At 32.5% G+C, this 142908-nt stretch overlaps 14 protein-coding genes across 28 annotated transcripts; 9 read left to right on the plus strand and 5 right to left on the minus strand.

Annotated features, from left to right (window-relative positions):
- Positions 1–3041: 3041 nt before the first annotated feature.
- Positions 3042–14137, plus strand: LOC123218758 (aldehyde dehydrogenase family 7 member B4-like). Of its 2 annotated transcripts, XM_044640366.1 has the most exons (16): positions 3043–3198; positions 3749–3885; positions 4426–4512; positions 4674–4805; positions 5175–5247; positions 5484–5506; positions 5596–5659; positions 6102–6147; positions 6886–7066; positions 7295–7471; positions 7574–7738; positions 7928–8068; positions 8202–8299; positions 13463–13612; positions 13725–13799; positions 13882–14137. In XM_044640366.1, the coding sequence occupies exons 2-15, from the start codon at positions 3751–3753 to the stop codon at positions 13777–13779; spliced, it is 1527 nt and encodes a 508-aa protein (XP_044496301.1). In that variant the 5' UTR covers positions 3043–3198; positions 3749–3750; the 3' UTR covers positions 13780–13799; positions 13882–14137. The 2 variants fall into 2 exon arrangements, with proteins under 2 accessions (XP_044496300.1, XP_044496301.1); XM_044640365.1 differs by lacking the exons at positions 13463–13612; positions 13725–13799; positions 13882–14137 and adding an exon at positions 10123–12500 and having other exon boundaries at positions 3042–3198.
- A 3416-nt stretch (positions 14138–17553) lies between these two features.
- Positions 17554–18859, minus strand: LOC123218379. Of its 2 annotated transcripts, none has more exons than XM_044639828.1 (2): positions 18707–18859; positions 17554–18209 (listed from the first exon to the last, which is right to left on the minus strand). In XM_044639828.1, exon 2 carries the CDS (start codon positions 18196–18198, stop codon positions 17725–17727), a length of 474 nt encoding a protein of 157 aa, XP_044495763.1. In that variant the 5' UTR covers positions 18199–18209; positions 18707–18859; the 3' UTR covers positions 17554–17724. The 2 variants fall into 2 exon arrangements, with proteins under 2 accessions (XP_044495763.1, XP_044495761.1); XM_044639826.1 differs by having other exon boundaries at positions 18390–18844.
- Positions 18860–23187: 4328 nt separating this feature from the next.
- Positions 23188–29613, minus strand: LOC123218778. Of its 5 annotated transcripts, none has more exons than XM_044640402.1 (8): positions 29396–29613; positions 27640–27964; positions 27334–27531; positions 26970–27242; positions 26120–26222; positions 25784–25902; positions 25027–25203; positions 23188–24381 (listed from the first exon to the last, which is right to left on the minus strand). In XM_044640402.1, the coding sequence occupies exons 2-8, from the start codon at positions 27952–27954 to the stop codon at positions 23569–23571; spliced, it is 1998 nt and encodes a 665-aa protein (XP_044496337.1). In that variant the 5' UTR covers positions 27955–27964; positions 29396–29613; the 3' UTR covers positions 23188–23568. The 5 variants fall into 5 exon arrangements, with proteins under 5 accessions (XP_044496337.1, XP_044496335.1, XP_044496336.1 ...); XM_044640400.1 differs by lacking the exon at positions 29396–29613 and adding an exon at positions 28465–28614; XM_044640401.1 differs by lacking the exon at positions 29396–29613 and adding an exon at positions 28421–28571.
- A 150-nt stretch (positions 29614–29763) lies between these two features.
- LOC123218780 (proteasome subunit alpha type-6) lies at positions 29764–33019 on the minus strand. The gene is made up of 9 exons (XM_044640404.1): positions 32806–33019; positions 32046–32140; positions 31879–31960; positions 31513–31609; positions 31307–31365; positions 31069–31151; positions 30512–30607; positions 30255–30314; positions 29764–30032 (listed from the first exon to the last, which is right to left on the minus strand). Exons 1-9 carry the CDS (start codon positions 32879–32881, stop codon positions 29940–29942), a joined length of 741 nt encoding a protein of 246 aa, XP_044496339.1. The 5' UTR covers positions 32882–33019; the 3' UTR covers positions 29764–29939.
- Positions 33020–33919: 900 nt separating this feature from the next.
- LOC123218093 (60S ribosomal protein L9) lies at positions 33920–35395 on the plus strand. Its single transcript, XM_044639312.1, has 3 exons — positions 33920–34409; positions 34893–35015; positions 35123–35395. Exons 1-3 carry the CDS (start codon positions 34035–34037, stop codon positions 35207–35209), a joined length of 585 nt encoding a protein of 194 aa, XP_044495247.1. The 5' UTR covers positions 33920–34034; the 3' UTR covers positions 35210–35395.
- A 14521-nt stretch (positions 35396–49916) lies between these two features.
- LOC123219522 (inter alpha-trypsin inhibitor, heavy chain 4-like) lies at positions 49917–54782 on the plus strand. 2 transcript variants are annotated; one of them, XM_044641516.1, is made up of 12 exons: positions 49917–50441; positions 50764–50919; positions 51004–51216; positions 51295–51384; positions 51469–51855; positions 52354–52510; positions 52669–52746; positions 52934–53034; positions 53182–53352; positions 53596–53670; positions 53907–54005; positions 54254–54782. In XM_044641516.1, the coding sequence occupies exons 1-12, from the start codon at positions 50049–50051 to the stop codon at positions 54590–54592; spliced, it is 2259 nt and encodes a 752-aa protein (XP_044497451.1). In that variant the 5' UTR covers positions 49917–50048; the 3' UTR covers positions 54593–54782. The 2 variants fall into 2 exon arrangements, with proteins under 2 accessions (XP_044497451.1, XP_044497452.1); XM_044641517.1 differs by having other exon boundaries at positions 49934–50441; positions 50777–50919.
- Positions 54783–55503: 721 nt separating this feature from the next.
- LOC123218002 (probable nucleoside diphosphate kinase 5) lies at positions 55504–61493 on the plus strand. Of its 3 annotated transcripts, XM_044639148.1 has the most exons (6): positions 55504–55732; positions 55850–55909; positions 56449–56673; positions 57201–57308; positions 57491–57600; positions 60984–61493. In XM_044639148.1, the coding sequence occupies exons 2-6, from the start codon at positions 55854–55856 to the stop codon at positions 61013–61015; spliced, it is 531 nt and encodes a 176-aa protein (XP_044495083.1). In that variant the 5' UTR covers positions 55504–55732; positions 55850–55853; the 3' UTR covers positions 61016–61493. The 3 variants fall into 3 exon arrangements, with proteins under 3 accessions (XP_044495083.1, XP_044495082.1, XP_044495084.1); XM_044639147.1 differs by having other exon boundaries at positions 55504–55909; XM_044639149.1 differs by lacking the exon at positions 55850–55909.
- An 11788-nt stretch (positions 61494–73281) lies between these two features.
- LOC123219642 (protein DEEPER ROOTING 1-like) lies at positions 73282–76536 on the plus strand. The gene is made up of 6 exons (XM_044641644.1): positions 73282–73368; positions 74563–74676; positions 74780–74855; positions 75397–75962; positions 76239–76419; positions 76517–76536. The coding sequence occupies exons 1-6, from the start codon at positions 73282–73284 to the stop codon at positions 76534–76536; spliced, it is 1044 nt and encodes a 347-aa protein (XP_044497579.1).
- A 624-nt stretch (positions 76537–77160) lies between these two features.
- Positions 77161–79539, plus strand: LOC123218249 (sm-like protein LSM1B). Of its 6 annotated transcripts, none has more exons than XM_044639547.1 (6): positions 77561–77702; positions 77955–78049; positions 78254–78322; positions 78418–78533; positions 78628–78690; positions 79135–79539. In XM_044639547.1, exons 2-6 carry the CDS (start codon positions 78025–78027, stop codon positions 79210–79212), a joined length of 351 nt encoding a protein of 116 aa, XP_044495482.1. In that variant the 5' UTR covers positions 77561–77702; positions 77955–78024; the 3' UTR covers positions 79213–79539. The 6 variants fall into 6 exon arrangements, with proteins under 6 accessions (XP_044495483.1, XP_044495480.1, XP_044495478.1 ...); XM_044639544.1 differs by having other exon boundaries at positions 78418–78525; XM_044639548.1 differs by lacking the exon at positions 77955–78049 and having other exon boundaries at positions 77161–77702; positions 78418–78525; positions 79094–79177.
- An 8918-nt stretch (positions 79540–88457) lies between these two features.
- Positions 88458–91850, plus strand: LOC123218761 (transmembrane protein 87A-like). Its single transcript, XM_044640371.1, has 5 exons — positions 88458–88800; positions 89588–90506; positions 90884–90979; positions 91084–91220; positions 91360–91850. Exons 1-5 carry the CDS (start codon positions 88592–88594, stop codon positions 91532–91534), a joined length of 1536 nt encoding a protein of 511 aa, XP_044496306.1. The 5' UTR covers positions 88458–88591; the 3' UTR covers positions 91535–91850.
- A 1332-nt stretch (positions 91851–93182) lies between these two features.
- LOC123218760 (exocyst complex component EXO70A1-like) lies at positions 93183–95775 on the minus strand. The gene has a single exon (XM_044640370.1). The coding sequence runs from the start codon at positions 95387–95389 to the stop codon at positions 93545–93547; it is 1845 nt and encodes a 614-aa protein (XP_044496305.1). The 5' UTR covers positions 95390–95775; the 3' UTR covers positions 93183–93544.
- A 13346-nt stretch (positions 95776–109121) lies between these two features.
- LOC123219643 (pollen receptor-like kinase 3) lies at positions 109122–111411 on the minus strand. Its single transcript, XM_044641645.1, has 2 exons — positions 110016–111411; positions 109122–109944 (listed from the first exon to the last, which is right to left on the minus strand). Exons 1-2 carry the CDS (start codon positions 111409–111411, stop codon positions 109328–109330), a joined length of 2013 nt encoding a protein of 670 aa, XP_044497580.1. The 3' UTR covers positions 109122–109327.
- An 11150-nt stretch (positions 111412–122561) lies between these two features.
- LOC123218177 (protein TIFY 10a-like) lies at positions 122562–123732 on the plus strand. Its single transcript, XM_044639452.1, has 3 exons — positions 122562–122867; positions 122964–123405; positions 123482–123732. The coding sequence occupies exons 1-3, from the start codon at positions 122729–122731 to the stop codon at positions 123612–123614; spliced, it is 714 nt and encodes a 237-aa protein (XP_044495387.1). The 5' UTR covers positions 122562–122728; the 3' UTR covers positions 123615–123732.
- A 13456-nt stretch (positions 123733–137188) lies between these two features.
- LOC123219361 (oligouridylate-binding protein 1B-like) lies at positions 137189–142180 on the plus strand. The gene is made up of 12 exons (XM_044641275.1): positions 137189–137425; positions 138601–138662; positions 138946–139048; positions 139203–139279; positions 139378–139439; positions 139540–139627; positions 139836–139911; positions 140007–140037; positions 140523–140642; positions 140881–140966; positions 141202–141378; positions 141507–142180. Exons 1-12 carry the CDS (start codon positions 137318–137320, stop codon positions 141792–141794), a joined length of 1278 nt encoding a protein of 425 aa, XP_044497210.1. The 5' UTR covers positions 137189–137317; the 3' UTR covers positions 141795–142180.
- The last annotated feature ends 728 nt before the right edge of the window (positions 142181–142908 follow it).

Genomic DNA, 142908 nt, shown 5'->3' on the forward strand with positions numbered 1-142908 from the left:
CAACAATGTTTTTGAAATTTTTAAAATTTAATATGCCCTTTGATAGTTTAAAAAATGATAATTACACCACTAAAAAATTGAACATAACATAAAAATTAGATGTGTAAATATTATATTACAATCAATTAGGGTTATAGCTGAATTTTCAAATATGGGATGAATAAGATAATTTTAGGGGGTTTTATAAATTTGAAAAATGTTTAAGGATATTTTTGTAATCATGAAAATTTTAGTATACTTTTCGATAGTCTAAAAAATGACAAATACACCCTAAAAGAATTGAACAAAACAAAACAAATTAAACGTATAAACTATTATAGTCATAATATATTTTTGAAATATGTGGGGTGAATAAAATAGTTTCCACATGAGTGACACGACAATTAGGTTTCCAAATGATTTCAAATTGATTTATGAGTTATCAAACTTTTTTATATTGTAATGTTTAAAACATTTAGGCATGATCATAGAAGAGTCTTTTTTTTTTTTCCAAAATTATAAATTATTATTTTATCTTTACACTAATAGTTTTTTAAATAAAATTTGATTTTAGATAAGAAAAGTGTTAATAATATCAACAAGAGGTGGAAAAGTGTCTCAAAGCAAAATCTTGAGTGGAAAAATATGTAATTTACTCCTAAAAGATAGATTGACTTCGTAATGGTTTATATCCCATATTTACAAGGCCAAAAGACTTATTCCCACCCAAAATTAGGTGAAGTCTCAAATACTCACCTGTTAACTTTAAAAAATCTAAATGCCCACTATTCTATTAAAATCCACTGTTAGGATTAAGAGTAAAATTGTTATTTAACTAAAAATATTAAAAAACTAAAATTTTATTACATTCTCCCCTCCCTTAATTTAAAAATCTAACGATTTCTTATATTAAAGTTTGAAAAGTGTTCATTTTTCCCCTAAGATTTCCATTTTCTCCCTTACTGTTTCTTCAGTAACTAGAGCTAGCCAATCTTCTCCCTCCCATCTCTTGGACGAAAATGAATCATCAACCAACTAGGGGTCAATCGACGAATGGTTGGTCAACCAACAATTAGTTGGTCAACTTCTGGTTGGTCGACGATTTATTCTCATTCGAGAGATGTGAGGAGTGCCTACATCCTCAAAAGTGTTGATGATCCAAATCTCAAACAGGCATATTTGAATCAACTTTCCGAGCCCTTCGGTAAAAGAGAGGCATTTGTGGTCATACCTTGGAATTATAGGTTACCCCTGTTTCAAAACACTTTCAGACATACCTTGGGATTGGGTTAATGAGTAGACTTGCTTGTGCTCCACTGTTGACTTGGGAAAAAATGTAAACTCTAGAGGTGAAATAGTCATTTTTCAAACTTTGAGTAGGAAAAATTGTCAGATTTTTAAACCTAAAGGGAAAAAATCAAATAAATTTTTAGTTTTTTAAATAATTTTAGTTAAATAGCATTTTTGTCCTTAATATTAATAGTAAATTTTAACGGAAAACTAGTTATTTGAGTTTTTAAAAGTAAATGAATGGAAATTTACCATTTTAATAAACCTTGGGTGGGATCCAATTTAAATTTCTCTTTCGTCTAATTTCAGGTTGCATTTGTATGATTGTATTTGTATCTATTTACTGAGCAACTGACGCATCATCCTTTCTTAAATGGTCCGGTAGCATGCAGGAAGCCATGATAATCAAATTCCCAAGAAGCAAAACAATATTTTAGTTGGAACAGAAAGGTGGACATTATAAAATTCTAACCCCTAGCACTTGGCTACTTGGTGTCTCCGTTGGCTGTCACATACCCCAACAGAGTAGTTTGGCAAATGTTTCAAGTGGAGACACACGGCAGATTGTAGTCGACAATCCTCCAATGAGCTTTTGTTCTTTTCCCACTTCCGGTATCAAATTGTGAATTCCTCACCAGCTGAGAAGCTTGCACAATGGATAATTTGAGGTAGACTGTTATTTGAATTACGAGGCTACCATCCTTTGCCTCAATCACATACCATCTGTTCAGTTTCTTCAAGATAAAGGATACTAAATCCAAGTGACAGGTAAACCATCACATGGGCCATCTCACAATCCTGTATCAATAAAGGGAAAAGGACTATTTCCCACCCATGTCTATCTCAAACTTATATCCATAGGAGATGAAAAACTCTTTTCCCACCCATGACCAAACTACTGTCCAATTTTTCAGTTAGGGACAAGGGTAAAATCGGTATTTTACTGTTTAAAACCTTAAAACTTTAAAATTTCACCATTTCCCCCTCCAGGTTTTAAAAACTAACAATTCAACCCATCCTCAAAGTTTAAAAAGTTTAGATTTCACCTCTAGGGTTTGCTTCTTTCTCTGGCCATCACAGACGACCAACGCATTCCATCGATCTCTCATCTCCGACTATAAAGGACGACCCTTCTTCGCCTAGATCTGGACGACGAAGCGTCGTCCAGATCTGAAAGAAGCGTCGTCCCGTCGCACGGTGGTGCGATAGTCTCTTCGTCGCATCATGAGACGAAGAGATCTCCGTCTCTTTGTCGCACCGTGCGACGAGGAGATGAAGATCTCTTTATCATACCATCGTCGTCGCATTAGAAGAAGGAGGAGGTCGGTGACGACGTCGAAAGATGAAGTTAAAAAATGGGAGTGAAACTGCTATTTTTGAAAGTTATGGAGGGCGGCTATATTTTGAAAAATATGGAAACCCTAGGTTTGGGGGTGAAAATGTTAGTTTTTCAAGTTTAAAAACTTTAGATAAAGGTGAAATATTAGTTTCTAAAATTTAAGAGGGGTGAAAGTAATAAACTTTATAACTTTTTAATATAAATAATAAAATATCAATTTTACCCTTATCCCTAACTAAAAAATTGGATGGCAGTTTGGTTATGGGTGAAAAAAGAGGATTTTCATCTCTTATGGGTATAAATTTGAGATAGGCGTAAAAAATCGGTGGGAAATAGTCCTTTTCCCTAGTAATAAACCCAAGTAGGTAAACCATCACATGGACTATGACGCAATCCAATATCGGAAAGTGGATAAATCATTATCATCACCTTAACTAAGAGCCAATACCGCTCAGTTTACATTCACTGCACGATTATCCCTCCCCTTCAACCAAACTCGTCATTCATTTGTCACTTTTCATTTCATTTTATGCTATTTAAACCTTGTTTGTAGACACACTTATCTTCCGAATCCAGTGTTCCAAGTTCAAGTATGTGGCTTTTTTGTGTTTTTGATCTTGAAGACTGAGTTTTTGTATTGATTTGACGCGGATACAAGATTCATGATTGATTTGCATTTTGTTCTCCTGGGTTGCGTTTGTTTTCTGGGAAAATTCTTCAAGAAAATTACTTTGTTTTTTCTGGAAATATAAAACCGTTTTGAATATTAATGGATAAATTTTTATAGTTTGTGTGTCATTTTGTTCTCCTGGGTTGCGTTTGTTTGCTGGAAAATTCTTGACGACGGTTACTTCTTCTTCTGGGAATATAAAACCGTTTTGAATATTAATGGTTAAATTTGTATAGTTTATGTGTGTTATTATGAGATGTCTTTTCTTTTTTTTCTTTTGAAGGCTGTGTTTTTGTGTTTATTCAGTTTTGCATTTTGGTTATCTCGGTTCTGTTTGTTAGCTGAGAAAATTCGTGAAAGGAAGTGAATTGAGTGAATGAATTGAATCGTTTGAGTTTTTTGGGCAGGTATAGAGTTGATAAATGATAAAGATTTTTTTGGTTTAATGTAAGATCTTTTTTTATTTGCAGAGATGGGTTTTGCTAAGAAGGAGTTTGAGTTTCTGAGTGAGATCGGATTAAGTTATGAGAATCTGGGCTGTTTTGTGGGTGGCACGTGGAAGGCACATGGCCCTGTGGTCTCCTCAGTGAATCCTACTAACAATCAGGTTATCAAAATTCATTAAACTCTCCTATATATATTTGTATTTGTACACTGTTTCATTGTTTTATTTTAGTGATCGTGGAGGAATCTTGACAGAATAGTTGCTTATGTGTTCACTTTATGGATTTGACTGATGATACCTTACAGTCTTCCTTTCGAAATGGAAATTAATTTCAAAATGGGATCTTTTAATTTGTTATGGAAAGTTGGAATTTTTTATATTAAGGGGAATTCTTAGTGATATGTCATACAAAAGCCCAAGTGAACAAAAAAACTCGGTCAATTCACTTACTTTAAATTAACAAACCCAATCACTATTTCTCTGTACTAAGTTCCCTGAGATACTGTCAGTTTTCTATTATCTAATTTTCTTTTGGCCCTGAGATGTGTACACATCCAAATTTTGGTTTGCAAAGATATTTGAAGTATCTATACAAAATCATGAAAGGAAAAAGTCAAGAACTTTTTGATAGATGTTTCTAGGAATTGTCAACTCGCTCAAATTCATTTTTGAGTTTATAATGTTGCTATGTTGATGATTCAGACAATTGCTAATGTTACGGAGGCTTCAATTGATGATTATGAGGAAGGAATGAAAGCCTGCAGTGAAGCGGCTAAGATATGGATGACTGTAAGATCATTATTTGTCATGATAGAAAGTTCAAATATATTTTAAGTTGTTTGATTTTTTCAGTCTTAGAATTTACCTTCCTGTAAACTTGCATTAAATCTGTAAAACTGCCAAAAAAAAAGACTGTTTTTGCCCTCTGGTTGGTTTATTTGCAATTGCAGGTTACTGCCCCAAAGAGAGGGGAAATTGTTAGACAGATAGGTGATGCATTGAGAGAGAAACTCCATCAACTCGGCCATCTTGTCTCACTTGAGATGGGAAAAATTCTTGCAGAAGGAGTTGGAGAAGTTCAAGTATGTTGACTCATTTGAAATTGTGGTAGAATAGATTAAATTTCCTGTTATTTACAGGATGCTGTGCTAGAATTTAGTTGCCCTGATGAATCTTTGAGCTGTTGACTAACATACTAATCGATGATGTGTGCTAGGACTAATCAGATTTTTCATTCTTGTATCGAGACATGCTCTGTTAGTGCTAATGTAATGTGTAAAAAACAAGCATCATTTTTTTTTCATCTTTTGTCTGAAGTAGTTGTGGTTCTGCTTTTTCTTTTAATGTAGAAAATAGACTGATTCTTGTAAGGAAACCATAATGACTGGATGTGATTCTGCTATTTCTTTGTTCTAGATTTTAGACTCATTCTTGTGAGCTAATTTATGCAGGAAATCATTGACATGTGTGATTTTGCTGTGGGTTTAAGTCGGCAACTTAATGGATTGGTTATTCCTTCAGAACGTAAGCTCAATCATTTTCCCTTTTGTTTTTCTGTATGTAGTAGTAATCTTTATCCAGGTGGCTTTATAAAGAGCCCCAGACCTCTATTTTTATATGCAATAATCCTACTAAGTTCAAAATTTTTGGGTAGCTTTGGAAATTGGTTGCACTTTGCAATTGGATTGGGTTTCTTTCTTTTTCTTTCCCGTGATAAAAGTTAGTCCTAAACTAATAATTACTGCTTTCTCTGTTGACAGGTCCTAATCATATGATGTTAGAGGTGTGCTGCATTTTGTGCTTTTGAACTTCTTTTAAAGCATTCTATCGATTTTCATTAGTTAACATTTGATAAATGTATGCCGTATACAGATGTGGAATCCTCTGGGAATAGTTGGTGTAATTACAGCATTTAACTTCCCATGTGCTGTTCTTGGTGAGTATACCTTGTTCTTATATCTCCATTAGCTTCTAATTGCTTCAATATTTTGCAACACTTTTGACAATGCTTAGCATAATGGTGGCTCTTCACCTCAACAACTACCTTTATTGCCCTAGAATTTTGTCGGAGAATGTACATTTAGTGCATTTCTATTGGGTGATTTTAAATAACTTTGGTTGAAATTATATTTTGACATGTTAATAGTCTGACTATCAGGCACAATTTCAATTGCTTGCCTCTATCTCTTCAAGTTATAGCAAATTCTTCTGTCACTATTACATTTCTTGTCAAAATTTATTAATGTTGTACTGATAGCATATGGTGTCCGTCCGATCTCAAATGATTCGTCTAGCTAAATTTTGTCACCGTGGAGTTATCTACATGACTTTCTTTTGCCACTTAATGCCTCTAATTTAATCACAATTTGGTTCTGTAGGATGGAATGCTTGCAATGCGCTTGTATGTGGCAATTGTGTTGTTTGGTAAGTACTAAAATGGTTATGATGCCATATGGTTTTATTTCTCTTGACACTGTGGGTCCATACTTCCAAGTTATTCAACATAATTTCTGTCTTTGTTCTGAAAGTTATTCATGTTTCTTGCTGTAAGTTAACTAGTGTTTGTTTTTCAATTGCTTGCTTCATCTTCAAAAATACTTTTGGTTGTTTTTCCTCAGTTGTTAACCCTTGAAAGAGCATGTTGATCATCATCTCATTGGTATGGAAATTCATCTTTGTAAACTAATGTCTAAAATTCAAATTAATCAGATATGAAGTTTTATGATTTAGTGCTAACCCTTCATTGGTACCATTGTCTGTTGTTATAATTTGTTGGCAATATAGCTTGATATAAGAAATCAGCTAAAGTAAACTTTTGATCCCAAACTGCCGAGTCGAAGCAAGCACCATCGTTTCCAGGACTGTTTTGCTTCCTTCATTGATTGAAGGCTGTAGATATTGGTATATTAAGCTTAAAAGTAATTAACTAGAAAGCTTGTGCTTCATCTTTTGTAAATATATGAATTCCATTTTATGCCTAAGGGCATCTGCTGACTACGTTCAAATCTAATCCAAACATTTACATGATTTTACTTTGTTTTTGCATTGACTTTCCATGACCTGATTCTTTGATGCAACGATTCATTTTGGACAATATTTAGTTACTTTTGCATGCCAGGAGTTGCAATTTGAATACTTGAAAATCAATGCCATGATAAACAGGAAGGGTGCTCCAACAACTCCTTTGATCACTATAGCAATAACTAAGCTTGTGGCTGAGGTTTTAGAGAAGAACAAGTTACCAGGGGCAATTTTTACTGCCTTTTGTGGTGGTGCTGAAATTGGCCAAGCCATTGCGAAAGATACACGAATTCCTCTTGTTTCATTTACTGGGAGTACAAAGGTACTCCCATCTCACTCCAATCTATAAAAACTGTTGCCTTCTTGTCTCATATTTTACAATAAAACTCCTTTGCAGTTTTTTAAATTAGTACTCTCAAACTCAAATCTCTTTGAGTGTATGTTTATGCTTGAGTTTTCAGTTGATTTCTTAAACTTCTGTTTAGTTTAGTTGTTCATACTTAACCCCTTAAGGATTTTTTTAGTCTATTGAACTCATACTGGATTACAGGTGGGTTTAATGGTGCAAAGAACAGTAAATGAGAGATTTGGTAAATGTTTGCTTGAATTAAGTGGAAACAATGCTATAATTGTCATGGATGACGCTGACATCAAGCTTGCTGTTCGTTCCATTCTGTTTGCTGCTGTCGGCACAGCTGGTCAGCGCTGCACAACTTGCCGTAGGCTGGTATGTCTAAATATGGGATTTTCCTGTTGAAACTTTGGTACAATGAGGATGGTTAATGTTTTTCTAATCTTATTACTGAACTTTCATTTGCTGGTGTCGAAGATTCTTCATGAAAGTATATATCAAACAGTATTGGATCAGCTAGTCAAGCTCTACCAACAAGTTAAGGTAGGAGATCCGTTAGAAAAAGGTACCTTGCTCGGGCCATTGCATACGCCTACATCAAGGCAGAACTTTGAGAAAGGAATAGAGAAAATAAAAGCTCAGGCATGTTGTGTCTTTCACTCTTGTACTCAACCAATTTATTTGTAGCTTTAGGTTTGTTTCACCTTTTACAAGTTGAAGTTTCTTAGATTACATTCTGAAAATGTTCTAACACGTAATTCATTGACCTAAGCCATAAATCCTAAGTTTATAAGGGAAATGTTTTATCTAATTAAAAGTGATGTCTCGCAGGGAGGGAAGATTCTTACTGGAGGTACAGTTATAGAGTCCGAGGGAAACTTTGTTCAGCCCACAATAGTTGAGATTTCTCCAAAATCAGATGTTGTTAAAGAAGAGCTGTTTGCTCCTGTTCTATATGTCATGAAATTTAAGGTATATTCTTTACTCAAGTTTCCATGGTGGGTTCCAAAGCATATAGCCTTTCCAATCCTTAAGAAACTATTGATTCTATTTGTCATGTTTTGATGTCATACCTTTTCCAAAAATGTGATCTCCTTTTTTACAGAGTTTTGAAGAAGCTGTTGAAATAAATAATTCAGTACCCCAAGGTTTAAGTAGTTCTATCTTCACCCGGAAGCCTGACCTTATTTTTAAGTGGTTAGGGTAAGTACTTTTACAACCTTTTATCACTTAGTAGTTTCTTCATGCTACTGGTTTTGCATATGTTTAATCTAAATCTTAAATTTTCTGGCTCTAAAATATATCTGAAAACATTATTTTGACTTTCAAAAGTTGAGTATCTGACTTTCTTGCATGTCACTTGGTTGTTTACATTGAGCTTAAAATTTCTTGGTTCTTGTATAGTTTTCTGGTTGAAAGATGAGATTTCTTTGTCATAAAATGTTGTAATATGTTAGGAACTCAACTCTTATTCAACTAAAACACAAAATTAAAACACAAAAAACATAATAAACTAAAACTATTTCATTAATCAAAACATTACAATGATAAACCGAACAATTCGAGGAGTTCGAGGCCTTCCATTTTCCGGCCGTTCAAGACGCTGGAGACCTCCCACAATCAGCCAAGGATGGCTACCCTTAAACAAAACCCTAATATATTTTCTTTCTCTTCTTTTTTGAAACTCAAAACATATATTTATAATAGAAATTGATCGTTAGATTGAGGACAAGTGTCTCAATCCTAACATTCCCTTCCCCTTCAAAACCATCTTGTCCTCAAGATGGTAATTTATAAAATGATTTTTTTATTTTTTTAATTTATTTATTATTATTATTACTATTATTTTTTAATCTACCTACCCACTCTCTCTCTGCTACTTTTTTTTAATTTTATTTTCTAAACGGCACCGTATCTTTTCTTTTTCTATTCCCAAGAAAGCTTCTGCCTTCTCTTTTTACTGCGTTTTCTCTTCCCAAGAAAGCTTATGCCTTCTCTTTTAGCTTTCCCAGCAAGCCACAACAACAGTTTTTTTTCTCCTTTTCCAACAAACCAACCGCCACTGCCCTCCACCTTTTTTTTTTTAATTTTTTAATTTTTTTCTCTCTCCTTTCTCTTTCATTCTCCTCGTCTTTTTCTCTTCTTCTTTCTTCTCTGCGTTTTCTCCTTTCTGCCTTTTGTAATTTTTTTTTTTAGACTTTTGCTGACATTCCGTTTTCATCTCCTTCTTCTGTTTTCGTTTTCTTCTTCTATTATTTTTCTTTTTGGCACTTTTCTAGCATGTAGCCACCGACTCATTTTTCCCTGTGATGATTCTTCTTCAAGTCAGCCTCCTCTGTGAATATTTTCCGATGACTTTTTACTTTTTTGACCGTCATCTGTCTTCCCTACTGGATCGAATGCTCTAATACCATTTTGTTAGAAACCTAATTCTTATTCAACCAAAACACAAAATTAAAACACAAAAAAATAATAAACTAAAACTATTTAATTAACCAAAACATTACAATGATAAACCAAACAATTCGAGGAGTTCGGGGCCTCCTATTTTTTGGTCGTTCGAGGCGTCGAAGACCTCCCACAATCAGCTAAGGATGGCTGCCCTCAAACAAAACCCTAATATATTTTCTTCCTCCCCTCTTTTGAAACCCAAAACATATATTTATAATAGAAATTGACCGTTAGATTGAGGACAAGTGTCTCAATCCTACCACTTGTCACAGGCTTATGTTTACGTGAAAGTCCTGTGCGACACTTAGCGGCAATGTGCGGTAAGTCAGCCTAATGTCTCAAACATTGCGGAAATACTATAAAGTGTGCAGAAGCACAAAATCAGTTCAAACGTACAAAGAAAAGAACTCAGAAAGGTAGAGGAAGAGAGAACACAATCTGCTGGAAAAATGTTTTGTATTGCTTGAATGCTTTGTGTTGTACAAGTGTAGTCTTTTATAGGCAAAGGGTTACACAAAATGCCAAAGTACATTGGTATATACAAAATGTGACAATACATGCTTCTTCTTCCTAAGATGTCAGGTTCCTGCATACTGCATGCATGGTGCTCTGTCCACTGCATGCATGGCTCTCTACATCCTCCCTGCATGTCTGCCCAACTGCAAAGCCTGCTACATCCTCCTTACATGTCTGCTCAGCTGCAAAGCCTGTTGCATGGTGCCTGCATGCCTGCCGAGCCTTCTGCAAATTGGCTGTATGCTGGGTTGGCTGGAAAGTCTGCTACACATAGGGCTACATCACTACCCTGCTAGCGTGTGGCAGGCTCATGTCGCTATCTGCTGTAAGATGGCTTGACCAAGTGGGTTGTGCTAGAACATAAGTTTGGTTGGGCTTTTGGCTGCTTGAATGAAGCTGACCCAAGTGTGGGAATTGGACTGAATGAACCTCCATTGGGCTGGTGTGAAAAAATGGGTTGTGACACCCTCCCCCACTCAATCCCGCAATGCTCTCATTGCGTTGGTTTAGCCCTCAATGGAATTCTTCAATCTTGTCTTGAAATTGCCATAGGTTAAGTTCCGATTCCCAACTTGCTTCAGCATCCAAAAGTCTCTTCCATTTGATTAAGTACTCACAGGCTTAGGACACTTATCCTCAATCCAACGGTCAATTCTATTATAAATATATGTTTTGGGTTTCCAAAGAGGAGAGGAAGAAAATATATTAGGGTTTTGTTCGAGGGCAGCCATCCTTGGTTGATTGTAAGAGGTCTCCGGCGCCTTGAACGACCGAAAGATGGGAGGCCCCAAACTCCTCGAATTGTTCGGTCTATCATTGTAATGTTTTGGTTAATGAAATAGTTTTAGTTTATTATGTTTTTGGTGTTTTGGTTTAATAAGAGTTTGGTTCCTAACAAAATGGTATCAAAACATTTGATCTAGTGGGGAAGGTAGATGATGGTTGAAAAACATAATAAAAATTGCCATAGGTCAAGTTCCGATTCCCAACTTGCTTCAGCATCCGAAAGTCTCTTCCATTTGATTAAGTACTCACAGGCTTAGGACCCTTATCCTCAATCCAATGGTCAATTTCTATTATAAATATATGTTTTGGGTTTCCAAAGAGGAGAGAAAGAAAATATATTAGGGTTTTGTTTGAGGGCAGCCATCCTTAGTTGATTGTAAGAGGTTTACGACGCCTCGAACGACCGAAAGATGGGAGGCCCCAAACTCCTCGAATTGTTCGGTCTATCATTGTAATGTTTTGGTTAATGAAATAGTTTTAGTTTATTATGTTTTTGGTTTAATAAGAGTTGGGTTCCTAACAAAATGGTATCAAAGCATTTGATCTAGCAAGGAAGGTAGATGATGGTTGAAAAAGTAAAGAGTCACCGGAAAATGTTCACAAAGGAGGCTAACTTGAAAAAGAATCATCACAGGGAGAAATGAGTCGGTGGCTACATGTTGAAAAAGTGCCAAGAAGAAAAGAATAGAAGAAGAAAACGAAAATAGAAAAAGGAGATGAAAACGGAATGTCGGCAAAAGTCTGAAAAAAAAATTACAGAAGGCAGAAAGGAGAAAACACAGAGAAGAAAGAAAAAGAGAAAAAGACAAGGAGAAGGAAAGAGAAATGAGAGAGAAAAAAAATTTAAAAAAAAAAGGTAGAGGGTAATAGCGGTTGGTTTGTTGGAAAAAGAGAAAGAGAACTGTGGTTGTGACTTGTTGGGAAAGCAAAAAGAGAAGACAGAAGTTTTCTTAGGAAGAGAAAACGTAACAAAAAGAGAAGACAAAAACTTTCTTAGGAAGAGAAAAAGAAAAGATATGGCGCCATTTGGAAAAAAAAAGTAGCTGAGAGAGAAGGGGTAGGTAGATAAAAAAATAATGGTAATAATAATAATAAATTAATTAAAAAAATCAGAAAAGGAAAATTAAAAAAAATCATTTTATAAATTACCATCTTGAGAACAAGATGGTTTTGAAAGGGAGGGGAATGTTAGGATTGAGACATTTGTCCTCAATCCAATAGTCAATTTTTTTAATTATAAATATATGTTTTGGATTTTAAAAGAGGGGAGAAAGAAAATATATTAGAGTTTTGTTTGAGGGCAGCCATCCTTGGCTAATTGTGGGAGGTCTCCGACGCCTCGAATGATCAGAAAATGGGAGGCCACGAACTCCTCGAATTGTTTGGTTTATCATTGTAATGTTTTGGTTAATAAAATAGTTTTAGTTTATTATGTTTTTTGTATTTTAATTTTGTGTTTTGATTGAATAAGAGTTGGGTTCCTAATAAAATGGTATCAAAGCATTCGATCTAGCGGGGAAGACAGATGATGGTCGAAAAAGTAAAGAGTCATCGGAAAATGTTCACGGAGGAGGCTGACTTGAAGAAGAATCATCACAAGAAGAAATGAGTCAATGGCTACATGCTAGAAAAGTGCCAAGAAGAAAAAGAATAGAAGAAGAAAACGAAAACAGAAGAAGGAGATGAAAACGGAATATCAGAAAAAGTCTGAAAAAAAAAAATTACAGAAGGCAGAAAGGAGAAAACGTAGAGAAGAAAAAAGAAGAGAAAAAGACGAGGAGAAGGAAAGAGAAAGGAGAGTGAAAAAAAATAAAAAATAAAAAAAGGTAAAGGGCAGTGGCGGTTGGTTTGTTGGAAAAGGAGAAAGAGAACTATGGTTGTGGTTTGCTGGGAAAGCAAAAAGAGAAGGCAGAAGCTTTCTTGGGAAGAGAAAACGCAGCAAAAAGAGAAGGCATAAGCTTTCTTGGGAAGAGAAAAAGAAAAGATATGACGCCGTTTGGAAAAAAAATAAAAAAAAGTAAAAAATAATAGTAATAATAATAATAAATTAATTTAAAAAATAAGAAAAGGAAAATTTTAAAAAAAAATCATTTTGTAAATTACCATCTTGAGGACAAGATGGTTTTGAAAGGGAGGAAAATGTTAGGATTGGGACATTTGTCCTCAATTGAACAGTCAATTTCTATTATAAATATATGTTTTGGGTTTCAAAAGAGGAGAGGAAGAAAATATATTAGGGTTTTATTTGAGGGCAGCGATCCTTGACTAATTGTGGGAGGTCTTCGACGCCTCCCAGAAAATGGGAGGCCCCGAACTCCTCGAATTGTTCAATTTATCATTGTAATGTTTTGGTTAATAAAATAGTTTTAGTTTATTATATTTTTTATGTTTTAATTTTGTGTTTTGGTTGAATAAGAGTTGGGTTCTAACATAATACTTAGCTTCACAAACTTCTCCTGGTTTCTGTTAAATAATATGTGATCCTTATTTGTATTGGATTCCATATTTATTTGTGTAAACCCTAATTGGGGTTATAGTATATATTGTATCATTATTGATTAATGTAAATATACTATTATACACTTCTACAGATTACAGTTTTGTGTAATGCAGGCCACATGGAAGTGACTGTGGTATTGTCAATGTAAATATTCCCACAAACGGGGCTGAGATTGGTGGTGCTTTTGGCGGTGAAAAGGCGACTGGTGGTGGCCGCGAAGCAGGAAGTGATTCTTGGAAGCAATACATGCGACGATCAACTTGGTAAATTTTTTTCTGCACTTCTATCTACTACTTACCTACACTGGTCATCTTCATGGACTTGGCTTCATCTTGGACATGTTTAACTGATCTTGTCTACTTAACGTCTCTGCAGCACTATTAATTATGGAAATGAATTACCACTGGCCCAGGGAATCAATTTTGGCTAGTCAAGACGCTGTGTTGTCAAGTATGTTAATTTTTCTGTCATTTTATTTTATAATCCCTAATAACCATGACTTTTCTGGCTTGAATCATTCTTCTGAATATAGGGGGTCCAAGGCCAATCAACATCATCTACTAAACAGCTTCAGAGTTTTCCTAAAGGGGCTTTCTAGCAGGAGACCTCCTATGCTTTAAACCGGTTCGGTTCCAATAACAGCAACTGCAACAGTGGAAGATGAAGTAAATTCATTCTTTTCACTCCTGCTTAAAGTTGTTCCATGAATGTTCTCATTCAGTGTGTGAAAAGGAAATTTTTCCTTCTTCAAACACTAACATAATAAATGCTTGAATCCTACTTTATAACTGTGTTCTCTTTGTTGGGATATATATATATATATATATATATATGTATAAAACAAAAGTCTTTATCATTATCTTGAATATATCAACTAAAAATCCCCGGTAACTGGAGACGTTTCAGAAATTTTCGGCATCAAATCTGTGATGTAATCTTATTGCTTGCGTTACTCAAAGAATATAAAGAGCTTTGAAAAGTATTGACAATATGATTAATACAAGAAAAGCACAATATAATCTGTTTGACCTTAATCTCTGTTCACACTAGTGACTAATTACAAAAGATGCAAAAGATAACAGGACATCCTGGAATTATATTTCCCACAGATTAAGCTAATTATCTTCTTAATTAAAGGGTCAATCATATATAATAATCAAATAATGTAATATATGTGTAAATCGTGTTCAAAATTTATAAATCTTTCTTTGACTTCAATCTCAAAGCGCATATTAAGAAGTTTCATGAGATAATAGCACAGCCCAGTTGTTTTAATCATTGGAATTGTTAGGATAGAGAAATAATAAAATAAAAGACAAATTACGAGACAAAAGAGTGAATCATGTGAAGTCTGAAAAACCCATATAAACAATCAGATCAACTCTGGCAAAAGACAAATGTGAAATATTAAAGAAAAATAATAAGATTAGGTAAACTACTTTCTTATGAGAGCAAGAAAAAAACAAAGTGACATTAGGTAAACAAAGTGACATTATGGGAGGGTGGCTGAAGGGATTGATAGTCATTCAGGTTGATGGAAATTTGCTACTACTGTTTAAGGATAAAGGCAGTTTATTTTATCCAAAATTATTTTTTCTGTCATAGAAGCTGGCTAGAATATCCATTTCTATTTTTCTACAACAAAAAATATTTTAAACAATGGCAAAAGAGAAGCATTAGAGTATGGGATTAAATCTGTATATTAAGATCAAATTTTTTACTTATTTTTAAAGGTTTGTTTTAAATGTATAAACAATCTTTCTGCATTGTTGAAAAACAAAATACTAATGCTTAGAACTAAGTTTTTTGCAATTTTCTAGTACAAGAATTGGGCATTATTGGGTATTGTTTAATGTGAAAAAGATTCCATTCGTTGAAGTTTTCACATGTAAAAATGCATCACATCCTAAATGAAGTGTGGCACAGTGGGTTCTTATACAACAATTTTTGCTGTGTTACTTTGCATAAAACTAGATGAAATCAACTTTATTCTGATATTGTAATGTTACAACCAGAGTCGACCTTAATATATGAACACCTCTTTTGCTTTGTTAAACGACAGAAAATAGCAATGTTAGAAGGAAATTTGTTTTTTGCGAAAAGATTATGCAAGCCACATATAATTGAGAGGCTAAGTGGGTAAAGGGCTCCAAATCTTAAATAAGATGACCTGTCCTTTACATTGACAGAAGCACAATTCTGAGTCCAGCTGGTACATACAAACAAATCACACCAACCATAAACTCATTTCCAGAACCTTCTCTAATCTCTAATTTCACTGATATACTCATCACCAGCAGTGCTCTGATTGTGTCTGCTGTGTACTGATTCTAGCAGTGTTGCTTTCTTAGTTGTCACGGAGTTTTCTTTACTATTAAGATATAATGAAAAAGGCTTTTATCATACTGGTTCACTCTAGGACAAATTTTCAATCTTAATCTTCAATAATTGTTGGCAGACACTAATCTCTATTCACCTTTTCTTTTTACCAATTCTAATAGCTAAGTGTACTTCAGAGGAAGAGTGAAAGCATAAAACACTGTAAACAGAAGAATTTACTGTAGCTTTTTCAGTTAACTGTTGTTTAAAAGGTTGGTTTCTGTCTAACTAGTAAGAATTACAGTATCAATTTTAGTATCTTCTGGATGAAAGTCACCTTCATGAAACCTCAGGGATGAATGTTTTATTTTCTTTATTTTCCCCCACATCTTGTGTAATTTGGGGCATAATGACACATTTAAACTCAAACTTTTTTCAACCATCTTTGGTACTCACAACTTTATACTTTTTTCAACAATTAATTAACTTTCAACTAACATTGAATTTATGGAGTTCTTTTACATCATCTCAAGTCTGGATATGGATGAGCTTTGGATAATTACCTGGCCATTGTGAGGGTTGAAACTTCTCCAGCATTTTGTGGCCTTCAACAATTCCTATAAAGAAAAGAAAGTTCATCGCTTGACAAAAACAAATTCACCCACATCTTATTGAATTTCATTTATTGGGAAAATAAAAAAGTCAAACACCTCATCCTACATCACAATCTGTAAATAAGTTTTTCAAAATCGTAATACAATCAGAAAATTTGAGTTGTACAGAGCTTCAAAAGATTATTGCAAGCAGGGTTAGATTCGAGTCAAACTGAGCTCGAGCTCACTTAAGCTCGAGCTCGGCTTGATTTACATATAATTGAGTTCGAGCTCGAGTTCGGACTCATCAAGCTCACTTCAAATTAGCTCGAGCTTGAGTTTTTAACTAACTCGTTAGTAAAACGATATCATTTTAATATAGATATGTTAAAATAACGTTGTTTTCATTTACTGGGAAAATAAAAAAGTCAAACACCTCATCCTACATCACAATCTGTAAATGAGTTTTTCAAAACCGTAATACAATCAAAAAATCTAAGTTGTACAGAGCTTCAAAAGATTATTGCAAGCAGGGTTAGATTCGAGTTAAGCTGAGCTCAAGCTCACTTAAGCTCGAGCTCGGCTTGATTTACATATAATTGAGTTCGAACTCGAGTTTGGGCTCATCAAGCTCACTTCAAATTAGCTTGAGCTCGAGTTTTTAACTAACTCGTTAGTAAAACGATATCGTTTTAATATATATAAGTTAAAATAACGTTGTTTTGTATCAAAATTTTTAGTGCGCAAGCTTAACAAGCTAAACACTCCAAAACTCGAGCTTGAGCTCGAGCTCGAATATGCTAAAATTGCAGGCTCAAGCTCATTTCGGGCTCGTTCAAGCCGAACTCGAGAATCCAACCCTAATTGCAAGGATCTGAGAAACTTAGTGAAGAATAAACAAATTCAAGTTATTGAAGTCTGCAATATATTCTAGAAACAAGAAGCTAAAGTAATTGTCATAGTTGGCAATAGAATAATTCTTTATCTCATTTTTTGCCTGCGACACGCACCTTCTTTTATTTGGAGAATATCACAAAGAAAACGCCAGCAGTGGCAACTCATCAGCCCACAAGAATCTCATACAGAATATTAGAATGTAGTTCAAAACCGAAAAATCTATGTTAATCTGGTCATCTTTCTGATTAATTTTGTTAGATAGCCATTCTCTAATGCGGACACACTACTTTTAATCGACCTTTTTATGACTGATTTGAAGTCCTGAGAACTATAATTCAAAACCAAGCATCCACACAAAGTATAAAAGGTTAAGAGCAAACTGAGGCAAGAAAATATTGATGTTGCCAACAACTAAAAAATAAAGTTTTGTATTTAAGATTGATGACTACATTGCACATATATATCTAAGCTTAACCCTTTTGTTTTTCTTTTATTTTTGCATCTATTGAATTTTGATCTTCCCCATGTTTACCTCCAATTTACATTTCACTTCCATAATCTCAACCTCATCCAGACAAGGCAGGGAAACAACTTTCAGACCTTGCGAGTCCTGGTCCGCGAATTTCAGTGACTTTGTCAATAGGACTAGAGGGAGTTGATCTTAATGCTCTAGGAGAATCCAAGCTTCTTCTAAGAATCTGTCTCATTGCAGATATCAAAAGAATTGCAGGATCCGGGGGTGGCCTAGAGGATCTAAATGTTTTGCAATAATCCATATGCTTAGTCATAGCTTCCTCAGCGCTAATAAGTCTTTCTGTTCTTATAATTTCATCTTTTATAACCTCTGCACACAGCCCACAAATCCATTTCCCCTGATACCTTTGGCGAATCGTTTCAATGTATTCTGGTGTGCATTCTTCAGTTAGGCCACAACAATCACATTTTGCAAACTCAACTTCAATTTGATTTATGAGTTTTGTGGTTGCCTGTGCTGTTTCTGGGGTAGATACCACCATTGGATCACTTACTGTTGCAGACATTGCCAATCAACCTACAAAATCAGTAACACCATAAACTATATATCAATCATGAATCAACAAACTATAGTCCCAATTCTTCAGCTATAATCAAATATGCAGGAACATGAAAGAAACTTTACAATTTGAAACTTAACTCATCAAAAGATTAAAATCTCAAAAAAAAAAAAAAAGAGAAAAACAAGATGAATTACCAGCAAAAGCAGATCAAAATAAACTTGAACAAATCCTTTTATCTTTCTTCTATGTGCTTTAATTTCTCTCTACTTCTGCTAGAATTTATGGCTTTTGACTTATCTCTCTTTATCCCACTCTCCTTCTTCAACTTTATCTTCTTCTCCACCGAAAATAAAATCAGACATGAAAACCATTATATGAAAAACTCAAAACCCTCTTTCTTCCTCACAATCTCCACACAAAAACAAACTCAAAACCTTAGATTTCAACAACGCACAAAACAAACAAAAACAAACCCTTTTCTTACAAACTCAAATCTCGTATGAACAATTACCAAGATTATACTGTTCTTGTTGCTTCTCCTCCACAGAAACACAAATACAAAGCTTTAATCAAGTTAAGGTAGAAGCTTTTAAGAGAGAAATAAGCACTTCATATAGGAGAGAGGGGCCAATGATTGAAGTGGAATGAATAAAGTAAATTCCATGTAAGCAAAAGCTGTGTCATCAGCCAATCCTGACCGTTCCTTCCAGCTAAGCTTCTTCATCATCGTCATCTCAAACTAAACTTACTGCTGGTTTCTATGGTTTTTTCTGTCTTATTTTAGCTTCTCTGACCCAATGGGTTTCTGCCACGTGTTTTGCAAAAACGTGTAAGGTACAATTTAGTGGGGATTCGGACTTCCTCTTACCAGACTTCACTAATTTTGATTTTGTCTCCTTACCACTGTCAATGTCTTAATTAGGATGCTTAGCTATAATTACGGTTAATTATGTTAATTAGGGTAATTTGCTGGTTAAGCAATTTTAGAACTAGATTTCAGTCACACTTTGCTAAATTTTTAAAGAGGTAAGAAAAATATATAAATATTTAATTTTTAGCTTTACTTGAAAACTTAAAGAAAGTCGACTAGAATGAACGGAGATAAACAAAATAATTTATTATAAACCTCAACTCTTAATAGATAATTTGAATGACAAAAAATAAAATTTTATGTATAAAAGAATATGAATTTAAATCTCTTTTAATAACATATTAAAATCAAACTTTTAACTTACTTATAAAATCGATTATTAAACCTAGGATTTATCCTGCTCTATGTGATTAATTTCGACCTAAATAATAATACAACTCAGATAAAATTTCCCATTACCAATATATACATAGAAAATTGCTTACAAAATAATCAAAGGTTATTAGTCAAACTAAACTAAAATGCTTTTACCCCAGCTTAATTAACTTATAATAATAATTTAAAAAAAAAACAAAAAAAAGGGTAAAATCCCATATGAATTTTTATTTTATTTTTGTTTTGTGTTAGGTTGGGACCAAATCCTAAATTTGCTTGAAGTAAAGCTCATGGTTGCCTAATTAATTCACCCATCAAATTGCTTTCATATTCATTCAAGGAAATATGTATCACAATACATCACATTAGTTCACATAATAATTTTTTAATAAAATTATGTATAAATGATATATTATTTATATAATTAAATGATCTTAAATTAAAGATAAAATAATATTTAAGTACATAATTACACATTATTTGTATACCTAAATTATATATTAAAACTGTATATATATAACATTACTCGTAAATATATAGTATGATTTTTTACATCAAAAGGATAAATATGTGCTTAAGTGAATGACTAATTAGATACAAGCAAAAATCATTGGTTTTCATCAAATGTATATTTATGTTGGTCAATTACAAAATCTTGGTATACAATTGGAAAGGAGTTGATGATTAGTTATTTTGCAATTCAAGCAAACCCCTCTCCTCTTGTCCCCACTTCATAATTTATTTATTTATTTATTTATAATAAGGACAAAAGGGTTATGCCTTGTTGGGGGATTCCTAATGATGCTCTAACTTAATCATGCACCAACTAGTCATAGTCAAAATAATTTTGATCAATGACTACAAATGGACCAACCTTTGCATCTTTAAAGCAAGAGGGTACTATAATTTCCAATTATTATTATTATTGGCATCAACTTTGAAAATGACTTGCATTATCTCATATTAATATTTTGTTTTTTTTCTTCTTCAATAATAATAAACCCTCATGTGTTTAATCTTTTTTCCATTAATTGTATATTTTTTTAATGAAAAACTTTTATTTGAGTCGAATCATCTTTTTTAAACAATATTTATATATATATATACTTTTTTTGTAAATATTCTTTCCGTAATTAAGAGTTTATAAGATAAAAGCACGATCCACCCATATCTTTCTTTTTCTTTTCTTTGCCCCTTTCTTTCTAATCGAACTTTTTCCTCAAGTGAACCAAAATAAAGCAAAACTTTTTTCTCTTTTAAATTTCAATTAATGTAACCAAAGACAACATGTGTAAATTTATTTATTTCAATTATGAATAACATTAATAATAATAATAGTCACATGGTCAGAAGTTTTCCAGGTTTCATGTTCATATCAAACATGTCAACGTGAAACATGAAATATCTCTGGGTCATTTTATATTTATTTTCAATGTTGCACCATAAATTGATAGAGAGAATATGCATTATTTATATATCTCTTCTTCTTTACGTATATATCAATAAAGTTATATGTGCATTTTTTTTATATACAATTTAGATATACAGATAATATGTCATCATATGATTAGATGATTTTGAATTGAAGATAAAATAATAGTCAATCATATAATGATACATCATTTATATATCTAAACACACGAGGGTCAATTTCCTCTCCACTTTATCACCTAATAGTAAGATTGGTATGAAAACTTTTCAATTCTGGTGTTTAAGTGGTTAAACATATTCACCAATAGCTGAAAAGGATCCAAACCATTACCGGTATGGAGCTAATGTCAAGTGTAACCTTGGCATGAAGTTTACTTTCTCAAGGTAAGTTGCAATGCCCTCATCACGGTGCGGTCTTTTTGGTCTCAATTCCGGTTTACCCATTTTGCCTCATTATTATATATTAAAAATGTGTATACATAATATTATTCTATACAAATATGCAACATTTTTTTTTATTGGTATGCTAAAAAAATACATTTATATTATACAATTGTCTAGTTGAGCTCAAAGCAAAATTATCATCAAATCTTAAAGTCTTAAAAGAAAAAAACATAACAATTCAATTGATTCAACAAAATCTTAAGCAATATTTATAAGATGTACAAGTGGAAAATTTTATCAATTTAATAAAATTTTAATTTTTTTATCAAAGGAGAAACTTGTTTAGGTGATATGAAATAAAAATAAAAAGAAATCATAGGAGGAACATTTAGAAACTTTGAATCAATTCCTTAATTGTTGGGTATGCATATTAAATTAACAAATATCAATATAAATTTTTAGAGCAATATTATACATATCTGTTTTATATATATATAAATGAATATATATTTATATATGTTACTATATGATTAAATATTTTTTTATTTTTAATTTAAAATCATTTAATCGTATAATAATATAAATTAAATATAGATAATTTTTATATTAAAAATAAATACACACAATTTTATTATTGAAATATTTAAACATGTCCCAAAATCAATTTGGAGGCACGCTTATGTGGGCAATAATGTAAAGTAATTACTTTTGACATGACACCTACGTGGCACACACTAAGCAAAATTAATGCTTAATTATCAAGTGCTCTTAAATTATATTATATTATATTTCTTGGGTGATTTGGGATATGCCCTTTTTTGATACTTGTATGATTCCTGTCATCATGGGGATGAATTGAAAGAGCATAAAACCTCAAATATAATTTTAAAAAAAAAATATTGTTTGTGTTATGCTATTTTTTATAAAATGGTATAGTTGATGATAGAATAAAATTGATTGATCTTAGGAGAAAATGGTAATTATAATAATAATAATAATAATAATTTAACATATTATCAATATAATTTTTATATTATAAAAAAATAATATTATATATATCTATTTTAAATATATAAATATGTATATATAATTTTTTTATTATTATTATAAAAATATTATTTTATTATCACCACTGAAATTCAAAAACATTTCTCTCAAATTTATGAGTTAAAATTTATCATAATTATATTTAAAAATTTGGCACTTTGACCAACATAAAATTAAAAATATTATTTGTTGACCCATCGGTTTGTTCTTATCTAATCTTATCTAAGCTGTAATTAATTATATAAAAAAAAAAAAAAAAAATTATTATCGAGTTGCTGGGGGTTACTGTCAGGCGGCCCAAATAAAAAATAATATGCAGATATTCTTCTGCACACATTGAATTATATAAATAATAGGAAAAATTATTCTATTTTATCTCGCGATGTGAAATAAATTATACATAATAATCCACACAGTGATGGATCTATCAAGAATTATCATGTATTAATAATTAAATCTAAAAATTATCCATTATTTTTTAATTCTGAAAATATATTTGTTTAATTGGGAGAACCCAAACACTTGTCCGTTATTATTTTTTGGGTGGGTTTGTTTTATTATAATTATGTTGAGATTACTTTTTTTTAATAACTGAAAGTGTTATCCGAATTTGGTAAATAGATAAATTTAAAATATAATAATTAAACTCATAAATATTTGCACCAAATTCAAATTTTATAAACATAATAAAAACTTAAATTTAGAGCTTCACTTTGAAAATTATAATTCTTCACTAATTTTGTTAACCATTAAGATCAATTACATAGAGATTTTACTCATACAACAAAACACAGGGATCTTGATGATATTTGGAAATTTTTAAACTACATCATGTGGCCCATATAGTTGTTAAAATCTCAGAAACATCCCTGCTGCTAATGATCTGAACGCTTCCCCGTACAATGCAGAGGAAAAGTAATGGCTTGTTATTGTGATGAGGTATAAATCAATATAACAAATGCTAGTAAAAGTGCAAATTAGTAACATACAACTGTTTGATGAATCGTTTAAGAAGAAAAGAGACCAAAAAGTTCTATTTTACAAAATCCAAAACTCTATATTGGTTGAGTGAGGCCTACCAACATCTATTAAAAAGGAATCCCAGTGCAGCTAAAGATGAGTTTCAGGTTTGTTAAAGTCCTTCATATGCCCAGAAGATTGGTAAATTCTGGTGCCTCCAGGATTTGAGCCGGACTACAAGAAGATTTATAATGCTGTTCTGTATAGAGCTATATCACAAGCAATTAGTTGAATCATCACTTTCACTACAAAACCACCTCTTCAATGTGATTGTGATGAGGGTCCTTGAAGCCTTGTTCCTTGTCAAGTTCTTTTATTAGCTTTTCAATCTGTCTTCTGTATATTGGCATGAAATGATCACTTATCATGGTCTGTGACAGCCTCAGTTTACTATACAGCCTCCGGGAGGTAAGAAAAACTCTAACCTTAGGCTCTGTCGATGGCTCATCACTGCCGGAATTGCTAGAAGACAGTGTATCACTTTCAGAGTCGTGATCCACAAGAGTCACTATATGCATGATCTTTCCTGGAGGAAAAAACCTGTGTGCTTCCTTCATTTCTGGTGCAGAGCTCTCCGCCTGATCTTCACCTACCTCTGCAATGGCTGCTGCTTCTTCTTCCCTTATTTCTTTTACCACGTCACCATCCTCATCATCCCTTCTGTCATAAAGCTCATGTTCAAGTTGTTGCCACAACTCCACTTCAGTCCTTCGGTCTTCATGTGAATTGTGGCTCATAAGGTCTTCACTGTCTTCCTCAGTGTGGGAACACAATTCAGACACAATTTCTGAAGTCCATTCCAATTCTACAGAAGAAGAGACAGGAAGTTGAATATTTTCCATTGAAGTTTTGGTTGAAATTTTCTTGGGAGATATAAGAAGAGGTCCAGAAGTTCCAGTTTTGGAGGTAGAACATTCTAGGGAGTCTTCCTCTTCTTTTGAGTTTGAACGAACAGCCAAGGCTCGACGACGGGGTCCAATGCATGACCATGAGGACAAGTTCAGTGAAGGGCGTGTCAAAGCTGCCTGAGCCATGCTCTGGGCTCTTCTCATAACCACCTGTACACAATAAAAGTAGCTAAATAAACTAAAGTATACTCAAAGATAATCATCAGCACATGCACAATCAAGACAAGGACCGACTCGAGTACAAACAATAGCATACAAGCTGAAAAACAATAAACTTAAGCTAATCCTATGCTTAGATGCATGAACATTGAGCACTAATTTTTCAATACATAAGGTGTTTGGAAACAGCGAGGGAGTGCCTGATATCTCAATTGATCTATAGTACAAGTGAAGACCAGACTATAAACACAGTTAAAAATTTGTTAGATTTGAAAAAGACAAGATATTTTGATTGATCACTACAATATCCAGGTAATAAAGATAATTTGCAGGACAAGGACCGACTCGAGTACAAACAATAGCATACAAGCTGAAAAACAATAAACTTAAGCTAATCCTATGCTTAGATGCATGAACATTGAGCACAAATTTTTCAATACATAAGGTGTTTGGAAACAGCGAGGGAGTGCCTGATATCTCAATTGATCTATAGTACAAGTGAAGACCAGACTATAAACACAGTTAAAAATTTGTTAGATTTGAACAAGACAAGATATTTTGATTGATCACTACAATATCCAGGTAATAAAGATAATTTGCAGGACAATGAACTTAATCTAGTCAAAATGAGAATACCTGTGTACCATTAGAAACTGGGCGCAGAATTGCGCCAGCCCCAGCAACTTTTGCTTTAGCACTTGCAATGGAAGGAAGGCGGGATCCCAGTGCTGATGCAGATCGATAGACAGTACTAAGAATTCTTGTATGCTCAATCTGATTCCTTAGATCATTCAGCCAAGCCGACGCGGTCACCTGAAAAGTGTTACATTTTGTAAGAGGCAAGATAAATTTTTTTTTGAGGCTAAAGGGATAGGCATGAGCAATATGTTTCAGCAAATGCAATTAATGTTAAACTATATTTTATCAAGTACTGGTTAGCAAGAATGCCAAGTCCTAATGTATTTCATGTGGAGGGAGAAGTAAGTTGTATAAATTGGTGATAAAACTGGTAAGACTGATTTAGAATCTTGTTAAGAATAAAGCATACCAACTCTCATAAGGACACATATCATGATCGCTTCAAAAGAAATTAAGATATTGCCAGAGAAAATTTATAACAGCCTTCATATGACATGCTAGCACATCATGATCACTTGAAGAGAACAGGTGACAGAACACACAAATACAAAAACTATCAATTGATAGACAAACAACAAGTGCCCATTTTATAATTCAGCCATACTGTAATGCAAAGTAAAATACAATGTGTTAAGATGGAAACATATAATGACGACATAGCTATAATACAGATTGGCAATTCATCAAGGGAACTTCAAAATTCAAATCTGGAGTCTTTTATCAAGGCAGAAATTGAACTAGGTAAGAAAATAACCTCAGCTCGCAAGTCATCCACTGAAGCAGCAGAGAAAGTTGGCACTAAGTCCGCTCCATTTATAACAGAAGTAATGAAATCATTCCCCGACTCGGCCAGTTCCCATGTCATACAAGCAGCTGCACATGACATCCAGTTAGCTCTAAGAATGTATTCAACTGATAAAAGATTCATCTAGCAGACTGAACAAGACATATATTAAAATGGAAAAACATGTCACTGTGAAAAAACATTAATATAAAGGCATCAGCCCTTGGTGGGTTCACATGTACACATTCCTAGGTTATACTGTAAAAGAAACTCAATTTCAGTTTTTTTAGAACTAAACGAACAAACCTGGAGCAAATGCAACACAGGTTGTTGTTGACAATTCCTTCCGCTCACGCAATACATAAGTTAAAAGAGCTGCAGTGCCTCCACCCAGTGAGTGCCCAACAATCTGTTAAAAATCAACAAAAGTAAACTCCAAAATCTATTCACTGGCCATCAAATCACATCAATCAAAATTGAAGAACCTTTAAAGTATGAGCATATTTTTGAAGAAATTACATCAACAATAATGGATGTATATAGAGGTATTGGGAACTTGCAGAGAGAGAGAGCAAGAGAGCAAGAGAGAGAGAGAGAGGCTACGAAATCAACAACCACTTTTCAAGCCAATCAATGAAGAATTGCAGCAAACACACAACACACGAAAAGACAGTACACACTTGACCATTTTTGGAGCAAAAATATCTCTTGTAGAGAACAGAGATTTATAAATGCACCATGAGCTGAATTCCACATTCCACATTTATCATTTCTAATTTTCTTTTCATTCTCTTTCCTTCTTCATTAGTTTAACTTAGTTACACTAAGCAGGCTTCTTCATAAAAAAATTATAATCGAATCTACAATATAAAGTGATTTGTTTAATGCTTCTGAGAATTTTTTGTGTTGGACATGTGAGGACATGGCTCTAGTGCCCATCAGTATTCCACAATAATAAAGACAGCTATAAGGGAATGTACTTATGTTTGCCTAAAATATGTAAAACACTTTAAGGGTGCTATCTCTATATAACTTATTTATATATGATTTCAAAAGACTTGTTAAAATTTTAAATTTCAACTTACATTTCCGACTAAAAAAATTAAACTAAACCAGCAAGGAGATGCACAGAAAACTAACCAGGTTACAAACTTACCCTAAGTTTATAATCAGGATACTCATCAAGTGCTTTAAGAAGACAAGGACTGGAAAGTTTAGCAATCCACCGTGCAGCTGCAACCATACCACAATGTGCATAACCTAAAACTAAATTGCTCACTCCTCCTTCATGCACCACAGTGTGATGGAATGGCACCACAGCTCCAGTGGCAGCAGTCAGAGTATCCTTCATACTATGTGTTCCACGAATCAACAAGAGAAAGCACTTTGTTTTGTGATCAACCAAAATCGTAAAAGCTGGTTTCAGTATCTGCATAGATCAACAACAATCCACCCATATCAAGTTAGAGAAACTAATAAATCAATCACCACAAACATGAATCAGTTAAAAGATAACATACTCCTGCTTTCGGTTCCTGAAGAAGAACATTGTCTTCAGCATACCCAGTTTCCTCCAGAAATAGAGGAAATGGCTTCTTTGAAAAATGCCAACACAGGGTTAACAAATTCAGCAGATACTTTAATTCTGCAGTAATCTCGAGTCCTTCAAGTTGTATACTATCTTTACCACCAAATATGCTGCCAACATGCAAGTTTCCCTGAAAGTCGTGCTTATATTTCAGAATCATTGCCAGATAACCTCATTCACAATAAATCACTTCAAATCATTGCATAACTCATATTCTAGAAATATCAAGGATGCTTACCTGCCTCTTCAATAGAAAATTGATCCCGAATGCCAAATCCCCAATAGGCCATTTCCCCAGAGTCTCCGAATAGGTAAACCTAAGCGTCTCTGACAAAGTCGAAATTGTCTCTAACCATGTAGCCGGGGCCTGAATTAGTCTATGTGAAACACGTTCAATACCCAAAGGAGCATGACTGGTTGCAGCAACATCACTATCATTGTCGTCGTCATCATCATCATCATCATGTGATGTATCTGACTGCAATTTACGGTTCAACGTGTAGTACAAAAGAGCAGCTGCACCAGCTGCAGTAGCCATTGTTGCCGTAGCCATGAATAAAATCCTAAACAATAAAACAATAATAAGAATAAAATTAATCATCCAATTCAAAATTTCGAAACATTATTCAAAATCCTTACACTTAAATTCAAACAGTAACATTACACCCAAAAGCCCATAAATGCAAAACATTTCAAAATGATTGCAAATGCAATTTACTACCCTAATTAAAGTTAAATCAAGCTAATAGCACTCTAATGATCGAAAAAACCTAGAAACTAAAAAAGATGAAAATAAAAAAACAAAACTTTAGTCCAAATCTTAATGAAAAAGTTCCATTGATTTTCCTTCACTTTCTCGGCAGCCAAACAAGGAAATCAATCAAAAGCCCCAAAATTTAACATTAAAAACGACATAAAACAATCAAAATTCATATAAAACTACAAATAAATAAATAAATAAGAATTAAAAATTGTAACCTAAAAGACATCCAGAAACGAAACAAAAAGCGGAAGCAAACCCTAAGAAACCGGTGGGTAATTGAATAACTGTTGTTGTCCAAACCTTTAACAGGCTTCGATAATTAACTCTAAATAAATTATCGCTGAATTTAAGGAATTAAATTCAAAACTTCTTCTTCTTCTTCTGTTTCTATCTACTCAAAAGCAATTTCGTTTTTCCCCATTTTCATGTATGCTTTTCAAAACAAAGTTCGTGACACGTGGCGATGTTTGATTGGGTATTAGATGCACGAACCGGAGAAAAGTGTTTTCTGAAACCACTTGGAGCTGAAGTCATAGTGTGAAATCTTGGCACGTGGAAATCTGTTGCTTCTCCGTGCAGTTCGTGAGGTTAGGCGAATTTTTGGTGGATTAATTATTGTTTTAGGATAATTTTGATAAATTGTTTTTTAATTATTTAATCGAGAAACAAAACTTACGTAGAAAGGTTTAGAAAAAAAAAAATTAGTGATGGTCAAGCCAAGTCAAACAAATTTGACCAAGGTATGTGATAAGGTTAAAATAATAATTTTACGTCATTTATTGATTTAATTAAACATAATATGTATGTATATAAATTTAATAATATTGTGTCTAAATTAAAATATAAGAGAAAAGAGAGGGTGAATTATCCCCCTTTCGAGCATATGGACGCCTGGTCCAAGTTGAGTCGAAGGGAACGAGAATGATTATGTATCGGCTAAGAAATTGAACCCTAAGTTCTGTGGGAATAAGGAAAGAATATGTAGGCCAAGAAAAAAAATATTGAAGTGATGGCCTAGGCAAAAATGTGAGAAAGCGTGGTTCTATCCATGAGTAGTTGTCTTACGTTGGCTCAAGTCTAAACATGATTGCCATGAAAACATACCCAACATTTTTTTATTATTTTTTTCTGGGTGATATGAGTAGCTATGAGCATGCGCATGTTTTCTGAGCTGGTATAGGAGTGTTGAGTTTTGTTAGCATTTTTAATACAGAATCAAAAGTGGATATACCCGGTTGATAATTTGATGATGATGATGCCAACTGATGATCAGTGCCTGCCTTCAAATAATCGTTCCACAACACTCGTTTGCTGCTGCTAGATGCTATTTTCTGTGTTTTCTTCTGCAACAACAGATTATGGGGGCAATTATCATAAAAAGATAACCGCCTCCAACTCTTAGTAACTATCAAGGGCAGTTAAGTGATTTCTTACAATTACCATGGATACTGTCGTAAATATGCACAAATATTGAGCATAAGTCATGTCAACCTATCATAGGCGGACCATGCGGGACTTGTCCCGAGGTCATGTGCATGTGGGATTCTATCCCTATAAGAAGAAAATTCTTATGTAATTTCATAAGTTGAAATAGAGCTATTTTTCCCAACTCTGTCACTCTCAGCTTATAGTAAAACGTAGAGAAATCATACAATGTATGAATATGTTTTCAAGTTCTTTCAAATGCAAAATGCTCAAATCCACATAGAACTGGAAATAAAGGATTAACTTTCGGGGTTTTAGTTTCAGCAGCATGATGGTTTCACATAACCAACTCAGTCTCGTTCACTGATAGCAGTCAAGTGCTCATCAATCTCCTCAATAGACAACACTTTGAAGACTGGATTCTCCTTCCTCACCACACCAACCTATTGAAGACAAAAGTTCCACAAACGAATTAGCATCATTATAAACTTGATAAAACCTTATTCTTAGCACCAAGTGTTCATTTGTTTAATGTTGTAAGCAAGCAATCAGTCCAAAACAGTCAAAAACAGGTAACTTCTTCACTTTGCAAAGCATATACTTACCTCTCCCATCAGGTAAGAATAAAGTGAATAATTGAACTAAATACAGGGAACTTTTGGTACCTCAATCTCGCTAGCTTTAAAATCTTCTTGCAGAACTGATTGTAAGGCAGAAATCGCAGTCTATAAATGGAAGCAAACAGAGAATGTTAGACTCCAGATATAGAATAAACATAGAACAGACAAATAAAACAATAGGGAATTATGGCTTAGAGCCCATGAAGATATCCATCATAGGATGGTAAGATTCATGTAAGAACATATTGCATATGCATGTTGGACCTTATGCATGTTTCTTACAAAGATAAAGTAATATCTACCTGCACAGTTTCCTCATAGGTAAATGCAGGATCATTCTTCATTTTTTTCTCCAAGAAATTAATTGCCTCTTGCTCCTTCAATCCAGCACTCGTTGCCTAAAGAATATGACAGTGAGTTCCCCAGGTTGAAAAAATTACCTAATTAAACAGCTTGGTAAACAGAACTGAAGGCAGTTTATTTCAATGTTCTTCCCAAACAATAAGTTTCTTTTTCAATCACAACCATATGTTTAACCCAACCAATAAAAGAATTTGCTATTTGCAACTTTTGACCTGATATTATGATCAAAGTAAACAAAGGACACAGATGGCACAATAAAATAACATGAGATCCTTTCCCCTCAATTATAGCCTATAGCTCACATAAGTAGCTTTGTAAGTGCACATACATGCACACTCACGTGCATCTTCATTCACGTGACCCACAATAAAATGTTAGCAATATATGTAGTACCTGATTTGGGTTATATTAAACAGTGTTTTTCCACTTCGTTCACATTCATCTATAAATATACCAAAAACACATGTTAGAATGTAAAAGAAATTCTTTTGCATACCTTGTGGCCAAAGAAATGGCCAGCTGGGTCACATTTATAAAGTCTAGGTCCAAATTCTTCATCAATACCCAAAACCATAGCAACTTCAAAAGAAAATCCGAGAAACATGACAGAGAGCAGCATCAGTTAGAAGGTCAATAACAAGAGTTTGCAAAGGAAAAAGAACAAGAATTCACACTAAGCAGGGCCCCATATCTATATGGTAATCTTTCAAAGTTCTGAAGGACAAGAAACAAACCTACTCCAAGTGGTCTCATATAAGCATGTTGAGTATAGACCTGCGACTTGTCAGCAATCCTGTAAAAAAAAGAATTTAACACTTTCTTTCCTAAGATGATCACTCAACGACATATCTCACTAAAATAGTATAAAGTTAAGCAACGAACAAAATTGAAAGGAATATGTCGTAGCAGAATTTAAGGATGCAAATCAAAACACTTTTACCATTTAGCTAATACGTCCACAGGCATTTCATATCCATATCTGAAGCGAAACTCAGCTGCTTCATTTCTTGCCTGCTGAACTAAAGTCCTTGCATCGGCTGGAAAATGAAACCAGTAACATCTAAGCTCTCTACTTTTGAAGAGCACTTGATACAGAAACATGTTTTACAGGATTTATCTCATCATTCCTTTCATTCATTGATCATGACACATATATCAATTGAACAATAGTAACAACTGGATTTGCAATTCAGATAAAGTCATACATGTAAGAATTAAGATCCTTGATATGTCTAAGGTTTATATTGATGCCCTGATATATATAGTTTCTATCAAAATTTAAGCTGAAACGAGAATAAAATGAAACCTGTCATGCCAGTTGCGAGCAACCCAAGGTACTTTGTAATCGGGAATAGATGTGTCACACTAGTATGATCCAAAAGCTTGTCCTGCATAATATAAGAATAGAAAAACCATAAAAATTAAAGCTCAGGTAAACCAATGATTTAATTTCGATTAACCAACAACACTTACTGGGACCTTCTTCTGTGTTACAACACAGACAGAATCCTTTCCTCGAACACCAATGGAGGTAACCCCAGCAGCCTTTACAGCCTTGAAAGCATACTCTATACAATCATTAAAAAAACCAATCAATTATGATCAGCTCAAAAACTCCATTGACCAAAAACAAGATATACGACCAGCTAATCTTATTAGCCACATCTATCACTGAGTCATCATATGGTCATTCTCAGATTTGAGTGACACACATGGCACAAGATAAGGTTCACTCCATCTTATGTGGCACAATAAATCATAAAAATATCAATCAAATAGAAAATTTGGAGTGTCGTGAAATAAAAATTAATACCGACACATGAATTTTAGGCAGCATTATTTAGTAGCACCTTTAACAAGTGTTTAGTAAATATAATCAATTGGGTGTTCCAACAGGCTTCTTAATTGTTACAAAGCCATTACAGTAGTGCTCCAACCAATCAAAACCATAGCTTTCTCTCCTTTAAAATTATCTCAGTATCCAAACAGCAAGTCAACTTGAATCTCAAGATGATTCCAAAGCTGAATGCTAACTGAGCCTAGTTTTACTTAAGTCATCAAAATGGATCCCAAGCTTTCGATTTGATTCCTCTAACATTTAAGAAATTAAAAAATATCACTTACCCAAAAGTTTAATTCATAAATATAACACAACAAATGCAACCTTTCCAGATCATATCACCAGATTCTGACGATATCAAACAAAAGTAGAAGACAAGGCTTTGGTGCATACCCACTTGAAAGAGACGACCTTCAGGTGAAAAAATGGTTATATGACGATCATACCCTCCTCCGCTTCCTCTGCTCATGGTTGCGTTCTCCTCTCTTCAAGAAATTTCTATGGGTTTTAAGAATTTAGGGAGATTTTTGCTGGTTTCTCTTTGTGCAAAGTCACTGAGAGATCTTGTTTCTTAAGAAAAGAAGAGAAACAATAACGGACTAATATCAGAAAGTGCCCTGAGTTCTCAGTAATTATTTGCATTTAACTTTTTGTTATTCACAATTAACCCAAAAACTGATAATTATTCGGAAACCACCCCTTAAGCTACATCGTTTTATTTTCCCTCACAGGCTTTGACCTTGTTTTCACAAATGTAACGAATCATATCAACCAGGATATTTAAATACTAAAGTTATTAAATTTGTTTGATTTTTCACATTAATTATATTGATGTATGAAGCAACTATTATTAAAAAAAAACCTTCACAAATTTAGGTCTCTCAAATTTGTCAAAATTGGATACAATTGTTCACAAATTCTAAAGCGAAGGCAAAAAACTCTAAATCTAATAGAGAAAAATGAGATGATATCATAATTATCAGTATTTTATGATACACAATATAACAGATATATTATATTATATGATATGATATGATATATATTATTGATACAGATTAATACATTTTTTTAAATAAAATAATTATATAATAAAAATTTTAAAATTTCATGAGTATTTATGATATTTTCTAAAATGATGATATACTAATTAAAATTTTTTATTATTTTATTTTTTAAAAATTATATCGTACAATATAATACGATATTTGATATATAATATGACAAATTAAGTTTTCGATATATTATATGATACATGATTTGACTATCATGAATGGCATCAATATCGGAAATAAATGTTTATAATGTGTAATTTCCTAAGCATAAATGAAATTAATGTTTTAACTTTTAATAACATTCAACAATTCTTGTTGTATTTAGTAAATACATCTAAATTTAGTGTACAAAATAATTTTATAAAATCCGAGGGTAGTTTCAACATTTGCCAAACTAAGAACCTAAGCTCATTGATTCAGTTTTCCGTTTTGGGGCAGGACCCGGGAACAAAGTGAAACCCGCCCACGTAAGGATATAAACAAACTCGATTTAGGGTTTTCAGATGGTTTTGCTCTGCATTGCAGCCGTAGCAAGGAGAAGACTCAACTGAGGACCATCCATACTAAAAAATGAAGACGATTCTCTCCTCAGAGACGATGGACATCCCTGACGGCGTTAAGATCAAGGTTAACGCCAAGATTATTGAAGTGGAGGGGCCCAGAGGGAAGCTTAGCCGCAACTTCAAGCACCTTAACCTCGACTTCCATCTCATGACCGACGAGGAGACCGGCAAGCGCAAGCTCAAGATTGATGCCTGGTTCGGCTCCCGCAAGACCAGCGCCGCCATTCGAACCGCCCTCAGCCACGTGGAGAATCTTATCGCAGGTGTCACTAAAGGTTACCGTTATAAGATGAGATTTGTCTACGCTCACTTTCCCATTAATGCTTCCATTACCAATGGAAACAAGTCCATTGAGATCCGTAACTTTCTTGGAGAGAAGAAGGTACCTTTTTAAAAAAAAAAAAAAAATTATTTTCGGCAACATTAACGGGTAGAATAGCAGTAATAGTTTTGCTTGGAATCCTTACTGGTCTGGTAGTATTACTGAACAATTTAGAACTTTTAAAATGGTGCCGTCTGTTGATAGTTGCTTTTTTTTTTTAATATGAACAATTTAATTTCTATGTTTTTTTGTGAGATATGATGATTTCATTAATGGGATTTTCAAAAAAAATTAGTTTTTGTTGCGGCATGATCAAATTAGGAGCCAACAAATTTGATTATGGATTTCTAAGTGATTATCTTATAATTAATGTCTTTCACTGAAAAGAGTGGTGTTTAGACTCCATTTACCAGCATACGCGTTCCTGTGAAATTGCACTGTGGCACTTTATCAGGTTTAGGTGCTATACGAGCAGCTGCTGGGTTTAATGGAATCAGATTCTCTTTTTACTGATGTGGAGAATTTTGTTTTTGGTAACAACAGGTTCGAAAGGTGGATATGCTTGAAGGTGTGAACATTGTTCGATCTGAAAAGGTAAAGGATGAGCTCATATTGGATGGAAATGACATTGAGCTAGTGTCTCGGTCTTGTGCTTTGATTAATCAGGTGATTCTTCTTTCTCTGTATACATGTTTACACATTTATGCCAATCTATGTTCTTTGTGTAGATGCATATTCGCATATTCTGACTGTATAGTCTTTATTTTGAACAGAAATGTCATGTGAAAAACAAGGACATCAGGAAATTCCTTGATGGTATTTATGTCAGTGAAAAGGGGACGATATTGGAAGAAGAATGATTAATTTTCAATTTTATGTCATATGGAAGTATTATGTTCTTTCTTCCACCTCTTTGTTTTGTTTTTGTGGGGTTTTTTGTATTAGAGAATTTTGGATTTCTGTCTTACAAGTCTTTAATGGTTTTCTTACAATATGTTATGGATATTATAACTTTACCATATCTCTATTGAAATCTACCTTCAAGAGGTTATGAGTATTATATTAACACATCAACTATAGAAGATATTTGTAATCATGGAATGCAAGCTGATGGTTTGATCAGAAACCTCTTTCAAGGTTTTTAGGGTCTTGGCCGGGTTATAGAGCTCTTGTTGTCTTGATGAAATACATTTTTTCCCTTCCCAAAACCAGACCTCTTCACCAATAATTTTTTTGATTTATTTATTGATGTTGAGTTGTATGTAGCATTCAAAATGATCCTCAAGTGGGCTTATCTATTCAGGAGAAATAAACATGGCAACTCTGTAATTGAGGGTATGTTATATGTAACACAAATGTTGAGAAAGTGTAAATGTTTTGTTGCAGAACTGTCTCTGAGCCACTGGGTATTAAAATCACTACTCTTTGTCGTATCATTTACCAAATAGTCCTCTCATTATTACCTGTTGTATGCAGCAAATGCAAAACCATCCACCAGGGCCACCTTAAAACATGACCAGTGGTTGAAGGGTATTCGCAAAATACCCAAGTCAATCTTATGGAAACAGATCCATGTTTTGGTGACGTCCATCATGTCCATTATTATTTTACCTCTGAATCCCAAACATATAAGTTAGGGGTTTGTGAACAAAGATTTAAGATTTCCGAGTATGAGGCCTAGCTTCCTTGGTGTTACCAACCAAAACAAACCAGTCACATATTGATACACATAAAGTGTATAGCTATTTGTGCATTTAAAGTGCATAGACATAGTTTTATTGTTGATAAATACTTTGGTTACATAGAAAGGTAAGGGTAAGAAGTACTAATTTTTTCGTGCTTTTGATGTACATAAGTGATCCTCTTCAACTAATTCATCCAACCCAAGGATAAATCCACCTATAAATATTCAAAGGGAAATGAGCTCTTGATGTGAAATCAATATCAAATGCTGAAGAAATGAAGAAGATCAAACAACCCTTTAGTAACTTGGGCTTCTTTATGTTTATAAATGTATCTGCAAACATGCAAAACCTATAGTAATACTACAAATGAACCAAAATACTAGTTTTAATTTTTTTTTTTTTTTGTCTCTTAATAAAAAGTACATGTTATAGGATAATTTTCTTAATAAGACCACAAGCATTAGAAGAGAAATGGCATCTTTCAAGTACAAAATAATAGACGATAAAAATATAAATAAAAACTCTTCTCATGATAATGCATATATTATGAAGTTAAGCCACATTGCCCATGTTTAATTGGTGTCTATTTAGGTGAAGAGTGATCTGCCACCTAAATAAGGTGACTGTGTCGATCTGGCGCGATGGATTTAAAGAATAATTAAATTATCCCCTGAGGTTTGATTAACTAGCAATAATCCCCTTGAGATCTTTAATGAAGGTTGAGTTTGTTTATTATTTCAAAAACTCCGGGGAAATTGTGGTCGGTAGATCAAACTTTGGGGGGTCAAGTGAAAATCTTTTGTTAAGAGAAAAAAGAAAAGTTTGGCTAGTAAAGATTCTTTTAAAGTAATATTTATAATCATGTTGGGTTAGGTACGAGAGAATCCAAAGCATACTTTAATACTCTGCTTTGTAGAATATGCCATGTGAAATGATACTTGAGCAATGTCTTTTCTGAAGTGCTTCTGGGTATTATCTTCTTTATCTGCGTTCTTGACTTTTGTGTTATACTGATTTTTAAATGGGAAAAACACATAAAATAATATTATTTAAATTGTATTTTTTTTTTTAATCCTCTGTTTTAAATGTTTTTGTAAACTAAATTTCATACAGGAGATATCTTAAAAACGTGTTTTATTTTATGGTAAATTATTAATTTTACCGCCTTATCAATTAAAGATTGTTAAGTTAAAATCTAATATATTTTAAAAAGGGAAATTATAATAAATATCTAAAATTAGAGGGTGTTAAAAAATTGCCCAAAACTCTAAGGTTTAAGCAAAAATGCCCTCAATTTGAGAAATGACCAAACTGCCCTTATATATAATACCCACATTTTCACTGTTTTACTGTTTAAAATCAGAGAAAATTTTGAATCTCCCACAGGTCAACGGGTTTTCGTCTTTTTCGTCGACTTTTTATATTTTTCGATAACTGAAAATGACAAATAAAGATAATATATCATCTCACTTCTTGTTTGAATCAATTTATTGTTAGGATTATTGAGATTTGAGGGAGATTTTGAGGTTTGAATGTTTAGGGTATCGATTTTGAACAATGCATAAAATATTTTGATTTTTGATAGTTTTGCTTGAATTTCTTAAGGAGTTTTGTGTTATTGGATGTATAGATTTGATTTATATTGAAATTAGAGGCTGAAATGCCGATTTTTAGCCGAAAAATGGGTTAGATCTACCAGTGTTGCGGTAACTCCCACAGGTGCCCGTGGGATAGGGGGAAATGTAACGTTTTCAAAATTTTAGGGGAAGGGGGAACAGGGGGAGATCCACGGGGGTCCGTGGGAAATTTTACACTGAACAATGGGGCAGTCCGTGAAAACCGTGGGTTGGGTGGAAAGTAACTTTTTAAAAATTACAAGGTCTATATGAGACAGACTTTGAACAACCATAACTTTTGATCCAAGAGGAGTTACGAGACCTATAATATATCAACGCGAAGCTCGTTTCGAGCTCTATAACAACAACTAGCTTTGCCTGTTGCATCAAATTTGGAGGCCAAAATAAAACTGTTTCAATGTGTATTATGCAGTTTTTTTATTTTATCAAATTTATGATTTTTGGTTTTTATAATTTTGAGTTTGTTTGTGACCGGGCTAGACTTTTTTTATATATAATTTTCAAATATGATATTTGTAATTATGATTTGCTTTTTTAGACACGTTTTGCGATATACTTACGAAATTTTTGATCGATTTTTTGGTTTTCTCGTTCATAAGCTATTTGAACATGTAGTTTTCAAAATTCAGATCTGTTTTTTTAAATTTTCAAGTAATTTTCTATTACTGGCATTCTAAGGTATTTCAATATATATATTTATTCATAGCATGTTATTTTCAATGTAGTTTTCACGAATTAATTTTTTCGATTCGAATTCAAAAATATGAATTTCTTTTTTTCGAATGAACCCGTAGTAATTGATATTAAGTAAAAATGAGTATTTAAGTGATATAAGAAATGTATGTAATGAGAGTGAGAGTGAGAGTGAGAGTGGGGAAGTTTATATAAATGTGATGAAAGGTAATTTTGGTATTTTAAAAAAAAATTAGGGCGTTTTTGCTTAGAAATAGGGAATTTGTGTATTTTTGCTTAGAAATAGTGAAATTGGGCATTTTTGCTTAATGGAGGGGTAATTTGGCTATTTATTATAATTTCCCTTTTAAAAACTATAAAATATATTTGAAAATATAATAATATTATTCTTATAAAAAAGACTATTTTTTTTATCAAACTCACAGGGATAACAATGAAAGGACAATTGATCAACATACAACAATTAGCTAAAGAATTTCATGCAACGACTACACATATCATCTACCCGCTACTCCATAACAAAACGTGAATAAAAGATCTTCTGTTCAAAAATAAAGAAGAGTAACTCTCAATAGTTACTACTATTTTCCACAATCTTTTCAACATACAACTATAATATCTGATTATTATAAAATTGTTTTCTATAACGTTTCCAACCATGATTGGAAAGCAATCAACTCACAGTAAATTGAGAGACGCATGATCCTCCATTTTCTATAGTAATATGTATTTAACGTCCAACTATGTAATTATTTATGTATGTGACTCTAACCTCTTGTTTGATAAATATAGGATTGCACGAGGCTAAGGGACAACACTTTTGACATTCATGTTGTTACACTATCAAATTATATTATGAAATACTCAATAAAATAAACGTGGATGTAGGCTTGCAAGTAGCAAGTCGAACCACATAAAAAAAAAACATTATATTCATTACAATCTCACATGTTTCAAATCACCTTGCATCAAATTCACATTCATGATTTGATGTACTCGTATCTAGTATTTTTATAGACTTAATAATTTAACACTAGAAAGAGAGTCTTTTAAAGATATTTTATGTCCTGATAATCACATCACTTTTCCAAGCTTTTTCCTAATGGCTCGTGGAATAAGAAAAAAGAATACTTTGATTGACGAAGTCATTGGAAAGCTCAATCTCAATCATAGTGTCACTCATTCTTTAGGACCATAAGAATTTGTTAACAAAATCCAATTTGTTTTAACAGTTGGAGATTAACCAACAACATCGAATGAACAAGTGCAATTGAAGGGTACCACTGAAACCCTCACTAATGTCATCACCTCTCTGATCCAATATATGTATTATGTTGTCACAATAGTGACCATAGGGACACCAATTTCCTAATGATCAATAATCATCACAAGGATTCAAGCCTCTTGCACAAACATTCAAAGTCTTCACCAACAAAGATGATTGTAGGGTGTCTTTAACATACAAAAGAAAACTTATGTGATGGAACTGCCACCCTCCATCATGATGAAAGTAATGTAAAACATGTAGATCTTAACTTATGTAACGATGGTGTCAACAGATGACATGCAAGTAGGCTTGACAAACAATCACACCAGGTTAGGTCAAAACAAGTATAGGGGAAATGTATTGCTTATACGGGCAAAAATTTTTAAAACTTATAATTAACCCCACAAGTGGACCCATGATTTACCTGTGAATGTTAGTTTTTTTAATTAATTTTACAAATTACATTAAGGGAGAAGGGAGATCGGGGTATAAAATTTTTGTATTTTGAAACCATTGACTCTCCTATCTGTTGTTCTTAAAAACAATGAAAATGTCTATAAAAGAACATGATTTAGGCATAATTAGTCAAAACTGAAAAATTTAATTTCAAGAATCTACAGAAAGAAGTCAAAACTGAACAAGAAGAGAAGGAATGACATTACCCAAAGAAGAGATCGCGAAGGAGGATTGGACGTAAACGGTGAACTATACTTTTGAGAGTGAGTCGTGGAGGACCACATTGAAAAATTGATCTTGATTTTGGAGTCAACAAGAAGGATTCAGAAGAAGAAGAATTTGGTTAGAGAGCTTGACAATCGTTTCTACTGAAAAGGTTGAAGGTGAAGAGTTTGATGAGGTTGGAAACTATCGTAGCAGTGGAAGAGGAGCACAGAAGGAGATGTGTTGGAGTGAAAGGAGCACAGAGACATGGGATTGGGATTTGGTGTTTTGTGAGTTTGGTTGTCACTGAGAAAGAAAAGAAGCAGGGTAAAAACTGTAAAACATGGAATATGAAGATTTTATCGGCACTCGGTTTGAATAATATTTTATTATTAAAATAAAAATATTATTTTGAGTATAAATTATTATTATATTTAATAAAATTCGATAAAAATGACTAAATATAATTAATTATTGTATTTGGTTAGAGGTAATAAAATAATATAAGTATATTAATTTATTTATTTTAGGTATAATTATTCTAAAATATGTTTTATGTTTTTGTTATATTAATTAAAAATGATATTATTTTTATCTTAAAAATTAATAAATAAAGAGATAATTATAATAAAATTAAGATCACCTTGATAATATTTTAATACTTAAGATAGAAGTGGTAATCAGATTGTTTCTTATATTATCTGTCATATCACCATTGATAATGAACGATTACCGAAATCTTTTTATTGCTTATAAATCAAATAAAGTAATATAAATAATAAAATATATATTACTACAGTAATCTTTATTACTTCCCAACTAAACATCCTCTAAATGTCCATTAAAGCGAGAAAGAAAACAGTGGAATAATTAGAAAAAAAAAAATACAAGTAAATATAGCTCACCCATAAAAATCTTGTTAGTTGCAAATACAAGTCCAAACATGTATGGATTCAAAAATATGAACCTTATATCCACTTTTCAACAGGTACCTACAGGTTAGTCACTTGATTTCCAAGTCTATTTGCAAGGTCTAAACTCACATCATGATAGGGCTACCCAACAATATGCAATGTATACTTAACGTCTTGGTAGTGCCAACCCCTAACGCGAACAATATAATTCAAGCCATAAAAACATATATCAACGACATTCATACTATAACTTACATCATGACATCATTACTCAAAGGTGTGTAGACTATAACTCATGTCATCACAATGTCAACCCGTGACTTGTGGTCATTAACTCAAATATAAAAACATTGACCCTAAATGTGTAAGAGCTAACTCTTGTTATAGTGAGATAATCTACTCATTACCCTCATAAGATGGTTCAAGGATTATCTTTTCCGTGGTTAGATTACCTCGATTACTAAATCTAATGATATGATTCATGTGACCACATGAATGCTCAATAAGTCTCTTTAGAGAAGGTGTCCTAAGATAACCTAACATATATCTTGCCATTGTAACTCAAGCAAACCTTCAATAAACTAGTCTCATTCTCTCTCATATTCGTCATGCACCATTACGAAACAACTTCAAGGTACCATCTATCACCACATTCAACAAAACTGATGACCCATGGGATCACTTAGACACATTCAACTACTCATAAAACTCTATTAGGTTTTTGAGCTAGCCAGATATGACACTCATTGGAGGAGCCAAGAGTTAGTTTAGAAAGTTGCCTGCTAGTTCTATAACCTTATGGAAATAGCTATCTACAAATTTCTTGTAACAATTCCAAGCGACCGGATGATTCTCCATGTTAATAAGTCACCTAGGGAATGTGACAAGATAAGGACGAGACATTAAAGTCCTACATAGAGCAATTTAATGCTAAACTTTCCAAACTGACATATGCTTCAAAAAATTAAGTCTTTACACTGATCGTTGGTAGAGTTCATGCCATACAAGGAGTTTTGGAAGGAATTATGTTGCTTTCAGGGTTGACACCATTAGTCCTTAAAGATGTAATGGACCAAAAATGTATTGAATCTTCTAATTCACATAAGCAAACTTTCCTTTTAAGTGAAATTATAAATAGAGTAGAAACGAAACGCCAAGCAAGAAAAAGAAGTGCATAAAAGCAATTGACATATATTTTCAAAACTTAGTACATATTAGCAAATAAATTTCAATAGTTCTATTAGTTTGTAATGTAACCTTTACATTCCTAATTTGTTGTGTTATGTTCAATTGTTTATGGGTGTAATTGTCATTTTCAAACTATCAAGAGACATTTAAATTTAAAAATTTCAAAAACATGCCCAATTTTTTTTGAATTTCCAAAGACCCCTAAAAATTTATTACCACTCCTTCGTTTTAAAAAATTATGTTCACCCCCAAAATATAATTATACATCATTGACACCTCTATTATACTTATACAACTAATTTTTTAATATTTTCATTGCATTTAATGTAAATTTGAGACAGAAAAATAATTTAATAAAATATTGGAGAGAAAGTGTTATTTAGTTTGAGGGCTTTTTGTATTTTCAACAATTTTATAAAAAATTCAACATGTGGGAAAACGACTTTTTCAAACTTAAATGGTGAAAATATCTCACTTCATCAAATCTTGGGTGGGAAATAGTCATTTGGCCCGTATGTATTTTTAAAAAAAATGGTTTACGGTTTGGTTTGATTTGAAAATTTCTACACTATAACCTAACTTGTAAATTGTTTTTTTCATGATTCATCAATCAAAATTGAACTATTTTATAAACCAAATCATATTTTTCAAACAGTTTGATCCGATTTTATGATTTGAACCAAATTACACACAACTCTAAGCCTAATTGTAAAAAAATAAGAGCATACTCAAAAGCTAGAGAATAAGGTAAAATAATAGTTAATCAAATACTAGAAAGAATAACTTGGGAAAATTTAAGAACAATTATAAAGCAAATTACCTCAATGCCATTATCAATTAGCACTTTTAGCTTTGCAAGTTAGGCCATGCCTTAGAACCACACACAAGTTTTCATCAAGACACATTCTCTCACCATTGATGCCATCAAGCGAGGTTTAGACATGCCTCAACACTCTGATAAGTGTCTTAAAACCTATACAAAGAAGGAGGAAAGACTTGTACTTTCTTTAAAACATTTGTAGTTTGTATAAGACTACCCTTAACGACTATAGAAGGACAATCATCAAAATACAATCCTTTTTCTTGAGATTACATGGATCTATTCCTTTTGTCCATACTAGAGGCAAGGGATCGTTTGTCTCTTACTTGTTGACAATCCAACATGTAGTGGGAAGGAGTGGTATTCATAGAAGCAGTTTCTTCAAAAGGAGGCTTAGAGTATGAACTCCTTCTATTAGCCTTTTAGCTTAACTAAACAAGGCATAGAGCTAGTGACCTCATATCTATAAGGAAGGCACAAAGATTAGAAAATTAGTATAAAGATCACACCAAAAGAATAATAATTTAGAAAAAGAATCGTCAATTGATTCTTTTGACATCAAACTTGACTAAAAAAAAAAAAAAAAACCCTAGTAGCTCCTTTTTACCTTAAAAGTTTCTCTCAAAACCCTAAAATCCTACCCAAGAAGCACTTAACAATGACGAACATTCATGCAAACATAAAGAACAACACACAATCACAAAAAACTAAAAACTCAAAAACTAAGATATAAATAGCATCATAAGAACTTACCTTAATAATGTATAGTGGAAAGCACCATGAAATGATGGTGCATATTCGAGAGAAGAACAAAGAAGTCATTGGAAAAATAAAAGGCTTGAGAATTTTGTTTTTAAAAGTAAAAATGTTTGTGAACAATTTAGCAATGTTTTAAAAACCAGACTGGACCAATCGATTCAAATGATTGAACCGGGAATCGGCTTCAAGTTTGATCCGATTAATATTAAAAAGTGGTTTACTTATTAACTCAATCAAATCTGATCAAAATCGCTGAATTAATCAAAACTAATAGAATTAGGTTTAACCAAAATTTACAGTATTTTTAGAAAATTTAATTATTTTTGAGTAATTTGATTATTTTAGATTAAACTGGATGAATTTCTAAATGCCTATAAGGAAAATATAAGTTCAAAAATAAAATGAAAAAGAAGAAAAAAGATATATCTCATATCTATTGAAATGTCTTCTATAAGTAATGACTTGCAAAATTATGTTTTTTTTTTATATATCATGAAATGCGAACATTTTTTTCATTAAAATCAGGTGAATAATTGTCACTCCTTAGAACATTAAGTTTGAGTATTTTGACTGATTTTGTTTTTTGTAAATTTTTAAGTGAAATCTATTGGTTAATATGATATTATTTAAAAAAATTCATTATAATTTGATAATAAGTTGAACCGATCGGTTTCCGATTAAACCATGAATCAGTGAGACAATTAGTTTGATTATCGGTCTGATTTTAAAAACACTACAATTTAGGGTTTTATAGACAATTTGGGAATGAACAAAAAATAATCCCCACCGTTCAAGTCAAGTCATTGACACACATTGGGGGTCTAGCAAGGAAGATTGATTGTGCTTGTCATAACATCATCACAAGTTGAACCATTATCAAGTATATGATGTGAGCATGCATCACATTTAGTGCAAAATAGATGCATCATTTTTAGGACCTACTTCAAAACAAGTATCTCCTTCTCTGACATGTTCATATATGTGAAAAGGTGAAAAAATTTTGAAACTCTACTCATACTCCACAAACTACGGACAATTGTTAAACTCATGAAAGCAACAATGAAGAACTAATTGGTCAATATATAGTGATTAATTATGCAAATTGCATGCAATGACTAGCCACGCCATCTACCCGCCAATCCATGACACAAAGTAGGCATAAGACTTTTTATCCAGAGAGCGAGAAGAGTAATTATCGATAGTTATGATAATTTCTTATGATCTTTTTAACAAGCAATTATAATATCTTACCATCATAGGGTCACTTTCTATAATGTCTCCATACACAATTAGAAAGTAATCAACTCATGCCAAATTAGGGAGCACATGGTCGCCCACTTTTCATGATAGTAAAAATCTAACATCCAACTATATAATTATTCATGTAAACCTGATATAAATTCATGATTGTACAAAGGTCAAGAGATGACAATCTTGAGATTCATATTGTTATGTTGTCAAAATGTATTCGAAAATACTTAATAACAAACCGTGAACATAAACTTTCTTAATCACGTCAAAAATGACTTCTTGTTCATTACAATCTCACAATTTACTATTATTTCAATCTATCTTGCACCAAATTCATACTCATGGTCTGATATACTTTATGTAAAAGGAATTTAATAGTTTTTATTTTTTTAAAGCATTACAATTTCTTGAAGGCAACAATGTTTGTAATCATGATTATTAGTATCCTACAATATACAATATATATCTTACAATTCTACAAGAGATAAATGAAAAATGATATGTATCCTAAAGTATATCGAATTAGATAATATAATAGATATATCATACCATATTATATTTTTTACTTTTTTAATATTTTTTTACGATGATGATGTAATAATTAAAATATTGTATTATTTTACTTTTTTAAAAAAGATATATTTTATAGTATAATACAATATATAATATAAAAAATTAGATTTCTAACATACGCTAGGATATGCAATTAGGCTGGCCGGTAATTGCTTTGTTCTTTCATTGAATTGTGAGGTTTTTACATGCCTAAAGATAAAAGATGTGTGGGCCGCCCTAAGGACTATTTCCCACACAAAGTATCACCTAATTTTAAGTTCCCACATTTTAATTTTGAAAATCTCATTTATCCACTCATAGATGGTTAAAATTAATGAAACTCTAACCTCTTAAAATTTTATTTTTTTTTTCCTTTCTAAACTTTAAAAACTAAAAATTTTCCGTTAACCTAAGTTTTAAAAAATGACAATTCCCTCCTAGGGTTTAGTTTCTAGATCTCCGATATCATCTTTAGTGCCATTGTTGGCAACCTTTCTTTTTTGAAGCTTCCTCTCTTTCCGGAGGTCTCTTTCCACTTAGTTGGACGTCCGATGATCATCTTTCCAGATGCAGACAAGATCTTCATCTTTATTTGGGAAGACGAAGAGCTTTGTCTTCCCAATGAAGCTCTTCGTCTCCTATGCTTCATTGGACACTGATCAAGCGTCCAACTGAGTGGAGAGAGATCACCAGAGGGAGAGAAAACTTTGGGAGAGAGAGACCATCAACAATAGCTCTAGAGATAGTGTTAGAGATATGAAAACTAAACCCTAAAGAGAAATTGTCATTTTTTAAAACTTGGATTAAGGGAAAACTTTTAGTTTTTAAAGTTTGGAGGTAAAAATAGATTATATTTTAGTTTATTTTTAATATTATAAATAAAATGATAATTTTATTTTTAAGATTATAAATTTTAATTAATTATTAATAAATATCCAAGTTTTTTAAAATTAAAGAGGGGTAACAGAAAACAACATACTATGGGGGAATAAGTCCTTTGGCCTTTGTGGGCCTAACAAAAAAGAGTCACGTTAAACATATTTTGTAAAGGGAAACAATAGTCAAATTTTGTGGAACTCACTTTCTTAGTCCCCACAACCTAAGGTCACAAAATTGAATTAGCCTGGCCAGCTAGCAAACTCCATGATTGTGATGAGACAAATATTCTTTATCAGTAGATTTTTGATAATTTTGTAAAAACCTTATATATATATTTAGAATTTTTTTATAATTTTAAAAATATAAAATATTTTTAATCACAGATTAAATGATTTTAGGATTATGCCATGTCGTCTACTTCACGCCCAATATGAAACAAAAAAGTCTAAAACTATGATATGACAAGTTGAAAATTTCCTTTCAAGTTCCTCCACAATCCCGTGGTCCCAAAAGTTGCCATCAAAGAATCCCAAGTTTAGATGAACGGTAGATCTTGTAGTGGGTCCGAAAGGAAGACTGTGTTGCTAAGATTAAGCGTTAGGTGGAAATTGGACGGAAATGGGACTGCTTTGTCTACGGTGGTCCTTACTGTAGGGGATTTTAATGAGCAATTATTTCTACTATTAATTAGTGGCATCTATTCTTTCATTCCAGTTGTGCCAATTAAATTCGTACGGTCCTATTTTACTATCACCGATTATTTAAGGGCAGAGGACTATTTTCCACCAAATTCTAGTCAAATTTTAATAGTATATCCTTGGGAGGTTAAAAATAATGATTATTTATAAATTAATTTTTATTATAATTTTTTATTTAAAATAAAAAAAATTATTTTATTATTAAATTTTAAAACGGTAAAAATTTATATATATATATTTTTAATTTAAAAAACTAACCATCCTTCCTTTATAATAAAATTTTGAAAAACTGTAATTTTTTCAATAAGATTTTAATTTTTCAAATGAGTTATCGATCCATTAGAAACCAATAGCTCAATAGCTGCAGAGAAGCACCCAAAAACATTGATGCTTTTAGTCAATGCATCGTCATCCAGATTGACACTTCTAGATGACATATTATTGTCCAAATTAACGCTTCTGAACGACACATCCGGATTGATGCTGCTAGACAATGATGCATCATTCGGATTGATGCTTTTAGATGATGCTTCATCTCTAGAAACGTCGATGTAGACATTGATGCATTTTTGGATGCCTCTCTACCGTCATTGAGCCACTGGATTTTGGTGGATCGGTGCTCACCTAAAAAATTGAAATCTTGCAGGGTAATTGTAGTTTTTTTTAAGTTTTATCATAAATAAAATTGTTAGTTTAACTAAGAGTAAAAAATAATATAAATTTTTAAAGTTTAAAATTTAATAATAAAATAATAATTTTATTCTTATTTTTAATAAAAATATTAATAAAAATTAATTTATAAATAAATATTTAGACCTCTAAACTGTTATATTAACCACTAAAACTTGGGTGGGAAATAGTCGTTTGCCCATTATTAAATTTTATGTCCACTTATTTTACAATTAAATAAACTCATGATGCCTGATGTTGAAAGAAACTTAACATTATTTTATTTATCCGTAAAATTATAAAAAATATTGGATAAGATTTAAAGGTAAATTTGATAATATTATTATAAAGAGTTAGTAAATTAATTTAAAAAAAGAAGAATTTCAAAGTAGTCGACGTGGCGAAATCATATTGGACATATGGAAAGAAAGCATAGCAAATAAGAACAGAAGAGCACAGGAAAAGTGCATTAGAGTCAAATCACTTTGATGTAGCTTTGCTTCATAAGTTCCACGTGAGGGCCTACCTATTGGCTCCGTGTAGATTTAGGCGATAATTCTAGTGGAGTCTTCTAAATTCAGTCCATGTATTCACACTTACAGCTCAACCATGCATAAATACATGATAAATACATGGGATAAATCTCCTGAATCTTTATAAATTTACGCGAGATATTTTATTATTAAAATAATTTTAAAAAAATAAATTAATTTAAAAACTATTAAATATAAATTATTATTTTATTTAATAAAAATAAATAATTATTATATTTAATTAAAAATAATAAAATTATATTAATATATTATTTTATTTAAATACTGTTAAATATAATTATTTTAAAATAATTTTTATATTATTTATTATATTAATTAAAAATATAATTATTTTTACTTTAAAAAATTAATAAATAAAAATAATTATAAGATTAATTATTATATCTAAAATCTATCATAAGAGTAGTTTAGTTTTAATGTGACGGTGCATCTCAAATAAGCATTCTTGATTAAACAAAAATCCTACAAATTAAAAAAAATTTACTTCTGGGAAAATCAACAAAGCACATGGTCAAAATCAAATTTTACAAGATTTTATTGTCTCTTGAAGTTGTTGTTGTGAGATGTCTTGAATTTGCTGACAAGTGGTGGTAATGGTTTTAGATTTTAGATATGGGCGGTGATGATGGTGTTACTGTTAATGATGTCGAGGTTGATGGCTGTCGAGGAATTCAAAATTCGAGGCTATGAAAGAAACTTCTTTCCGAGCCAATTGGGACCATGCTTGTTGAGGGTTGGAATGAAGACAGCGAGTAGAAGTGACACAACATTTCCTCCCATTAGGCAAGACAGAAAATAACACTTTTACCCCTTTTATCCGACAATAATTTTAGGCATAAAAATGTTATTTACACTATAAAAGATTTAAAAAAAAAGATTTTTAGACCAAATTTGGGTACCAAAATGTTACTCACTCTGTTTTAAAAATATCACGATTAGAGATATGCGTAATTCATTTTAAATTATAAAATTAAATATAATTATTTAAAAATTAAATTTTATTTCATTTAAGTCGATAAATTTTTAAAAAATCATTTTTAGTTTCAATGATTTTTAAATAAAATCCAACCATAAATCCTATTTTTGAAAGGAGATAATGGTAAATTTTTATTTGTTAAGATTAATTTATTTTGAAGTTCTACTACCATATTTTGAAAGGAGTAAAACTTTCTCATAAAATTATTTGAGAAGAGAGAGTTGAATGATAGATACATGTATACATACAAAGCATACATTGAAGCACTTATCGTCGATCCATCCTTTTCTTTTCCACTTTAATATGTAAGGCTAAGACCTTTACAAGTTAACCCCACAAACACTTCATATTATATTTATATAAATTTGTATGTAGCGGTTGTAGTTTTGTCTTCTGGGCACGTTCATCTTCCCTTCCCACTCTAATCATTTTGCAGTTTTTTCTAAAAATCTCCTCGGAGATTCTGCACCTTTGGTGGCGCCGCTCTTCTCCTTCACATGGCATCTGAGTTTGCCAACTCAGTAGACTATGGGTTCACTCTTTCCAAGCGAATATACTACGGCAAAGGCTCTGCAACCAGCCCGCCGGTGGTGGCGCCGCCAGTGATGAATAGGGCGCAGGAGGGTTATTTGCCGGAGGCCTTGATGGTTTACGCTGTGGTGCCGGAGCCTGAGGTGGTGGATAACCCTGATGTGCCCAGCTACCAACCGTACGTGCATGGTAAATGTGTACCGCCGGCTTTGATACCGTTGCATATGCATGGAGTGAGTGTGGAAGCCGATTGTTGCTTGGATTCGGCTTATGTTACCGTCAGAGGAACTTGGCGCGTGCACTGTGTTATGACCAGCAGGAAATGCGATTGCAGGATCGCTATTCCACTTCCAGAGCAGGTACCAGTAATGGTTTTACTCTTCTTGTTCTTAATTTGGGGTTTTGTTGCAGTACCGGGTAGGGGACCAGTTACCCAAAGTCCATTAGTGATTAAGAGTTTGGTTATGTGATGTGGTCGATCAATAACCTGATGATTGATAGTGCTTACTGGTATTGTAATGTTATTGGGTGCGTTTCTACTATTTGATCAATGGAAGAAATTGCTCAGTAACGTTACCGGGACAGTAAGAAAGTATGACCCTATTGTTTGAGCCTTTATCTTTGGTGTTTGATGAAACTTAATTATATGTTCTCAAAAGAAAAACATGATGTGGCTAACAGGGTTCACTTCTAGGTGTTGAGGTTGACATTGCTGGAAGATTATTCCATAACAAGTTAATCACTCAAGAAGATGCACAATTTCAGGACATCGTAGCAAAAAGCAAACCCGGTGGGCTCTTTCTGAAAGGCCGAATCTACACTTTCAAAATTCCACAGGTAATTTGATTGATTCCTCATGAGTTAGTTCATTTTGTTTTGCAATTTGCTTGAATGTGTTTTTGTGTGTTTTCACATATTTAGGTTAATGGAGGTTCCACTCTTTCAATTAAAGTTAACTGGTCTCAGAAATTGACATATGAAGAGGGCCAGTTGTGTTTAAGCGTACCATTTACTTTTCCGGGATATGTATTCCCTGTGGGGAAGAAAATTTCCAAGAGAGAAAAGATTCAGTTGAATGTTAATTCTGGCTTAAATGCAGTAATTCAATGCAAATGTACTAGCCATCCTCTGAAGGTATGTCATATTCAGGATAAAATGTTTTTGATTAGGATCAAAACGCAGCAAGTGTGACATGATTATAATGACATGCAGGAGGTAAGTCATGAAGCAGGAAAATCGAGTTTCTTATATGAAGCACAAGTCCCAGCATGGTCCAGCTCTGACCTCAAATTTTCGTACACAGTAAGAGATTTTTGGTTTTCCCTGTTAATGCTTGAGTATTGATGAGAAGAATGAACAAATTCTGATTGATTTTTGCGTTTTTAGGTTTCTTCGGATGATTTATTTGGTGGTGTTCTGTTGCAATCTCCATCTTTACATGATTTTGATCAAAGACAAATGTTCTGCCTCTCTCTTTTCCCTGGAAAGAGCCAGACTAGAAAGGTTTTCACTAAGGAAGTTGTGTTTTTAGTTGATATAAGTGGAAGTATGCAAGGAGACCTTCTTAAGAATGTGAAAAGCGCACTATTGGTGTTTCTTGCTAATCTCAGCTCAGAGGATTCCTTCAACATTATTGCTTTCAATGGGCAGATTCGCATATTCTCATCGTCAATGGAGCTTGCTTCCAAGGGAGCTATCCAAAATGCTACCCAGTGGCTTAATGATAATTTAATTGCAGATGGTGGTACAGACATTTTGCTTCCCCTTAAACAGGTTTGTTAAATTTGTCAACATGTTTAAGTGGGTACCATTCTACTTATTTCTCACATTCTAGAGAGAACATTTTTGCCATTTATATTAAGCTCCCAACTGTCATAGAAACCTATGTGACATAAAACAAGGAGATGTGGTCAACTTTGAGCGATGGATGGTTGGTATCATTTTGGGGTTATCATGCCATCACCTGTATGCATTAATAAGATTTATGATTCTGAGGCTATCTCAGCTAACAACATGTATCCTCATGGCCATTTAAGAGGTATTTATTCCTTATCAAAACACCCACATGGAATTGCCTGGATGTTTGATGTCTTTGTTGATGGGAATTGATGTGACATGACCTAATCTACATAGAATTTTGTTCAACACTTGTCTTCTGTCAATCACTTTCTTGCTGTTGAATGATTGACATTTCATTTTTACCCTAAATTTCTGTTAATATAATCTTTCTGGGAAATTACTGATTAAGTTGTGATCTTCTGATTTGTTCAGGCATTGAAGTTGTTGTCTGACACAAGTGAATCAATTCCTCTCATTTTTCTTATAACCGATGGGACTGTGGACAACGAGAGAGCAATTTGCAATGAAGTGAAAAGTTATCTAGCAAGTACAAGAGCAATTTCACCTCGCATATGCACTTTTGGCATAGGTAAGGCTCCGTTGTTCAGGTTTTACCTCCGTGTTTGCAGTGTAATTCTTGATTTACTCTTCAGTTTCAACTGGACTGGAGTCACTTTGACCATACAAACTAAAACTATGAGCTTAAATTTATAGTTATATTGATTTACTGCATAAAACTCGCTTCAGGTTTATATTGCAATCACTACTTCCTGCAAATGCTTGCACAAATTGGGAGAGGTCACTATGATTGTGCTTATCACCCAGGTAAGTTCTTTTTCAATTATTTTTTTCATTCCCTTTCTGGAGGTTAAATTTCCATCACAATGTAGCAACTATTGCTTTATTATGGTGGGAATTTGAAAGTGCAATAAATCCTATATCTTGTCTCTGGAAACAAGTGAGCACACAGTAAAGATCATTTTGTTCTGATATGTACTTTATATGTGGCCAGATTTTGTTGAGTATCGAATTCAAAGATTATTTACAGCTGCTTCATCAGTCATTTTAGCTGATGTAACATTGGATACTAGCAAGCATGCTGATTCACTAGAGGTATACTGAATCTTAAACTAAATATGCTGTTCCCTTGATCATTACAGAGTAGTTCTCGATTTGCAAAGAGTCTTTTTATCATTTGTGTGGTAATGTTTTATCTCTCTGATTGCGTGACTGATGTATTGCATTCTCTGTTCCTTGCAGTTGCTACCATTTCATGTCCCAGATCTCTCTTCTGGGAATCTGTTGATTTTATCAGGCAGATACACTGGAAAGTTTCCTGACTCTGTTAAAGTTAGTGGCAAAACAGCTGATATGAGCAATTTTTCATTAGATTTGAAAGTACAGAATGCGAAGGATATACAGCTTGATAGAGTAATTTTTCAAACTTAATGTGTCTTACTCTGCACAAATTAGATATTGGTATTCACTGGCAAAATTAGTTTTATATAATTGCTTAATCATATGATTAACATAGCTCTGAATGTCTTATACCTAGAGAAGATATTTTTATTGGGGCTTCTGGAATGATGATGATACATTGCAATGATTTATATCTTCATAACTATTCATTTCAGTATGATTTCTAACTTATCTGATTATTGTTTTGCTCATCAGCTACTTGCGAGGAGACAAATAGATATGCTCACAGCTCATGCATGGTTGTTGGAAAGTAAAGAGCTTGAGGATAAGGTAAACCATTTTTCTGGTTTTAAGGATGACATTGTGATTGACAAGTCAGATTTTCAAATTTTGGAACAGTTAATTGCAACTGAACGCTATCTAATTTGATTAGTTGGTAAAAATATTGTATAATGTAGAAGGCTAGAAAATATTGAGCAATGAAATTGATCGAAGGTAATTCCATCATTTCCTGTGAACATGAATGGTTTCTTTATTAATCCTGAGATGATAATGTTATTGTGTAGGTTGCAAAAATAAGCATTCAAACTGGGTTTCCTTCCGAGTTTACGAGCATGCTTTTACTTAAAAGTGGCAAGGAACCTGAACCAGTCCTTGTGCAGGAGGTATGCAAACGTGGTTTACCTTATAATCTGCAGAAATATTGGAAGCTGTATGTGTAAACTATGTTCACAATTCTAGTGGCCCAAGTTAGACAGTTTTGAGTGACCTCCATAGAGTGCTCAAATGACATTTCAGTTATTTTCTCATGAAACACAAGCTTATAGAATTTTGTGCACAATATTTGCTTGTAGTGTATGAGCGTCTTCTGATGTACCTATGTATATGTTTTCTTCTGAATCCATTAAACCAGATACTAAACAAAATTGACCTGCTAAAGAAGGTGGACTCCAGTAGCCAAAGCACTATTTTCCTTGGCAGTCTAGGCGTTGGATTTGGCAACTTGAAAGCAACAGCAGAGAATACCCCCCCTGGCTTCGAGGAATCAAAGTCATCTGAAGCAGCAGATCTGTTGATTAATGTTGCTTCCTCCTGTTGCAACAGGCTGATTGATCACTGCTGTTGCATGTGCTTCATCCAGACTTGTTCTTCCATGAATAAGCAATGCTCAATTGTCTTCTCACAAATTTGTGCCGCTCTTGCTTGCTTTGAGTGCATCAGTTGCTGTTTTGAGGTTTGCGAATGCTTCTAATGGAAGCAGAAAGCTAACTGTAAACAGAATACAAATATACTATTGTCATGTGTATATGTATATTTATGTGCATGTTATGTTCAAATACAGGCTGTTGCCGTAAAATGTCACCGCAGAAGGTCTATTTACTCTCACTTTTCTCAAGTAACATCTCAAAATTTACAATATAACAGTTATTTGCAGCTTTGAAGTTTCAAGCGTTCTTCATTATGTTTCAAAGAGTCTTGTGTTTAATAATTCTTGGAATTTTAACATCAGGGACACATCGTGATTCACACATAACTGCTACAAGTAATGTTTTAAGATTAAAAACTCATACCACTTCAGATCAAGATTTTGGTATGGAACCGTTACGGGTCTCAAATGAATTGGTATTGTTGAAGATTTATCTTGTGTCTGGTATTAGATGCTTCTGATCCAATTCCAAACGTCTGGAGTTAAGGTGGCGATGGGTTGGATCAGATCGGATCTAAGATCTGTATAGTAACAAATCTTATAGGTTGGTTGGCCTATAGAAAGTATAAGGTCAAGGGCTCAACTCTATATATATATAAGGCCGGGTAGAGTCCTATAGTACTAAAGTAAGTCAGAATTAAAAAAAAAAAAAAGAATTTTTTAGTTATTTTTTTTTAAATTATGTTTTAAAACCAATTTCTAACTATTAAAATCAATGATATTAAGGCTTTTGCCACACAGCATAAGTAGACTCTCAAATTTAATTTTTTTAATATATAGATACAGTAATAAATAGGGCGTCCAGGCCTGTCTGCTACAGTAATATCCCGGGTTTTATTGTGCCAGGTTTTTTTACTGGGCTTTGGACCGACTCGACCCATTTGAAACCGCTAATCTTGAGAATATAAAATTATGAAGGAAAATGAATCTTTTCAGAACAATAAGGGGTGTGTTGTTCTTAAATCAAAGATTGGGGGAACGTTGGGAGAGGAAAGAAGGTGGTCTTAATTGATAGTAGAGTTTTCGTATTTGTTAATTACATATAAACGCCATGTCGTTTCGAATAGCTTGTACTTTCCATTGTGGAAAACATTTGACCAAATGATACACTTGTGTCTTCTGCCGTTCTTCTGCAAAGGGAAAGCTGATATCATTCCGATCTTTTCTCCTATAATATTTGTGCAGGTATATCAAGTCTTTGTCTTTGTCTGGTTCCTGAGAACATTTCGCCTCTTTCATTTCATTGGATTCAAAAACCTTAAAATTTCATCGTTTTTTCATGTTCTTGTTCTGTGTAACAAGTAATATGGCTCTTCGTGCTGTCGGGTTCTTCATTTTGGTCTGCATCTTTTTCTTCTGCAGGTAATTCGCTAAAATTTTGTTTGGCCATTGAGGAAGTGTGGGAAAATATGAGAAAAAATATTTACGTTTTGAAAGTTAGAAGATTTTGTCATATGGATATGTTAGTATATGGTGAAGTGTGAGATTAGAAACATAGTTTGCAGTTGATCTGTTATCAAGTTTGAAATTTTTTTCATATGGATTTTGTTTCATTTTGGTGTATTTCTGATACTTTAAATGTGGTTGATAAATTGTTAATTGTTGTTTTAGCATTAGTTTGTGTTAGTCGAAACGTCAGAAATTGTGATGCCTTTAATTCTCATTTTTCATGGAGTATATGCTTCAAATTTATGACGTTTCATGATCTCTGAAATGTTATAAGTATGGTAACTGTGTTCAAAACCGAAGATTCTTGTAGAATTGATTATCACAACCTTAATGTTGAATTATTTGTGGATTCAAGGAAGCTATATAACTTTTTTATCCCTTTTTCCGGAGACCATTATTTCAGTTTTGCTAATCTTACTCGTCATGGGTCCTTCATGTTTTGAGCAATGCAGATCTTTGACTGATGCAAGTTTGGAAAGGGAGAAAACACTGGCTATGATAAAGCCAGATGGATTGCTCAGTAATTACACTGATGAGATCAAAAGGGTAATTCTGGAATCTGGTTTCAATATCTTCAAGGAAAAGATTATTCAACTTAATGAGGAGCAGACGGCAACTTTTTATGCAGAGCACTCTTCAAAGAGCTTCTTCACTAGTCTCATCAAATACATGACAAGGTATCATTTACTCTGATGTAGGCTTATGTCTAATTTTTCTTGTTGGACTAAGATATTTGGCCTGCAGTGCTGAAAATGCTTGATTTGTTGAATAAATGCAATGATGGCATTGATCTTCCTGGCATATTGGTCCAATGTGGCAACCTGAATTCAACCTGGCATATGCAATTTGATTTTTGTGCAAAAATTAACTCAAGCATTTTGTTTTATTTTTTAGACTGAGAATTTTGCAATTGATTTATGTTGTTGCATAACTATTTTTCTGCAATAATTAACTAAAGTATTTTGTCCTATTTTTTAGACTTTATGAGAATTTTTCAATTGATCTATGTTGTTGCATAAAAGGTAGTTTATAATGTGGTTGATTGTCTTGTCATTTATATTTCTGATAATTACAAGTTCTCATTGAGCTTGTTTCAGCATATTTAGGTAGGATTTTTTATTACAATTCTTTGGTATATATGGGGGGGGGGGGGGGGGGTGGGGCGCGGGGCGGCTTTTCTCTTTCTTGACTTGACCTCTATCAGTGGTCCAGTGTTAGTGATGGTCTTGGAAAAGGAAAATGCTGTTGCTGATTGGCGTGCCTTAATTGGACCAACTGATGCACATAAGGCTAAACATACTCATCCCCACAGGTTAGTTATTGTCCATCATTATTTTCTTTGTGTTTTGTTCTAATGTCCACTGCTTCACAGGCTGGATGACTTAGCCACTTCAGTTTTGTACTTCTTGTTTCAGATCTTCATCGTTGGTGATTTCCATTGAATCAATGACGTGATTTCCTCTTTATTGTCCTTATTTTTTTTAATATTTTCAGCATCAGAGCTATGTGTGGGCTAGATAAGGAAAAGAACTGTGTTCATGGTTCAGAATCTCTTCAATCAGCCCAAAGAGAGATATCATTTTTCTTTACTGAGATGTCTCCAGGTTATTTCCCGTTCTCTTTTCTTTTTGATTAGGTGAAATGATGTATAATCTTGTGTGTTAGGTTCCGGGGAGCAATTCAAACACATAATCAATTTGCAACTGTACAAATTAGCAATGCAATGAGAAATTAATAAGAAAAAGCGATATTTATATTGATATTTGCTCTATTTCTGCAATGAACCACAATCCCGATTATATTTGCAATACTTAAAAGCAAAAAAAAAAAAATCAGAGAGCAATTTCACTCTCTTAGACTTAGTATTCGAGAGACTGGGTTCTCTCCCCAGAGGTTAGTCCAAAATTTTTCTGCTTGCCCTCCTCACCCAATTATCACTTTTATCCTTGTTCCTCTCATAACTACCCACACAATTTGTTGCCAAATGTGCTTGTTGTCCCAAGTGGTCCTCCTCTTCTTGGTGTGCCACTTGTGCTCCCAATTCTGTCTCTTGCGGGTATGATTATGTGAGTCCTACATTACACTGCCGAACGAGAGTCATCTTATCCTCAAGGTAGAAATGAGAAAATTAGGGGTGAGCAAATTACCCATTTAGAATTGAAACTATAAGGTACCCCATTGTCAATTCTAGTACCTAACTGGAATTGAGAAAAATATGATCAGTTTTGGGTAGATATATAAGGAACCTGTAGGTTCTGGTTCCATGCAGCTGGGAACCGAAATTGACTTGGACTGGAGACTGGATCGGGTACCTGACCTAGTACTTATTTTTTTTAAACCCTTTATAATGCAAACGACATTGTTTTGTAGAACATAAAATAATATCGATTTAGTCTATTCTATGTCCCTTAATTTATTTTTTCACTCATTTCACTATGGCAATTCTTTTCATTTCTCTCCTGTCTCCTTTGTGAAATCTTTAAACTCATTTCTTGATTCTTCTCTCTTCTTCCTTCTTGCATTCAATCGGGTTGTTTTCTTCATTCATTAAAATTACGTGCACAAACAATGACATGTTATCATGTGATTGAGTGTTGTTTTATTTCTAATTTAAAACTATCCAATCACATAGTGATATATCATTATTTGTGCACAAAGTTGTGCATATAATACTACTCTTGATTAAATATAAATTCTTGATTCTTCTTGTTTGCCTTTTTCAAGTTAGAGAGGATGATTGTGAAAAACTTCAACTGTCTGAAAAAAAGAGAAGAAGGGATAAAGAGAAAGTATAGTCACATGAAAGAAGAGGGTGATACATAATTTTTTTTTTTTTTGATATTTTAAAAATGTGGATTATAAATAGGATGTTTAAGTGAAAACATCTTTCGTGAAAGTGCTTAGTAAATTTTTTTTTTTTGGCTTAAAAGTAATTTTAAGTGTTTTCGGTATGTAATCCCTTCTAAAAATCAAGCCAGAATGCCAAATAAATAAAAATATTTTGATCATAAACATTATTCAGCCTAAACACAATGCATGATTTGTATTTATCTATGAAACAAGGTATAATATTTTAAGGATTTGGGGCTACAAATTTGAAAAAAAGATTTTAGTTCCTATATTTAGGAACTGGCTGGTTCTGGTTCCGGTTCCTTAAATTTTTAGGTTATTGGGACCCACTCACCCCTAGAGAAAACAATGCATTAAGTGCTTCAAAGTTCTCCCAATCAATTGTGTTCCTTGACACTATATCCAGTCTCTTCATCGTAGTAAAAAACTCTTGAGCATGCTCAATATGATAACAGTTTGTATAAGCATCAACTAGAGAATTTAATACCACTTCATTTGCTTCATATGCTAGTCTAAGTATTACACAATGGATTGACTTACACCCAGTTGGGTGCATAAAATATTTGCACCCCTGAAGGATATTCACAACAGTGATCTCATCTACTTTATTCTCTTCCTTCCTCCTTGAATAAATCAGAGAGAACTTCTAAATAATTTGCATTTAGCACATATCCAGATAAGATAGATTTCCATAAGGCATTGTATCTTCCACTCTCGTCCTGTATGATATTATACCTCCACATCCTTAGAATCACAATACTCTGTTACCAATTTGTTAGGTTCTAGCTAACAATTCAACCAAATATCAATTCACAACAATGCAAATTAGCAACACAATGAGAAATGAATAAGAAAAATGATATTTGTATCAATATTTTCTCTTTCTCTACAATGAACCACAATTCCATTTACATTTGCAATACTAAGGCAAAAGGAAAAAGGGAAATTAATCAGAGAGCAATTTAACTCTCTCCAGGCCTGGTATTTGAGACCAGGTTCTCTCCCCCAAAGGATTTTCCACAATGTTTCTTCCTGCCTCCTCCCCCAACAATACTTTTATCCTTGTTCCTCTCAAAACTGCCCACACAATTTGCTGCCAAGTGTGTTGTTGTCTCAAGTGGCCTCTCCTCTTGGTGTGCGGCTTGTGCTCCCAATTTTGTCTCCTGGGGGTACAATTATGTGAGTTCTAACAATGTGTAAATCCTAGTTGGGCTGCTGATTTACAAAAACCTGATGACTACAATGCCAATATTCAGTGAACTTTGACCAGCGTGCACAAATAAAGCTGGCATCATTGCTTGAGGTCTAGATCTATGTTCATGGTTTTCATCCCACGTGCATCAACAATACAATTTCCTGTAACAGTTTTTGTTTTAAGTTCCTTATTTCTCTCATATGCTTTTGTTTGGACTTCTTTTGCCTTGTGTACTAGTTATGAATTTTATGCATACAGACCTATTCTGTCAATATCTAAATTTTCTATGCTCTGTTACATATTTCTGTAATGTATGTTATCTATTCTACAATCATGATTATAGAACATATCTTTAGGCAAAAAAAAAAAAAAAAAGAATATATCTTTAGGTGAATCTAAAAGAAGTCTTCTTAAATAATGTATCATGGAAGATTAATCAAGATTTGAGATCATCTTCATAATACTAATACCTCCAAGGGAGAAAAAAAATCAGTTTTCACTTGTATATTCTGTTTGATATACAGAACACATTGTTTCTTTTTTTTCAAAATGAATGGAATCATGCAATGGATCTTGATGATAATTTTAATGCATTTTTCTTTCTTTTGTACCTCTAAAACTACTCTTCTATTCAGTTTGGATTACTAAATTTACATGCTCATATTAATTAGGATAAGACTCAATTTCTTCTTTCAATTGGTGATCTCCTGGGATAGAGTATTAGACCTGTGATTCCAGATGAAAATTTAATGTGTGACCTCTCATCCTATATTCAAGATGAACTTGCTGTGAAGTGGTTTATGAAAACGAGAAATACTGGCTGTTTCTTCCAATCTGCTCTTATATCAATCAGTGTCTTTTTTAACCTTTCCCCATGTCAATGTGTGTTAGAAGTCTGAAAATTTTGTATGAAACATCTTTTCTTGAATTTGATTTTGACAGATGAGGTCGTTACAACCAATGACGAACTGTAACTTGCGAGCAGTCAAAGAAGACTTACATGATCACTACAAGTTTCTTTCCAGCCACCTTTAAACTGCAAATTTTTTTCGAATGTGGTGTCTGGAAATACCCCAATTAGTATATGGTACTTAAAGTAGGCGATAATAGTCTCAACGCTTCATCAGCAGAAACAAAGCTGTATCTCAGGTTGTTATGCGCATTGGAATGATCATTGAACAATATTGGGGCTACTGTATGCTTTTATGTGCATATTTTTGTTGTTTGTCAACTGAATAGAATTGTACATTCACTTTCACACATATAGATGCTTAATATGTTCCTTATGGGGATATTATTTGAGACCTGGACATAGGTACCGGCAAGGTTCTGCTGGCACACCTTTGGGTTGTCATGGGGGTCAAGGGTGACCAATGCTCACATGCCATTTTATGGAGAATTTTATCATTTTGGTGATTGAAAATTGGTACCGGGAGACCTAATTCCAGATCATACCAAAGCAACTGAATTCTGCATCTTTCTGTCATTTTCAAGGACATTGATTCTGAGTAGAGACATCAGGGGGCCATGTTGGGTTCAAGATTAGTACAGTTGTGGGTTTTTAGGTCCGACCAATCCGAAAAATCAAAAGATTTATGACATGACCATATGAATATAGAGTTGGGTACATTAATAAAAAAATTTAAAAAAAAATTACTTAAATTTACTAATATAAATTTCTTTCCAAATTAATATAATTGAGGATCGTAAATTGCAAATTGATTCATTAAATCGTATTTTGTTTATATTTTCAAATGTTGTAAAACCATCTTCTAACTAATTGTCATATCTAATTAAAAGAAACATTTTCTTTTATTAGTAGCGTCGCAATGAACTTGTTTTCTTTACCTATGTCTTCCTAACTTATTTGGCACTTGAGTTGAGACAACCATTTTTAATATATTCAACCACTAAGAAGAATTGAATAACTCGTGTGAGTAGTTGTTTGATAATGTTTTTCATATTTTTTGTATACTTGCTATTGTCATTATTTTATTAATATTTATTAACAATTTAGTTTTTATTTTATTATTAAAATTTTTTAATTATCATTTTTCGTTAAAATATTTTAATAATGAAAATAATTAATAAGTTTTAAACGAAAAAAGTGTTAAAACGATAGAGAAGACTTCATTTTTATAGAATCAATTAATCAATAATGGGTACAATATAAATAGTGTAACAGAAACTGTGTAATATGCACCTTACTCAGTCTTTGTCATAACGTTTACACTACACATTCCTAATCAATTGAATATACAAAAGTTAAGTTGTCTTAATTGCTTGCAAACCCTTTTCGTTGAGAGCAAATTAAGTTTTTTTCATTATGAAAATATTTTAAAGAAAAATAATAAAGAAAATAATAAAAACAAAAAAGAAATTATATTGTTAATAAACATTAAAGGAGTTGTGATAGCAACAAGTATAACAAAAATTATGAGTGACATTGTTTGAAGGCTAGACATGCGAGTTACTTGGTTTTTCTTGCTGGTGGACTATATAAAATATCGTTATCCCAACTTAAGTGTAGGGTAAATCACAAAAATGTAGTTAAAGAAAATAAATCCATTGCGACGATATCAATAAAATAAAAAGTTTCATTTAATTAGATACGACAATTAGTAATATAACATAATTTTACACTATTTGAAAATATAAACAAAATGTGATTTGAAGGATCAACTTGTAATTTACGATCATCAGTTGTATTAATTTGAAAGGAAATTGATATTAGTAAATTTAAATAATTATTTTTAAATTTTTTATTAAAAACCAAAAACAAAAAAATTAATATAAAAATTGAATGAATGCAATGTAGAGAGAAATGAATGATTGAATTTGAAAGATTAAAATTGAATGAACAAAATATTGAATGTAAAAGGGATTAAAAGAAGAGAATGTAGAGAAAGAATGAGACATTGAAGAATTAGGTTAGATATGTGTGTGGTTTAGAAAGTAGGGAAGGGTGAGTTGATATAGTAAAAAAAAGAAAAATGAATTAAAAAATTTTCAAACCTCCAACGTCTATTGGCCTGGAGGCTACTGCAAGGTTAAAGTTAATTTTTTTAAATTTATTTGATGAACAGTGGTGGGTCAGGCTGGCTCAGCCCATGACACGCTTTGAAAGTCCTACAAGTCTAGCACGACTTGTTATAGTGATGGGCCATGCCATTTTTCCTTCCTTCGGGTTGGGCCAACTTATGCCATTACCCTGCCTGACCCAGTTGACATCTAATTTTGATTACATATGTCACTAGGCATGGATTGGAAAAGCACACAATAATGTATTCTTAGTCAAAGACAAAAAATAATTTTGCCCCTAGATTATGTGCATAGAGAGGGAAAGTTAAACACAAAAAATAATGAGTCATTAGATGATAAAGAATTTAAGAAAGACATAAATTAAGTGTCTGACTATGTGGACGATGTTACAAGCTTAGATCGGGTAGAATCCAGATCGAAAATTAGCAACTTTAAGATTAGTATCATACTTTTAGGTAGTTACCAACTATGTGCGTAAGTGACAATAATCATAAAATTAATAGAGTTAGATATTTATGAAATGCATCATGCACTCGGTGCCAAGGCGTATAGCCACCTAGTTTAGTTTAGGTGTGCGTGATATGGATGTGACTTTTATATATTCCTCACGTGATCAGCGGGATGCACCAAATATGTACTTGAAATAGAGTCATCTCTGGATAGTTAGTCAATAGTTCTGATCAGCTTATATGGTAAGGGAATGAGCTACTATCAAAGATTTTTCTAAAACCTTTCAGACTGTTATCCATAAGTGAATAAATACTATTCAACCAAATATTGAAAAACGATTTAAAAGGAGATTGTGGAACCATTGGGAGATTTATCTAATGGGAGCACTTTGAGGAAATTCCTGTGATTCTTCCACTTTCGATGGAAAGTCAATGTTCCAACTATCCTTCTGAACACAATAAAATACTATCACAAGGGAAGAAAGTACGTCAAGTGGAATGCAGTCGATGTTATAAGAGGGGCTATAATAGATTGGTTTGTACTAAACTATTACTTGAGGCTACTGCATCATCAATAGGTGTCAATTGTACAATAGGGTGTGATTAGTATTTTTATCCGTTTATGTATATTCTATGTATTTTTAACAAACTGGAACATTATAATGACAAAATGTTATCCTTTATATATGTGTATTTTATTTTATGTAATTAACTACATTATTTTGGTGTGGTGTGATAAGTACTTAGAAAATTTTGGCAGAGTTTCTGTTGTAATGTATGCATTTTCCTCATTGTTTCAAACAAATAACAAATTAAAATACACTTCAATATGTGGATTCAATCCACCATACTTCATTCAAAGCACCATCCAATTCAATCACCTAGAATTAATATAATATAAATAACATAACAAATATTAATGCAAATCTAAATACAAATATCAATCATCCATTGCTACTATGCTTTTAAATCTTGGATGTTATTATGCTACGCATTTTGGTGGCATCTTTGGCAGTAAAGTCAATCGACATCCTGTCGCAAGGTACTCTAAAATCTAAAGTGTGAATAGCTCACAATTGTCAGATGTTGGGCTTTATTGGGGTACATAGATAAATTGCCTAAGTGTTAATGGTTCTATCTTTGACTCCTTGCCCGTAACATTCCAGTAACTAGTTACATTGATAATGGATGTGTAATATCCCTCCCTAGAAGTACTACCCACCAAAGGAGAAATATTACGAATTAATATCCGGAACGTCTATTTTTTTTCTTTTAAAATACGTTAATATGAACGCATCACTTAAAGTGTTTAGAAATTATTCTAAGAAAACTGAAAATCTAGAAGCGAATAAAAGATGTATATACTCATATGAAAACTTATCTGAAAGCATTTGAAAACGTGGAGTAATCATATACAACTGTACCATCATCTCAAAAAGGTCAAAAATCAACAAGAACATGTGACTATATGCATGTAATATAAACTAGAGATAACTTGCTCCAGTCGGATCTACCTTCGCTGACCTGACCCTACCTCGCAGCTATCTTGATCACCTGTACCTACAATCATGAAAGAAAAGGAAGTGAGAGATAAAAACACTCAGTAAGAGGAAATAATTAAGTAAACTATCTTATTTTCTGTTCTAACTTACTCTCGGGACTCAATTTCATTCATAACCTCCATAAGAAATCGAGAGGATAATCTAGTTCATTATTTACTATTTGGGTCATACTTTGTCCCATATGGTGTCTATTTGATACTTTTTGGAAGCTGATTATAGAGATTTGACACTTTTCTAAGCTCAAGCTCTCTTCTTTTCTCTCACTACACCATTTTTGAATCTGAATTGAATTCTACTACGAGCATGCTCTATTGCGAGTGGACCCTACTAGAGGTCTATGTTCTACTACGGACGTGCCTTATTACGGGCGGTGTAGTGTAAAGTGCCTCCTCATAGTTCATAGCATACATACGTGCCTTATATCTTACTAATCTTGCTTCTATCTAAATCTATTCATAACTCACCAGACTATACTCTTGGGATGACCCCTGAATCTTGAGCCCCAAATTCCTTTTCTTCTTTTTTTTCTTTTTCTCTCCTTTCTTTCCTTTCCTTTCTTTCTTTCTTCCTTTCCAAAAACTGCGAAATACTGTTCATAGAATAGTCATTTGGCAGGGAAGTCTTCTTTTTCATACAATTTAATAGCTCAAACGGTTTCTAATTCATACAAGCTATATATCGTTGAAAAGAGGATTCAAAGAGCGTTCCAAAAAGATATAATAGCACTCATAATTCATTAGATAAGATAGTCAAAACGTGGGATGAAATCAGTGGTAAAAATGTTTTCACTGTTTATTTGGTAAAACAGTCGTTTTGGTTCATACAATATTTAACAGTCCAAATGATCTCTAATTCATACAAACTATATATAATTGGAAAGAGGATTCAAAGAGCTTTCCAAAAAGTTATAATAGCACTCATGATTCATCAGATAATGTAGCCAAAAAGTGGGATGAAATCAGTGGCAAAAAACTGTCTTCACTGTTTATTTGGTAAAACAGTTTTTTTGTTCAAGCAATTTAACAATCCAAACAGTCTTTAATTCATACAAGCTATATATAATTGAAAAGAGGATTCAAAAAGCTTTCCAACAAGCTATAATAGCACCCATGATTCATAAGAAAAGACAGCCAAAACATGGGACGAAATCAGTGGCAAAACTATAAATATTATCCAACTCTCTGCCATCAACAAAATTACACACATAGACACCCTAAATGAAAAAACAACATTTCTCAACTTCAAAATCATCATTTATAACATAGATCCAAGAAACCAAAAGCATAAAACATGCAATATATCAAGGATGATACCCCTTACCTTGTTTCAAGTCAATTTTTGCAAGTTGGCTCCCTCCTCCTTGTTTTGCTTTCTTTATCACCAAAATCACCTTAAATCAACACCAAAACATACTAACATATTCATATAACATGCATCTAATACATATATAAACATAGGTAAAAGGAAAAGGAAGAAATCTTTTGGTTACCAAGGTTCCCAAAGTGTTTCCTCTTCTTTTCCTTATTTATTTATCCTCACTTCCAAATCACTCACTTTTCTTCAAAAACACAGCAAAGAAAGGAAGAAACTGCCTTCTTCTGGAAGAGACGGGAAAATGATGGAAAAAGTGTAAAAGTTGCCTTTTTTGGCTTTTCTCTCCATATATATATAAATTTACATTCTTTTGAATATATATCTATATATCTATATATATATATATATATATATCTTTGTTTTTCTTTGTAATTGGTTTGTATATAACACACACACACACATACATTTCAACATATAAATTTAAAACAGGAAATGTCTCAAAGTATGATCAAAAGACACAAATGCCCTTGAAACGTGCCTGAGGGTATTACAAGATACAAGGTGATGATATCATGTTGTCGTCTTGGTGAACCTTTCTATAAATTGAAAGAAATTCGCTAATAAGTCATAGACAATCAGGGTCCATGCTTTGAGGTCTACTTCATTGCATGTCCAAACAATCATGTCATCATTAGTGTGACCAGTATGTGTAATGTTAACAATTTAATATATAATTATATTGAACAACATATGTCAAACCTTGTCTAAATGAGCCTATATGATGAAGCCCTGATCTAAAGCTAGATCATTTTTTTCCTTTGATCGGGTCTAGCAATAATTAGGGTCATTCAAAGTTATCTGGTCCAACCTATCCTTGAACCTATATTACTCACGACAACCACCTATCGAAGGACGTCTCAACATACATCTAGTTAGTCTATGGGAACGCATGTTGCAACATAACCAGGTAGTTATCGATGTGTTGAAACAATAATATTATAGATATAATCATGTAATTAATAATATAATAATATATTCTAAATATAATCAACTGTGGGGTTAGAATTCACATACTTGGTCTGTTGGCCATTTGTTATCTTCACAAAGTTTGTTCCACCATTCATTTTTGTTGTAAGATCCATTAAAAAAAATGGATGTTGTGGCATCTTCATTTGTTACCCCATACCACTTTGAATATTCAATCATATTAATAGATTCCATGTGCTATTGCGACGGTCAGATAACTTCTTATACATGTCATTATCTCAACAAGTCTGTATATGAGCTAAAAAGCGAACAAGCCATCTTTACAATCCTTCCTTGTAATATTCTTCAGGTACTAAAACGAGGTTGAATCAGAGTATTGTAAATAAGGGTAAACTCATATGAGATAGTAACCTACATCCTCATGGTCAGACAACTCAGTTATGACCTTAGATGACTCGCCCTGTATTATAGGGAAAAATATAATCGTTTAATTCCATGGTTAGTCTATAATGTTATGAATTTTAAATAATAAATAATCATTGGAAAAAAATTACCTTGTTTGTAGGGGTGGCATAGTACATATATTGGAGCTTCACCAATTTAGCTTCGAGCGACACCTGACACTCATCCAACTGTCCAAAACATTAATCAACTTTGTCCATGAACCCATGAAGAAGCTTTTGAAGTCGATCAACTTTAGCTTTAAGCACCGATGTGGATGCAGTAAGAGTAACATGAGGGTGTTGTTTCAATTAACCGAGGAGACATTAACATAATTGTATTACGTACAATTGGACCATCTAACATGACATGACTATATACAAGTGTACTCTGGTGTTTGTACATAGGTGTATTGTAATGTTGTAAGTGAAAAGATTGGATTTTCCCAGAAGATGTTATAGGGCTACGATCATTATCAGGTTTTTCTCTGTCACTCACGCAATCCATGACATCTTTGTACCCTGATGATTCCCTCTCAACCATCAACAAAATCAAAATAGGAGTCATAATATCCAATCAGATATGACAATTTCTAAGTTATAAAAAAAATAGTTGTTTTCATGTATAATAACAATAAATCGTCATAACATACATAAGAAGCCATGAAGATGCTTTCAACATGCTGCCACCCTAAGCCCTCAACAGTCTTTTATTTTAACATATAGGGGACATTGTCTTTGGACTTACAAAACCATGAACCTCCCCCTTCCCAAAGATTGTTGAGAGTTTCGTATATTCGTAACTACATCACAGAAAATACATTGTTAGTTGTTGTATATAATCATTCATAAAATGTAATGATAATATAACCATTATCTTATATTTAAGTTACCTAAAATGCCACTACATATCTAATCATCCCATAAGATTACATTGAGATATCGTCTTTATACAGTGAATATTGATTCAAAATTTCCTGATAGCTCTTCTACATCGCTTGATTCATAGACTTTGCGATCATTATCCAAACCATTGTCCCCCATAAATACCTATTAAACACATCTTAATCATCAACTAGCCTTGAAAATGTGTTTCGATATGACTTTTCTATTATTTGATCCCATCAATCTATAATGGAGAAAATGCAAGCCAACTAATTTTACCTCATCGTCATCATTGTTACCCCATGCCTTTTCTTTAAAAGCTTTGGCCAAATCACCATATGAAACATGTTTGAGGTTTAAGAAGTTCTTCTTTCCCAACTGTGTTTTCCCTTTCATTATGTAATCACTCATATCTGTCTCTCTACTAAACTTCAACCTAGTCATCATAACAAACTCAAGATGGCCAAATTTACTATCAACACCATTGAGTGTAAACCAAAAGACCTTTCTTGTTACCTCTTGTTGACTTACCGGAAGAGTACACAATACATCAGAGTCGAGTTATGTCTATGTACTTCAAGATCAAAAAACTATCCAAAATAGCTTTGCTTGAACATCTCTTTCTAACTTCGACTAAGCTTTGTCCTTATTTGCTTAATTATTTCTATGTGGCTTTGAACATTTATCATGCCCTTGAAGCTATGATATCATGATGTTGTCTTTCCTCGACTTGTTCATTAACTAGAATTCTATTGAAAAACAAACATTGGAACAAATCATTAATAAAAAATGAATATTCCATGTAAAAACAAAAAACATATTTTGTAAACATTACAAATGCGAGTGCGAACAAAAATTTGACTTCTCTTTTAACGACACAATTAGGCAAAATCCAACTAAATATATGACTATTTACAAAATAAATCATCACAAATCGGTCGAAACCCTAAACCCTAAACCAAACTAACACTAAATCAGCTGAAATCCTATACCCTAAAAACCCTAACTACTACTAAAACCACCATACTTCGCCCTATTTTTATCAATGTAATCATAGTTCAAATATTATACAAACTCAAGACAAACAATGAAAGTCAATTAAACCTATTTCAAACTTAACAAAGCAATGAAACGATCAAACTTATCTTAGACGATATTTTCAAAGGCTATTGTGTTTGTCAGACGTTCAAACTGCAAGAATGGAGTCACCAGTATTGTATTTCTGATTCTGATTTACTATTTTCAACTTAGAAAAGAAAGTGTTTAAATTTCCAATAGATTTTAACATTAAGAGTAGAATAGATAAGTCATATGTGATTTACTTATAAATATAATTACATCACCTTAAAAGGTTTTAAGTGAGAATTTTTGTTTACTTATATATGTACACGCTAGTTCATCTTAATCATGTGCATTATTTTGTTTTTCTCCAAAAGTTTGACACGTGAAAGTGTTCCATAAAAGTGCACAAAATGAAGCACAGCAAAATGCCTCCAATTCCCTCCCATGTGTTGCCATTGGTCAGTTTTGTTAGCACTTTATTGACTGTGACACCTATTTTTATAGTAAATAAAACTATTTGTCGCCTGTTTGTCAAACTAAGAATGATTTTTGTTTAAAATTTTATTTTTAATGGTTGGTTTTATAATTATTGTATTAAATAATATAAAAATTTAACCTTTAAATATTATTAAAATGAATTCAAATTTTTATTTTTATATTTGAAATTTCACTTTTTATATTAAAATAATTTATTCTCGATTGTACAGTAATCTTCATTCCAAAAATATATATATCTTCTAATGTTTTAAAATTTTCATTTATTTCATTAAATGTTTCAAAATTATATGAACATGAAGAACTAATTATCTATAAAAAAAATAAATAAATCTTTTTGATATATTAAATTTAATAGTCATATAATTGAATGTGTTAAATATAGTTATCTTGTCAAATTTGAGACTAAGTGAGAGACCAAGCATGGTCTATATGTTGATTTATTCTGGCAACATCACGAAACATTTGCTTAATCTGAATGCAAAACAAATGATATCTTAAGAATAAATTAATGAAAAAGATCCAATAAAAGGAGAGCTAACAAGCCAAAGCATGATGGCCACCACCTCCTTCCCCTTCATAAAAATCTTTTAATTTATATTGGCAAGAGCGTGTGACCTTCCATAATTAGAAAAGCCATGCAGAATTAGGGTTCTTTCCCAAACCCTAGACATCAAGTAGATGCGATAACCCACATGGCTTGGCTTTTCTTTCTTGGTTATTGTGATCTTAATTCATCTTCTTTTCTTTTTTAATTTCGATCTCTCCCTCTCGCATCCCATCTCGAGGACGAATTCTTCGTTTTATTGTATATAAAATTTATTATTAAACCTTATTTTAGCCACTTTCATGACGAATTCGATGACGATTGTAATCAGATATTTCTAATTATTTTATACTTTATTTAACCATAAAAGAATCCCATTTCATCTCTGTCGTAATTTTGAATCTACGGTACTATTGATTTTTTTGAAGTTGTGATTCATGTCAAGTGATAAAATTACAACATAAAAGTAATCGTCCAAATCACTCTACTTAATGAAATCTTTGATAACATTTTATTTTTTTATAAAATAATTATTAGCTAATTAATTACAATGTTATACAAATTTAACCAATACTTTATATGGTATCACTATATTGTTAGAATGTTAAATATAAGTATATAAGTATAAAACTTGAATTTCACATTAAAAAAAGTATAAGTTTTTAGTATAAAATTTATATGAGTTTGAACTCTCCAATATCAAAAACTAATTTTCAAGATATAGTTACAATTGTGTGTGGAATTGGTGATACTGATATTGTAGTAGTTGTCTTGAGCTAGCAAACCCTAATATTTCAAAACATTTGTGATCTTAGTTTCACTTTCAACAATCTTATTTTTAAAATGTAATTAAAAAAATACAAAATAAAGTAAGAAATTTCAGTGAATCCATATACGAAAAATGAACCTTTGTTGTTTGTTTCTATTTTAAAGATTGATACACATCATATTTTAAGGGAAAAAAATGTTGGAATTAATAAAAACCAAGCGAAACTTAATGGTGATTATCGTATGATATCACACTTGATCCCACCCTATTCTGAATACTACATCAATATTAAATTCTTTATTATTTTTTTCTTTTATTTACCTTTTTCCTTTTTCTTGTTCGGATGCTTATTTCTAAACAAAATTGAAATACATCAAATTCTAACACAAATGAAAATGGCTTTTAGAACATAAGAAATTTCTAAAAATAAAAGCAATGTAAACTTTATAATAACTTTTAGAACCATTTTGTTTAAAAAATCCTTAACAAGAAGTAAGTTTTTGCTAGATATTCATTGCCTTTGTTGGGTTTTTAGTTTGAATATGGCTTAATTTCTATCAAAATCTCTTTAACATATTGTGATAAATTAGTTCAACCCTATTCTAATGGTTATATTTGTATAATCCCTATCTAAAATCTTTGATATTGCCCAAACAAAATTAATATAACTAATTACCCGCAAACCTCATCTCTATCCAAAAATAAATAAATAAATAAATACAAATAAAATGTACAAAAACAATAGGAGAATAGTAAAAAATTTATACTAGTTCAATCTACAGTAATGTTAAATCATGTGTGATAGCTTAACTTCTCAGCTAGGGTTTATGATAAAAATTTTAGTATGAGGTTGACTCATATTATTATTTAGTAATTATATATACACACACAGAGATACATGTAATCTTAACCAAAGAACAATCTATACAAACGTAGTTAATTAATTAATATCTTCTTAATCAAGTGATAATTAATTAAGCTTCAATCAGCGAGGAAGGAACGATAGAAACCACAAAATAAACCTACTAAATGCTGGTAATCTATCTACCTTGCATGAAGGCGTGAGAAGCTAAAATGGTCAGCCGATCAAATGACCAGGATTAATCCTCTTCTTAATTCATCCCAAAAAGAAATATTATAAAAATTGTAATCAGCTGTTGTGTCACAAGAACAATCAGCCAAGTAAACCGTGCTTGTGTATTCGTATTTTAATATTATGGTTTTGCTTAAGAAGCTGCTGATTATATTATTATAACCTAATAATCATCTTGAAAGTAGCTTTACTATTGTTAATTATGCTTAAGTTTGATTAGTTATTGAAGATCTGGCAAGTCAACCCGACCCCTTTGTTACACGTGTTCGACCAACATGAGATGATGAGATCTACTTTGTCTTGACACTGAATTTGCTGTCATACCTGCCATCAACTCGGGGCCAATACCTTTCTACCAATGTTGGAATTTAATTAATTAACTATTATTATCACAACCTAATTTTGACATTCTTATCATCAATCGATCTAACTTGCAGATTGCATTTTCTTGACATCAATATTTTCATCACCATGCTCAATATTTTCATGTAAGGATGGATAAACAGATTGCCCTTTAATTATTTCTGCTTGCACACAGTGAAATAAATGGATAAAATGAACACGAATAATCGATAAAATAATTTATTGATTGATCATGAAGAGGGTGCCCTACAGAACTGGGGCAGGTGATATTGAAGGAGTTGATTTGGTCGGTGTGTGGACAATCCCACGGGAACTTGAGGTTCCTTTTTTTCTCCAATTCAACCACTCCCAAGCATGCCCAATTGTCATTTGTTTGCTTCTTCTTGTGAGTTTTGTAATAATTTGTACTAATTCTCTCTTGCTTTTAGACATAATTCTTTTATTATATCTTCTACATATAATATAAAAAATATAATGTCTTGTTAGCTCTAAACGCATCTTACTGAGTGACAAAATGTGAAGAGAAAATTAATTACATTGATCAGTTTTCACTGCTATATATCAAGCTCACATATAGAGTCAAGATGTACACAGAAGCTATTTCAGCTTTGGTTCGAAGGGATTTGAACTTGTCAATAGTAAGAACTTAAGCCTGATAAACTATATATAACATGCAAAATACGTAACTATTCGACTTTCAATTAATTCTTACTTTGTATTATGCGCATAAAAGATGTATAACATGTGCTTTGAACTTCAAACCATTCAATTAATAATTTTAAGCTAAAAGGCAAGAACCCAATACGATGGCATTTAATAAATAACAAGCCAAAGCGTAAATGAAGCATCCTAGTACACGAAAGTTAAGTAGAAGAAGGTTGGAGAAATTGCATGAAAACTAGGTAATTATTTAAAAACAAGATTATAAGCACAAGGAGATATTAAATCCCAAGGGAAGACGAAGCTGTCTTTGAACAAAATGCATGGGTGATGTGTGTCAAGCCAATAACCATTCGATAAACAAATATGTATGGAGATTGATATTCAAGCTTTTGTACTTAAAAGCTTGTCTTGAATTCAGCAATTTTAGATCTAACGAGCGTCACGAAATGCTGTGGATGTTCCAGAAATCGCCCCCCGGAGAACCCTCCCACCCATGTGTTATATTTTATCAACATATATAATATATTATATGTAAGAGAATGTCTCTATATAATTGAGTGCATCGTGATGGGGGAATGGGTTATATTTGTTGTATTTAAAGAGAGAAGAGAGGTGAAGAGATTAGTGAACAAAAGATTGAATACAAAGATAGAAATTTAAGAGTGGTTGTTTGGGAACTTGAACCAAGAAAAACTAAACATCTGAAGAAGAATACTTGGGCATGAAATTCATCAAGATGATCCTTTTTTCTTTTTTTAAATTTTTTAATGCTTTCACAATATAAGAGTTAACTTTTCATTCGTTATTAAGCTTAATTAGCTTTTTAAACTCCTTGTCTTTTTCTATCTAGTGCATTTCTCAACACCTTCCTTTAGCTTATTGCCTTTTGATATATATCAGAAAGAAGCTACCATTTCTGACCAAAGAAAAGCTACAATTTCTCAGTCTCTCTCTCAAAATGAAGGTAAGTGCGTATGCTAGAGAGATCATTCAAGATAGCTACTTAATTACTTCTATGCATTGGGGTTCTAATGGAGAGTGTTTATTGATTATTTGTTTGGTGGCAGCTCTTCAGTTGGATGCAAAATAAGCTTAATGGCAAGCAAGATAACAAAAAAACAGATTCAGTTCCACCTCCTACTTGTAAGCATTCTTCTTCTTCATTATCTCCATTCTTCTATTTTCGCACTCTTTATAATTAAGACTTTGATGCATGCAAATGCTTGTGCCCTTTTTAAAAGGACTGAAGTGTCCTAATTAGTTCTGTAGGGTTGAAAGAATTGGTTTAAGATGTATTAAAGAAATAATTATATATTACTTGGAGAGAGATAGAGGAAGATTTGTTCTTTTAGTATTAATTAATATTTTGATTTTGGTTATTAAGATCTAAAAAGAAAGTGATACAATAATATTATGAAATAATTTGCAATCAACTTCTAATCGCAAATCAAGTCATTGAATTGAAATGGATTCAATTTAATAAATCAAGTGGTTTATTTTTTAATTCTCGGATTAAGATTCTATTAATTAAAATGATACAAGTCAACAAACAATCAACCCATCGAATCACAACTAGTTAAATAATGCAACTGTTACTACTTTTTTGTTGGTTGCTTATCCCGAATTTCTCATTTCATCCAGAATATTGATTAATTTACATATATTTTCTTTTTCTATATTGTAGATCCCATAAAACAGGAGTGTCGAGAAGAATTCAGCGATTGGCCTCATGGATTGCTAGCAATTGGAACATTTGGTAACAATGAGCTACAAGAAAATAATTACAACAACAATCAAGAGATTCAAAGCATTGAAGAAGATGAGCCATCTTCATCAATGGATTTACAAGATTTCACACCAGAAGAAATTGGGATATTTGAGAAAGAGTTGACAAAACTCTTGAGGAGAAAACCAACTTCTGAAAACAAGGAAAAAGGAAAAGAAGTTAATATTGCCAACCTTCCATTGGATAGATTTCTCAATTGCCCTTCAAGCTTGGAGGTCGATAGAAGAATCAGCAATGCACTTCAATGTGAATCCAATGTCCATGAAGATATCAAAGACGAAGATATTGATCGAACGATCAGTGTCATTCTCGGTAGATGTAAAGACATTCGAGCTGATAATAGCAAGAAAGCTCTTGGGAAAAAATCTCTCTCTTTTCTTCTTAAGAAAATGTTTGTTTGCAGAAGCGGATTCGCTCCTCAACCCAGTTTGAGAGATACCCTTCAAGAATCAAGAATGGAGAGGGTAGGTGTACATCAACATAACATATATGCATATACACACAAACAACAATACTATGTGTACTATATTGAATATATAAATAGATACATATTTAATATGTGTCATCATGTGATTGGATAATTTTAAATTAAAGATAAAGTAAAATCAATTACATAATGACACATATAAATATATATTAATTTGTGTTTATAAAATAAGTATACATAATATTACTCACTTATACATAACATGTTCACGATAGATTCTTTTTAGATGATGTTATCATGTATTTTTTGATAGTTTTTGAGAATAATGCTACATAAGAAGATCAACTCTCAAAAAGCTCAAGCGCCATCGACCATGAAGTACTTGGAGGATAGGCAAGTAGTAGGTAAAAAGTCTAGAAATGAAGATGATGAGGCAAAGGAGAGAAATAATAACAGAGACAATGGATGTAAATGGGTGAAGACAGATGCAGAATGTAAGTTTAATCTCTTCAACTTTAATCAGTTTCTAATTATTGGCTAACAAATTAAACAAATCACTAATCCCATCTCTAATTGTATCATTTTTTGCAGACATTGTTCTGGAGATATAAATAAATAAATAAGTTAATGATGGGCTGCTGGGACTGCAATATTGAAAAGCTGAAATATAAAGCTGCATAAATTAAACTTATGTATATCAATTATCAAAGGAATTGGGATCTATTTTGTTGATGGTGCTTCCCCTTTTTTCATGTCTTGCAATTGTGAATTATACACAGTGCAACACATGTTCTGAAATGCCATCAAATTTAAGCATTGATATTGATTTTCTGTAGCCTGTTTTGGCAGGCATAACAGCTAGACATTCTCTATATACACTATTTTTTTTCTTTTATAAATTTTATGCTATAGTTTATTGTTACACCTTTTTGCCAAGCTTCAGCTCTTGTAAGACTAAGATCAGTTGAATATAAATTTGAAGATGTTGCTTCTATCATTGAAATTATTCGAAATATTAGGGTTTTTACTTAATGAATATATTAATATAATTGAATAATTTTAAATTAAAAATAAAATAAAATATAAATTATTCACTCATATTAATATACATTAATTTATTTAAAAAATCAGTAATTATAATATTATTTCCAGTGCTGTATAAATTTTATTAATTGGAAATTGAGAATAATTAATGTTAAAGTAATAAATATTAGTTACAAAATCCTACTAAATTTTATTCTATCAACTGATGTTGCCCACAAAACCCAACAAGTTTCCCATTTTACCCATCAAATTTCTCCCAGATTTTCCTCACTTTCTCTCTCTTCCGGGCTGATTTGATGATACATCCTCACTCTTCAATCCTGAAGAGACGCCGTAAAATTTAAAACAAAAAAAAATCCTGCAACAAAAATTCAATTCTAGGGTTTTTGGTTCTTCAAATAGATTAAAGTTGAAGCTTTCTTGGTAAATTAAGCTTATTTTATTATTTGGCGACTAGGGTTCGTTTCGCTTTCGAATTTAAAGGTCTGGGTTCGATCGAATTTTGGCGAAAACGAATTATTTCAGATAAAGTTGAAACTTTTAGGGTTTTGGGTTTGTGTTCACCCAGAGCGCGTTTTAGCAGCCAATGCGATTTTTGGATTGTCCTTTCGGCAAAATTTCGGTTTTTTTTTGAGATACCGGGAATAAAATTAAAGCTCCCTAAAGAAATCAATGTCTTGGGCAGGCCCAGATGACGTTTATCTCTCTACTTCTCTTGCTAGTTACTTAGACAGTAAGTTCTCTCATAAAGTCTCCGCCTTTGAGGTTTTTAAACGCTTAAATTATTTATGCTATTTGATTAATTTGTATGCTTACTGTCATCTGGGTTTGTGTTTGCTTCTGTTTTATTGTTTCTGATGCCAAATTGGGCTATTATTTAGACATATTTATGTTCATGTTTCTGTTCATATTTATATTCATTCATGTTTATGGGCAGTAATTGAAATTTGAGGGAATTCTTACCCGAATTTATTGGTTCTTGTAGACCACGGCGTCTTTGGGGTGTTGCATGTTTTGTGATAAGCAATATGGCTCCTAATTGATTGGGGTGTTGCATGTTTTGTGAGCACTCTCTTGTAGGTAATGTGTAAACAAGGGTAACTTGATAACTTATGGATTGGTTAAGGTCTTTTGGTTTGGGATTACCGAGGTGTGGCTATGTTAATTTGGTTGGTGATAGCTATTAGCTTATGTGTATGGCTGTTTACAGTAACTGTCGGATGGAGTGCTTTTTGTTTTATTGGTTTGTTGTTTAAAACCCTTACACTAATTTTTGTGCTGCAGAGAAACTTCTTGTATTGCTTCGTGATGGTCGAAAACTTATGGGTACACTTTGTTCATTTGATCAATTTGGTATGGTTTTCTCTTTCCAAATTTGTGTTATATTTTTAGATTGTAGCATGCTAATACATATTAACGTCTGGTAATCATATATTTATTTTGTGCAGCCAATGCTGTTCTTGAGAGTGCATGTGAGAGAGTTATTGTTGGTGACCTTTACTGCGATATCCCATTAGGTCTATATGTAATCCGTGGGGAGAATGTTGTTTTAATTGGTGAGCTGGTATGACTTCTTGTTGGTTTGTTTGATATCTATGAATATTCTCTATAGGATGTACTTTCTTGTATCCTCACAAGTTTTGCATTTGATACTTTAGGACCTGGAGAGGGAGGAGCTTCCTCCACATATGACTCATGTTTCAGTTGCAGAAATTCGAAATGTAAGCATTCTAATCATTTCATGAACTTATACCTTCAAATAAATTTTGGTGTCTGTGACCACATCTCACTCAGTGCCCATCACAATTCTCCTTTCTTAACATAGTTGCCTTGCTTAGAATATTCTTAGCTGCTGCCCGATTAGACCACATCCAATGAATTGCAGATGCAACTGTTAGTTTGAGAGTTGACATTGAGTGTGTGACATGGTAACCATACAAAATTAGACATCTGAAGGTCCTAACCCTAAGCCCGTCTTTGTGTGAATTCTCAAAGAGTATACTTGTAAGAAATCCACTAGAGTGAAACATTGATGACACTATATATTTGTATTCATGGTGATTTATGAAAAGATGACAGTATTTAGGTTGACAATTTTACATGAATCTTTCTTTGTATTTTCAGCCTTGTAGATTCTCTGACCGTACGGACTTAACATTTTTCAGGCACAGAAAGCAGAGAGGGAGGCAACAGATCTCAAAGGTACAATAAGGAAAAGAATGGAGTTCCTGGATTTGGACTAGCTTCCTGCACCCAGAGTTCCGCGAATATTAGGCGGTCGGGGGTGCAGGAGAATCCATTCATAGTGGGTGTTAACTCTCTGAAATCATTGAACAATTTTCTAGAAGAATGCTTTATGATTTGTCATTTAGTCTGTAGTACTGATTTTGTTGGTTGATGTATCAAATTAGTCCCATTTTCTGTTATAATGTCCTCCTTTCCTGCCAGAAGAAAGGTTAAGGAAAAGCTTTCACTTTACACTTCTTTGTGAAGTTTAATCTCCCTTTTCCTTGTAAGAACTATGAAGGTGTATTTAGATCATGAATAAATATTTTCATGATTGAAGGTAATGAGACATGCCTATTTGGGGTTTGAAACCACGGTAATTAAGACCTGAACTGATGCATGCCCCAAAACCGGATTAACAATTGGATTGGGGTCAACTGTTGTCCAATCATGGGAACCTTTTCGATTCAGGTCAAACTTCAGTTGTTGATGTCAACATTGACAGTAACATGTTGATGTTAACATAAAAATTGAAAAATTTTTAGAAGCTGAGACTAAATCTCAAAATAAGGTGAGATATACCACCGAACCATCTTTTGTATTTTACAAGAAATATAAAAATTTTTTGTAATTATTAAAACTTGAAGTCAATACCTCATTCATTAATATAATGTATTTACAATTAAACCAAATTTATTTTTATATTATAGTAATTTAGGTTATATATTTAATGATTAATTAAATAAAATTGTTTTAAATATTATTTTTCATCTTTATTTAAATTTTTCTCTAGTTTAACCATTGGTTAGATTAGACATCTTTTCTTATCAGATAAATGTCTGGTATAAATTTGAAAACTCCTAAATGAAGAATCAAAGAGTTTCTTGGAAAAACAAATAATGTTTATTAAAATGTTTTATGTTTGATAAGTTTATTGGCAATTAATTAAATTAACCCGTTTTGGGGTTGTTTATACAATTTCAACTAATGCTTTAGGTATTATATGAATATAGTCATTAAAATTTGGTTGGATAATTTAACCCCTATATGTAAAGGAGAGCACATCCATATTTAACCCATGAATCAAATGAAGTTTGAGAAATTCCAACCAACAATCACGAATTTTCAAACTCATACTTATTTTTAATGGGTTTAGAGTTTGATATAAATTACTATACGGTTGTATCTTAGAGTTTGGTGATGGTTTATATACACACACACACACATATATACTATGTACTATGTTTTATATTTTGTGTATGAATTTTGAAATTTTAGGAAAATTACCTCAATGTTGATGAAAACTTGATTTAGGAAGGATTACACCATGATTTTTAGAAGATAAAATTAGATTTGAAATGAAAACCATGAAAATCTCGTGTTACACGTGATCACACCTATTAAACAAATAATGTCTATTGACAGGTTTTTAAAGTGTTTAATAAAATTATTATAAGTGAGATAAAAATATTACTTTTGATTGATCTAATCCAATGGTTATGAGGTCGGTCACAAGACTCGAGATTTTATCTATTTGGTGTAGTTGATTTGATCTCGAAAGGGTGGTCCAAATCGAGGTGGGGTTCCTCGTTATCAAAAAAGAAAATTATGGTAAGGGAGATGACTTCAAGGGAGAATATAATATTTTTTGTAGGCAAAATAGAGGTTTAAATGATACATACTAGACGCTAACCTACTTAGTAAATTCACGTATTATACACAATTTTTGTATTTTACCGTTTTAAATACTTTTAAAGGAAAAGGACTATTTCCCACTCAACTTTTAGGTCATTTTCAAACTTACACCCACGAGAGATGAAAAACTCTTATTCCCACTCATGACCAAACTGTCATCTAAATTTTCAATTAGAAATAGGGGTAAAATCATTATTTTAATTATAAACCTTAAAACTTTAAAATTTCATAATTTTCCCTCTCCAGGTTTTAAAAACTAACACCTCAACCTATCCTTAATGTTTGAAAAGTTTAGATTTCGCCCCTATGGTTTGCTTCTTTCTCCAGCCACCACCGACATCGACGCATTCCATCGATCTCTCATCTTTGACTACAAAGGATGACCCTTCATCACCCTGATCTGAACGAGAAAATGTCATCCAGATCTGGAAAAACAAATGAAGGATGACGCTTCATCGTCCTTCATTGTCACGTCTCGATGACGCGACAAGCAACGAAGAGAGCATCATCCTTCGTCGTTTGGGTGGAGCGACAAAGAGATCTTTGTCTCTTTGTCGCATCGTGCAACAAAGAGATTTCCGTTTCTTTGTTGCACTGTGCAACGAGGAGATGAAGATCTCTTCATAGCACCACCGTTGTCACACCAAGAGAAGGAGGAGGCCGGAGACGACGTCGGAAGATGAAGTTAAAGAATGGGGGTGAAATTGCTATTTTTGAAAGTTATGGGGGGCAACTACATTTAAAAAAATATGGAAACCCTAGGTTTGGGGGTGAAAATGTTACTTTTTAAAGTTTAAAAACGTTAGGTAAATGTGAAATGTTAGTTTCTAAAACCTAAGAGGGGTGAAAAGTAATAAACTTTATAACTTTTTAATATAAACAATAAAATAACTATTTTACTCTTGTCTTTAACAGAAAAAATTAAAAAAAGTTTGTCTATGGGTGTGAATAGGGGTTTTTCATCTCTTGTGGGTGTAGGTTTGAGAATGACCTAAAATTTGGATGGAAAATAGTCCTTTCGTACTTTGAACCTAAAATGTATATAACACATATTTTATATACTTGCCTTATTAAACCTGTAATAAACATTTGCATTATATGTTGTTGTATTAAACATATATTTTATAGAAGAAAGGTAAGTAAGGAGTTCCTTTAGTTTGAATTTGTGGTGATCGATATAAATTGATTTGTTATTTGAACTTGTTACCATAATGATGATTTTTATGAGTTGATTGATGAGAGTGGTTTATATGAATGTGAATTAGTATTAGGAGATAGTGTTAATTGGATTGATAATTTTAGATGCTGCAGTGATTGGAATTAGTATTTTATAATTTATGATATGGAAAACGTGAAGATTTGTAGTGAATTTGTTGTTTGCTTGCTTATTGTATGTTGATTTGTGGTGCACCATGAATTTGAATTTTAATATGCATATGTTAAAGAGTATGGATGATTATTATGTCAATGGGGAAATAAATATTAGTGCGTGATTGTGGACCTTGTGTAAGATTTGTATCATAGGGCATGCAGATAATTGTTAAGACTTGATGTGATAGTGTTTGGGAAGGAAATAGATGCCAAAAAATCGAGTTAGATGACCAAAAAATGGAGAGAAATTACTTAAACGGAATTATGAAAAATTCACACTACACACTTGTGTATGTCTTCATACACGGTTATGTATATTTAAGTGTAATTGTCCTTGTGTTAAGATTAAGCCATAGGAGTGTTAGTTTAGGAATAGATACACTCTTGTATGATATGAGACACACGACCATGTATGCCACCCCAAATTTGCACACCTGTGTTAGTTAGATGCATGCCCGTGTATGTGTATTTGGAAACACTCATGTACTCTTGTGAATGAAGGATGTACCCTTGTGTATATTTCAAAAAAATAGAAAAAAAAGGTTTATGATGTCGGCAATGCTTATGCATGATAATAGTAATGACTATTTTCCCCTATAAGGGAGAAATATGAGAAAAGCCAATAATAAGACCCTAAAGAAAGTAGTATGAGATGAGAATTGTTATGGGTATGTCCAACCATGTGGATGACGATATCGACCCAATTCACACTACCAAGCTATGGGTAATATGGTTATTCCACCAAACTTAGTGTAGTATGGACCTGTCACTATGATATGTGTAGTGTAACTTGTCATTAAGTTATGTACAATATGACTTATCACCAAGTTATGTGTAATATGATTTATTACTAAGCTATATGTAGTGTGATCATGTCACGAGTTATGTGTAGTATGGTTGTGAAAATACCAAGGCTAGTCTATGTGATCATATCTTGAAGTCTAGCTGACATATGTACAAGGTGCACCAAATAGATGACATCGAGAATTTTATATGTTTTCACCAAACATCTAGAATGTCAATATACATCATTAGATATTAGTTATTAAGGATGACATACGCATTCGAGTTTGAGACACATGGTGTCAAGATATGAAGATAGGCAACCGGGATGTTAGTATAACATTTGAAACACCACAACTAGATAAAACATACAATAATTGGACTTATATTATTGCTTTACTACTTTGTCCATGGGACTAAGAGGTAATAGACTAATTGAATGTGTTTCATTCACCTATTTCTTTGTGATTTTGCAAGTAGGATCATTGACTAGAAGAGAGATGACAAAGCTAGTAGGTTAACTTGAGCATTGCATAAGTAAAAGGCATTTTAGTGATTTGCCTTGTGGACATGTTATTTATTGCATTTTTTTTGGACTTACTTTTGTAATTATTTTATATAGAGTTTTCTTTTAGACATTAGCTTCGGGATTGTGGGCCCTTTTTATTATAAATACCATGCATTAAATTATCACTACAAATGTTTTTGAATTAGTTTAAAATAACATGTCTCTTCGAGTATATATTCTAAGTAAAGATATGTATATAGAGAAATGTGTTATAGGTGTATGTCTCATACCACATGGTTGTGTAAGCTTCCCTTTAAGATGGGCACGTTGTTGTTCATGTAATTTTCTTCTACATAAGGATACACAAGTGTGTGGGCTACCTCACACGACCATGTATCGTGATCTGTGATTTGCTAACTTATTGGTTTAACGTTTTTTGGCCTACCATTCATACATATTCATTCCAGACATGTCTCTAATCCAAACATGTCTTTAAACATCTAAATAACTTATTCTTATCCAAAAACATACATACATGCTCATATCATCAAGTCATGTTCTAATCATCTGAATTTTTCAATATCTTCTCTTTCAATTATACTTGACATATCAACACAATCTTTTCAATAGTCTAAACCATAACAACAGTATAATATTCATCAAAATCATCATAGTCAATCCATTATAACAGGGTTTTGCAAAAACATATTATACTCATCAGCAATTAAACCAAAACTTAATCAACTGAAAGCGCCATACTTGCCCTTTGAAGACTTGCTAAAACTCAACATGGCTATGGTGATTTCAACGTCCAAACTCCTCTGGTTACTCTCTCTCTTGTAACTATTAAAAGTCACTATAGCTAGGTTGACTTGTTAAAACTTAACATGGCTATAGTGAAATAACCTAAACTAATCTTTTGGTTATTTTTGTATGTCAAACATGACATACAGGCTTGTGTTTCCGTACACATGAACGTGTGTGGCGTTACTCAATAAAGGCAGTTTCTAAAATTGTTGCGAAACTAATTTTTATCTAGAAATTCAAATTCATTGACTACACACAATCATGTACTCTTACACACATGAATGTGTGTTCCTCTTTACTTATTCATTTTCACATGCTTAATGTGAAATGACATTTTTGCCCTTTTTAGGCATACGTGGGTGTCACCCTTATGGTGCACGACTGTCTTTACTATAAATCATTATCACTTAATATAAATTACCATAATACAAAGAAAAGACGAAAATGTCATTGAACTTACCTGTAGGTGTTATAAAGAACTTATAAATAGGATGCCCTTCTTTTGAGTTGTACAACCTGTAGTGATGTAAACTTGATTATTTCATGATGATATTTAAAATATTGGGCGTGTTTTATGCTTGTTAGGGTTGATTTCTTATGTGAGGGAGAAGATGGTTTTATAATATGCACTAACTTCCCATTTTGCGTGATCTTGTGAATTTGATTATTTAATTGTGAGATATTGACTATGAGCTTGTGAAGAGACTGGTTAAAATTTAATATGAGAATGTATATATATGTGTATGCATGATGTGATAAGGATTAATAGGAAAATTATGGGTAATTTGTGGAATGGTTTGCATATTGGTTTGTTTAGATACATGAAACCTTACTTTTATGTTATTAAGGGTATAGAAACATGTTAGAGTTAGTTTAAAAGTGATTAGAAACTATTATGGTGCAAGATAAGCTTGAAATTTGTCTTCTAGATGTTATGTATAATCATATTAAGGGTAGGCACTACAGTGACATGCCTGTAATTGTTATTATTTGGGTCATGAACGATTGTGCATGAAGGTATGCAAAACCCAAATTCCATATGATAATTCGTTTGGTTAAGATAATGTTTTACCACAAAAAACGAGAGATTATCACAATCATATACCTAAAAGATTATTAAGTATAAAGTATTATTATGTTTAATAAAAATTAGTATGTATAAATAATTATTGTGTTTGATTGAATGTAATAAAATAATATTAAACTATTATTTTACTTAAATGTTTTTAGATATAATTATTATAAAATATTATTTATTTTACTTATTATGTTAATTGAAAATTAGAATATTTTTGTTGTAATAAATAATAAATAAAGATAAAAATCCAACAAAATCAAGATTACATTGATAGTTTTTCTAATACCTAAGGAAATATGGTAATATTTTTATTCTTTGTATTACTTGTCACATCACTGTTTGTAACAAAATATTATCGAAATATTTTATTACTTATAAATAAAAAAAAGTAATGTAATTAATAAAATATAGATTATCAAAATAATTTTTTCATTTCTTTAACAAAACGTCCTTTTACGGTTTAGGGTTTATAAGTTATGGTTAACAATTTAGGGTCTTAGTTTAGAGTTTAGAATTTATGATTCACGATTTAGAGTTTATAGTTTATGGTTGTAGATTACGATTTAGGGCTTATAATTCATGATTTAGGGTTTAGAAATCACAATTTAGGGTTTATAGTTTAGAATTTTTTGTTTAAGGCTTACAGTTTAAAGTTAAGAGTTTGTGGATTATAGGTTTAGGATTAAAGGGTTATGGTTTGCAATTCAGACTTTGCAATTTAGGGTTTATTGTATACAGTTTATGACAACACCATTGTACATTTTATTTTATTTAATCCTACAATAGCACAAAACCAAAAAATTAAAGTTACTTGTGAATTTACATAGAAAATATGGAAAATTCTAATGAATATTTCATTTTACCCCTTAACTATTAAATAGACACACAAATTTTGTTTAGGGTTTATAATTTAAAGTTAAGAGGTTGTGGATTCTAGTTTTAAGATTAAAGGATTATGGTTCAAAATTTAAAGTTTGCCATTTATAGTTTATATTATGACAACACCATTATACAATTTATTTTATTTAATCCTGCAATGATATAAAAACAAAAAATCAAAATTACTTGTGAATATACATAGAAAATATGGAAAATTTCATTGTAAGAGTATCAAATTGTAAGTAGGGGTGTGTACGGTTTGGTTTAATGCGGTTCCAAAACTTTTTCAAATCAAACTAAAAAAATAGTTTGAAAAATTTTCAAACCAAACAAAACTGAAAAATTCAGTGTAGTTTGGTTTGGATTATAGTTTAAACTATAGTTTTCAATATCTTATAATAAACGATATGTATCTTACAATATGATATGATACAAGTAAAAAGTCGTACTTATTAGAAAATGTATCAAATGAATACGATACAGTGAACATATTCTACAATACGATATATATTACTGATACGGATTGATATATTTTTCTAAAGAAAATAATGATGCAGTATGGGTGTTTATGAAAATTTTTTAAATATTAACAGTGTTGGTGATATTTTTTAAAATAATAACGTGTCAATTATAATATTTTATTTTTAAAAGATATATCATATAATATAATATACAATATAAAATATAAAAAATTAGGTTTTCAATATACATTTCAACTACCATAGTTGAACCTTTTTTAATTTTATATATATTTATTTATATATTTTAAATATAGTTTACAGTTTGATTCAATTTGAAAATCATCTAAACTGTTATCTAAATTGAAAAAAATGATCTAAAAAAATTTTAACCTAAACCAAACCAAACTGTAATTTTTAAATAGTTTAGTTTGGTTTTATTATTTGAATCAAATTATGTAACCCCTAATTGAAATGCAAACAAACAAAAAATTTCACAGAAAATATGGAAAATTCTAATGGATAATCTCATGTTACCCCTTAAGTATTAAATGTATACACACCGGTTGGATGGTTAATTTTCCCAATTAGTGTGACACAATGTAATTAATGCAAACGAACAAAACAGGACATTAATTTAAAGTATTGAATGGTAAGAGTATTAACCAATAACAAGATAGCTTCTTAGTTAATAATAGGCCAAACGACTATTTCCCACCCAAGGTTTGATGTTTTCTCAAAAGTCACCCTTTTAACTATAAAAACACCAAATACCCACCCATAGCCGGTTAGATTTAACTAAACCCTAACGCCTGAAAATTTTATCTCTTTTTACCCCCCTAAACTTTAAAAACTAAAATTTTTCCCCGGCTTAAGTTTTAAAAAATGGCAGTTTCACCCTAGGGTTTGGTTTTGAAATCTCCGACGACCGTTCCGGCTCCATTGCCGACGACCTCTCCCTCCCGAAGCAGCCTCTCCTTCCGACGAATGTTTTCCTCCCATTTGGAGGCTCGATCGGTGTCGGTTTCGCCTTGGGAGACGAAGAACTTCGTCGGGGAAGACGAAGTTCTTCGTCTCCCAAGGCCAAGTCGACGCAGATCGAGCCTCCAAATGAGAGGAAAACATTCGCCGGAAGGAGAGGCTGCTTCGGGAGGGAGAGGCCATCGGCAATGGAGCCGGAATGGTCGCCGGAGATTTCAAAACCAAACCCTAGGGTGAAACTGTTATTTTTTAAAACTTAAGCTGAGGGAAAATTTTAGTTTTTAAAGTTTAGGGGGGCAAAATTAGATCCTATTTTAGTTTATTTTTAATATTATAGCAAAAATAACGATTTTACCCCTACCACCGTTAGAGTTTGGTTAAATCTAACCGATCATGGGTGGGTGTTTAGTGTTTCCATAGTTAAAAGAGGGACTTTTGAGAAAACATCAAACCTTGAATGGGAAATAGTCGTTTGGCCTTAATAATATAATACCTTCATATTCATGCCCACTTACACAATAATTTAGATTAAGAAATCCATTATAAATTCTCTGGAATCTAAAATTTTTATAAAATATTCATGACAACTCGGCAGTGTCACCAATTGAGACACCAAGAGTTGAAAAATGGGACCCCTGAATTTTGGAACGTGGGCCACATCTCCACAGCTGTTGTTTACTAAGGAAGATCCCGGGGATACTGTTAAGGTCTCTCAACCAACTTACCTCCAAAATCTTACCTCACACTCATTCACTTTTGACTCTCAAACAAGATCTCAACTCTTCTTTCTTCTAACATTTCACTGCATCTGATCCAGTTGACCTCACCCACTCACAATGTTTATGCAGCTATGCAACTTGGCTTTGCTTCTGAATTTGTTTTTCTATCTGGGTGTCGTTGAAGCTTCAGTGCACGAGTATAATGGAGAGAAATTTGTGAGTAAAGGTAATGCCTTTGTGGTGCATGGAGGCAGTGAAGGGATTTACTCTTCTGTCTCTGATGACAGTTCCAATGAGAAGGCTAATAATGGAGATGCTTATATTCGGTAATGATTCCCTTTTCTTTCTTTCTTTCATTCTTTTTTTTTTTTTCTGGTGTAAATCTTAGTGGTTTAGTATGTGGGCTTCAGGGTTATTGGGGAATGATTTATTGGTTTTGGTAGATTTTAGTTGGTGAAGTGTTGTGATTCGTTCTTTAAATTTGATTTTTGTGTGGCTTTGATGGGTTTGTGGTGGTGATTATTTTGTTAGGACTTGCTGAGGTTTGATAAGAATCTGAAACTGAGATTGTTTCGTGAGATGATTTTAAGCGTGTGTATTGAAAATTAGAAGTATATGTGGAAACAATTGACTCGAAGTGTGTTTTTATTTATTGCTAGTATCTGCAGGCACGGAGAAATATTTGTTAGCATATTCATGTATTTGAAGTTGTTTGCTGTTTCAGTTTGCACGGCTGTTAAAATAAGTAACATAAGTACTTTTTTTTTCCTTGATCTTTTGAGGCAGAGAATCATTATTCCACCCATTTAACTGCAGGTGTCATATTTTAAGTAGTCAGAATAATCAGAGTATAAATTATAGCATACATGAATTTAGTAGCAAAAACTGATAATGCATTATGCAATTTGAGATGAAGATGAACTAAGTTCAATAGTTTCAAGTTTATGACAATGAAGCTTTTAAGAACTTTAGCTTGATACAAGATAAATTTGGTTTACTATTCATTTTTTCAATTGAAAATATTGTATATGATTTTTTGTTCTTTACTCTATATCACATATAAAATGCCAGTTCTTCAATTTTTGGTTTTCTTATATGGTAACTGGAAACCAGTTTTGAGAAGATTACATTTCGGAGATCAAAAGATAATGCCAACATCAGCACAGGGTTGATTCAAGCCCTTGCTTTTGAGGTGGAAGATAGAGAAACAATTGGAGGTTCAGCCTATGGGGGTCAAAGAGCTGTCTGTTGCACTGCAGATCTAGCAAAGCTGGGTGTTTGCAAACAGGGAGAAATCATTCACCGGCCTTCCACCAATGACCCTAGTTGGCCTCAATTGTTTGGTGTCGCATTTAACGTGGATGAGGAAGTTGCAACCTTGCCATCAATATCAATACAAATTACTAAAACAGGGATGTATAACTTGTACTTCATTCACTGTGATTTGGATCTTAAAGATTTGGTTGTAGAGGGGAAAACAATATGGAAGAATCCTACTGGCTATTTGCCTGGAAGAATGGCACCACTAATGAATTTCTATGGGTTTATGTCCCTTGGTTTTGTGATACTTGGAATTTTCTGGTTCTCTCAGTATGCCAGATTTTGGAGAGAAGTTTTTACCCTGCAGAACTGCATTACACTAGTGATTACATTGGGTATGTTTGAGATGGCTCTTTGGTATTTTGAGTATGCTGAATTCAATGAGACTGGGATCAGGCCGATGGGAATCACTGTATGGGCAGTCACCTTTGGTACTGTTAAACGTACAGTTGCTCGCCTTATCATTCTTATGGTTTCCATGGGCTATGGTGTTGTGAGGCCTACCTTAGGTGGTCTTACATCAAAGGTTATTATGCTTGGAGTGACCTTCTTCGTGGCATCTGAAGTGCTTGAACTGGTGGAACATGTAGGTGCAGTTAGTGATCTCTCCGGACAGGCAAGACTGTTTCTGTTTCTTCCTGTGGCAATCTTGGATGCTTTCTTCATTCTTTGGATATTTACGTCCCTCTCTGCAACTTTAAATAAACTACAGGTACTTAAGTTCCATTCTTAGTTGTGTGCAGTCCATAACAATCTTCTTATAGTTTAATATGTGATATCTTTTCCTCATCAGTACTTTAACACTTACAAGCATTACGTATAATTGAATGATATGATATTTGAGTGTCAGTGTTTACAAGTCCATTTTCTATTTAATATGTTCAGGACCTGATGAGTAAACTTTGTGACTTTTTTTATGTTTAGGCCATTTAGAGAGAATTAGGTGGATAAACTTGGCTCCTTGTTGTGCCAAATCCAGTTTTATATATATATTTGGTGGTTGTGTATTTGGATAGCTGATAACGATATACAAACTGTAAAAGAAGAGCTAGGTGATAATATTATTCTCTCTCTGTTGTGATGTGACAGGCTAGACGAATGATGGTTAAGCTGGATATTTACCAGAAGTTCACGAACGCTTTGGCAGTAACTGTCATAGTGTCCGTTGGTTGGATATGCTATGAGGTAATGCAAATTATGGACTAAGTTTGATCTGATTTTTCTATGTTGCTTTATGGTTTGCTTCACATTGTCACCTCATTCATATTCTTTCAACTCTCTGATTGCAGCTCTATTTCAAGTCAAATGATGTTTACAATGAGCATTGGCAGAATGCCTGGATCATCCCAGCCTTCTGGCAAGTCCTATCTTTTTCTCTCTTATGTGTCATCTGTGCTCTTTGGGCACCCTCTCAAAATTCAATGCGGTACGAAACCTGTTGCTTGCCCCTATGCTTCTTTGAGTTCCCTCTCTTATGTTTCATCTGTGCATTTTTAGACAGCCCTAGGACTCACTATATGCCTTCTTTAATATTAACCTGCTGCACTCTTATTTATCTTAAACAGGTATGCTTATACTGAAGACTCAAAGGAAGATTTTGAGAAGGATGAGACTAATTTGACTCTCATAAAACCTTCTCCAATGCCTTCAAAAGATGTTAGAAATGCACCTGAACCTAGAATGGTTCAAAGCAACAATGGAACACTGAATGGTGATTTGGAAGAAGACAAGACAGAGTAAAGAAAATTTAGCCATGATGTAACATGGGTTCAATTGTTTGATTCCTAGACTGCTGCTTGTTACTTTGTAAAAGCTTCCAACTCCCTTCTGAATCTACAAGCTGAAGTCCACTGCAGGTCGCAATACAGCCAGGTTACCTTTGAAGGAAACTGCTGACTATTATTTTCTGTTTCACAGTACAAATATAGCTTGTTACCAGTTGCTTCTATCGTCGATGCTGTTTAATGTAATCAGATTTAATGAGTTCTTTGAACATCCTTGTTGCATTTATATTCTAAACTATTTTTATTACCAATGACTTTCTGGGTTACTTTGACTTGGCAGTATCCACAGCAGTTCCAAATATGCTTCAATTCTGACCATTGATGAATCATTCCTTTAGGGCAAGATTGAGACTTGATTTTGAGTACTTTGTGTGTCCACTTTGGACAGTGGCAAAAGTTCTTCAGATTGGAGGTGAATTGGCAGAGTACTGCCAGAGAAAAACATAAACACAAGGTTAAGTATGACTTGCAGTTAAAAGTATATGATTGGTTATCCACAAAAATCAATGTTTAAGAAAAAATGTAAGGAAAATATGATCTTTTGGAAATGTTTACCTTCTTGAATTCAACATCAATGGACCCACCAATTGGAAATTGTTCCTGGTAAAAAGAGTAACCAGTTCATCAAAAAGTAATGCTGTAGGCCACAAAGCAAAAAGTAAACCTAAATGATCTTTTGCTTTTTGATTCATTTGGCTATTCATGTGCACGATCAATAAGCAGAATAATTATTAGATTCCCAGTTGGTCACTTTGGTAATGGACCGTTCCAGAATTGATAAAGCCAACCAGATACCTCATTTAAAGCCCCTCAATCATATTGATTGGTAAGATAAATTATATGTATTTTTGAACTCGTGATCTTAAAGACTGCATATCTTCAGGCAGACCAATTCCATATTTACTTTTTGTTCTAGACCAATCTTGAAGTCCTTGAGTCTATTTTATCATGCGGTTGGCCAAATTGGACGCAGAAAATTTCTAGGCAGCCAACGTTTAAGGAAGAATTTGAAGCCTGATGTTATATATATCAGTGACTACTTAAAAAAACTGAGACTCTAAAAAAGGGTTTTTAATTTGCTTGCCAGGTAAACAAAATATGAGCATAAAAATCTGTCTACATCATCCATTTTTGAAGCACCTAAACATAGATTTGAACCACATATACGGAAAAGCTGTTAAGACCTAACATTCTCCATTGCGGATTAATGCAGTCAACTGTTTTCTCCACAAGTTGGTTAGCAACCTCTCAGTTTCTTTAGGATTCTTCCTATTCCTAGATATTCTTTTCCTTGAATTACGCTCCTAATATTGGGAGTTACTGACATCATTGACTGAAAGAAGAAACTTTTAAAGATCATGATCAGGAAAAATATCCAACAAAAAGGATTATATTCACGGTTTACTCCTGTTGATGTTGAGTCTATGACAAGAACTTTGCGAGTAAACAGAAACATCCCACAAATAGGTTATTTCTTCATCAAATATCAAGGAACTAAGAACTGCCCCACAATGCTTGGTCCCTTCTAATCACACGCAAGAACATCCAAGAAGCTTCAAAACTTACCACAACATATACATTTAATCAAGAACAAGAAAATAATATGGTTTAAAGAAAAGAAATAATTCTTCCTCATATCATAGATAGTTTGAGAACACACTTGAAATTCAACAGCAACCATATGAACAAATTGAAATTAAAAAAACTAAAATGTGGTAACAAAACAATTTTAGGGCATAAAATGCAGAAGCATTCAGGTTGAGAGACCTGGCTTTTCTGGAGAGCTAAACCTTATCTTCCCAAAGAATTGATTCATTCTAACAGCTGGAAATTTAATCAATGACGCTTAGAGAAATGGAGAGCATGTGTCACCCCAGACTGACCAGTATCACATCACCTTAATACTCCACAAAGAATATAAAGAATGTGTCCTAGATTCTAACGTGGCAAAACTCACTTCATTCCTTCACTGAAATCTCCTCCTTAAGTGCTGGGATACAGGGTACCCCTCAAAGAAATCCAAGACAGCAGTCTCCAAGTCCTCAACCGAATACTTTATGTAATTCTCTGGATGTTTTCCACTCTCAATATGGATCCTGAACCTGCCAAGAAATGACCTATAAGCTGGAATCAACTTCTCAGATATAGATATCCTCAGCTCCTCCCTAAGCTGAGAATCCGGTACCAACCACATTGCTTGAGTCCTATGAACCTCCTCAAACATAGCATTGAAGGTCTTGAACCTCTCTCTCAAAGCACTCTTTGAGACTCCCGATGAAAATCCCCCACTTACATGGAGACCCTCATCTCTCAAGCAATGCAAAATCTTCACCCAAGTTGCTCTCTGGTAATTAGTCGCGGCCTGCCTGAACTTCCCAGTCATCTTCTTCAAATAATCATCACCAATCATTTCCCTCAATTCAGGTGAGCCCTTTATTTTTTGAACAATATAGTGAACATTGTTCATCATAAACAAATGTGGTAAAGATGTATCTTTGTAATGGCTGGATTTACTCTCCAAATTAAATTGCAGAATCACAATTATCCATATCAAATGAAGTGCTAATGGAGTCTTCTCCTCCAATTCAGAAAAATCCATATCCGGGGTCGTTGGATCACCCGAATATCTAGAGCCAGTCGATGGTTTTGACATTATAAGCTCAATCAAAGTCTGCTTATAATCAGAAATCAAACTGATATAATTCATCACATACCTAGTCAATGGATGAATAGTCCCTCCAGGCACTGGAACCCTTGATGGCTCCCTCAATACAGCATTCTCAAACTCAGATAAAATCCCTCTTGCAGCTTCAGCCAATCTCGAAAGAATCTCCGTAGCCTGCACTCGAATTGAATCAGAAGATTTTGAATAAAAAACAACCTCTATATCAGGTAACAACTCCTCCAAAGCATCATGTAAATCCAATATCTTGAATAACTTCTCAGGTGATCTCTTGCTTATACTTATAGCCTCAGCAAAATTAAACAACTGAATAGCAGGCCCCTTCACTGTCTCCATAAAACAAGAATCATCAATAGATGTTCCGACCCCTTCAAAGATTTGCTCACACAACCTTTTCTCACTTGCAAACAACACCCTCACACAAACTTTAGCCGCCCTAATCCATTTCCTTATCTTTGTCTCAACTGTATCCCACTCAAGTCTTTGAATATCTCCAATACTCAACTTCTCAACTCCTAATCTCTTGAAACTTGCATCCACTGCTGACTTTCTCACACTTCCGTACACCTGAATACACTCTCTTAGATACCCTGCAGCAATCATTCTTTGAGCAATCGACTTCAGATCCTCAATAATTTCCACTGGTATCAGATCTATCTCCCTTATACAGCTTGTTGACCTGTAACTAGATGAAGCAACACTAGTACTTGACTCACTGTGCTTCAGAGCAACATCTTGTTCTTGATCAAATTGATCATCTTGACCTTCAGTGAGTACTTCGCTATCAGTTCTTAAAAACCTGGAAGAACTGGAATCAGCTGAAAGAGACTCAACATCCAAAGCATGAATGTTAACAAGTAAAATATTTCTAAACTCATCTTCAAGTCTAGCCATGGCGATCTGAAGAGCAGAGTTGACTTTTGTTTCAGCATCATCAGAGATACCTGTGGATGATATTGACCGTTGGATTTCATCCACAGCTTGTAAGTACCGATCCACTTCACATCTATCACCTTCAAAAATCATCTTCTCCTTTGCTTCTTCCGAGGCTGTTGAATCCCATTTCAGAATAATCTTCTCAGCTGATTCAAAACCTGTGTCTTCAGCACAACTTTCCGGTGGTTCCATAGCTTTGGATCAAGTAAAAGATCAAACCTTTAAGCTATTCTCAGGTGGGGTGTTGCAGAAACTTTCAATAAAGCTAATCTTGATGATTTTTCCTTGATGGGTTGATGAAGAAAACTTGGGTAAAGCCAAAAAGATTAAATTTTTTCCAAGATCAAAAAAGGAAAACAAAATTAAATAAACTGAAAAAGTAGAAATAGTATTCAGAATCCTGAAATTTGAGCGATGATTTGATTTATTTGTTCAGGGAGGGGAATGCACTGTTTTCATTTGGCAACTTTCTTCCCTCTTTCTTCTATTGGGTTTTGGGGTTGGTCTTGGTTTGATCAGGTCAGGTCTGGTATGGCAGCCGCAGATATGTTGGATGGCTGCAGCGTATAAAAATTTTAATGCGGGACTTTTTATTTTCCACAAAATATCAGAGCTGACGGTGTGATATTATATATTAAAAATTTAAATTTTTTTATCATCATATTATATGTTATTATTTAAAAAAAATAAAATAATAAAAATTTTTAATTTATATTTTATTATTTTAAAAAACATTATAAATATTCTTAAAATTTTAAAATTTTTTATTTATATATTCACTATACCATTATCTTTATATAAGAATATATTGATAATATATATTAATTATATAATAAATTTATTATATTATATTAATTTAATATATTTTATAATATATTATTTTTTATTTATATTATATTGTATTATATAATAAATATAATATATTATAACATACCAATAATTATAGTAAGCCTGAGCTCATTTATGGGATATTCTGCACAGTTTGGGTGGGATATTTTTGAGTCCATCTGTATTGAGATTAACCCAAATACCAGCAGGGCAAGCATAGTTGGAGTCCGAGATGGTTGGGATACCATTCCAATACTTGCTATTTCTAGTAGTTCAGTTTTGAATGATTTTGTTGTTTGGCTTGTTTGGAAAGTAAAATTTTTTGACTTTAATATGCATTATTAAAAAGTATAAATATTAATATATTATTATATAATTGAGTAATTTTAAATTAAAAATAAAATAATATTTAATTACAAATTAACGTATATTTGTGTTTATTTTCATTATTAATACATATAATATTATTTTTAACAAATTCCAAAATTTTAGTGAAAATAATATTGCTTGCTATGTTTGATATAATATTTAAAGTAGTGTTAAATGGCAAAAATAAATTAGGGATTTATACTAAAAAACTTTTAAAGTCGGTATTGGGATGTAACACTCAAACTCATAAAATATAAAACAAACCCAATTAAAAAGTAACAATACACATATTTGGTTCGATCTGACCAAAAATAATCTATTTCCAAACCTAATTAATTAATAAATAAATATTCATAATTACGTAACTTTTAGAAAGAAAAATCATAGAACTCTTTTATTAATAATTAAACCCTAAAAAAAATACTCAAACTCAATAAAAGTCTAATTACACCATTTAATATTTATTAACTATTCTATTGATGTATCTCTTATTTTTTAGATAACTTAATAAAAAAAAAAAAACAATCTATTTATAAGGGAAAGTCCCTTTAATAAACAAATAATATGGAACAAAATTAAGATAATATCTTAACAAATCCTTCTTTGAATCTTTAATTACTTTAATAGCATTTACAAACTTAATTCGCTTATCAATCTTTTTCACTTCTACTATAAGAATCGAAAAGTCTCAATCTTTAGTTTTTCTAGCAGATGAGTCTACATCAAGCATGTACAAATGATTGTTTATTTTTTTCTCTCATAAAATTATATCGCCATTTTTGTACACTTTGGAACAATCACTTCCTCTAATGCATGTAAAACCATAAAAAATCTAAACTCACCTAAAATAATTAAATTTTAACTTAAACTCAATACATATCTCACAAGACGAGGAGTCCTAACATCATCATTTAAAATTTAAAGACAAACACTCTCAGCGCCTTTAATCTATACCTTTTCCTTGTCACCAATTGGGATATTATTAAAATTACTATTCTTTTTTAAATCCTCAAAATAGTTTCTATCATTACAAACATGGACAAAAATAGCAAAGTTTAAAACCCAACCTTTTTCACCTTTCAAACTTGTGTTTCATTAGCATAAGTCGTCAAAATAAGGTCATTATCAACCACAACATTTGTATCATCATTTTTCTCACAATTCATCTTCTTAAAAGCAGTTATATCCTCTCTCAACTACTTGAAACACTCTTGAATATGTCCCTTCTTACCAAAATAATAACATTTTTCTTGTCTCATAATATTTGACTCTCAATTTAGTTTACTCTCTAAATTCACCATTCATATCTTGAGTCTTCTCTCAATCAGAGTCTTTTATAGCTAGTGCATCTCCAAGTTATGAATTCTCTATTCTTATAAATCTTTCATTCCCATGTAACATGATAGTCACATTATTTGATCTTAAAGTAGACTAACCTACTGACGAAGTCTAAACTAAAGTTTGATAAGAATTAGGCAAAGATGACAACAACAATAAGACTTTTTTTTCTTATCTTTCGACTCATCAACAGAAATAGCTAAAAATTGAAACTGGTTTATCAAATTTATTCAAGTTATCATGGAGACTTGTATCATATTCCATTTTCAAAGAATACATATCCATCTTCAAACACACTCTATTAGTCAATGATTTTGATGCATAAATGTCTTCAAACGTATCTCATAAACCCTTTGATGAAATCTTAATCAAAACATGATATTTTATTTCTAGGGCTAGGGTCAATCTAATGGTAGTAACAACTCTCTTTTGAATTTTACTCTAATTACAATCAATTATTCTTTCAAGCTTTACACTCTCAAATATCTTATCTAACCCTTGTTGTATTAACAAAGCTTAAGACATACTTTGCCATAACATGAAAAGCTTCTCCCTCGCAAACTATGCATTAAAACTCCTCCCTTGAATCAAGCTTTTTCTCAAATCATGTTTACCTCTTTTTAAGTTACAAACCTCACTTTGATAATGCTTGTCAGGAACACAACACCCAAACCATCAAATATAGCGTAAAACCAATTAAAAAGAAAACACATAAATATTTGGTTTGATATAACCCATATTGTTCTACTCCTAAAACCAAATTAATTAATAAAATAATTATTTACAACTACCTAATATTTAGATGAGAAACACCACCAAACTCTTTACACTAACATTGAATCCTACGAAAACACTCACACTGAAGAAGCCCATAAGAAGATGAAAATACTGATCTTGTTGACTCTACCTTCAAATGCAAACAAGAAGATGAAAATAATAATTTTATCAAGAAATGCATTGTTAATTATTTATTAAACATAATTAATGATTTTCTGCTAGCACAGCCAAGCAACAGCTTAATGTGCTGTCTCTCTCACTTAATTCTAATTAAATTAATTATTATTACTAATGGCGAATAATTAGCATATATTCCTGTTTACTCTTGCTGCCAACTTAATTATTGAAGTCAATTAATTAATACATGCACGTGCATGCATGCAAATGCACGCAATTTTTTAACCCTGGAGAATAATATTTTTATTATCATATTAATTAAAAATTTCGAAATGAAAGCATCCCTTCATGTTTAAAGTTTGAGATTTTCAAGCATCTTTGAGTGTCAGAGAAAATATTAGTTTATCAGCGGTGTCGTTGCAGAGAGTGTGAAAGATTTTGGCTTTTACTTGATGCCTTCTGGTTTATGGCTGTCAATGGTCCACAACCTTCGGTAACAAATTCTAATTATTAATACGGTTGACAATTAAATTAAATATTATTTAATTTTTAATTTAAAATTATTTAATTATATAATAATATATTATGGTATCATTATATATAATTATGTAAAGCCTTAAAAACAAAATCGGGCGAACTAAACTTGATCATAAAACGGAATTAGTTTATTTCCATTCTTGCAAAAATCTAACAAATGATTTTGAAATGGAGTGTAGTGTGGTTGAAATATATAATAATGGTGTGCTCATGGGGCTCAAGGTTACGGTAAAGCGTGCAGAGCCGAAATCATGATCACAGTCCTGGTTCAGTGTGTCATGAGCATGGAACTTAGATGAATTTTCTATGGGAAAATATTTGAATATATTAAGGGGGTTATTGGGGAGATCAATGATGGTTTGTTATTTGTATATTCATTTAATGAAATCTCCAGCTGTAGTGAGCTATCAGATACAGAAAGGTTGACCAACTTAATGGTTTTTAATCTGTCAATGAGTTGGAGCTTGGGAGAGTTTCAAAATGTGCTCTCTTTCTCATCAGTTGCCATCAGAAACTATTTGAGAACTTAGATCTTATAGGTTTAGGCTCTTTGGGATCAGATCATTTGATACAAGCAATATGTGCAATGATAATAAGCCCATTAATTCATCCAAATCTGTTTTTTCTTGGCTATAAATCATTGTTAACATGACTTCTAGCTCTATTAATTTGTGCCAAAACAATCTACCTTTCATATATAATCTGACTTATATTCAATGTTCAAGTAGGAGTAGAAGCATTCACTAGTGTAGAAGGAGTTGTAATGATTAGATATGTCCAAGAGGTTGAGCCATTGGGCCACTGAAAAAAGACATTGTCCTTGGGGTTGTGGTCCACATTTTTCTGGATAGTGCCAGGCCTGTGGACTGAATGAACCATGTTGAAAGTTTTAGAGTCCAAGTTTGTGAGGCGGTTCAACTTGGTTGGTTAAAAAAAAGTAATTTTAAAAATAAATATATAATATGAAACATGTAGGTTAGCCTATTCAAGGTTTAAAAAAGCATAATCTATGACTCTGAACCGTTCTTCGAATCTTGCTATGTCGCAGCCTAATACAATTATATGGGGTTGAATATTCAATTAGATATTTTATATTTAAATTATTAATTAAAAAATTTATAAAAAATATTAAAATTATTATTAATATCACTGTATTTTTTAAAATATATTTTGATAATATGTATTAAACCTATAAATATACATTTTATATTTTTTTCGTATTTGAATTTTATGACTATTTTTTTATAAATATATTTTTCATTATTTATCATTTTAAACCTCTATAATTTTCATATCTTTTTTTTTCTGATCTTATATTTACTAACTAGATTAGAAATAAAATAATATTTAATCACATAATAACATGTGAATATTTATGCGCATTGTTTTGTTGTATTTAATAATAAAAATCCTATAAATCATTTTTCATTTTATTCTTTAAAATATAATAGTAATCTCACTTGATTCAAATTGGTGACTATTGGATCCGGTCCACCCATGATGGGTTGACCCGATCCATTAGGGTTATAAGGTTAACCCATGATTGGCGATATTACTATATTGCCCTTGGCAGTTATTTTTAATAACTGTCACTCCCTCTTTTATTTAAATGGAATGTAACTTCCATTAGGAGGTTAACAGAAGCATAATTACAGTAAAACAGAAATAGCATTAGAATACTCTTCCAAATCAATTCTCTGGAAGGATTCTTACAAAAACGAGAGATAATCAGCAAATTGTGTTGTGGACATTTCCAGGAGTGCATCGAATCACCGAATCATCATCAATTGTCAAATTCAGGTAAACCGGGTATGCTTTCTGTGAGCCTAAAATTAGTTTGATTTATGCTTACATTGGTATCAGAGCCACTTATATCTGTGCAATTGTGATGCTGATGATATAAACATGATTAGGAAGCATGTTTAAAGATTGAATTACGTGAACAGTAATTTATTTATTAAATAATACGTACGGATATTATGCTTATTGATGGATTTGTTGCAATTTTGTGAAATTGATGCTTAGAATCATGTTAGGATGAATCCTGGATATTAGTTTCATGATTAATTAAAAAAAAAATTGCACGAAATCACATGAAATTGGACGAAATTCAGACGACTATGCATCACCCAAAAACCGTGACATTCATGCTTTTAATTCGCCAAAATCCGGTGACTTAGTCGCCTGAAATTTGATGCATCTTCATCGTCGTGTCACGAGCTTCAAAAGCCCTATGAAATTGTCGCCAGAGGATGGCCGGAAGACGGCCAATTTTGCCGTCAACGAATTAGGGTTCATACTGCGTCGCAGGTCGCAATCGGATTGGGAAAACCCAATTGCCCGACCCGAATAGTCAACGGGTTGGTCAAACCCAATGGTCAATGGTTCAACCCGTTTAGTCAACCGGGTTGATCCAACCCGAATCCTGACCCATGGCAACCCGATCAACCAGGGTCAACGGTCAAACTATTGACCAGTCAACGGTCAGCGCTTTGACCGCGTGTGAGGACATAGTCCCGCGCGTGGAGGCGCGTGAGACCTGATCCCGACGCGTGACGGCGCGTGGAAGCGTTGTGACATTATTTTGGCGAGTGGAAGCGCGTGCATGCTTTTATTAATGCTCAGAAGCTTATATTAGTTTAGATTCAATTCTGTGTGATCTGTTTATGCATAAATTAAACACTTATTGGTGTTATTTTGATCATGGTTTTGAATTATACTTTGCTAAACATGTGAACATGTGTTGTTTATATTGTTATGCATGTATAATTTATTATTGTCCATTTGTTGGTCATATATATAGGGTGAACAAGTTGACTAAGGACTACTATCTGAACTATAAGAAGAATCCGGAGCATAACTTACACATTCACATTTGGACCATGATTGAAAGAATATTACAATTAAGAGCTGAGGGCATATCCCTTACTCATAATGAAAAGATTTATGGACTATTGATGTCATTGCCTGATAATTGGTTCGATGTAGTCACTAAGATTATCCAAGATGACAAGAAAGTATTGAATTTCTGGGATTGCGTGTATGAGTTACAAAAGGCAGAAGAGCAGAACATTGTTATGAATATAAGAAAAACAACAGCTCTTTTTATTTTCCCAAATCAACAGAGTGCAAGGCATGTTGACTATCGCAAACAGTGCAAAAACTTTATATTAGATAAAGTTACTCCGAGGATTATTGAAAAAACAGAGGAAGTTTATCGTTTCCGGAATTGGTATCAAGTTGAAGATCGGTTGATTGTTAAAATGCCATGTTTTAACAATTATAAACCTCGAATCAAAGAAAGTTTAGATTCTAGTTCAAGTCAAGATTAGTCTTAGTCGTTGAATTTCATGTCCATATTTGTTTATTTTTGAATTATGATTATGTTAAACTCTCAATGTTGATATAATATATATGTTTTATGGATTATTTGTGGGAATTCTAAGACTGGTAGAATTAATTTATTCTCATCTGGAATATACATTGACGCGATTTGATTAATTGTTAAAATATGAAACATTTGTGTTATAGACGATGATTGAGAACTTGGTAAACTTTCGACTCTATGTCTTATGTGACATATTTTAATCTTTAATGCACAATTGCGACAATAAAATGTGTATATATCTTATTGTTGGTGTTGTGTTGTGTATCTCTGTAGTTATATATTGAAATGACTTCGAAAAACATAATTGCCAATTTGAATAAGAGAGAAAGATTGAATGGAGACAATTATAAAATATGGAGAATGAGAATGCACTATATCCTAGATGAACAGGATGCCTTGGAAACTGTTAATCAGGTTATGGATGAGCCTCAACTGGCTGAAGGGCAGAATCCTAATAATGCCCAACATAGGCGTAATATGGACGCTTATAATTCCTGGAAAAAGAAAGATTCGACTGCCAGAGGAATACTCATCAGCTCAATGAATGATGATATTGCTTATCAGTATGAGCAATTTAAAACTGCAAATGCTATGTGGGTAGCATTGACAGAAAAGTTTGGAGGAACGACTATCTCTAAACTGCGGCAGTTGACAATCAAGTTCGACACATATAAGAAAGTTCCCAATAAGCCAATGAAGCAACATCTGAGGGAAATGTCGAACATGATAATTGAGCTGAAGAAAGCTGGGCATGATCTAACTGATGAACAGCAAGTGCAGGCTGTTATAAGATATCTTCCTGATAGTTGGGAGCACATGAAAGTGAACATAACCGATAATGACAATATCAGGACTTTTGATGATATTGCTCGCCATCTTGAACTAGAAGCTGAGTGCCTAGAGGCTGCTAGACTAAATGCTCAAGCATATGTTGCTGAGTCCAGTTCGAAGAAGTTTTTTGGCTATAAGAGAAAATGGCGAAAATCTAGAAAAGGAAAAGAGATCGTCCAAGGACCTATGAACAAGAACAAACGGTTCAAGCGCAAAAGAGGCAAGCACTATGGGAAAAAAGATAAGTCTAAACTGACCTGTTATAACTGTGGTAACAAGGGTCATTTCACCCGTGAATGCACGGAGCCGAAAAAGGTATTGTCTTATCTTGTCTCAAATTGTGAGATTTATGTTTCCAGTACCGTTTTCTTAACTGAATCTCATCTTATGTGGACTGTAGACTTAGGAGCCACAGATCATATAGCTCGTGATAGAGACACTTTCGTAGAATTTCGTCGAATACCGAGGGAAACACGGTGGATATATGTAGGTAATAATACCAAAGTTGAAGTGAAAGAAATGGGCACATACAAATTGGTTTTGCGCGGTGGTCAAACCTTATACCTACATGATGTTTTATATGCTCCAGAAATTCGACGAAATCTGGTCTCTGTAATGGTTCTGTTAAAATTGGGATATTATTTTATTTTTTCTGAGAACTTGGTTAAACTTTTTTATAACGATATGTTTTATGGATGTGGATTTATGTCTGAAGGTTTTATGGTGCTGGACACCTTAAATTGTATTAATGATAATACTGTTAGTTTTTCTTTATTTACAACTCTTGATAGTCTAGATGTGGATGCAAATAAATGACATGCTAGATTAGTGTATATTGGCCAAGAGAGAATGAACAGATTGGCCCGTGAAGGTTTATTAGGACCTGTCACGAAAATAGATTTGCCTATTTATGAGCATTGTCTAGCAGGAAAAACTACTAGAAAACATTTTGGCAAAACTATTAGAGCTGAAGTTCCTCTGCAACTTGTACACTCAGATATTTGTGGACCTATGAATGTTAGAGCTAGAAAAGAAGCATTCTATTTCATCACTTTCATAGATGATTATTCACGTTTTGGTTATGTCTATTTAATCTCCCATAAGTCAGAAGCAATAGATTGCTTTAGACATTATATGAATGAGGTTGAAAATCAATTGGACAAAAGAATAAAAACCTTGAGAACTGATCGAGGTCGTGAATATTTATCTACCGAATTTAAGGAATTATGTAGTGAAAAAGGAATTATGAGGCAATTGACAATTCCCAGAACTCCGCAACAAAATGGTGTAGCGGAGAGACGAAATCGAACATTGTTGGAAATGGTTAGGTCTATGATGATGCAAGCAAATCTTCCAATTTCGTATTGGGGAGATGCTTTAATGACTGCGACTTATATACTTAACCGTGTGCCTACTAAGTCAGTAATTTCTACACCTTATGAGTTATGGATAGGTAAGAAACCTGAATTAAATATGATGCGCCCTTGGGGGTCTGCTGCATATATCCATGACACATTCCATAAATTCAGAAAATTGGGTCCAAGAGGTAAGAAATGTATCTTCATAAGATACTCTGAGCACTCCAAAGGGTACGTGTTCATAGGAGAGGACTTTGATGGAAGAGTGACTGAAATAGAATCTTGAGATGTGACGTTCATAGAAAATGAATTTCCTGAAAAAGGTGATATCAATAAAAGTCTTCATTTGTATGAAACGGAAGAGAAATGTGGAGAAGGTTCGTCTCAGTGACCATTAGTTGTGTCATAAGAGACGATGTCTCTACCTGTTACAGATAGTGGGAGTAATGAGGTTATGTTCCAACCTATTTCGAATAGTAGGAGCGAAGATCCTCAATTGCGAAGGAACGAACGTTCTCGAATCCCCAAGAGACGTTTCGAAATTGAAAATGAAGTTTTCATAACTGTTCCTCCGGAAGACGATAAGCTTAAAAATATCAAAGAAGCTTTATCATCCCTTAATAAGGAAAAGTGGCAAGAAGCATTAGAGGAAGAAATGAAATCCATGGAACTTAACTAAGTTTGGAGTCTAGTGGACATACCGCCAGGTCGAAAACCCATTGGGAATAAATGGATTCTCAAAATTAAACGAAAAGTGGATGGCTCAATAGATAGATACAAAGCTCGCCTAGTGGCAAAAGACTATACTCAACAAGAAGGTATAGATTATGAAGAAACATTTTCGCCTATTGTGAGATTTACTTCAATCCGTGTCATTCTAGCTATAGTAGCACACTTAGATCTAGAATTGCATCAGATGGATGTCAAAACAGCTTTTCTTAATGGAGAGCTTGACGAAGAAATCTACATGGATCAGCCTGTAGGTTTCGTGGTAAAAGGCCAAGAGCGTAAAGTATGTAAGCTCCAAAAATCTATATATAGCCTAAAACAGTTATCAAGACAATGGTAATTAAAATTTCATAAAGCAATATTGTCTTATAATTTTAAGATTTTAGAACAAGATCATTATGTTTATGTGAAAAGATGTGATGACAAATTTGTAATTCTATCTCTTTATGTGGATGATGTGCTGATAGCTGGGAGTGATTTGGAATATGTGATGATCATTAAAAATTGATTATTTGCAAATTTTGACATGAAGGATATAGGTGAAGCAGATTATATTTTAGGTATAAAAATCAAAAGGGATCGTTCAAAGAGACTTTTGGCTTTGTCACAAGAGCGTTATATCCAAAAGATTCTAGAACGATTCAATATGGGAAACTGCAAGCCCGTAGATAATCCTGTGTCAAAAGGCAATTCATTGAGCCAAGACTTGTGTCCAAAGACTCAAAACGAAAGAAATGAAATGTCTCTAGTACCTTATTCAAATGTGGTTGGAAGTCTTACGTACGCGATGATGTGTACTCGTCCCGATATATGTTTCGCTGTCGGATTGGTTAGTCGATATCAATCGAATCCAGGAAGGGAACATTGGAAGGCTGTAAAGAGGATATTGAGATATCTGAAAGGCATTGTGGATTATTGCTTATGCTACCAAGGAAAGGATTTGCGTATCGTTGGCTATTCGGATGCTGACTGGGGTGGTGACTTGGACCAACGTAAATCAACTTTAGGTTATGCTTTCTTACTCCAAAATGGCGCTATATCTTGGAGCAGTAAGAAACAAACGTGCATAACTTTATCCACAATGGAAGCAGAATTTGTAGCATGTTCTGCTGCTGTGCAAGAAGCTATTTGGTTGAAAAAATTTTTTGAGAATTTGGGTGTAATGGATGTATCAGTTGGTCCTATAGTTATGTATTGTGATAATCAAGTTGCGATAGCTTTCACAAAGGATCCCAAATTCCATAATAGAACCAAACATATCGACACCAGATATAACTTTGTTAAAGACATCATTTCGAAGAAGGAAGTGATTGTATAATATATTTCTACGCATAACATGATTGCTGATCCTCTAACTAAACCGATCTCAAGAGATGTATATCTTGCACATGTTAAGTCTCTTGGCTTGCGTAGAATATGATAGATGACTTGTTGAGTATATATTGTACTTGTAACACAATGTTAGAACATCAAAGAGTTTGAATTTATTTTATGTGTTTGAATTCATAGTGTTTATGGATATACACATTGTTTATTTTTGAAATCTCAACAAGATGATAATGTCACACAAGTTTGATTGGCTCTCTCACATGAGCAATCGCCTTTGACGCTGAGGAGAGCGTGCAAAGATGAGACATATTTCTTGAGGTTGATGCCACTTAAAGAGTGCACTTAGAAAATGAGAATTGTTCAAGAAATGAATTATTTGATATGTCGCCTTAATGATTAATCAAGATGAGGTCATGACTTGGTAGATTTGAAAATGACCGATTTGGATTCCCCACGTCTAAATAACTTGTGAATGTCAGATGTGAGTTCTTAATAGATAAAGACATCTGCAAGATTGGTGAGATGATTAAGAACTCAGGTTAGACGTTGAGTGCAGCGACTGAACTAAGATCTGTACAATGTTGGTAATGACATTTTGAAAAGATACACATTGTAGCACATGATTCATACCATGTGTGCATGAATAAGACGACCGCTTGAAGTAGTGGAAGGATGAATCCCTGCTCCTTCACTGTGTGAGACTTTATGAGGATTACCTCATGATGGTACCCTTTGACTCTTTACTGTTATTTGATGTTTATTCTTAGTGTTGCTATCTTAGCTTGGAACCTATGACTATGAATAATTCAGTCTATGGAACATGACTAGAAAAGCAGCTAAGTTTAAATTGAGAATTCCGAGTAGATGAGAAAGACTTATATATTATGTGTATCCATTGGCCGGTCGGTCATGTCACTCATATAGGAGATTAGACTTGATCATGGATACATAGGAATATAACACAATAATAAATGAGGGATTAAAAGGGAGCTAGTGTTATCGAGTAAGTTTGGGGTGCTGTGAGACTAACGCTTTATTTTATTTTGGGTTGAAGCGACTATGTTATTCCTAACAGATGCATAGTAAATTAGCTCCCAAGTGCAGGTTGCTCACAAGGTCGCACGACACATTTGCTAGTATGAATTGCTCTGTTCTGTAAGATTTCTGTAGAAGAGTATTGTGATTCGGATCACCCATCATGTGTGAGTGGGAGATATTGGATCCGGTCCACCCATGATGGGCTGACCCAATCCATTAGGGTTATAAGGTTAACCCATGATTGACGATATTACTATATTGCCCTTGACAGTTATTTTTAATAACTGCCACTCCCTCTTTTATTTAAATGGAATGTAACTTCTATTGGGAGGTTAACAGAAGCATAATTACAGCAAAACAGAAATAACATTAGAATACTCTTCCAAATCAATTCTCTGGAAAGATTCTTACAGAAACGAGAGATAATCAGCAAATTGTGTTGTGGACATTTCCAGGAGTACATCGAATCACCGAATCATCATCAATTGTCAGATTCAGGCAAACCGGGTATGCTTTCTCTGATCCTAAAATTAGTTTGATTTATGCTTACAGTGACACAGTTTTAAATCATACAATTGTAGGTGGCATCGATAGTCTTGGGGTATAACTTGTGAAAATAATGATTAAAAAAATTAAAAAATTTTAAAATAGTTAAAATTTTAAAAAATAAAAATATAATATATTGGATTGGCTTATTAAGAGTCCATAAAATTATAGTTCAAAATTCTTAGATTATGTCTCAGACTTTACCATGTCACAAGTTAATATGACTCACAAAACTTGTTAATTGATAGGTTATAACATGATACGACTCATAATTATAATATATTATACTTAATTCGATCTAATATGCCTAATGTTGTGTTTGACAAACTCAAAATCAAATTCCTATAAACTCGGGCATGAAGTGAATACTACCGTTTGATTACCTCCCTGTGTTCACAAAAAAAATTCAAAATTATATATACAATTACCTTTTTATCACATGAAATATTTTTAATGTCATTTGACCCATCCAAAAAATTATGGTTTTCCAATCAGCCAAGTTAAAAGCCACTCTATTGAGCATTTTGTTGAGCTTCAATGCATAAATTTTTAGTCCTATAATTCAGGGGTTTTTTTAAGCATTCACTACAGAATCTTGTTACAGCACATTCCTAGAGTAGTTAATATTGGCACCCTATAAATTAAAAAGGAAATCAGTCAGCTAAAATTAGAATTTATACGCACACAAGCACTAGCTTCTCCACTTTTTTTTTTCTTTCTTTCCTTTTTGGGCAAAACTCAAACATTAGCAGCCGAAACCTCGGCCTCTTCTCCTCATGAACAACATGTATTTCTCCAGTAACTGCCTTGGATATGCTGATGAAATAATTTTCTCTGTCTCAACGCCTATTGATGTGATTATTAAAGCTGCCTGATTCATTTCTCTCCAGTTGATCGCCATGCCCTCCTTGAAGTTTTGTTACTATTGTGAGCTGCATAGCCATCTCAAGGCGTTGGCAACTCTTGCAACTGGCTAGGCCTTTCGCCTTCTCCCGCTGATTTTATTTCCTGTATCCTTCGTACTGCTTCTCTCATCTCTAAGCGCTTCTCGGGATCACTTTCGGTGCAAGCTAAGCCAATGTGAAGAAGTTGTTCCATTTCATTAAGTGAATCAGTTGAACTTGCAATCTCTGGATCAAGCAATTCTGTTAATTTCCCTTCAGCCATTGCGGATGCCACCCATCGTACTACATCTGTCCCTCCTTTATCATTGTTGAGATATTGAGATGGGAATTCCCCTGTCAGGATCTCAAGAATGACGACTCCTAAACAGTATACATCACATTTTGGTGACACTTTCCCTTCTGACACAACTTCCGGGGCTTTGTATGCAAACATCGCTTGTCCAAGATTGGGAGTACTAATCAAGGGGCTCAATCCATATTCTGAAATCAATGGTTCATTGTTAGGGCCTAGAAGGATGTTGCTTGATTTGAGATTTCCATGAGGCAAGTCTTGAGAAGCCAGTTGAGAATGTAGATACTCCATCCCACTGGCAATTCCCTTGATAATATTTAATCTGGTAGGCCAGTTGAGTTCATCGTGTGATGGTCCACGATCGCCTACACATTGAAACTTCATAAGCAATTTGCTAAGAATACAAAAAACTATACTATAAGATTAGTTTCCTTACCATGCAATAGATAAAGCAAACTGCCTTTTGGAATAAATTCATACACAAAAAGTTTCTCATCTTTCCTGTAAAGGTAAGCCAAAGGTGTTAAGATGTTACTGTGTTTTATCATTCCAAGCTTTCTAATCTCTACATCAAATCCTTCTTTTTCCATTGCATTCAGTTCTTTCATCCTCTTCACCACCACACTTGTCCCATTAGCCATCTGTGCCTTGTACGATGACCTCAATGTTCCATTTCCAAGAACTTCTGCAGCTGCCTTCATCAAATCAGGCAAACCAAACACACCCTTTTCATCATTCACCATCACTAACTCCCCTACGCTGCCAATCTTCACTTGACTACTGTTGACGCGACTTGATCCTGGCTTCCTGCTCAGCTCCAAGTCGTTTCTAAATGACCCAGAAGCCTGGAGCTCAACTGCGCTTACACTCCCAGGATCCTTTTCAAGCACATCAAATGCCTTAACTTTCTTCCTCCATTTCAGTACAAACACAAATGCAATTGAAATAAACATCACACTTAATGTTATTGCTGCAGCAACAAGCTTTTTCTGGTCTTCCTTATCCGCAGGGGGCTCAGGACTGCTCTTCATTGCCGACACAGTTGGCGTCGAATTCGCCGCATCTGGATTAGCCTGTGGCCGCGGCTTTGGCGTCTTCCTATTACTAGCCTTCTTATTACATTCCACTCCCAATTTTTTGCCACAAAGACCCGGATTTCCTGAAAAGGAACTTGCATTGAATTTCCTCAAACTATTCGGAATCTCCCCTTCCAATTTATTATTGGATAGGTCAAGTTGCGTCAAAGATGGTAATTCAAAAGATGGAATTGTCCAATTAAATTGATTCTTCTCGAGATGTAACTCCGTAATATGAGGCAATTGAAACAACGATGTAGGAATAGGGCCTGTAAAGTTATTATCCGAAAGCCAAACTTTTCTCAATCCCCCCATTTTTCCAAAATAATCCGTTGGTATCTCACCCGAAAACTGATTCATCGACAAGTAAATGGCCCTCAAATTACTTAAACGATTAAATTCCGGCAACTGACCAGAGAAAGAATTGTTAACAATACTAATAGTACGAAGACTAGGAAGCTCAACCAAGGCATCAATATTAATCAATCCTCCCAATCCCAAATTATTAATCTGAATACCCGTGACACTGCCCTCAAAACAAACTACGCCCTTCCATTGCTCTTCTGACTCATTACACGGTGGCTTGTCATGGTGCCAGGATTCAAGTCTATCTGCATTCCTGAAGGAATTTTTGAGCCTCAACAACGCTTCAGATTCCGGATCCGAAAACGCAAATCCAAACGTTGTGAACATTAAGATTAAAAAGACAAAAAAATTTAATGGCCGGAGAAGCCAGAGCAATAATGCCGCGGCCATTTCCCAGCGGGATTTTTGAGGCCTAAAGGGCAGTTTTTAGACAATGTGCAAGACTATATTCACCGCGAAAAATTTGTGGGAATTTGTTATTCTCCTTGATTTTAAGTTATTGTTGAGATATGATCTGTTAAGCTGTTTTGTTCATGGCAGGCTTATTTCTTACGAAAGCAACACAGCCTTGGATATTTTAGAGAGTGATAGTTGTAAGGCTTTGAAATGGTCAGCTTCAGGAAACCGTTAAAACCGTTGTTATTTTTTTTACGATTTTGCCCTTGTGAGAGCTGGGGTGTGTGCGCTTTGAAGAAGGGATTTTGTGAAATCATAGGGGTATTTTAAGTTAAAGGTAGATAATGCTGTAACTGATGCAGTTAAGAACTAATCAAATGATGTCAGAACGGAAAACGAAACATCTGTTTTGTAATTATAACTACAAGACAATATTAAGTCATTTTCTAAATCACTTGTGCAGCACCTACCTAAAATTCAAGCGAAATCAACTTTTCCCAACCCAAATACTAGCAAAATTGATATACTATGATGATGGTTGGAGCAAAAGTGAGGGAATTAAACAGAGACAGAACACACACAAGTGATTGTTGTGAGAGTGTGAAATACAGGAAATTTAAGCGTTGTGTAGCCTGTTCTATGATATAAATGAGTTGTACACACAAACCTATTTAAAAATTTATTTAAAATATTTAAAATTTATCCATCTAGATATCTAGAAATATTCCAGAAACAAACCCTAAAAGAATCTTGGAAACATCTAGACAAAAATATTATGTACAAAAAAACTGTCTATCTTAAAAATTTTTCGACTATACACACAAAAATTTCATCCTACCATCCAACTTTTTAGATGCTTCCTAGCAAATATCTCATTCACTTGGACCTTGATTGGACTTGGGCTACTTATAGTGTTGCAAATATGGGTTGGACATTGTTGGACTACGGCTATGCGCGTAGTACAACCCATGTCTGCTATTCGAACTCACAGGTTGTAACATTCTCCCCAACCTATTTCTCAATACCTTTATTAGGCTATTATTGCCTTCATTCATAGTTTGCTTTTAGTCCACCCACTTATTCCCATTCTCAACTCCCCTTACCAAGTGAACATCCTTCATGCATGTATTGGAGCAACACTCCCTCGAGTTTTCTATTCCTGTGCACCACTTGTGTGAACTGTGGCACTCTCCCTTATATGTCAACGATAGTTCTTATAGTGCCTTGGAAAGTTGGATGCAACCCTCATTGAACATGTTCCTCTTTTGTCAACTTAGTTTTCTTAACTCAAGTAGTGTTATCTAACACAACACGAAATCATACAACTGGGTTCCCAACATTAGCTTCTTATGGGGATCCTCTTCCAACTTTGTAAGTAGCCTATTTGGATATTTGGCTAGCACCCCATCTTTGGCCTCCTCATATTTGTCTTGCGTCTTCATAGGTATGTCCCTTAGCCCACCCAAGTTCTCCTTCTTATATGTTTGGATCCTTTTTATTCTTAATTGAAAATCGTGATACACAAGGTGTTTATCGTTATCCAATAATGACAGTTTCTAAAATCAACACGAATCTAATCTTTATCCAAAATTCAAATGCATTGACCATATACAAGAATATGTCTACAACATGTAACTATTGAATATATTTTCTTAGTCAATAGAGATATATATGATCCTTCAACTTGAGATCACAAAATCGTCTTATACAATGATCAATATGGTTTGCACGAAGCTAACGTAATTCGGATAGACGATTGCCAAAAAGGTAGTGATTTGTTATATTGAGATATTTATAAAGGCTATGGTGAAGTAACAAAAGATTTGTTGCTCTTAAGCCCATTGACAGATGATAATGACCAATTAAATTTGTGGCTACAATGAGATTAAGTTAGTGTTCGATCCAATATCATTCAATCATTGACATAAGTTAATCTATATCTATTAAGGGTTTTCAGAGAGATACTTAATCTATACTTTAGCCTTGAAAGAGATATTGCATAACCAAAGGATCAAATTATATGTGTAATCATATTATTGATTGGTTAATAAGTCAAATGCTAACACTTCATTAATCAAAGAGTCATGATATCTTACTAGAGGTCAATCTTGATTCGTGTTCAAATGAATATCGGGTTAAAGCTTGACATGAATTTGGTCATTATCAATTTAGCGGAGAGCTTATGAGTCACATGCAAAAGAAATTGATCAACTCTAGAAGAATAGAATTACCTGAGTCGATCTAGTCTAGAACCCAAATAGAGGATTTTAAGTCTCAAAAGGTCTTTAGGCTCGAAGTTCAATTTATAACATCTACGAACCAAAATGTAATAATCTTAGGGTATTTGTATGTGATTGAAATTGTGATGGATTAGATTTATCCATTTGGATAAGGATAAACCCAATTTTGGATTTGTTTGGCCTATATACGATTCTACATACTACATGTATGAGTATACATGGAAGCTAGATAAGGATAATTCGTTATCCTTATCAATGATCGCAAATCTAGATAATGTATGGATTTTATAGATTGAATTAAGGGATGTACACTCATACATTTATGATGTATGATTATACATTACATCTATATATACAAATGTGATTTTCACAATTTAACGTGTTACTATTCATACACACATAGTCACACATATGCACCAAATTACCTTACTCATGCATCATGTTCTAGTAGATATTAGAACACTATTTTGGCCTTCTCATGATTTATGGTTCATGTGGATAACAGGGTGCAATCCTATCCTTGGATTGAGAGCAACTTCAAAGCTTTCCAATAACTATAATAGATAAAAGAGGTCACCTATGTAAGTATAAATCCTAAAATACCCTATAGATGTTTTACATGTTATAATTCAATATCCCTACAAGTGAGATCCAAGCAAGGGTTTTATGGTTTGACTGTTTGTTACTTAAATTTTTTAAATGACAATTTCGCTACCATGAAGGCCATAAAGCCTCACATATATATTATTTTTTAAATATTTTTATATATAAAAATGTAGGTCATGTCAAACTAGACCCTAAGGCCCCCGACATGACCTGCACAACCCACGGTTTTGGCATAATCTACAAAATTATGGGTCATACCCTTCATGGACTATGCTTTTTCAAAGGGCCTAACCTTTTGACATGTGTACATGGGCCTAAGATAGTGTAAATTACACTAGTCTTTTGGTTGTTTAGGAAATTGTGTCATAATCAATTAAGTATGCACACACAATTGTGGCCTCTATCAGACCAATTTGATGCAACTCATTATGCCCATAAGTTGTTATTGGGTTTTTCATGATCCAAATTTTAATATGATATAATAGTGAAATAAGGTGAAAAATAAAATTTTTGATTCACTAAACCCTTTTTCCAAGATCTAGAGGCTGTTATACATATAAAAAGAAGACTTTTGAATTGCAAACATGTGTTTGATAGTTCCTTCAAACTGGAATTTGCCTTGAATTCATATCGAACACTTCCACTACTCTTAACAATGTAGTAGGGCCTCTACTCGTCAATATTGAGGCAACTACAAATATATGTCAATATAAAGGCTTATTTGAGGCATATATGATTATTAGATCACCATGGTGCGATTACATATGATAATGGTTTTAGTAATTATGAAAAAATATAATGGATATTTTAGTAAATAAAGGGGCAATGGGCACATGGTGCGATTGGAATATATCTATCCCGTCCATGCTTATTTCGAAGAATCTCTTCTTCGTACGGGACGAATGAGGTGATACCCAATTTTCAAGGTCCACGATAATGTGTGGATTGTGTAGATCAAATTAGTAGATGTACGATTGTACATAACATCTATATATACAAATGTGATTTTCACAATTTAACGTGTTACCGTTCATACACACATAGTCACGCCTATGCACCAAATTACCTCACTCATGCATCATGTTCTAGTAGACGTTAGAACACTATTTTGGCCTTCTCGTGATTTGTGCTTTATGTGGATAATATGATGCAATCCTATCCTTGATTGAAAGCAATTTCAAAGCTTTTCAACAACTATGATAAATGAAAGGAGTTGTCAATATAGGTATAAATCCTAAATACCTTATAGATGTTTTACATGTTGTAATTCAATATCCCCATGAGTGAGATCCAAGCAAGGGTTTTATGGTTTGATTGTTTGTTATTTAAATTTTTAAAACAACAATTTCGTTGCCATGAAGGCATTAAAGCCTCACATATATATTATTTTTTAAAAATTTCTAAATATTTTTATATAGAAAAATGTAGGGCATGTCAGACCGGACCTAAGGCCCTCAACATGATCTACACAACCCACGGGTTTGGCACAACTTACAAAATTATGAATCATGCCCTTCATGGGCAATACTTTTTCAAGGGGCCCAACCCTTTGACATGTGTACATGGGCCTAAGATAGTATAAATTACACTAGTCTTTTGGTTGTATAGGAAATTATGTATACATAATTATGGTCTATATCAGACCAATTCGATGCAACTCGTTATGCGCATAGGTTGTTACTGGGTTTTTGTGATCCAAATTTTAATATGTATGACAATAAAATAAAGTGAAAAATAAAACTTTTTGATCACTAAACCCTAATCCCAAAATCTAGGGGTTGTTATACATATAAAAATAAGACTTTTGAACTGCAAACATGTGTTTGATAGTTTTTTCAAACTGGAATCTACTCCAAATTCATCTCAAACACTTTCACTACTCCTTACAATATAGTAGGACCTCTATTTGTCAATATTGAGGCAACTACAAGCATATGTCAATATAAAGGCTTATTTGAGGCATAGTTGATTATTATATCACTATGAATTAATGAACGAGTAATGGAAATTTTGAGAGAACTTCCACTAGAGTTGGCGGTTAGGGTTTCAAAAACATATTTAGGTTATGATAAATGTCTCTATTTATATGAGGCAAATCATATTCATAATCCAATTTTTTATACTGTTTAATTCATGGGATATCCTAATTGTATCTTTGCCCAATTTTTTTAATAAACATTAATTGGACTCCTTCAATTTTGACTTGGCCTGTGTGGACATGACCCACAAGTGAAATTTAGGTGGATGATTATGGTCTTGTGGATGTATTTTTTTGAAGTGATACTAGAATGTTAGAGAAGATCCCTGAATATTTAAAAAAAAAAAAAAGACTTGTATACTTGGTTTCCAAGTGAAAAAAAAAAATGTCCAATTAAGTTTAAATTACAGTGACAAAAATTAAGTTTGATTAAAATGGCCATTTTCCTAAGTTTATGCAGGCTAGCGACTTCATATCCATTTGCAACTGAGAAAATAGCCTCTAGCTTTTCTTAAATCAAGATAGACATAATTCTTTTGAAAGAACATCATGTGGTGCAGGCTTTGTCTAATTTTTGTTGTCTTGGCTGCCCCTCCCATAGAAAGGGTTAAGTTATTCCTAAGATCCCATTTTGGAGGCCCCATTGTTTCTTGCTAATATTCATATTTAGTTTAAAAAAAAAATTCTTTCTTAAATCCTTTTAATTAGATTACAAATTGCTGTCACCCACCAAATGCCCATATTGAGTCTAAGTCTAATTTGAAAATTATGAAAATAAACTTGAGAGTTGACAGAAAAAAAAGGATTTGGTCAGCTAAAGTGGGGTTGCTTGCTTGGGGATCGTTGAGAGGTCACTATTAGTTAATATCACTAAGACAAAACAACTCAATTAAAGTAAGACTAAAAAGAACGAAAAGACAATTTTAAACAAAATTTAAAATTAAAAAAAAAAAAAAAAACTGGGTGAGAATGAAACAGGCAAGGGATGCATCAGAGAGAATGGGATTATTACTTGGGATAGGACAAATGAGGTGATATCTGATTTTCAAGATCAAACTGTTACAACTACTTTGAGTCATTAAAATTTTAATAAATTATTGGCCAAAAGAGTATTTCTTATCCAAGATTTGATAAGATGATATATTATGATTTTTAAGTTTGAAAAAAGTCATTTTCTCATTCATATCAAAATCAATTATTAATTTTAATAATTAATAGTATTTAAATCATTCTTTTTAAATATTATAATAAAAATATAATTAACTTCAATTCATCTCCAAAGATTTAAAAAATTGAGAAATTATAATAAATAGCCAAATTACCCCTCTATTAAGTAAAAATACCTAATTTCACTATTTCTAAGCAAAAATACCCAAATTCCCTATTCCTAAGCAAAAACACCCTAATTTTTTCTTAAAATACCAAAATTACCCTTCATCACATTTATATAAACTCTCTCACTCTCACTCTCATTACATGTATTTCTTATATCACTTAAATACTTACTTTCACTCTCATTTTTACTTAATATCAATTACTACAGGTTCGTTCGGAAAGAAGAAATTCGTATTTCTGAATTCGAATAAAAAAAATCATTTTGTGAAAACTATATTGAAAATAACATGTTATGAATAAATAGATATATTAAAATACCCTAGAATATCAATAATAAAAAAAATACTTTAAAATCTAAAAAAACATATCTGAATTTCAAAAACTACACATTCAAATAGCTTTTGAATGTGAAAACCGAAAAATTGATCAAAAATTCGTAATTATATTGTAAAACGTGTCTAAAAAAGCATATCATAATTACAAATATCAAATTTGAAAATTACATATCAAAAAAGCCTAGCCCGGTCACAAACAAATTCAAAATCATAAAAACCAAAAATCTTAAATTTGATAAAACAAAAAAAACTGCATAATACACATTGAAACAGTTTTATTTTGGCCTCAAAATTCAACGCAATCAGCAAAGTGGGCTATTGTTATAAAGCTCGAAACGAGCTTCGCGTTGATATATTACAGGCCCCGTAACTCCTCCTAAATCAAAAGTTATGTCGTTCAAAGTCTGTCTTATATAGATTCTATAGTTTAAAAAAAATTAATTTCCACCCAACCCACGGTTTTCACGGACTACCCCATGGTTCAATGTAAAATTTCCCATAGACCCCTGTGGATCTCCTCCTATTCCCCCTCCCCCTAAAATTTTGAAAACGTTAAATTCTCTCCCCTCCCCCACACCACAGGCACCTGTGGGAGTTACTGTAATGTCGACAGATCTAACCCATTTTTCGGCCAAAAATCAGCATTTCAGCCTCTAATTTCAACACAAATCAAATCTACACATCCAATAACATAAAACCTCAAGAAATTCAAGCAAAACAACCAAAAATCAAAATATTTTATGCATTGTTCAAAATCGAAACCCTAAATATTCAAACTTTAAAATCTCCTTCAAATCTCAATAATCCTAACAATAAATTGATTCAAACAAGAAGTGGGATGATGTACTATCTTTATTTGTCATTTTTGGTTGCCGAAAAACACAAAAAGTCGACGAAAAAGGTGAAAACCTGTTGACCCGTGGGAGATTCAAAATTTCTCTGATTTTGAACAATAAATCCGTGGGAAATGTGGGGTTTATATATAAAGGCAGTGTGGTTATTTCCCAAATTGAGGGCATTTTTGCTTAAACCTTAGAGTTTTGGGCAATTTTCTTAACACCCTCTAATTTTGGACATTTATTATAATTTCCCTAAAAAATTATAATAACACATTTTTTTATATCGAACTATGAATAATATTAAAATTATATAAACATCATATTTTAAACTTACTAGGGCAAATACTTCCCTTTATTTAAAAATTATCATATTTATCTTATATATTTTGAAAATATATTATAAACCCAATAGTTTATAATATGATATTTATACCTCTAATTTATTACATTTTGTTTAGTTATTTGAGGTGTAATTATTATTTTTGAAACTATTAATAGGCATACTGAAATTTTAAAAATTTCAAAATCACCAAATTTTATTCCAAATTTTAAAAAGTCTCCTAAATTTTTTTAACATCCTAACATTTTCAAAATTATAGCTTAACCCCTAAATATAAAATTATACATCATTAATATCCCTATTTATACTTATACTAGTAAAGTTTCATTAATTTTAATTATAATTAATATAAATGAGAGATAAAAGATTTTTTAATAAATTTTTTAATCGTAGATTGTTATTTAATTTAAAGGTTTTTTAAAATTATTTTTTAATAAATTTAACAGATGAGAATTTATCATTTCATTAAACTTTAGATTATACACAGTCATCTGGCCTAAAATGTGTAGGAATTTATTAACTTTATCCCTACAAATTCAAAATTTTCTTGTCTTTAAATTCCACTCGGTTTTTTTTTTTTTTAGGACTTACCGTTTGAAATTTAATTTCTTAATTGCTTCAAGACCCCTTCACAACCAAAGGTCATTCTTTTCTTAGATGAAGTTTGAAACGGATCAAGGCTATTCATTATATTTAATATAAAGTAATAATAATAATAATAATGCAAAATTATTTAATAATATAAACTTTTATTTATTTATCATGATTTTATTATTATTAGAAATTTATATTCATTGTGGCTTTCTGCCAACTATATCATAGAAATAAAGACACCCACGTTTTGGAAATTGCTTCGAAAAAAAATTCTAAGTCAAAATAAGCGGTGGATTAATTTACATCCTAGACCTAATTTAAAAAAATAAAACTATATATATAAATAATAAACATAAATTTATATATAAATAATAAAATATTATAATATAATTGAGTGATTTTAAATTAAAGATAAACCAACGTCTAATTTTATGATATATGTATAAATTTATATATATTATTTGTATATATAATACTATTCATATAATATAGATATTATTATTATACATATAATACAATCGATTTCAATAAAAATGTGTCCTTTATCCTTAAAAATAAATTAAACTCTAGATATCATTAAGAATTATATTTGAATTATGTCGTTGATTCCCTTATTCCACTTTTATTTTATGCATAAATTTTCATTAAATAAGTCCTCTTTCCAAACTAATACGAGGGTGATATGAAAATTATAAGTAATATTATATGTATATATTTTTTATATATAATTTGAATATATAGATATCGTATAATTATACGATTGAATGTTATTTTATCTGTAATTTATAATTATTTAATCACATGATAATAAATTATTTGTGTATATAAAAGATATGTAACTAACATTTTATTGATATTTAATAAGTATTTTTTTTTTTGGGGATTTTCATAAATCAAAGGCACATTTATTATTTAAAAAAAAAAAAAACAAAGGTTCCATGTACTGTTTCTATTTATAAATAGACATATTTTTAATTTTTAGATTATAGATTGGATAATTTTCAAATCATGTCAATTGTATGTTTTTTAAAATACATATGTATTACTATATTTTACAAAAAATTTTCAATTAGGTGTATAGCTTTTTTTCCTATTTTTATGCTTTTTTTTATGTTTATTATATATATATATTATATTTATTTTACATATTTATATTTAAAATATTATAATTTGATTAATTTTATTAAATAATATATATTTAAAAATAAGTTATTTTAATAAATTTAAACCGTAATTTAAATCAGATGAAATTTTATTTTTTTAATTTAGTTTAACTTAATTTAAATTTTAAAATAATTTAATTTAATTTAAAAAATTTTAAATTATTTTTTCAATATAATTTAAAAAATTTTTCAAATTATATTAAACAAGACCATCGACACCTCAGAAATTTCGTGAAATCAGACTGTGATTTATCTTTTACATTCCTGCCCTTCAACTTCTTTTATTATTCTAATAGTATAAAATCACAACAATTTTAATTGATTACAGTATCAACACCCGTCACCCTAAATGAGTCATGAAGCACTAATCATCTCTCTCTCAACATCCTCCACACCTGCCAAACATGTTCCATGATATCCCGAGATATCCGGTACACTCTCGGGAACCAACAAAGTAGATCACGTGAATTACATGCACCGACTAACATGTCTATCTGCCAACGACTTTACCCAATCGGACCGTCATGATCCCGCAACGTGTTCATCTCAAGTGATTGCTAAATGACTTTAACTGTTGTTTAACACGTGCTTTTTTTCTTCGTGATTACAAAGTCAAGCGAAACACGCTTTTGTACTCACGATTCCCCATGTGCGAGGTTTGTTAGTCTAGAATTTACCTTTCCTAATCTTTTAACGGAATTACTTTGACTGATCATTTCTTTAAAATTATTAATTATTTAATAATATATATTAATTTATATATTTAAAATAAATACATATAATTTAAATTATTATTATTATAAAGAATTCTTTCATTAAACCCGTAACGTTTCTCACACGTTTTCAATTTATGATATATATTTAAAATGTTTTAAATTGGGATCTCAATTTTTATGAATAAGGTGCATGCCCTTTGAATAATGATATCATGTACTTGGAATTCTATTTATTTATAGTCTAAGGTTATACTCAATTCAATACTCTAATCATGATTTCAATTCTTTTTTTTTTTTTTTTTCTAATTTCATTTATGCAAAACCCTTTCTCCATCACACAACTTTTGCCTCGAAAATTTCCATCTTTTTTAAGAGTATTACATGAATACGCATCTCTTGAAAAACGTTCTTAAAATTAATTTAGAATTTAAAGGTCAATTTTAATCATATGTTTAATAGTCTATAATGGACTCTAGTTTAGAGTTACTAAAAAATTTAATGTTCAAAGCAAAAATGATTGTTGGGTGGCGTCTAGCATCACAGCACATCACAAATCCTCAAATTAATTAAAAGCCCACTATTAGGTGTTAGAATTTTTTAGTTCTATAATGTATTATTAGTTGCTTTTAGAAGGATTCAAGGTAATCTGAGAAGCATTTCAAGTACCCACTTGTTAAATGCTGTTCTCAAACAGCTGATTGCCGCATGACCAGTCAAACTTTGCTAAATAAAAGACTTGGTCTATCGACATGATAGAGGGGTATTCTGTCAATTCACTTAATACCTAAACACGCAGAATTTAGCAAATTCAAAGAAACCTCGTGCCACTTTCATATTTCTGTTCATTCATTACGAGACACATTGTTATTGCAATATCTTAAGTAATTATTTGTCTTTCTCTTACTACCTTTTACTTTGATGCAAGAAAAACGTGTCTGAAATTATTGTATTCAATTCCATTTATTTATAGATGAAAAGCAACCGGGTAACTAGACATCTCATGTAATGGGCTAATCACATTCAAATTAAGAACTTGCACCGAAAGCCCCCCCTCTTCTTCTTCTTCTTCTACCTCTCCTGTGCTTACCACCCATATTAGTGCATGTACTGTAAGTTTTCAATTTGAGAGAGAGAGAGAGAGAGAGAGAGAGAGAGAGAGATATTTATGCTGAACAAAACGATAAGCATGGCAAGTTCTGGCCAGAAGTCGTCCAATTTTGCTCAGACTTGCAATCTTTTGAGCAAGTACTTGAAGAACGGGAGCTTTGGGGAGTTCAGCCGCGGGGTCGCTTTAAAACCTGAAGGTAACAAGGGTACTTTGAGTTATGATTAGATTAACTTTCCGGGGGTTTTGATTTGAGCGGTGTGCTTGATTAGTTTTTTTTTTAAAATGTTTTCAGGGGTTGAAAACCCATGGAAGCAGCCGGCAACAACCATGAACTTGTTGCCGAACCTGGGAAACGTTGGAGATTCATCTTCTTCATGCGTAAAGACTCCCGATTTCTTCAACAATAAGACCGAAGCAACCATGGAGAATGGAGCTGGCCTTCAAATGACCATATTTTACGCTGGAAAAGTGCATGTGTTTAACGATTTTCCAGCCGAGAAGGTCAAGGAAATCATGACCTTAGCCACCGAATCCGGAAGATCCACTAACACTATTTCCATTAGGGCTTTTACTCCTGATTTGAACATCACTTCAAGTGCTCCTGAAACCAACAATTTCGCCGCCGAGGACCGCCTGATTCAGCACCTTAAATCTCCTCAAGCGCCCATCACTTCCGATTTCCCTATAAAGAGAAGGGCTTCACTCCACAGATTCTTCGAGAAAAGAAAGGACAGGTAAATTGATTGATGTTCATCTATTTTCTTTCAATAATGTTCATCGTAAAATCCAATATTGATTAGTCGAATCCAGGGCTGTGGCGAGAGCACCGTATCAAATAAATGGCGGCTCCGTGGCTCCGGCTAAACTGGAAGAAAGCAGCAAGAAGGCATGGGAGCTAGAACTGGAAACTCCATCGTCCAAACAGCTTGACCTCAAATTATAGAATAATATTAGTAAAATTAGTCGTAACTATACATCTCAAGCCTGTTGTGGTTGGTATTATAGTGTTAATTAATTATGTTTTGTAATTAAATTATTTATGATCAATATTTATTCATCTATATGACGGCTATGAGCGTTAAGTAAATTTCTTTAGCATCCAAGTTAGAACCGAACATATATTTGCAAAACTCTTATGAATATTAAAGGATTTTCATTCTATTCTATTCCAAATAAAGCAGTGATTTAAGACCATTGGCATTAACATGGTCAAAGTAACGGTCTGATTTCTTCGAATGGTCAATCTGAATTATGGTTCAGTGGTATGTTGCATTCCTTTGGAATTTTTGGGACTCGCTCGATATGATTCCCTTACAATTGTTGTATGACGCGTTCCCTTACAATTGTTGGAACTAGTAAGACATTTGAATAAACGGTTGGTGGTTTTGGGTTAATAACTTATTGTTTTTACATTAGAATTTGCAACACTCGACCTTCAACCAAAAGTAGACTGCATTTTCGAGCAAAACTGCAGAGGTGACACTTGTAAGTGGTACTATTAAGTGATTATAATTGAAGTTCAAGGCTCAGCAGTAGTCAAAGCTTTGACTAGCCCAACCGACTATTTTCTACCCAAGGTTAGGTGGGATCTAAATCTCTTAGTCACATGACGAAGTTATAAAAAGATCAAGATTTTTTTGTTGTACGACGGAGTGACGAAGAGATCAAAATTTGGGTCTCTTCGTGTATTGGCCTGTGACGGCCAATGATAACTGAAAATGGAAAGTGTTTGAGAGACAAGCCAGAAGGATAATATTATCATCTCTGACGGTTGCTGTAAAAACCTTAAAAAAAAAAATTGATTTTTTAAACCATAGGTGAGAAAAAATAGCGGTAAAATTATTAGTTTTTAATTTTGAGGGGGTAAAAATTAGTTTTTAAACCTGGTGGTGCAAAATGTGATCTACTTATAGTTTTTTAAATATTTTTATTAAATAACAATTTTACCATAACAGTAAAATTTAACATAAAGGTATTTATTTGGATTTTTGGATGGAAAAGTGAGTTTGCCCTAAAACTTGGGTGGGAAAGAGTCATTTTGCCCTTTTTGACTAAAAGAAAAAGAATAATTAAATGGAAGATCAAAACTAGTTACTAAAATCAACAGAAGAAAATGAATTCTTGCCATTTCAGCGACAATTAAGCTTGAAAATTCGCTAGAATAATATTGAGGAATTAATTGAAGATCAAGATTCCAGTTATCTTCTGATATGAAGTTTCGTGTAAGTCCATATTTGTATATATTAAATTTTGTATATTTGCATGTGGGATATAAATATAGGCATGTTGCGTGAAGGAGATCTCTGACTATAGCCACCGAGATGAATAATAATTGAATAATAGACCTTTTTGTAGGTGGAATTTGCTTGTATAACTGGCAATTACTTGCCGAAAGAGTTGAACTCAATTCATAAATTAAGAACAAGAGGTTTCACACGTTAAGGAACTCAATATACCTAATTTGTTTGACTTGTCAATTATCATTTTTCAGCTATGCTTTTGTTCAAGGGCACGTCACGGGGTCTCGGTCTTAAGATTATACGTTTATAATAGGCCAAAGGACTTATTCCTACTTAGCGTTTACTATTTTTCTAAGTTTGTATCCATTATCTTTTAAAAATTCAAATATTTACTTATAAACTATTAGAGTAAATATATTAGTTTTAAAATTTTATATAATTTTCTCTCATAAACTTTAAAAGCTATCAATTTTTTTTTCTAGGTCAAATTTTAAAAAATAATATTTTTCCCCTAAAGTTTATTTTTCATTCTCCAATGACCTCTCCCTTTTAACACTTTCTCTTTCTTTGGTGGTCTATCTCTCCTCATCTCTCCTTTTGACTAGTCATCTAAGTTGAAAAGACGAAGAGCTTTGTCTTCCTAGATGAAGCTTTTAGTCTTTCAGGCTTGGACAATCGACCAAAAGGAGAGATAGCGGGAGAGGGACTGTCGAAGAAAGAGAAAACATTGGAAGGGAGAAGTTGTTGGAGAATAAAAAATAAACCTTAAAAGGAAAATGTTACTTTTTAAAACTTGGCCTACTGAGAAAACTGTTAGTTTTTAGGATTTAATAGGAAAAAAAAAAGATAAAATTTTAGTTTATTTTAATATTACTAGTAAAATAACAGTTTTAACCTTAAGGGGGTGTTTGGTTGGAGGTTTTTAAAATTACCTTGGTAATCTATCTTTTATTCCCTTGTTTGGTTTGTCAGTAATAAAAGATTACAGTAATCTTCTATTACCAATGCTGATGTGACAAGTAATATAGGTGGTAATCTGATTACCACATTTACCTTAGGTATTTAAAGATTACTGAGGTAATCTTGAGTTTATTATAATTATATTATTATTTATTAATTTTTTGAGATAAAAAATAAATTTATTTTTAATTAATATGATAAATAATATAAAAAATATTTAAAAATAATTATATTCAAGGGCATTTAAGTAAAATAATTTACTAGTAATCTTTTATTACTTTTAACCAAACACAATAATAATTTATACCTATCAAATTTTATCAAACATAGTAATCATTTATACCCAGTAATCTTCTAAGTAATCTATCTTCAAGGTAATCTTTCTATTTTGGTAATAAAATATTACCCAAATCAAACATCCCCTAAGGGGAAAATATTACTTTTTAGAACTTAGTCTACTAAGAAAACTGTTAGTTTTTAAGATTTGAAGAAAAAAAGAGATAAAATTTTAGTTTATTTTAACATTACTAGTAAAATAACAATTTTATTCTTAAAATTAATAGATTTAATAACATATGAATAGATATTTAAGTTTTTGAAAAATAATGAGTAAGAACTTGAAAAAAAAAAAGTAATGAATAAGTCCTTTGGCTTTTTATAATGAGAATAGGAAAGCATAAAAATTCTTTTTTAATGGGACGTAGGCTTTTTTCTAACGCAAAACTCATTTATTTTAGGTTGTGCTCAAACTTCAATAGCTAACTCTATTAGTTTTTACGTGATTCACGGAATAAAATTTGAAGAGAGATCTCGTAATTTTGCTGTGAAACTAAACAAAAATTTTGATTTGCATCAAAATTTACCATGAATAAAAAATTATTGCTCCCCTATGTTATTGGATCATTTCAAGTATTACCTTTACATGTGGGTAAATAGAAGCAATTTGAGCTACATATCTTCAATAATGGGCCGGTTGAATTAATAATATGGACTTCTACTAATGCCCACTATAAATTTGAGTATGGTTGATCATGTACTCAAACCAAAACAAAACACCCAAACTTTGATGACATTACAATTCTCCACCTACAAGTTTGAGAAATCCATTTTTTATCTGTTTGTTAAACTCTTTTTGCTTATAAAGTCAGTCAAAAAACAAAATGCAGTCTATCTTTACAAGTTAAAAGTCAAAAATCACTTTAATGAGATAATTTAATCAGATTAAATCAATGTTTTAAAAATTAGATTGGATCGATTGGTTCAATCAATTGAACTAAGAATTGGGAATCGGCTTCAAGCCTGATTTGGTTAAAATAAAAAAGCGGTTTATTCATTGACTCGATCGAACCTGATCAAACAAGATAAACTAATCAAAATTGACAATATTAGGTTTGACCAAAATTTTTTGTATTTTTTAAAAATTTAATTATTTTTGAGTAATTTGATTATTTTTTATTAGATTGGATGGATTTTTAAAGGTTTATAACAAAAAATAAGTTCAAAAATAAAATTAAAAAGAAGAAAAAAATGATATATTTCAATCTCTATAAGTATGAGTACTCTGATTGATTTTATCTTTTTATAAAATTTTAAACAAAATATATTCATTATAATTTGATAATAAATTGAACCGATCAAACTATGAACCAGAATGACAATCGATTCGATCACTGGTCTAGTTTTAAAACCATTGGATTAAATTATTAAAATTTCTAATAAATAAAGTGTTTAATTCAAGAGTGTATCATTGTCTCTACAGTAAAGTCGAACAACATTAACAAATTTAGGGTCTCATATATATATATATATATATATATATATATATATATATATATATATATATATATATACACAAATTAAATTAAAACTATTTAAAATAGTTCAAGAAATATAATCAAGTTATACTTTTAGTTGCTAGTCGCTACCTCTTGTCGATATTCACTACTTGTAATATTAGAAAATGATTGAAAACATATATTGAATATATCAAACAGTTTAATATATTAATGGAGAAGAACTTTGATGACTGCCTTGTTAAGTTCAATGTTATGTTGGGCTAAATCATCAGACGATTAGTCCAAACAACTCCTTAGAGTAATAAGTTATGGACTAAATTGAGATTTTTCAAAATCTACTTTCAATATTAGTGTCTCATTTCACAATTACGTAAAACAATAAAATTATACATCATTACTTTTAATATACAAATATATATTTGATATGTGTCATCATATGATTAAATAATTTTGAATTAAAAATAAAATAATATCTAATCATATGATAACATATATAAATATAGATATTATCTATTTATATATTTAAAATAGATACGTATAATATTCCTCTATATGAAAAATTTTTTTCTTATACTTTCAAGTTTTACAAGAGTGATAGAAGTGTAAGAACATTCTCGTTTTCATTCAAGAAGCTTCATACATACCTTAGGAAAATTCTTTGGTCTTGAAGTAAGTTTGAGAGGTAAGCCTTTTTCACATATGCTGATTAGTATCTCATTTTAGTTGATTTTTAGGAAAATAGGGTGATTTGGAACGTCCATGAGTTGTATTGAATACACCTGGACACCCACAGATTTCAATCCCATCAAAATGGACTTTGAAACTCTTCCAAATCCTATTCCAAGTATCGACTTCAAAATCCCAATTTGACAAGGTACGTTATTCCTTTTTGAAAGAATTATTTAGAGTGTTATGGCTGTGATTTTAAGATTGCTTTGGAGTGAATTTGACCTAGAATTTGTGAAAAACTGGTGATTTAGGCGTCATGGAAGATGAAATTAGACCTACAATTTATGGCCAAATAAGTGTTTAAACCAATCTGAATACCCCTTGTCGACCATGAATTGCAAGTTGTAATGAAAAAGAGGACTCAAATTTCGATTGAACAGGGGGAATTTAGTCGGATTCGGTCAAGGTGGCTCTTACCTAATTATTTGAAATTGGTCAAATCTCTCCTATTTGGCTGAAATTGAATTGATCAAATCTTTTTAAGACGATTGTCTTTGTCTAATGATGAATCTATTCTCGTCTGGTTTTCAGCTTTTGAAAAGGGGAGGGAGTGAGAAGTCAACATTAGAAAAAGGGAGGAGAAAAAAGAAACTAAAAAAAAAAAATATAATGTTTCAAAGTTTAATTTTAAAGAAAATTGTTACTTTTAATGAATAATGTTTTACTATTTTTAATATAATACTAGATAAATAACGATTTTACTCATAAAACTTAAGTAGTTCTATTAATTTCAACTATTCATGAGTGAATATTTAAGTTTTAAATAATTAACGGTACTGATTTAAGAATGTAATGAACTTTTGGATGAGATTAAGTCCTTTGACCTTAGAATTGTGAAAACATGTTATTTGGGCATTGTTAACTATTAAATTTTGGTTAACAATTTAAGTATAAAGTATCTAATTAACTAATAAATTTAATATAACATAATATATAAACAAGATTCAATTATTATAAAAACTTATTAGGAGAGGTTAGAGATTTAGATGACGAAAAATATGACAAACGTATAAAATACGTGTTTAATACATTTTTTATTTAAAAATTTGGAATAACGTGTTTAAAATACCAATAATTCACGTTTTTGCTAACTATGGTTTGAATACCCCTTTTCAACCACAAATTGTTTGTCGCAATGAAAAATAAAAAGTAGATAATATGAAAAAGTAATTTATTTGTACCATTAAGAATATAATTGATATTAATCTTGTCATATATTATACAAACTAACAAAAATGCCTTTTAACTATTAAAACTAATATCTAACCAAAAGTAAAAACATAATAAACTATACGTATATATTTTTTGTATATAATTTAGATATATAAATGACTTATCATAATGTGATAAAAGATTTTGAATTTAAATATATATATACATATATTATTATCCAAAAAAATAAATTTTTTAAACTTTAATAATAAAAAATTATTCTTTCCTAAAATTCAAGTGAGAAATAGTCATTTAACCTTGCAAAAATAAATTATTTGGTTAATTATCGTAATGGGTTTAAGAATAATGTTAGGTCTTTTATCAATAGCTTTCATTACTTAGATTAAATAGCCGAAATTAATATTATGAATTAATAAATGTTTTTCAGGGTTTCTTTCTCAATCTTTTGGTAGTCAAGAAAGCAATCCCATCAAACAAAACCGAGATTTTCTTGGTTACTACATTTTGATCCCCATACTTTTAATACGATGTATTTTCATCATAAAACACAATTCTTTGAAGTACTATAATATATTATCAATATATATATATATATATATATATATATATATATATATATATATATATATATATATATATATATATATATATATATATATATATATATATATATATATATATATATATATATGTAAATTACAATACTTTAAAATTTGGCCAATCTTGTACTTATTAACATTTGTCTTTTTTTTTTTCTAAAATAATTGATATAGAAGTTATAAAAATTAAATCGATAAATGTGAAAAAAAATCATATTTTTAATTAAAGAAATTATGCTTATCACATTGGCACGATCTAAATATATCTAGCGAGAAATGTTAATTAATCCCAAGCATAATTTTACATAGTAAAATTTCATTTGCCCCTTAAAATGCCTAAAAAGAATTATATTTTATCTTCTTTTATCTACATCACGTTTTTAGTAGGGATGACAATTTGGACCCGATTTTAGGGGCTCTGACCCTCCCCGACCCTAACGGAGAGGGGATCCCCGGATAAAAATAGAGAAAAGGGCAGGGATGAGGATGAAAAAAATCCTCGTAATCAGGGATGGGGATACATATGTCCCCGCCCCTCCCTGCCCCGCTCCACCCCACCCCACCCCACCCCACCCCCTCCCCTAAATCTAATATATTAATATAATAATTTCTAGTATATTTTAAAATTTTTAATTACAAATTCGTTAGTATTTCCTATGTAAGTTGCTTTTAAATTAATTTTGTTTTAAAATTGATTATTGCAGGTTAGTTTTTAAAATGTTGCTTTATATCAACATGAAGAATTAATGATGATATCAACATAAAGAATTAATGATGATATCAACATGAAGAGTTACTAATGAAGAGATAGATTATTGCATATTGTTAAATTTTGTGAAAACTTTGTATTTGAACTAAAATAATAATGAATATTTTGTAGCTCTTGTAGCAAGTGATATTTTGAAAAAATATAATTTATTTTATTTATTGAAATATAGGAAGGAATTAAAATTTATATTTACAGGTATGGAGAGGAGATTTTTCCCCGTGGAGACGGGGAGGGGATGGGGAGGAGATTTTTCCTCGCAGGGATGGGGAGGGGATGGGAAGGGGATTTTCCTTCGTGGAGAGGGGACGGAGATTCTTTGTTATCCTCGGGCCGGGGACGGGGACGAGGATAGATATCCCCTCCCCGCCCTTCCCCGTTGCCATCTCTAGTTTTTAGATATTATTTGGCTAGTAGGTAGGAATACACTTTCTAACTTTTCAATCCACTTTTTTGTCAACAATGTGTCAATTTACACTTAAAAAAACAACAATCACCAACAAATTTTAACAAACTCATGCCCAAAATATAAAACTAAAATAACGATAAAAATTTCAACGAACACAAAAAATCTCTAAAATAAAAGTAATAAACATTTTATAATAGAATTTACACTCGTTTTCATTTAAAAATTTTTTGACAATAAATGATTTTGGATAAAAATTCCTTTGCTTTCAAAGGAGTTTCAGTTTGCTCACAGATCAGTTTTAGTCAAAATCCCTTGCATATATTAGGCAACTTTGATTGACCCTATTCTAATATTAACAAAAGTTTAACAAAATTTTTAGAGATTATTTTTGTATTCACCTTCTTAAAAAAAGCAATTTACTTCACAAACACCTCCAATTCATAGTTGTGACTTCACTTTGTAAACATCAAATAAGGCCTTTACCATTATGCTTTATTGAGATGATTAAGTCCCCGTTTAGGCATGTGTGCATGAAATGAGAGGGTATTATGTTATATTATATGTATATTTATATTTTTAATAATTTGAGTTAGAATTTGATGAATTTCATTTTAAATAACAAAAAATCCCAAATTTTATAGAAAACAATATTTGAATGGAAAAGGAAAAATGACTCTTGAGTGATGTTTCTTTTGCCAAGGGTTAAGAGTGTCCATTTGTCATATTACTTTAGAGTCAAACTGATGATTCGTGGGCATAATGACAAGATGAAGAAGATTTGTGGGAAGCTTATTGACATGTAGAAAAAGCTATTCTACAATACATGCTTTGACATTTTTATAAATGTTGAGAAGAATAGCTTTGGTGCAGTATTTACACATTCCATGCTACTCCAAAAAATAAAAAAAAGGATTCTGCTTCAAAGTTTTAGTTACGAATGAATGAAGTTAATGTCTGCTCAATATATCATACAATAAAATCTCATAGTCATAATATTTGACTAATTCCAACCATTTCCTTTGTCTCATATTTAACTCACTATGGGTGGAAGAAGTATTTTAGTCACTTATGGTTGTTGTAGATATTGCACTTAATTCCATATTGATAGTGTCGTCAAATCTTTAACACAAACACTACAGTTGCTAACTTGAAGTCACGATTAGGGTATTGGATCTTATCATTTTTTAATTGTCTAGAGGCATATGTTATTGCCTTGCTTATCTACATTAATACAACTCTTAAATCATGGTGTGAGGCATATGCATAAATATCAAATTCCTTACCTTTAGTTGGCAATGTCAAGATAAGAGTTTATGTATAACACCTACAAGTATGTCTAAGGGCATTTATGTCTTTTTGCCATTTTAATATGTTTTTTTTTAATTCTGGGGTGCATAGCCATGTGGGCAGGCCATATGCTTGTGTGTATGATGGCAAGGGCAAAATAGTCTTTCTTATATGATATGCGAAAATTGGTTAAGTTTGAAAGATATACATGCTTATGTATATTGGAGTACAAACCTATGTATGGTCAATGCGTTTGAATTTTGGATAAGGATTAATTTTGCAGTGATTTCAAAAATTATCATTAATGGATAATGATATACATGTTTATGTATAAAGGGTACACGACTGTGTACCACGATTTTTAGTTAAAAATAAAAAAGGTTTCAAACGCATTTGACTAAGTTAGTTCTTATTACCCATAGAAAATCAGAGAAAGTTGAGAGAGATTTTGTGGCTTTGAGAGCTTTGGATGTAAGGGAAAGTATTGGAGGTCAATCTTGCCGTGCTACTTTTGGACTATAGAGGAGAGGTAAGTAGAATGACTCTTAACTTGGATCAATCTTTGATTTGTGGTAATCATAATGTTTTATGTGGTTTAAGAGTGATGTGTGTGTGTGTGTGTCTATAATTGCATGTATGAATGGGATTGTATTCTTGTGAATGATTTGAAAATAAGGATTTTTGTTGGTAGATTAGGCTATTGTGATGATATGTTAATAAACATCAGTTTGATTTCTGGTTCAAAATATGTGGTTATGGAACTTTGATTAGTAAATTGTGAATTAGGTATGATGATTTAAAGATTAAGAGCACAAAGCACATTAATTGAGTTCTCAGGGTTAAATAATTGATAAATATGATGTTATATTCATGGGTTATGAATATATGTTGGTATATGTTAGTTTTAATGCATAATTGGTTTGTGTATCATTAGAAGTACAATTATCTAGGTTTTTGAGGTCGGAAATTGGTGAAAAGGTGAAAATAAAATTTTGGAAATTGATGTTACACGCCCATGTATAAGGAATATACAATCATGTATCCTTAGGGATGAATAGTTCCCGTGTAGAAGAAGTGCACATGCATGTTAATTTGGGGTTTGGTACATGCCTGTGCGGTATCGGACACACGACTGTGTATTCTGCCTTAGGTTGCATGTGTATGTATATTAACGTACCCGTTTTGGTAGCAATCTCTCTCTAATTTAGGTTGTCCAATCACTTGTCACCATTCAACAAATTCATTATCTTGACTAAATCAATTGATGGATCCCCAATCAATGGTATCTATATCTTGGTAAGTCTTGGACCTCCCCCTAATCAATGGACTATCTACATTCTAGAAAGTCCTAGCCAATCGATAAACCCATAATCTTGGCAATGATGTATCTCTCAATTTAAAGAGACAAATTGATGGGCATTACCCTATTTACAAGTATGCATAGGTCACGTGTACTCCATTATTAACCTAATAATCTCCATCTCTATGTTTCATCGATATCAAAAAATCTCAAATCCCAATGACTCAATCTCTTCAAATACACTTGAACTTATCTCTAGTCTAATTTGTTTTCTACTTGAGATTTTTTCTATTTTTGATCATATCTACTCTCTTCTCTTGGACCACTCTTAAACTTATCTCGAGTCCAATTTATTCTCTACTTTGGATTTTCTTTCTTTTTGATTATATTTACTCTCTTCCCTTGGCTATCTAATCCCTTGGGTGTCTTTCTTACTTCAATCTTATTCTTTCCTGAAGGTATTACTCGACAACTCTAGACTTTAAATCTAAATCACATTAATCATATTTTTTTAATTAAATTCTAAATCATATTCAGCCTGCGCATAATCAATTTATGTTCATATATTTTTTTCCCTTTGAAATATAACATATCTTTAGTTGTATTCGAACATATGAATTTATAGATTGACATACAATTCTTTCCAGTTGGAATCTAGGCATACATCATCAAAATCGATTAACGTTCATAGTGTTTTCTTTTATCATACGCATAACTTTATTTCAAAACTTATTTGTAGTAGTGGTAAAATAATTTTTTATAAATTAAACTCGGTGGTCACAAAAAAAATTTATAGGCTGATTTTCGGGTGACTTATGACCTAATTTTTGGCCCAAAATCTAATTCGGACTTGCAACACAAATGCATCATATTCAAGTGTACATGCGATAATACTCTAGTATACCTTTTGGAAGCTCATCAGTGTCACCAGTAGGTGGATTTTCGATCCAAATATGACTTAAAAATTAAAATAGGTGCTCACAAAAGAATTTATACGCTGATTTTTAAGTGACTTATGACCTAATTTTTGGTCCAAAATCTAATTCGGACTTGCAACCCAAATGCATCATATTCAAAAGTGTATGCGTGTAGTCCTCCAGTGTACCTTTTGGAAGCTCATCAGTGTCCCAGTAGGTAGATTTTTGATCCAAACATGGCTTGTTGTTCAACGTACATCATCACATAATATGTTAATTTTCTTTATAGGCTGATTTTTTAGGTGACTTGCAGCTTAATTTTTAGCCAAAAATCTTATTTGGATTCACAACTCGAATGCATTACGTTTAAGAACACATACAAAAGTTTTATGGGGAACCTGCCGACATCACTGGAAAACAGATTTTTTTGACGAATTCTTGGCTACATCTAGCTTAGAAATCATCATATTACATGCTATATTTTGGCAACACGGAAACAGGAAGTTCCAGATTTCTTTATCCACGTAAATCAAGCACAAGTACAACTTATAATATTTATCATTCATATCATGCAGATACAACACACATCAAATATTAATACATGCAAATCCCATTCATCAAACACAAATTCATGCAGGCCATCATAATCCATCAAAACAATTCACGTTAATTACTTTATTTTTCTATGAGAACTGTCACTATTACTTATACTCTGGTTTTGATAATATCAGAATTATAAATATTTTAAAAATAATCACTTAATATGTACATAAAATTTTCACGATAAAGTACATATAATAATCTCCTTATTACGATTAAACAATTTTAAAGATAATTGTTTTAAACATAAACATATGCTATTATAAATAAGAATATCATAAGAATTTATAAATATGATATCTATTAATAAACTTATATTACCATAAGGGGATGTTTAGTTTGGGTAATGTTTTATCATCAAAATAGAAAGATTATCTTGAAGATAGATTACTTAGAAGATTACTGGGTATAAATGATTACTATGTTTGATAAAATTTGATAAGTATAAATAATTATTGTGTTTGGTTAAAGGTAATAAAAAATTACTAGTAAATTATTTTACTGAAATGCTCTTAAATATAATTATTTTTATATATATTTTATATTATTTATCATATTAATTAAAAATAAATTTATTTTTATCTAAAAAAATTAATAAATAATAATATAATTATAATAAACTTAAGATTACCTCAGTAATCTTTAAATATCTAAGGTAAAGGTGGTAATCAGATTACCACCTATATTACTTGTCACGTCAGCATTGGTAATAGAAGATTACTGTAATATTTTATTACTGATAAATCAAACAAGAAAATAAAAGATAGATTATCAAAGTAATCTTAAAATCTCGTAACCAAACACCCCCCAAAGGATTAACTCTATGACACCAAACACAACATCTATTTCACTCCCCTAAGAATCCTCTACTGTGTTTCCCACTGTGGTTCTGCAGCCTATAGTTTTGCTCGGCTCATTGTCCTTTTTGTTTCTTTCTTTCCAATATTTTTCATAATAATTATGTCACCCAGATGGGCTTATTTTCTTTTTCCATTTCAAGGTACTATTTCTCTTTCTCTTGTTAATTTCTTTCTCTTTTTGCTTTTTCTGATATAATATCAATTTTTTTTCTCTAAAGACTTTTTGGGCTTTTTGGTGTACATGTCCTTTTCATTTTTAAAAAAATTTGCTTCTTGAATCACGGTTTTATTGGGATGATGAAGTTAATGCTTATTCTTTTTAATATTTGTTTGTTCTTAAATATTTAAAGGAATTGTTTTTTCTTTGGGTGAAATGGTAATTAGCTAAAAATAATTTCTTTTTTTTTCTAAGAATCAATTATTTCTAAATCACTATTTAAATTTAATAAGGTATCTAGACTTATTCAATTCATATTATTTATATTCTACTTATATGGATGCATGCTTTTGTTATTATATAATTATATAATAATATATTATTATTTATATATAAAATTATGTTATAATTATCAATGTAATGTAGAATTGTCCTTATGAGAAATGAAATTATATTTGATATTTATGAATCAAAATTTTAATAATAATTATATATTTAATGGAAATAGAATAGTAAAATGAAATTATGTGAAATTTTATTTCACACTCTATTTGTGATACTGTTACCTTTAAAAATCACAACCCAATCATTCACAATTAACACAAACTATACCATTACGTGTCATTCCAATATTAGCATTCATACAATTAAAAATCACAGCTGTGTAGATTAATTTATCAACCTCAATAAAAATCCTTATATAAATACATTCCTTGCGTCCACTCGTTTTTTCGGTCTTTCTCTCACACTCGGTTATTTTTTTTTTCCTGTTTTCTTTTTCATTTTCTCGAGAAACCCTAGCGAAATTTTCTCGGGAACCAAACAGAGGCGCACCGTCCGATTCTCTTGAAAAATGCAGCACCAGAGGCTGAAGCAGCAACAGCAGCAACAAGCTTTGATGCAACAAGCCATTCTTCAACAGCAATCTCTCTACCATCCCGGCCTCTTAGCCGCTCCTCAGGTCTTATTTCTCATCCCTGCAATTTCTCGCTCCTCGTTTCTTTTTCATTGCGTGCGAATCGTGATGCGCTGATTTCGATTTTGATTCCGATTTGTTTGAGTGAGTTAGTGCGAGCCTAGAAATGAATGAATGATCGGTGTTGTTCTGGCTTTGATTTGTTTGCTCTAGCTAGCGTTTGGTGGAAAAATTTAATTTTCCTTGGTTGGTTGATGTGAAATTTTGAGGGAATGAAAGGAAAGTGACATGTTTAATTATTTTTTAAAATCTGAGCATTAGTTGGCATTTATTTTAGTTGTAATTTTTGCATGCTTCTTCAGTTGTTAGAGTTTGTTACGGATGTTGCTCTGGATGGGTGTGTTTGGACATTGCTTGTCATGGTATCTTTGTGTGTAGAAGAATTCGTAATTAAATCCTGGGTTATATTTGCTGGTGAGTTTTTAATTTTTTGTTAGTGAAATACTAGGGTGAGGGTGATGGAAAGCTGCAACTTTCTAGTATGTTATATATATATATATATATGTGAGATACCTTGGCTATCATACGACATTCTCATTTATGAAGACAACTTTTTAATTTGATCTCCTGACAGATAAGATTGAAAATGGAAGTGAGTTCTTAAATTACCAAATAACATTATTGGAAATGTTATTACAATGTTTTCCAGAGTATGGTTGCTAACTGTGTTGGCGAAATTTTGTGGGTCAACAAATTGGTTAAGTAGGTTTAGTTTTTAAAGATATAAGGGAACCTGTACTAATATGTTTAGCATCATAATGCTTTGGAAAAGATACAGTGGAATTGTTGTTAATAAATTTTTTGAAATTTTTCTAGTTAGAGGATGCTTAAAAAAAATGCAAAGGTGAGATGAGTGTTGAGGTTGAAGTGGTACAAGGGAGGCATCCTGTTCGATGTTATTAGTCATATCAAGTGCCTAGTACCCTTCACATTACCTTGAGAACTCTATTATGTTCCTACCTGGTTAGGTGTGAGTTATGAATACTCACTTCTTCTTTATATCTGCTAGGTGGAGTTATGAATACTCGCTGAAACTTGTTCTCATTTTAGTTAAATTAGCATGACAATAGAAGATTAAGATGGGATTTTCTTTTTGTCTTTTTCCCTTCTTTTATTTTCTTTTTCTTTATTTTTTTTCTTTTTCATTTTTTATTTTGCAGATTGAACCAATCCCAAGTGGAAATCTGCCTCCTGGTTTTGATCCAAGTACATGCCGCAGTGTGTGAGTGTTTGCCTAGACATTTTTATTTTTTATCTTTTTTGTGGTTTTCTGTTTGATGTTTCTTGTGTGGAACTCTCACATTTACCTCTGTCACCCATCAGTTCAGGCATTTTCACCGCCTCATGCTTTGAGTTATAGAAATTTTTACTATTTTCTATTTCTTGTTTGTGATGCTTATTTTATGATGTTGAATTTTTCTTATAACTGAGGGAGTTACTGATAGCTTTATTTATTTTATTGTTTTTTGTTAATGTCTAGTTCTTTTATTTTTGACAAAATGTAGGTATGTTGGGAACATCCATACACAAGTGACGGAACCTCTTCTCCAAGAGGTTTTTTCAAGTACTGGTCCTGTTGAAGGCTGCAAGCTTATTAGGAAGGAAAAGGTAAATTATTATATTGACTATTTTGATAATTCTTTTCTGCTTGTAACTTTTGATAGACACTTCTATTTAAGTGTAGATTAAATACGTGTCTTGCACACCCTAAACAATCCATGTTATAACCATAATATAACATGTCTCAACTTTGTTTATGCAGTCGTCATATGGATTTCTTCACTATTTTGATCGCAGATCTGCAGCCATGGCTATACTGTCTCTTAATGGAAGGCATCTGTAAGTAGAACTGACTATTGGCCTGTGACTTCCATTTGATATTTGCTGTTATTGATTCCCTGTAATTCAGTTTATGCGAACTCACTATGCATTTGCAGCTTTGGGCAGCCAATCAAAGTTAATTGGGCATATGCCAGTGGCCAGAGGGAAGATACATCAGGTTGGTTTAAGTTTGTATTTGTGATACCATTTTAAAGCAAGTGACATGCTGGAAATTATTATCTTGCAACATTTATGATACCGTCAACAATAATCTGCAGGTCATTACAACATTTTTGTTGGAGATCTCAGCCCTGAGGTTACTGATGCCATGCTGTATACATGCTTTACCGGTTATGCCAGTTGTTCGTAAGTTTCGGCCATATCTCTTTATTTCTTTCTTTATTTATTTTGTATATCTGTGAAAATGTGCCTCTCTCTCTCTCTCTCTCTCTCTCTCTGTATATATATATATATATATTCATGTATGTATGCAGGTTTCTTTGTATCATTTGTAGTTTATTACAAACCTAACTAGTGATTGCTAAGCTTATCAATTCATTTTGGATGGTTTCAGAGATGCAAGAGTTATGTGGGATCAGAAGACTGGGCGTTCTAGAGGATTTGGGTTTGTTTCCTTCAGAAACCAGCAGGTACCACTATCATGTCTGTCCTGCTTCCTAATTGCATTCTTTTTTCTATAAAATGGTTTCTTATTATGGATGCTGATATTTTATTTTTTCTGTAGGATGCCCAAAGCGCAATAAATGACTTAAGTGGTAAGGATGATGCATATTGGTTCTTATTTACTTCTTTCTGACCTTTGCTGAAACTTTATCTACCACTCATCTACTTAAGCTGGTCTAGCACTTTTACTTCATATTTGAAGTACATCCAAACGCTCTTTGATTTGGAAATTAATGGCATGAAATTCTCTTAATAATAAGGAAAGAATATTTGACCTTCCCAAATCTGAGTTTCGCTTCTAATAAGGCCATATACCAGGGGAGAGGTATGACGTTGTCCTTGTAATAACTCAAAATGGTTGTAAGTTTTGTGGTTGATTTACACTTATTCTGTAGGTCTAAAATCTAGATCATACTGATATATGGAAATGTAAAATTGTTGGGCTTATCAATCTTATATGCTGCAAATTTTCAGCTAAATATTTTTCTTGCATCAGTTCTGGCTCTATTGGATATATAATATTCACATTTAATTTTGTTACATTAATGTTGAACCTTCTTTTTTTTTTTTCAAAAAGGTAAGTGGCTTGGCAGTAGACAGATACGATGCAACTGGGCAACAAAGGGTGCTGGTTCCAATGATGACAAGCAAAGCTCTGATGCTAAAAGTGTGGTAGAGTTAACAAATGGCTCTTCAGGTGTGTCAATTATAGTGTCTATCACCTTTTTTTTGACAATTACAGTTAGACCTTTAAACCAGAACACTTTCTTTTTGATTTATTACCTTATAACTGTTCATTTTTGTGTTTTGAGCACTAAGAGGGATATGCATTTATTTTAAGCCACCTCATTTTTATCCTTTTTCTGTCTTCTCGGATAATAGAAGGATCTTTAAGCTTGATAATTAAACTAATATTTGCTACCTTGCACTTGCAGAGGACAGTAAGGAGACAACAAATACTGAGGCTCCTGAGAGTAACCCACAATACACTACTGTTTATGTTGGCAATCTTGCTGCAGAGGCAAGAAACGATAATCCTTATCAACCAATCTTCTACTTTATTTTGGGCAACAGACAAACTGTCTCTCTCTTGCTTTGTTTCTCTCATATACACTTACATGTGTGTGTGCACATATTGACACAATTAATCATGCAACATCTAGTTTGTATATATTTAATTTGTGTTTTTAATAATGATTGGTTTTTTTCAAACAAAAACCTTTTTTTTTTTATTTTCCTCTTTTTGATATTTGCAGGTCACACAGCTTGATCTCCACCGCCATTTTCATGCCCTTGGTGCTGGAGTGATTGAAGAGGTCCGGGTCCAGCGGGATAAAGGTTTTGGTTTTGTCAGATACAGTACTCATGCTGAGGCAGCTCTGGCTATTCAGATGGGAAACACACAGTCATATCTGTATGGCAAGCAGATAAAGGTGTGTTATGCTTCTACTTATGTGATGGAAGAATGACTTTTGAGTCTTTTTACCCCCCAAGCTGCTGATGTTTTCTTTACCATAATTGAATTGACTATTCACTGTTTTATTCTTTCTTTGTGATGTAGTGTTCTTGGGGCAGCAAGCCTACACCTCCTGGAACAAGTTCAAATCCCCTTCCCCCACCAGCAGCTGTGCCTTTACCAGGCCTTTCAGCGGCTGACCTGTTGGCCTATGAACGACAACTAGCTATGAGCAAGATGGGTGGTGTCCATGCGGCCCTTATGCACCCTCAAGGACAGCATCCTCTTAAGCAGGCTGCAATGGGAGTGGGTTCTACTGGAGCAAGCCAGGCAATATACGACGGTGGGTTCCAGAATGTTGCAGCTGCCCAGCAACTCATGTACTATCAGTAGTAATTATTAGAGTTTTTGTGGTAATAGCCTTATCTCCTGCATTTGCAGATTTTATTTGAGTTTACGAATCTTTAGGACAGTGGGGAGGTTGTCAGCCACTGGCATATACCATATGGCTTTGTCATTTGTATGGATATATATATGCTTCTGTTCTGTGTCTTGAGTGGTTATGATTGTTAGAGCAAAATTGGGTTTAGTATTGAGAGTAGTATGCCCTACGGTTTGGGTATTTTGACAGTGTAATGTGAGAATATTATCAAGATCTGTTGGGGTTATGTAGCTTTTGGGGTGTTTGAATGTACCCTTTTTTATGCCCTTGTTAAAATTGTCTTCTGTCATCCCTCGTTATTTGAACGTTTTAATCAAAAACACGAAAGTTCTCGGAATTCATAGATTTTATTGAGATCGAAGTTGTGTGGTTGGTTTCTTGGCTATTCCGGCATATTTTCCTGATAGACTTATGATGATTAGATGCAAAATGATGAATTATTTGAAGAATTAATCTTCACAGGATAGCGTTTTGAACAAAGATACAACAAAATAGAAATCATTTGGGATCTTTCTAATGCCTCTGTTATAACTTCAGCCTCGATAATCACACAATTAGGATACAATTATCAGAATGGTTTAATCAGTATCCAATCCTGCAATGTGCTGATCGTTTAAATCAAGATCTCCTAGTTCAGTAACAGTCTGGGATTGCCCAATAAGCTTCAATGTTCCCAGAGTCTTCATTTTGTCCGGAGATTTCAGGAACCAGAGCGGTACTTAGTGGCTTCCCAGTACTTTGCCCTGCCTTAACGATGACTCTCCTAAATGAAACTCGATCAAATTAGGATGTACTTGTGAATGAACATTTTTACGTCCAAATGTGATCTGCAAAGCAGCCGCAGTCTTAGTTTGCCTTGTTAGAGCTGTATTAATCTTGCGGAAGTTTTCATTGAGTTGCTGCCCTTCACCTCCCCTCTGCTGTGCAAGCAATCCTGTAAAACATCGGCAAATTATCAGGTGAAAATGAAGAGAATTTCCGTCTGTAGGTTGTATGGTTATACATGGCAACTTATCCCGAGGGAATTAGAAATATCACAGAAAATGGAGACTTCTTTTCCCTTTT

Source organism: Mangifera indica, chromosome 6 (genome assembly GCF_011075055.1).
Source record: "Mangifera indica cultivar Alphonso chromosome 6, CATAS_Mindica_2.1, whole genome shotgun sequence".
NCBI lineage: Eukaryota > Viridiplantae > Streptophyta > Magnoliopsida > Sapindales > Anacardiaceae > Mangifera > Mangifera indica.

Excerpts from the sequence above, each read along its gene's own strand:
- LOC123218758 (XM_044640365.1), top strand. The coding sequence starts at position 3,751 with ATGGGTTTTGCTAAGAAGGAGTTTGAGTTTCTGAGTGAGATCGGATTA. Across the intron at positions 4,513-4,673 it reads CGGCTAAGATATGGATGACT|GTTACTGCCCCAAAGAGAGG; the intron begins GTAAGATCATTA and ends TTGCAATTGCAG. Across the intron at positions 7,739-7,927 it reads TAGAGAAAATAAAAGCTCAG|GGAGGGAAGATTCTTACTGG; the intron begins GCATGTTGTGTC and ends GATGTCTCGCAG.
- LOC123218379 (XM_044639828.1), bottom strand. The coding sequence starts at position 18,198 with ATGTCTGCAACAGTAAGTGATCCAATGGTGGTATCTACCCCAGAAACA.
- LOC123218778 (XM_044640399.1), bottom strand. Across the intron at positions 27,243-27,333 it reads TTCAGGAACCGAAAGCAGGA|ATACTGAAACCAGCTTTTAC; the intron begins GTATGTTATCTT and ends TGATCTATGCAG. Across the intron at positions 24,382-25,026 it reads CAGTTTCTAATGGTACACAG|GTGGTTATGAGAAGAGCCCA; the intron begins GTATTCTCATTT and ends TATTGTGTACAG.
- LOC123218780 (XM_044640404.1), bottom strand. The coding sequence starts at position 32,881 with ATGAGCAGAGGAAGCGGAGGAGGGTATGATCGTCATATAACCATTTTT. Across the intron at positions 32,141-32,805 it reads AGGTCGTCTCTTTCAAGTGG|AGTATGCTTTCAAGGCTGTA; the intron begins GTATGCACCAAA and ends ATGATTGTATAG. Across the intron at positions 31,961-32,045 it reads TAACACAGAAGAAGGTCCCA|GACAAGCTTTTGGATCATAC; the intron begins GTAAGTGTTGTT and ends TATATTATGCAG.
- LOC123218093 (XM_044639312.1), top strand. The coding sequence starts at position 34,035 with ATGAAGACGATTCTCTCCTCAGAGACGATGGACATCCCTGACGGCGTT. Across the intron at positions 34,410-34,892 it reads ACTTTCTTGGAGAGAAGAAG|GTTCGAAAGGTGGATATGCT; the intron begins GTACCTTTTTAA and ends TGGTAACAACAG. Across the intron at positions 35,016-35,122 it reads CTTGTGCTTTGATTAATCAG|AAATGTCATGTGAAAAACAA; the intron begins GTGATTCTTCTT and ends TATTTTGAACAG.
- LOC123219522 (XM_044641516.1), top strand. The coding sequence starts at position 50,049 with ATGGCATCTGAGTTTGCCAACTCAGTAGACTATGGGTTCACTCTTTCC. Across the intron at positions 50,442-50,763 it reads CTATTCCACTTCCAGAGCAG|GGTTCACTTCTAGGTGTTGA; the intron begins GTACCAGTAATG and ends TGTGGCTAACAG. Across the intron at positions 53,671-53,906 it reads GTAAAGAGCTTGAGGATAAG|GTTGCAAAAATAAGCATTCA; the intron begins GTAAACCATTTT and ends GTTATTGTGTAG.
- LOC123218002 (XM_044639147.1), top strand. The coding sequence starts at position 55,827 with ATGTTCTTGTTCTGTGTAACAAGTAATATGGCTCTTCGTGCTGTCGGG. Across the intron at positions 55,910-56,448 it reads TGCATCTTTTTCTTCTGCAG|ATCTTTGACTGATGCAAGTT; the intron begins GTAATTCGCTAA and ends TGAGCAATGCAG. Across the intron at positions 57,601-60,983 it reads CTTTACTGAGATGTCTCCAG|ATGAGGTCGTTACAACCAAT; the intron begins GTTATTTCCCGT and ends TGATTTTGACAG.
- LOC123219642 (XM_044641644.1), top strand. The coding sequence starts at position 73,282 with ATGAAGAGGGTGCCCTACAGAACTGGGGCAGGTGATATTGAAGGAGTT. Across the intron at positions 74,677-74,779 it reads GTCTCTCTCTCAAAATGAAG|CTCTTCAGTTGGATGCAAAA; the intron begins GTAAGTGCGTAT and ends GTTTGGTGGCAG. Across the intron at positions 76,420-76,516 it reads GGTGAAGACAGATGCAGAAT|ACATTGTTCTGGAGATATAA; the intron begins GTAAGTTTAATC and ends CATTTTTTGCAG.
- LOC123218249 (XM_044639543.1), top strand. The coding sequence starts at position 77,642 with ATGTCTTGGGCAGGCCCAGATGACGTTTATCTCTCTACTTCTCTTGCT. Across the intron at positions 78,323-78,417 it reads TTGTTCATTTGATCAATTTG|CCAATGCTGTTCTTGAGAGT; the intron begins GTATGGTTTTCT and ends TATTTTGTGCAG. Across the intron at positions 78,526-78,627 it reads GGAGAATGTTGTTTTAATTG|GACCTGGAGAGGGAGGAGCT; the intron begins GTGAGCTGGTAT and ends TTGATACTTTAG.
- LOC123218761 (XM_044640371.1), top strand. The coding sequence starts at position 88,592 with ATGTTTATGCAGCTATGCAACTTGGCTTTGCTTCTGAATTTGTTTTTC. Across the intron at positions 88,801-89,587 it reads AATGGAGATGCTTATATTCG|TTTTGAGAAGATTACATTTC; the intron begins GTAATGATTCCC and ends ACTGGAAACCAG. Across the intron at positions 90,980-91,083 it reads TTGGTTGGATATGCTATGAG|CTCTATTTCAAGTCAAATGA; the intron begins GTAATGCAAATT and ends CTCTGATTGCAG.
- LOC123218760 (XM_044640370.1), bottom strand. The coding sequence starts at position 95,389 with ATGGAACCACCGGAAAGTTGTGCTGAAGACACAGGTTTTGAATCAGCT.
- LOC123219643 (XM_044641645.1), bottom strand. The coding sequence starts at position 111,411 with ATGGCCGCGGCATTATTGCTCTGGCTTCTCCGGCCATTAAATTTTTTT. Across the intron at positions 109,945-110,015 it reads TTTGCTTTATCTATTGCATG|GCGATCGTGGACCATCACAC; the intron begins GTAAGGAAACTA and ends TTCAATGTGTAG.
- LOC123218177 (XM_044639452.1), top strand. The coding sequence starts at position 122,729 with ATGCTGAACAAAACGATAAGCATGGCAAGTTCTGGCCAGAAGTCGTCC. Across the intron at positions 122,868-122,963 it reads GGTCGCTTTAAAACCTGAAG|GGGTTGAAAACCCATGGAAG; the intron begins GTAACAAGGGTA and ends AAATGTTTTCAG. Across the intron at positions 123,406-123,481 it reads TTCGAGAAAAGAAAGGACAG|GGCTGTGGCGAGAGCACCGT; the intron begins GTAAATTGATTG and ends AGTCGAATCCAG.
- LOC123219361 (XM_044641275.1), top strand. The coding sequence starts at position 137,318 with ATGCAGCACCAGAGGCTGAAGCAGCAACAGCAGCAACAAGCTTTGATG. Across the intron at positions 138,663-138,945 it reads CCAAGTACATGCCGCAGTGT|GTATGTTGGGAACATCCATA; the intron begins GTGAGTGTTTGC and ends GACAAAATGTAG. Across the intron at positions 139,628-139,835 it reads ACCGGTTATGCCAGTTGTTC|AGATGCAAGAGTTATGTGGG; the intron begins GTAAGTTTCGGC and ends GGATGGTTTCAG.